General features: G+C 44.7%; 1 protein-coding gene across 1 annotated transcript; it reads left to right on the top strand.

Annotated features, from left to right (window-relative positions):
* Positions 1-43,822: 43,822 nt before the first annotated feature.
* On the top strand, positions 43,823-142,153 carry LOC144689964 (interleukin-6 receptor subunit beta). Its single transcript, XM_078557494.1, has 13 exons — positions 43,823-43,950; positions 68,040-68,215; positions 70,739-70,869; positions 97,397-97,529; positions 98,554-98,639; positions 103,857-104,076; positions 104,175-104,357; positions 109,771-109,890; positions 110,006-110,167; positions 111,064-111,207; positions 123,466-123,562; positions 129,372-129,453; positions 140,879-142,153. Exons 1-13 carry the CDS (start codon positions 43,823-43,825, stop codon positions 141,281-141,283), a joined length of 2,067 nt encoding a protein of 688 aa, XP_078413620.1. The 3' UTR covers positions 141,284-142,153.
* The last annotated feature ends 2,026 nt before the right edge of the window (positions 142,154-144,179 follow it).

Here is a 144,179-nt window from a genome sequence, read left to right as displayed (position 1 = left end):
AATTCTCTGGTCGGTGAGCAGGCGTAGCTCACTCACCGATGTGTAAAATGTCGGCCGGGTGCGTCATTTAGATTTTCAGTTCAGAACTGTCAAAGGCCTTTTAAGACCATTTAAAACCTAATTAATTCAATTTAATGAGCTGCCTGTCCAACCTTGAGGTTGGCGGGCAGGCGAAGAGTCCAGGCGGCCTTCGCATTATTCATGAAACCTCATCCACAGGTGGGATGAGGTTTCATGAAGTGTTTTAAAATCTAATAAAAATTTATACATTTATTCCTTGAAATGTTCCAGCTCGTGTGATAGTGTCACATGAGGGAACATATTTTAAAAGTTTTAAAAACCTTTATTCAAAACTTTAGCACTAAACAAATCTCCCTGATGCACCACTGTGCCTCAGGGAGATCTCTGCGCTCTTTTGCACGTATGCGTGAAAGAGTGCAGGGAACCTCTTAGGGAATTCTCCCCCCCGCTCGCACAGGGAGCGCTCAGCACTTCCAGACGAGCATCACACTGGGCGGGCCTCGATTGGCCCACCCATGTAAAATGGGAGCGCGTCCAGAATCAGGGGCGCTGATCGGGTTCGCGCCCACCCTGCAGGGGTAAATTTTTGTCAATGGTGTAGTTTTACTAGGTCTATCTTGTCCAAATTCTTACTCCCACTAACAGCATTACTCACTCTACCAATGGTCTGCTGTCAAACTCTGTTCTAAGCTTCCCCGCCATTTTATAGATTAACATAGGAACATGTCCATGGACCAAATCAGATGACCCTATCCAAGAGGTGTGATGGCCTCCTGGTATGAAGTGTCCAGATGAGTTTGCCCCCACCCCCCTCCCTCCCTCCTTTGATGTGTTGGAATGTCTGTAGCTCGGCCTCCAGCTCAATGACTCTAAGCTGACATACCTCCAGCCACAGACATTTACTGCAAGTGTGTTTGCCTTGGATCACATAGGTGTCCAGGAGTTCCCACGTTCTGCAGCCACCACACATTACCTACCCTGCCGTCTTTATAGTGTTTAATTATTTAATTAGAATTTAATAAGTAAACTAATTAATATCTCTGGTGCTTCCTGTAGCTTATATTCTTATTATTTCAATAAATGTTCTACTTCACCCGATTGAAACTCTCTAGTTATGTTATGGTCCTTGACCAGACTCCAAAGTTGTTGTTGCGATCCAGTTAGGGACCAATAACATTTTATTGAAAGTAGACAATGTTTGAGATTTAAGACACTTGCCCAGAGAATAAAGCTACAAGAATGAACTTTACTATACAAAGGCAGAAAGATAAAACAATTTACAATATCTACCTTATACTTTAACATTCAGTGTAAATGTGAGGTACGTGTGAATTAACATGTAAACAGTGATTGGTCACACCACACTACATAATAAGTGCCAAATGCAACCAAAATTCCATGGATTTCTCAGCAACCCACCTAGACATCAGTAACTCTGTGAGTCAACAATCTCACTGAAACCCTGTCTTTCTCATGAGGGATTCCAATCTTCACCATAGAAGATCTCAACTTGGAATTCTCTACAAAGGTCACTCCAACTCAGGCAGCGTCAATGATTGCCCATCTCGCAGGGTTTCAATCTCACCTTCCGAGATTCTGTTCCCCTGGATTCCCAAGTACATTCAAGCACCGATTCACAAGCACAATTTCAGCTCTTTGGCGGCGCCAAGCAGAACACCGCTGCTCCAAAGGGATGCCTTTGCCACAACGGCCCACAGCATGGAGTCACCAACCTTTGGCTGTCTTCTTAGATCTTCAGGGGCTCTCTTAAGCCCTCTTCAATTACCAAACTCAGACAGCATCAACAATGGCCCACCTCGTAGGGTTTCAATCTCAAAATGGCATTCCAAAGGGGACAGGCTGAAAGGGCAAAGAAAGAAAAAGAAAAGGATAGGGAAAGAGCATTTCAAAGAGAGTTAGATATGACAAGGTTGGAAATGGAAAATCATAAACTTGAACAGGAAAGAATAGAAAGAGAAAAAGAGAAAGACAGAGAATTCCCACTTAAAATGCTGGCAGTTAAAAAAGAGACACCAGTAGGTGAGGCAGGGCTTATTTCCAGATCAGAGCCCAGTGGGGAGATGTTTAAATTTGTACAAGCTCTTCCAAAATTTGAGGAAAGGGATGTTGAAGAAATCTTTATTTCATTTGAGAAGACAACTAAACAGATGAACTGGCCAAAAGAAAACTGAACATAGCCCATGCAGAGCAAATTGACAGGTAGAGCACGGGAAATTTATGCTTCACCGTCAGAGGTGGTTTCTCAGGATTATGATGTGGTGAAAAAGGCCATTTTGAATGCAAATGAGTTAGTCCCTGAAGAATACAGGCAAAAGTTTCAAAATTTAAGGAAATAGCCTGGGCCAACTTACATTGAATTTGAAAGGAATAAGCAAAGCGGTTTTTGACAGGTGGATATGAGCATTAGGATTTGAAACTACCTATGATGCAGAATTTTCTGCTCGTTGGGTGGGCACGTGCCTGACCCGAATGAATGTAAAAATGATGTGCGGTGACGTCGGGCGAGTGCCCCGACTTCATCGTGCACTCGCGCGATATTTCAATCAGCTTGCACATGCAGGAGTTGGCAGTGGGCCCACAGACAATTAACAGGTATATTAAGGTCATTAAAAATCTAATTGAATTAAACTTTTCGCTGCCTGTCCAACCTTCTGGTTGGCGGGCAGGCGAAAAGGCCAAGCAGCCTTCGGATTTCTTGTGAAACCTCATCCACGGGCAGAATGAGGTTTCAATCAGTCACATGAGGGGACATGTTTTTAACATTTTAAAATTCTTTCTTTATTATTTTTGAAAGATCTTCATCTCCTTGAGTTAGCTCTGTGCCTCAGGGAGCTTTTCCTGTGCACACCCGTGCGCATGTACTTAGTTCCCCGCTCATCCTCCTCTCCCCCTCTGCCAACACAGGCAGCACTGACCGCTGCAGCGCCAATTTTACGCTGGACGGGCCTTAATTGGCCCACCAGAGTGAAATTGCGGTCGGGTCCTGATCGCGGGCAGCGGTCAGCTTCCCAACTGCTCCCGCTCTCTCCTTCCAAGCCGACCCAACGAGGGCAAAATGCTGGCCATGAAGTTCTCAGAGAGGCCATTCTCTTGGAAGAATGTAAAAACTCTTGACCTTCTGTAATAAGAACCCATGTTGAAGACCAAAAGGAAGGGGAGGCGGTGGCATAGTGGCATTGTCACTGGACTAGTAACCGAGAGACCCAGGGTAATGCTCTGGGGATCTGGGTTTGAATCCCACCACAGTAAATGGTGAAATTTGAATCCAATAAAAAATCTAGAATTAAAAATCTAATGATGACCGTGAAACCATTGTCGATTGTTGTAAAAACCCATCTGGTTCACTAATGTCCTTTAGGGAAGGAAATCTGCTGTCCCTACCTGGTCTGGCCTACATGTAACTCCAGACCCACAGTGATGTGGTTGACTCTTAAATGCCCTCTAAATTGGCCTAGCAAGCCACTCAGTTCTCAAGGACAATTAGAGTGGGAAATACTGAGCCAGTATGCCCCCATCCCATGAGCAAAGCAAAAAAAAAAAACTACTGGATAGGCAGCAGTAGTAATGGTTGATGATTATGAGCTGATCCATAAAACTAAACCTTTTTCCCATCACCCCCACAAGTTTGAAAAGGATGGAAAGTGGGAGAGTGAAAGGAAGGCAAGTAGCCAGGGTAAAGAATGGATAGCTGGGAAAACCTTGAGATCTCCTCCCCAGATGAGGAAGGAAGGTACTGAGGGTGGAGGTGAAATTCGAAGGCATTGTAATAAAGTGGGACACATTCATTCAGGATGCTGGAAGTTGCGAGGGAAGCCCATGGGGCTTACTGGAGTTCGTAAGAGTGAGTCTGTAAAGGGAATTCAAGAACAAAATGCCATGGATCAAATTGTAGCTTTAAATACAAATAAGGGCCTGGAGGTAAACACTGCTATGAATGCAGTTGAAGTGGATGAGGTAGATGAGAGATGAAAAGGGTTTTTGTTCAAATGAAAGATAACCCCTTTTTCATCAAATGATGCAGCTAAACCCACAACTATATTAAGGGATACAGGAGCGACTCAAACTCTTTTGCTGAAGAAGGACCTAGTTTTCCCTCCAGAGAGCTCAATGAAGGCTAAAGTATTGATAAACAGGATAAGTGGAGAGTATATCATGGTTCCATTGTACAAAGTGCAATTGGAGTGTGATTTGTTGTCTGAATCGGTGGTTGTAGGAATGGTTAAGAAATTACCAGGGTTGGAGTTGACTTACTCTTGGGAGATGATTTGGCAGGAGTGAAGGTTATAGCTTCACCCATAATTATGGAAAGTCTGAGAGAGGCTAAAGAGATGGAGCAGTTACAAGAACAAGTTCCTGGTATTTTTCTAATGTGTGTGGTGACCAGAGCAATGGCTAAACAAACTCCATCACCAGAGATCAAGCTAATACCACGAGCAGATGTTAGAGTGGCTGAAACTTTCTTTAAGGATGAGGATAACTCAAAGGAAGTGTTTGGCAGGTCTTCATTAATTGAGCCTCAGAAAGCAGATCCAGAGTTAAACAAGTTAGCACAGTCAGCTCACACTGAAGCTGAGGTGGAAGGAGTTCTGGAGTGCTAACACATTAAAAATGGAGTTCTGATGAGGAAGTGGAGACACCCTCACATACCTGCAGATGAGGAACGGATGGTTGTTCATCAGATAGTGGTACCGCCCAAACATCGTAAGGAGATATTGCGAGTAGCACATGATACCCCTATGGCAGGGCATGTAAGAATACAGAAAACCCAAGCATCGATAAACAGGCATTTTATGTGGCCAAGACTTCATAAGGACATAGTGCAATTTTGTAAAACGTATCATACATGTCAGGTTGTAGGTAAACCTCAACATGTAATCAAGCCAGCACCTTTAATATAAATACCAGTTTTTGAAGAACCATTCAGCTGGGTATTAGTAGATTGAGTAGGATCATTACCCAAAACTAAAGCAGGACATCAGTATATCCTTACAATCATGGATATGACAACCCGATTTCCAGAAGCTAATCCTTTAAGGACAACTACAGCTAAGGTGGTAGTGGAAAAGTTAATTCAGTTTTTCACTGATTATGGCCTACCAATTGCAGTACAATCTGACCAAGGTTCTAACTTTACGTCTAAAATTTTCCAGGACATAATCAGCAGTTTGGGTATCAAACAGCCAAAGTCTACCACCTATCACCCACAGACACAGGGAGCTTTAGAGAGATACCATCAGACTCTCATAACCATGATTAAGACCTATTGCCATGAATACCCAAAGGATTGGGACAAAGGACTAGATTTTTCACTATTTGCTACCAGAGATTCTCCGAATGAACCTTCTGGATTTAGTCCATTCGAATTGATCTATGGTCATGAAATAAGGGGCCCATGAAAAGTGATTAAGGAAAAGTTCCTAAAGCAGAAAGATGAACCCTCCATGTTAGATTATGTGTCCATGTTTGTAGAAAGGCTCACAGGAGCATGTAAGGTAGCACGAGAGCACTTAAAAATTTCCAAGCCAAAATTAAAGAATGGGCAGACAAACATATGACAACTAGAATGTTCCAAGCAGGAGACGAAGTATTAGTATTGTTGCCTTTGCAGGGTGAACTCCTGAAAGCAAAATTCAGTGGCCCCCACAAGATAGTTAGGAGTGTTAATAAAGTGACTTATCTGATAGATACTCCTGAGGGTAGGAAGAAGAAAAGTTATGTCACATAAACTTGCTTGTTGAAGCAATTTCGTCGCAAAGAAGATATTAAGACAGAGCAAGTGTGCCAGGTGAGAGGAGGATGACAGAGGCAGTGAGAGTAAGGTCGAAGGAGAAGTAAACAGTGCCCAAAGCGAACCTCCTACAATTTGACTAGCCACAAACATGACGTGGATGTAGGAGACTCAGTACCGATAAAACAACATCATTATCGCTTGAATAGTTGGAAACAGAAATCCAATATATGCTAGACAATCAATTGATTGAGCTGAGCCAAAGTGGCTGGAATTCACCGGTAGTATTGGTTCCTAAGCTGGATGGATCTACTAGATTTTGTATAGGCCACAGGAAAGTGAATGTAGTTTTGAAGACAGATTCATACCCAATTCCTCAGTTAGAAGATTGCTTCGATAGGATTGGCAGTGCCTCATTTCTTTCTAAAATTGATCTATTGAATGGGTACTGGCAAGTGCCATTAACATCAAGGGCTAAAGAAATATCCACCTTTGTTACACCAATTGGGTTGTATCAATGTCTAGTCATGCCGTTTGGGTTTAAAAACACCCCAGCCACATTCCAGAGACTTATGAATTAAGTCGTAGCTGAAGTACCTAACCATGTGGTTTATTTAGACGATGTTGTAATATATAGTAACAAATGGGAAGAACATATAAAGCAATTAGAGGACCTGTTTAACCAATTGCAGTTGGCTGGCTTAGCCATAAATCTGGCCAAAAGCGGATTTGCAAAGCAAGGGTAACTTAGCTAGGTCACATCATAGGACAAGGGCAAATGTTGCCAAGAACAGCAAAAGTGAATGCTCTAATGGAATTTCCCATTCCTAAAACTAACCAATATCTCTATATCTCAAATATCGCTGTAACTTGCTCTCTCTCTCTGAAAACCCCTGTCAAGAGGCAAAGGGGAAAATCACTGTTAGAGATATTGAAAGGCAAGTGTTCAACCAGTGAACTAAATACTGAAAGTGCGGGAAGACCACCTTGTGCCATCAACAAGAACTGAACGGAATTTGGAAGACATCGATCAAAATCAACCCATCGCTTCCTGTACCCTGGAATTGGTGCTATTGAACTATTTCATCACACTCTTAAAATCCATATTTTTGTGTGTCTTATGTGTCTTGCATGTCCTATGTGTCTTGCATGTGTGTATATAGGGATTTAAGAAGGGGGTAGGGTTTAAGTTATAGTGTTAGAAATTAGCAGTTCACAGAATCACAGAATCAGAATCACAGAATCACAGAGCAGAAGAGGCCCTTTGGCCCATCAAGTCTGCACTGACACATGAGACTCACCCGACCTAATCCCGTTTACCAGCACTTGGCCCATAGCCTTGAATGTTATGACGTGCCAAGTGCGCATCCAGGTACTTTTTAAAGGATGTGAGGCAATCCGCCTCCATCACCCTCCCAGGCAGTCCATTCCAGACCTTCACCACCCTCTGGGTAAAAAGGTTTTTCCTCACATCCCCCCTAAAACTGCTGCCCCTCAACTTGAACTTATGTCCCCTCATGATTGACCCTTCAACTAAGGGAAACAGCTGCTCCCTATCCACCCTGTCCATGCCCCTCATAATCTTGTACACCTCGATCAGGTCGCCCCTCAGTCTTCTCTGCTCCAACGAAAACAACCCAAGTCTATCCAACCTCTCTTTATAACTTAAATGTTTCATCCCAGGCAACATCCTGGTGAATCTCTTCTGCACCCCCTCCAGTGCAATCACATCCTTCCTATAATGTGGCGACCAGAACTGCACACAGTACTCCAGCCGTGGCCTCACCAAGGTTCTATACAACTCCAACATGACCTCCCTGCTTTTGTAATTTATGCCTCGATTGATAAAGGCAAGTGTCCCATATGCCTTTTTCACCACCCCACTAACATGCCCCTCCACCTTCAGAGATCTATGGACACACACGCCAAGGTCCCTTTGTTCCTTAGAACTTCCTAGTGTCATGCCGTTCATTGAATACTTCCTTGTCAAATTATTCCTTCCGAATGTATCACCTCACACTTTTCAGGGTTAAATTCCATCTGCCACTTATCTGCCCATTTGACCATCCCATCTATATCTTCCTGTAGCTCAAGACACTCAACCTCACCGTCAACCACCCAGCCAATCCGCAAACTTACTAATCCTACCCCCAACATAGTCATCTATGTCGTTTATGTAAACGACAAATAATAGGGGACCCAGCACAGATCCCTGTGGTACGCCACTGGACACTGGCTTCCAGTCAGTGAAGCATCCTTCTGTCATCACCCTCTGTCGCCTACAACTAAGCCAATTTTGAATCCACCTTATCAAATTACCCTGTATCCCATGTGCATTTGCCTTCTTTATAAGTCTCCCATGTAGGACATTGTCAAAGGCTTTGCTGAAATCCATATAAACTACATCAACTGCACTACCCTCATCTACACACCTGGTCACCTCCTCAAAAAATTCAATCAAATTTGTTAGGCATGATCTCCCTCTGACAAAGCCATGCTGACTATTCCTGATCAAACCTTGCCTCTCCAAGTGGAGATAGATTCTCTCTTTCAGAATTTTCTCCAATAGTTTCCCTACCACTGACGTAAGACTGACTGGCCTGTAGTTCCTTGGCTTATCTCTACAACCCTTCTTAAATAGCAGAACCACATTAGCCACGGGGGAGGTGCCAGATGACTGGAGAACAGCTAGAGAAGAATTAAAAATTTGTGTCAGAGCCCCTGCGATCTCCTCCCTTGCCTCCCTCAGCAGTCTGGGACACAAATCATCCGGACCTGGAGATTTGTCTACTTTTAAGCCTGCCAACACCTCTAATACCTTGACACTCCCTATATCAATTTGCCTAAGAGCCTTGCAGTCTCTCTCCCTGAGTTCGATACCTTCATCCTCATTCTCTTGGGTGAAGACAGATGTGAAATATTCATTCAATGCTCTAGCGTTGTCCTCTGGCTCCACCCATAGATTGCCCCCTTGGTCCCTTATGGGCCCTACTCTTTCCCTGGTTATCCCCTTCCCATTGATATACTTATGGAATATCTTGGGATTTTCCCTACTTTTACCAGTCAGAGCTTTCTCATATCCCCTCTTTGCTCTCCTAATTGCTTTCTTAAGCTCCACCCTGCACTTTCTGTACTCCACTAATGCCTCCGCTGATTTGCTTCCCTTGTACCTGCTAAGAGCCTCTCTTTTCCTTCTCATCGCAACCTGAACATCTCTGGTCATCCATGGTTCTCTGGGCTTGTTACTCCTTCCTATCACCCTAGAGGCGACGTGTTGAGCCTGTACCCTCCCCATTTCCTTTTTGAACACCCCCCACTGCTCCTCTGTAGATTTCCCCACAAGTGGCTGTTCCCAGCCTACCTTGGCCAGATCCTGCCTTATTTTACTAAAATCCACTCTCCCCCAATCCAAAACATATTTCTGTCTTTTGCCACTGGTTAACAACAGTTTGTTCAATAAACAGTTATTTACTTATTAAGTTTACAAACCTGATGCTCATATTCTGTTAACCTAATTTAAACAGTTAGGTAGAATCGGGGCAATCTGGTGGTTTGGTCAAAAACTTTTCACCTTTGTCACGGCTCGGGGAGCAGTGGAGCTTAATATTACAGCGTACTATCCCCAGTGAGTCGTGACACCATCCCATCTTTCTTGTTCTCCACATTGCATCGGAGTTCAAGAATCTCATTGCTGTTTTTTTTTATGAAGTTCCAAAAGTTCACCAATCTGATTTTTAACTCTACATTCAACTAACTGTTCTGATTCATCAGCAATTCCTTTTCTTGTTCAAGGCATTTTTCACGATACTTAATAGAGGCTTCTGATACCTGAAGTTCATCACGTTTTAATTGAAGATCTACCTTTGTTGTATTTACTTCTACAAGTTTATCCTTTAGGCTTTTCAAGTCTTTATTCAAGTACACTACTTCCTGTGACTGATACTCCAGTACCCTCACCAGTTCTCATTTTTCATCAGCAAACCCATCTTTCTTGCATAACAAGTTGCTTGTTATCAACAATAAGCATCTTGTGTTTGGCCACAATAATTTTTAAGAGTTTGGCAAGATCAGCATGATCAAACTCCTGCTGCAACACAGTCTTCACCATGCATACACTAGCCAAATCATTACAGAATCACAGAATCACACAGTACAGAAGAGGTCCTTCGGCCCATCGAGTCTGCACCGACACGTGAGAAACACCTGACCTACTTACCTAATCCCATTTACCAGCACTTGGCCCATAGCCTTGAATGTTATGACGTGCCAAGTGCTCATCCAGGTACTTTTTAAAGGATGTGAGACAACCCGCCTCCACCACCCTCCCAGGCAGTGCATTCCAGACCATCACCACCCTCTGGGTAAAAAAGTTTTTCCTCACATCCCCCCTTAACCTCCTGCCCCTCAACTTGAACTTATGTCCCCTCATGACTGACCCTTCAACTAAGGGGAACAGCTGCTATCCACCCTGTCCATGCCCCACATAATCTTGTACACCTCGATCAGGTCGCCCCCTCAGTCTTTTCTGCTCCAACGAAAACAACCCAATTCTATCCAACCTCTCTTCATAATTTAAATGTTTCATCCCAGGCAACATCCTGGTGAATCTCTTCTGCACCCCCACCAGTGCAATCACATCTTTCCTATAATGTGGCGACCAGAACTGTACACAGTACTTCAGCTGTGGCCTCACCAAGGTTCTATACAACTCCAACATGACCTCCCTACTTTTGTAATCTATGCCTCAATTGATAAAGGCAAGTGTCCCATATGCCTTTTTCACCACCCCACTAACATGCCCATTGGCCTTCAGAGATCTATGGACACACATGCCAAGGTCCCTTTGTTCCTCAGAACTTCCTAGTGTCATGCCGTTCATTGAATACTTCCTTGTCAAATTACTCCTTCCAAAGTGTATCACCTCACACTTTTCAGGGTTAAATTCCATCGACCACTTATCTGCCCATTTGACCATCCCATCTATATCTTCCTGTAGTGCAAGACACTCAACCTCATTGTTAACCACCCGGCCAATCTTTGTGTCATCCGCAAACTTATTAATCCAACATTACACATAATAGTCTACCACTTCCATTGGTAAACTTGAAACAATTCCCGCTGTAACAATTCTGTTTACTAAGTCACTTTGTAAGTTGACTTTACAGAAGGGTACAGGCTCATAAATCCCATTAATACCCCCATTAATACTTTCTCTTTCATCAAACCATCTGGAACACAAATTGTATCATCAGCCACATTTAATGTCTGATCTACCCCAGTCTCTCAAAATGTTGATTTGTTTATCTGTTACATTGGAGGAGTGGGGGAACAATTCCCCCTTTGAAACAAAACCTCTAAAACCTCCAGTAGCCTGACTCACTTTAGTAGTAGCCAATGAAGAATTCCCTTCACTATCCAGAGCCATATCCCCCTCTCTAGTAGGTTCTGATGGAACACATTTTACTTGTACTATTGCTATGGTTTGAACACCCATTTTGCTTTCTGGTACAGCCTTTTCTAAGGACACCTTAAGCAATCTTATTACTCCCGCCAGTTTACCATTCAACTTCCAACAATGGGATTTAAGATGCCCTGTCTTATGGCAATAAAAGCATACTGGTTTCTTTACATTGCTTATATCCTCTGCATTATGATTTTTTTTCTTGACTGGAACACCTGCCTTCTCCATAAAGATAGACTCTTCTATTCCTCCAGCTTCGCTGTGGGTTTACAAATTGAGATCTACTGCCCCCTAGTGGCCTCTGTGATATATCATACCCATCTACCAGGACCATTGCTTCCTGTGTTTGAGAAACCCTTCTGTCTTCCAGGTGTGACCCAATAGCTAATTGGATGCTATTTTGAAATTCTTCCATTGTCATTAGCTCCCCAACATTCTCAAAATTTTGTTGTAACACCAGGGATCAAATCCACTAGTCCCACAGTGTTTCCTTCTCCCATAGCAAATTATATAAAAGTTTAATTCAGTCTTCTTTAAAGTCCGAAATTTCAGCTGATATATTTCAGGGACAAGCTCATAAGCTTTAAGTGCTGCAGTTTTAACTACCTCATAATCTAAAGATTATTCTTAGAAAGGCTAGAATACACATGCATAGCCTTCCCAACAAAAACACTTTGCAAAATGAGGGTCCATGTGTCCTTTTGCCACTTTAGCTTTGCAGCCACCTTTTCCAGTCAGATAAAATATCTCCCAACTCTGTCTTCAGTGAATATAGGCAATAAACGAAGACTCTATTATATTAAAGGTCAGAATGGATTCAATTCCTCATCTGAACTACTAGATTCTCTTCCACCCTGTAACCTAAGCTGTTCTCTAGCAAATTCATGGTGTCTGATTTCTTTCTCTCTTTGAAACTCGAGCTCAAGCTTTCGCATTTCCATTTCTTTTGCTCTTTTTTCTTTCTCCTCCCTTGCTGACTTCTCTTTCTGGATTCAAGCTCAAGCTTTTTCACTTCTTCCATCTCAGCAGCTTCATCTGCAACTGAATTCTAACTAACTCAACTAAATTGTTATCTGGATTAACTTTTTCTTCTTCCAATCCCAGATGCTATGTTACTACCTCAATTATTTCTGCTCTCTTAGCCCTTGCTTTTAAATTTAATTCTAACTCTTCTGCTGATGCAATCAACCTAGCCTTGGTTAATTGTTGCAAATCACTCAGGGATAGATCTTCTCTCTCCAGAAAAGTCTTAGCAAATGACAAAGCCATTCTGCTTTTCAATCAGTATAGTAAAATTCACCGTGGAAATCTTATCAACCTTAACCTCAGCAAGTACCAACACTGATATTTGTCAGTGGATTCAAAATCCTGGATGAGCCAACAATTTAATCTGGTGAGATCCGGTTAGGGACCAATAACTTTTGTTGAAAATAAACAAAGTTTGAGATTTAAGACTCTTGCCCAGTGAATAAAGCTACAAGATTCCACAGGTTTTTAACAAACAAAAATGAAATTTACTATACAAAGTCAGAAAGATAGAACAATTTAAAATATCTACCTTCTTCTCTAACACTCAGGTTAAGTATGAGGTACATATGAATTAATAAGTAAACTATAGTCAAACACACAACATTACATAATAAATGCCAAATGCGACTAAAACAGATTCCAGGATTCCTCAGCAACCCACTCAGACATCTGTCACACTGAGTCAACAATCTCACTGAAACTCTTGTTTCTCTCATGGGGGATCCCTGTCCTCACCTTCGAAGATCTCACCTTGGAATTCTCTCCAAAAGTCACTCCAACTCAGAATTCGCTCCAAAGATTGTTCCAAATCAGACGGCTTCAATGACGGCACACCTCACAGGGTTTCAATTTTGTTGTCTGGGATTCTGTTCTGGTAAGCACACTCAAGCACCAACTCACAAGCACATTTTCAGCGCTTTGGCCTTTGACCTTTGCCCCAACATGCAGCATGGAGTCAACAACTTCGGCTGCCTTCTTGGATCTTCAGGGCTTCTTTTAAGCCATCTTCGATTACCAAACTCGGATGGCATCAACAACAGCCCACCTCGCCGGGTTTCAATCTTGTTTCCTGCGTTCCATTCCCCTGGTTTCCCAAGAATGCACCCAAACACCAAATTACAGGCCCAACTTCAGATCTTCACCTGTGCTGAGCAGAATGCTACTGCTCCAAAAGGAGTACCTTTGACCCAGCAGCCCTCTTCAATTACTAGGGCTTTGCCAGAGCCCTCTTTATTCAAAGTCTACTCCCTGTGGCCCTTTCTCTAACTTGGAGCCTGTTTCTCTGCTCCTCACTTTTTCCTTACCTTAACTGGGACCTGTTTCTGATTTTTCTCAGAATGCAGTCTTTTTTTTTGAAAAAATGCTTTATTCATAAAATATCTGGAAGAACATTATAAAACGTTTCTAATTCACCATCACTAAAAGCACAATCAGATTCAACTTTTACACATGGATCACGAGGTGCTTCAATACAATCAATGAATATTACAGTCATTTCAATATGGTCATTACAGACAATCAGGCAGTGCAATGGGATTGGAGTTATCAACATACATCATGTTGCACTCTTGGTGCTTCAATACAATTAAAATACAATTAGTATTCAATGCATACATTCATTGTGAGCCGTACAGCCCGAGGGGTCTATACAATTCCCAGCCCCTCAGTTGACTGTGACAGAAAGGTCTTAGACATCGACCTTTCCCCTTTGCAGCAGCTGCCCCAAGCTTTAGTGCATCCCTCAGCACGTGGTCCTGGACCTTAGAAGTGCCAGTCTGCAACACTCAGTCGGGGACAACTCTTTGCACTGGAAGACCAACACGTTTTTGGCAGGCCAAAGAGCGTCTTTCACCGAGTTGATGATCCTCCAGCTGCAGTTGATGTTTGTCTCGGTGAGTGTCCCTGGGAACAGCCCGTAGAGCACAGAGTCCTGTGTCACAGAACTGCTCGGGATGAACCTTGACAGAAACCACTGCATCTCTCTCTAGACCTTCCTTGCAAAGGCACAATCCACAAGGAGGTGAACAACGGTCTCGTCCCCACCACAACCACCTTGAGGGCATCGTGCAGAGGGGGTGAGACTCCTGGTGTGTTGGAAGGATCTGATGGGGAGGGCCTTTCTCACCACCAGCCAAGCTACGTCTTGGTGCTTGTTGGAAAGTTCTGGCAATGAGGCATTCTGCCAAATGACTTTGACAGTCTGCTCAGGGAACCATCCCACAGGATCCACCATCTCCTTTTCCCACAGGGCATCTAAGACGTTACGTGCCAACCACTGCCTGATGGACTTGTGGTCAAAGGTGTTTCTCTGCATAAATTTTTCCACCAGGGACAGGTGGTACGGCACGGTCCAACTACTCGGAGCGTTCCGCGGCAGCGTGGCCAGACCCATCCTTCGCAACACCGGGGACAGGTAGAACCTAAGCACGTAGTGACATTTGATGTTTGCATACCAAGGGTCTACACACAGCTTGATGTGGCCACACCCAAAGGTGGCCATCAGGATGAGGGCGATGTTGGGCACGTTTTTTCTCCCCCTTATCTAGAGGCTTGTACATCGCATCCCTGCGGACATGATCCATTTTCGACCTCCAGATAAAGCGAAAGATGGCTCGGGTGATCGCACAACTTACCTCCTGGGGGAGGAGGCTCCACAAATATCCCCACCCTCAATGGTAGAGGAGCCCAGTACATCAGTGCAAACGATAAGGCTGAAGCATTTGCTACACTCTACAGCCAGAAGTGCAGAGTGGATGATCCATCTTTGCCTCCTCCGGGGGTCTACAGCATCACAGATGCCGGTCTTCAGCCAATTCGATTCACTCCGCATGACATCAAGAAACGGCTAAAGGTTATGGGCCCTGACAATATTCCGGCAATAGTACTGAAGACTTGTGCCCCAGAGCTTGCCACACCCCTAGCCAAGCTGTTCCAGTGCAGCTACAACACTGGCATCTACCTGGCTATATGAAAAATTGCCCAGGTGTGTCCTGTACACAAAAAGCAGGACAAATGCAACCTGGCCAATTACCGCCCCATCAGTCTACTCTCCATCATCAGTAAAGTAATGAAATGGGTCATCAACAGTGCTATCAAGGGGCACTTACTTAGCAATAACCTGCTCACTGACATCAAGTCTGGGTTCTGCCATGGCCACTCAGCTCCTGACCCCATTACAGCCTTGGTTCAAACATGGGCAAAAGAGCTGAAATCCTGAAGTGAGGTGAGAGTGACTGCCCTTGACATCAAGGCAGCATTTGACCAAATGTGGCATGAAGGAACCCTAGCAAAACTGGAGTCAATGGGAATCAGGGGGAAAACTCCCCGTTAGTTGGAGTCATACCTAGCACAAAGGGAGATGGTTGTGGTTGTTGGAGGTCAGTCATCTCAGCTCCAGGACATCATTGCAGGAGTTCCTCAGAGTAGTGTCCTCGACCCAACCATCTTCAGCTGCTTCAATCAATGATCTTCCTTCCATCATAAGGTCAGAAGTGGGGATGTCCGCTGATGATTGCGCAATGTTCAGCATCATTCGCAACTCCTCAAATGCTGGAGCAGCCTATGTCCAAATGCAACAAGACCTGGACAATATCCAGGCTTGGGCTGACAAGTGGCAAGTAACATTCACGCCAAACAAGTGCCAGGCAATGACCATCTCCAACAAGAGAGAATCCAATCATCGCCCCTTGATGTTCAGAAGGATTACCATCACTGAATTCCCTCACTACCAACATCCAGGGGGTTACCATTGACTAGAAATTAAACTGGACTAGCCATATAAATACTGTGGCTATAAGAGCAGGCCAGAGGCTAGGAATCGCGTGACGAGTAACTCGCCTCCTGACTCCCCAAAGCCTGTCCACCATCTACAAGGCACAAGACAGGAATGTGATGGAATACTCCCCACTTGCCTGGATGAGTGCAGCTCCCACAACACTCAAGAAGCTGGACACTGTCCAGGACAAAGCTTGACTGACACCACATTGACAAACATTCCCTCCCTCCACCACCGATGCACAGTAGCAGCAGTATGTACCATCTACATGATGCATTGCAGGAATTTACCATAGCTTCTTCGACAGCACCTTCCAAACCCATGACTACTACTATCTAGAAGGACAAGGGCAGCAGATAGATGAGAACACCCCCACCTCCCCACCTGGAAGTTCCCCTCCAAGTCACTCACCATCCCGACTTGGAAATATATCGCCCTTCCTTCACTGTCGTTGGGTCAAAATCCTGGAAATCCCTTCCTAACAGCATTGTGGGTGGACCTACACCACATGGACTGCAGCAGTTCAAGAAGGCAGCTCAACACCACCTTAGAACCATAGAACCATAGAACACTACAGCACAGAAAACAGGCCATTCGGCCCTTCTAGTCTGTGCCGAAATATTATTCCGCTAGTCCCATTGACCTGCACCTAGTCCATAACCCTCCAGACCTCTCCCATCCATGTATCTATCTAATTTATTCTTAAAACTTAAGAGTGAGCCCGCATTTACCACATCAGTTGGTTCCACACTCTCACCACTCTCTGAGTAAAGAAGTTCCCCCTAATGTTCTCCCTAAACCTTTCCCCTTTCACCCTAAAGCCATGTCCTCTCGTGTTTATTTCTCCTAATCTAAGTGGAAAGAGCCTACTTGCATTTACTCTGTCTATACCCCTCACAATTTTGTAAACTTAACCTTCTCAAGGACAACTAGGGATGGGCAATAAATGCTGGCCCAGCCAGCGAAGCTTATATCTCATGGATGAATAAAAAAAAAATCCTGTTGCCTGTCCTCCGGCCCTCCTCTCTCCCCCTCTTTTAGGTGCTGCTGCCTGTCTCCGGGTCCTTCTCTCCCCCATCTTTTAGGAGTTGCTGTGTGCCTGTCTGTCTGTCTGACAGTAACATGGGTGTGCAGCAACATGGGTCAATAAGGCAGAAGTCCTTAATCAGAAAACTACAGATAAAATTTTCCGAATGGGTAACTGCAATATAGTGAATATTGCAAGTTGCAGTTTGCCTTCAGACCTTTGCAGGATCTCTCCCATTGCCTCTGTCTGAAACAGGGTGGTTGGACTGTGTTTCTGATGTTTAAATACAAGATACAAAAAGCATTTCAAAGACCTGGGATGGCGGTAATTCGCATTTTATTATCTTCTCTCCTTTACAGCAGCTACACGGTGACATTTGCATCATAAAGAAAGCTGACCCCCAATTATTAAGTTGCACAAGTTAATAGTTACAACTGTATACAATTGGCTCCCTTCCTTCATACTTCAAAACCCAAATTGATTTTGTAACTATAGGCCCCTCTTGGTACTCAACAAATGTGTCAAACTTCTGTCTTGAGCAATTGTATTTAGTAAGTTGTTACAATAAATTGTGTCACAGATAGACAGGTGTTGCTTATATAATAAGCATTGGCAAGTCTTGGTTAGCCACAGGGAGGGAATGAGAAAACATTGTTAAATGTATCAAGTTGTTTCTTTCACAGGCCAAGTGAATCTAAGCCACTAATTCTGAAGGCAAGTTCTGCATAAATACTGATCTCCAAAGATAATTAAGCAAAATTCCAAACTATTTATTTTCCGTGTTCGACTGTAATCTCTGAGGTGACAATATGACATGTATGAGCAAACATCCAGATTTACTTCTAAGTTCCAGCCTGTCTTGTCCATTTTTAAACTAAAAACTATGGGGTGAAATTGCACTGTGTGATATTGGTATGAACACTTGATGAGATAATATGTTGAAAAAAGACCCAGCCCTAAGTGTACTGTATGTTTCCATCCAGTATTGTAAGTCACCACTGAAGGTCTTTTTAAAAAGTAGGATTGGTTCCAGATCAGTTCCAAAATTGGAATAATTTGGATTCTCCTCAGTAATTTTCCAAATGTTGTCTCTTCCCAAGTAAACAAGAAGCATCAGAACAGCTGGTAGAATTTAAATTCACTTAATATTTCAGGAATATAAAAAGCTAGTAGCAGCAACGGTGACCATGACAACTATCATCAATTGTAAAAACCCATCTGGCTCACTAATGCTATGAATGGAAATCTGCCATCCTTACCGGGTCTGACCTGCATGTGACTCCAGCCCCACAGCGATGTGGTTGACTCTTAAGTGCCCTCTGAAATGGCCGAGCAAGCCATTCAGTTCAAGGGCAACTAGGGATGGACAAAAAATGCTGGCCTTGCCAGTGCCACCCACCTCCCATGAAAGAATAAAGCAAGGAGAGGCTATTTGCCTTTGTATTTGTCCAGAGTGGGTGTGAATGGCAGAATAATGAACAGCTCTGTCCAAAAGCAATTTTGGCCCATTTTGATTGTTTTTTGCCATGCTGATGTGAATCTTGTTTTTCATGTTTTTGCTTTTGGACAGAGCTGTTCATTATTCTGCCATTCACACTTACTCTGGACAAATGCTCTGTTTGTTCACTAAAACCATTTGCACTCCCTTTGCCTTTTGTTCCATGACATCCATGTCAGCTAATTTCTCCCGCCCCCTATCCTTTTCAGATCTTCCCTTTTGTTCTTGCTTCCTCTCGCCCTATTCAACAGCATAAAACCTATCACATTTCTACCTTCCTTCAGTCCTGAAGAAGAGCCATATTCGACTTGAAACATTAACTCTGTTTCTCTCTCTGCAGATGCTGCCAGACCTGCTGAGTGTTCCCAGCACTTTCTGTTCTTATTTCAGATTTCTAGCATCTGCAGCTGTTTTTACTTTTATTTTATTGTTGAATTCACTGCCACTTCTCTTCCCGTAATTCCTAAAACTGATAATTGCTATTTGTAGGAGCTTTTTGTGCATAAATTGGTTGTCGTGTTTCCTGCAAGACTCATACTTTGAATGTGCTTCGTTGGCTGCATAGTGGTTTGGAACATCCTGAGGTCAAGCTAGTTGTGACGTAGATGCAAAAGCATTTCTTTTTTTGCTGTCTTGGCTTACTCATATGCACCTCATAGGAGTACAAGCCTGGTTATATACCTAATCTCTCAGCTGAGAAATTGTGCATTGCTTAGGGAGGTCTGAAGGTAAAGAAAACCTAGAAGTGTAACTTGTCTCTTCATTAGAATGGTATGCAAATTCTTTCATGTTGCACACTCAACCTCAACCTCCTCTAGTGCTTTGAACCATTTCTACAAAACATGCAATGTGATTCGATGACCTGATATGATTAAAACTGTTGACGCTGTTGCAAGGTGTTCATAGGGTTCACGGTTATCATTGATTGCATAGTATGATTAAATTTACTGCAGTGGGTTGAGATTAAACTATGTGGCAGGCATCAGCATACCTAACTCTGACTTGATGCAAACATAATATTCTGCGTTGCAGCAATAACATCGCATCATGGTACAGTTTCCAAAAAGATTATTGATGCATTTTAATCAGCATTTTCATACCAAAAGTAGATACCAGCAAATTCTGAGGGGTCTATACCAATCTCCTGTCAGAATCTCAACAGTGGATTGGCAGGTATCCTGGAAAACCTGAGCAAACAGCTGTTTACGTTGTTTCTCCAGGGTTTCTCCCTATCTTCAACTAATCTTCTGCTGGCATTAAGTTGGAGATCAGGGAGTCCCTGCTCTATTCCAGTTCCAGTTCAGCGCTAGTAATAAAAAAAGAGATGAAATTCCTCTTTTAATGAAAAAGGAGGAGTGTACCCATTTTATTGGCATAATTAATTGTCCTCTTAGAAAGTTACAGAATAACATGACTTTGAAACAAGCGATTTTTGGCTCTACAATTCTGTTAGCAAGTCGCAAAGTATGGGTATTGTCACATTGCCTGTTGAAAAGGAATGCCACTAGCTACATAATGGAGAAATGATATTCATTTACAGCATTGTACAGAAGTTTTGGTAATGCTATCCTGGCGGGGAAGCATTTAGGAAATTTGTTGCTCCTGTCTGAGAGCACTCCATTGAACTGTTTCTTTAAATTATAGCAGGCTTGTCCAGCCTTTTTGTGTGGCGAGCCACATTTCGATTTTGCTTTTACTCAAGGGGCCGACAAGGTAATTTCAGAAGGATAAGATTTGATGCAACATAAAACATGAATTTTTTAAAAAAGCTGAGGTATGAAAATCAACAACTTGCTGAGCAAAATAAAACAACATCAAAGCAATAAGTTGATTATTCATTGCTCATTTAAAAAAAATTAAGATGACTATTAGAGTGTGAGAGTGTGTGTGTCCGGCTCACTCCCAGTCTCAGGGTGCTCATACACTTACCCTCAGCCATTGTGAGAGTGGGTGAGACTGCGTGTTGGTGTGTGTGTGTGAGGGTGAATGAGAGCCCCAAGGCTGGGAGTGAGCCAGACTTACACATACATTCTCCTCTGTCTCTGCTCTCTGTCTCACACACAAACACACTCTCTCTCACACATTTCATTCTTCTATCTCTCTCTCAAACGCACACACTCTCCTCTCTCACACAGACACACACACACTCCTCTCTCTCTCTCTCTCTCACACACACACACACTCGCTCTCTCATACACATACTCATTGTCTCTCATATACACACAAACCACTCTGTACCACATAAACACACAAACAGACAAACATGCACTCCTCTCTCTCACACACAAACACTGCTCTCTCGCTCTCTCACACACACACACACATGCACTCCTCTCTCTCTCTCACACACTCCTCTCTACACACAAACACCATCACACACACTCTTCCTCTTTCACTCACACACACTCTCTTTCTCTCTCTCATGCAAACACTCACTCACTCCAGCAAGACCCTGTTCTGCCTTCCCCCAAAACCCCCACCCCCCACTACCCCCAAACATTTCTCCAGCCTCCGGTGGAACCTGCTCCAGGCTCCTGGCCCTGCTCCTGCTCCGGGCTCTTGGCCCCAATCCTACTCTTGCTCCACTCCGGCCCCATTCACACTCTGGGCTCCGCTCTGGCCCCACTCTAGGCCCCACTCCTGCTCTGGGCCCCGTTCTCTCTCCCACTCCAGAATCTGCTCTGGGCCCCAGTCCCACTAAAGCTCCCGACAGCTCCCGGCTTGTTCCCAGCTCCTGGCCTGCTTCAAACATATGAACATATGAACAAGAGTGGGACACTCGGCCCTTCAAGCCTGCTCCGCCATTCTATAAGATCATGGCTGATCTGATTGTAATCTCCAGCCTACCTCCGATAACCTTTCACCCACTTGTTAATCAAGAATCTATCTAGTTCTGCCTTAAAATATTCAAAGACTCTTCTTCCACTGTCTTTTGAGGAAGAGAGTTCCAAAGATTCATGACCCTCTGAGAGGAAAAAATTCTCACCTCTGTCTTAAATGAGCAACCCCTTATTTTTAAACAGTGACCCCTAGTTTGAGATTCTTCCACAAGAGGAAACATCCTCTCCACATCCACCCTGTCAAGACCCCTCAGGATCTTAAGGATTTCAATCAAGTCACCTCTTACTCTTCTAAACTCCAGCAGATACAAGCCTAACCTATCCAAACTTTCCTCATAAGAGAACCTGCCCATTCCTGGTGTTAGTCTAGTAAACCCTCTCTAAAATGCTTCTCATGCATTTACATCTTACCTTAAATAAGGAGACCAATTCTGTGCACAGTACTCCAGATGTGGTCTCACCAATGACCTGTACAACTGAAGCGTAGCCTTCAAAACTGAAGAATCGTATTCAATTCCCCTTGCAATAACCAATAACATTCTATCAGCTGGCTCCCAGGTTCCGGCTCCCGACTTCAGCTTCTAGCTCCCGATCCCAGCTCCCAGCTCCCGGTGCCACTGCACTCACCGCAGCGCTCTGGAAACTGAAATTGAAAACTTACCTTCACACGCCCTTGCTGCTTGTCCAATCAGGCTGGTTTGTGGAACCAGCCTGTGATTGGACGAGCAGTTTTGCAGTATCTTTCAAATCCAAGTCTGTTGTATCTCCAAAGATGTTTGGCGGACTGGACAAAGAGGGGTTGTGTGCCTGATTCTGGCTGCCTTTTGGACAAGTCTGAATGAGAGGCTTCTTCTTTTAATTATTTGGTGATTGTCACACAGTGCGTACTGCAGAAATATTATCCCCAATTATCACCCAAATATAAATTAAAAATTAATGGCACTCTGGCCACTGGAAGCGCAATGGGAATTCTAGTCATTCATCCTGTTCTGAGTCTTGCTAATTGGGTCATTTCATATTCATGGTACACATCCTACAGCTGTACAGTACAACAGAGGTGCCCACCCAAAGTGCCCAATAGCCATTCCATCCATCATAGTCACTCTAAGTGAAACAAGGTTTGCAGAGAAGTCTCATCTTGAGGGAGTAGGCAAAAGTCACATATTTTGTTAGATTGGTAATCTAGGGACCAGCCTTGCCAGTAAGGCGTGTGCTTTGACATTCGATCTGAACTGGCATGTAAACTTGACTCACTTCCCAAGAGTATCAACCCTGACTCATGGTTCCTTGAATAAGTCTTGCTAGAAATCAGAATGCAACACTCATTAATGCCTAAGTGCCTACAATACCACACACACGGATGAGGTCAAAGAAGCATTCTATGAGGATCTCAGCTGGATCATTAGAGGAGTACCACACCAGGACAAACTCATCATCTTTGGTGATTTTATTGTCCATGTTGGTACAGCCTGTAATACATGGAGGGGAGGTACTGGGACATCATGACCTTGGTAGAGTAAACTTCAATGGCCAGTTTCTTCTCTCCAAGTTTTTTAAAATTCATTTATGGGATGTGGGCATCACTGGCAAAGCCAGCAATTATTGCCAATCCCTAATTGCCCTGTTCAGAGGGCCTTTACGAGTCAACCACATTGCTATGGGCCTGGAGTCACATAGAGGCCAGACCGGGAAAGAGCAGCAGATCTCCTTCCCTATAGGACATTAGTGAACCAGATGGATTTTTATGACAATCGGCAATGGTTTCGTGATCATCAGACTTTTAATTCCAGATTTTTATTGAATTCAAATTTCACCATCTGCTGTGGTGGGATTCAAACCTGGGTCGCCAGAGAGTTACCCTGTGCCTTCTGGAATACTAGTCCAGTGACAATACCACTATGTCACCACCTTCCCCATGTGCAACAAGTTTGACCTCACCATCACAAACACAATGTTCCAACAAGTTGATAAACTGAAAACATAATGGATGCACCCTGATCTAAACATTGGCACATATTGGACGAAGTTATTGGACAACAGAGAAACCTCAAGGACTTGTGCTCTACCCACTGCCTTAGAGGTGCTGAATGCTGGTTGGAACATTGACTCGTCAGAAGCATCATGTCCTTGATGAAAGTACCTGAAACACTATGATACAGTGCCAAACCACAGAGGAAACTTGACATAACTATCCTAAAAGACTAGGCCGAGAGACAAGAAATGTGTGAAAGACGAAGATCTCGCTCTGTATCTTTTCTTTCATAAAAAATGTAGAGATATGTTCTTTGCTATCTCTAAAAATTTCAAACTGGGCCAAGACCTAAAATGGCTGAATCTATGTCTGTCTGTGACCCCGAACAATAGAAGCTACCTGGCAGTGTCAGGGAAGCTCACACATCATTACCCCTGAAAAGCCAGTAACGACTCCCTGTGGGCTACACAGACCAAATTCGAAGAGAGCTATACAAATGCCATCTGCATTTCATAACCCAGGCTGGCCAACAGGAGTCTGCTTATCTGCTAAGACAAAGGACTCCTTTCAATTCTTAAAGGTTGAAACATTTAACAATCTCGGGGACCCAAATGAGGACTACACGTCCTTTGTCAAAGACAGTGTGGAGAGGTGGGAGTCATGTGACATGGGCTTCTAGCTATGGAACCAGCAATATTGCCTTGCTAAGCTGCGAAGCCTCAGTCTGCTATTTTACCATCTGACTAGCAGCCTCACAGACAAGGAGCTCAGGCCCAGGCTGGACACCTGGCCCCATCTACGTTGCTTCTGATTGAAATTCTGTACCATTGGCTACGAGACTGATTTATCCCTGCATGCCTATCTCATTGTGTGAAGTCAACACCACCAGAAAAGTGAATTATGCAGCATCGGTTTTCAGCCCACTGACCTCTGTGAAAGAAAGCCTCATTAAACTTTGATTCTGGACTCTGGAACCCACATGGAAAAACGTTTCTTTTTTCTGTGATCCCTGCACTGTAAATCTTTCTTTCCTCTATCCCTCTTTCACAGTATGAATGCAAAGAGAGCAACGTTGCAACTCTCCTCCCGCGTTTTTGATACACGCAAATAAATGAACTCTTCGGGCAGAATTTTCCCAGAATTGCACTAAATGCTGTAGTGGGCGGGTAAAATGGAGTCCCACCCATTGGCAAAAATGGTGTGTTTTCACGCCGTATTGTCCCGAACTGGCCTCATTATTTATTCACTCCCACGAAACGGGCGAGTGAGCTCTCATTTGCCCACCCACCATCACCCTGCTGTTGCATCACGCCAGCCGCCATCTTTAAAAGGCAGCTGCCAGCACAGTGCTCATCGCCACCTGCTCGAGGAAAAAAGACTGCAGCCCCCCACTTCAATGGCGGGTCCTTCGGGCAATTGCTGGATGCCGTGGAGGCCCGCCGGAATGTGCTCTACCCCCACTCTGGCTGCAGGATGGGCAGAAAAGTCACCAACCCGGCTTGGGAGGCAGTGGCAGCAGCGGTCAGCGCCCTTCAGAAGAGAAAACCCACCCAGTGCCGCAAAAGGATGAATGATCTCCTCCGTTCCGCCAGGGTAAGTCACTCTTTCCATCACTCCCAACTCACACACTCACAAACCCATCACACATCTACAGGGCCCTCACTCACTGCCAGTGCAAAGGACATCACCATTCACTCTTTCACGCACACATTCATTGTCCTCATCCTGTCCATGGGACCACTTACCACCCACAGAAACCAGACATGCTTATCATCTGGCCTGGCAGGCATCCTGATGCACTCTCCCCATCTCTATCCATGCAGGACAAACTGGCTCACAACAGGAGGGAAAGGTCGCAGACAGGTGGAGGGATGCTGGAGATCAAAGTTCTGACAGAACTTGAAAACAGAGCCATCTAGCTGGCCGGCGATGACCGGGACTGGTCCTGTGCTGATGGTGAGGTCGGCGCTGCTCTACCAAGTGAGGATCCTGCAGTGCAACATCCATCAGACAACCATGCCGTGAGTGATGTGTCCTCTTGTTGTCCCGGGCCGCGTTGCCGGCCAGCTCGAGGATCTCGGCAGTCAGGTACTCAAGGACGGTGGCCAAGTAGACAGGGGTTCCGGCCCCAACACGCTCGGCATAGTGACCCTTGCACAGCAGCCGGAGGATATGGCCGATGGGGAACTGGAGACCAGCTCTGGAGGAGCGAGTCTTGGCCTTGCCTTTGCCTCCGGTTTTACCAGGACCAGACATTCTGTTGTTGCTCCTGCTGAAAGCCTTCACCAATGTTGGATCAAGAGTGATGTGTCCTTTCACAGGCCACTGCCATTCACTAATTATCTCCCCTTGCTTTCACAGGCACATCTGCCAAACAGCCGACAGAGCCCATGACCCAGGACCTCCAATCAAGCCCTGAAGAAACCTCTGAAGAGGAACCTGAAGGCACCCTTCCTGAAGACCCATCACAGCGCTTACCTACACCCTCCACCAGCGCAGAGACATAAACCTCGGTGGGACCTAGCTTTAAGAGTAGCCTCAGGATCACAATCTGGTGAGCACTTCACACTGTCTGATCCACAGCAGGTGGCGGCAGGGGCTTCCCAGGTCCCCGGCACTCGGAGGACTGCTGGAGGACAGAATGTTGCTGAGTCCGAGTCAGATGATAAGCCTCTGGACTTGGTCATGTCACAGTTATTGGAGCTGCAAAGACAAGCTCTGGAACATCAGGAAGGGATGTCCACTGCACTCCTCAGATTGTAAGGCATGATGGAGCCATTTTAAGGCTTAGTTGATAGCACTGGCATTGCAACGCACCGAGATCAACATTGGCAGGATGGTGGCCACTATGGGCATCACTTCTGCACTGCTGTGTGGGCTTAACTCCATCGCTGATGCCATAGTTGGCCTCCAACAGTGTGTACACGAGAGGGGTGTTGGGCAGCCCGATCTCACTCCAGCTACCCCTTCTGCTCACAGAGTCAGCCAGGGGCCCTCTGGCACCCATAGGGTGGAGGATTAGCAGGTGCACACTCTGGGGCCATCCATCCAGGTGGCTCTGGGAGTGTCCGCCTGATCCAAATCCCGTCTTCCTGTGACCTCAGCAGCTCCACAGGTCGAGGAGGGTGGCACTGCCACACAGTAGGACCCCGAAAGCAGGCCGGGGCCCTCCAAGTCTCGGCCCTCCAGAGGATGCCCGCCAAAGTTATCACAGACAGGGTGTAGCAGGGCTGTCTCCACCTCTGCTGTGGATGCCCGGGGAGATATAGCGGCAGGATTAGGAAAGTTAAGAAGAATTAGTTGCACAGCATGAGCACTGGTGTTAATCACTTGTACATAATGTTCACTATTGTCAATAAACTCCTAAGAATGTCTTCTTGCCTATGGCTCCTTGCTCTGATGAGCAGTGTTCTTGTCATTCAGATGTGAAACCTTTCTGCACAAGATAAAAGGCAGGTGTCTCAGCCCAGGGCCTCTTCTCTCTGCTCTGTGCAGCTTTCAGGCCACAGTGATGGTCCAGCCTCACACTCCCTGGAAACATTACTGATGCCTGCACCTCGGCAGTTCTGGTCATTGCTGCCAGAATGTAGTTGGTAGGCGCCACAGAATTCTCTCATACTCTCTGTGTGCTCACAGCACCTTTAAGGTGGGGCTGGCCCCCATCACACCAGCATCTGCGACCAGTGATGCTGTGCACCAGCTCCTGAAGGGCTGAGGTGCTGAAGGCGGACACAGCATCAGGTGTGTCTAGCGTTTCATGGCTGCATCTCTGAGATGGCCCTGGTCATGCAGCGCAAGCGAACTGCCCTCGGCTGAACAGCAGTAAGGCATTCTAAGAGGCTATGTGAAGATCTATGGAGTGTCCTCACTGCATGTTGTCATCATCCTCCTGCGATCGAGTGACTATTAGGGCCTCCACTGCATCTCCGGTGCATGACAGGAGCATTCTCATAACGGGTGTTGGCGCTGCGATAGGCCAGACTGGAGACAAACGTTCACAATTGTGATGTGAGGATCTATGGGGACACCTCACTGCATGTCGTCATCATTCTCCGCAAATCTGGCAGCTATGAGAGCCTCCCAAGGACGCCTGCCTTGTCTAGCCAGTGCGAGAGCCTCATCCCTGTCATCGTCACCACCGAGGACCCCCTCAGCCTCATCCCCGTCGGCGTCCTCCTCATCCGAGGAGACCTTCAGTTCCTCCATCTCCCCCTCAGTCAGCCCGTCTCCCCGTTAAAGTGCCAGGTTGTAAAGGGCACAGCAGACGGCGATGATGCATGACACCCTCTGCGGACTGCATTGCAGGGCTCCACCAGACCGGTCCAGGCACTGGAACTGCATCTTCAACATCCCGTTGGTCTTCTCCACCAAGTTGCAAGCTGCAGCATGAGCATTATTATAGTGTCGCTCTGCTACAGTCTGAGGCCACCGCACGGGTGTCATCAGCCATGTCCTCTGCGGGTAGCCCTTGTTTCCAAAGAGCCAGCTTTGCAGCCTCTGTGGACCCTGGAAGACTGCAGGGATCTGCGGGTGACTCAGGATGTAGGCATCGTGCACACTCCCTGGAAACTGTGCACATACCTGCAGGATGCGTTTATGGTGGTTCAATACCAGCTGCACGTTCAGTGAGTGGAAGCCCTTGTGGTTGATGAAGTCCACTGAGTGTAGCAATGGAGACCTGAGCGCCACATGAGTGCAGTCAATCATACTCTGTACCTGTGGGAATCCCGAGATCAGGGTGAGTCCAATGGCCCTTACATCCTGGCTGTCCCAGTCCCGGGCGAAATGCACAAAGTTGTGTGCCATGGAGAAGATAGCATCTGTGACCTCATGGATGCATTTGAACTGTTGGTGGTAGAACAAGGCTGCAAAGCCACAGGGAATTGCGATAAGCACAACCTGAAGGTCTCTGATCTGCCTGTGCAAAACAAACGGCTCCGAGCCCATCTTCTCAGCAGACAGCAATCAGCGCCTAACGAATTGGCATGGGATTCCCTCTTACTGGGCAGAGCACTTTAACAATCTTCTGAATCAAGAACCTGCAGTGTGCGATGGCGCCTTTAAATCATCTCAAGCTGAAGTTACCAAGGCTTTTAAACAACTGTGTGCGGGTGAGTCTCTGGGAGCCAATGACATTTGTTATGGTCCTTGACCAGACCCCAAATTTTGATATGATCTGGTTTTGGACCAATAACATTTTGTTTATAATAGACATAGTTTGAGATCCTAGGCACTTACTAAGAGAATAAAGATACAAGATTCCACATTTGTTTTAAACAAACAAAACAAACTTTATTATACAAAGTCAGAAAAGTAAAACAATTTACATGATCCATGTTGTGCTCTAACATTCAGAATTAACATGAGGTACATGTGAATTAACAGACAAACTGTGGTTGAACACACCATACTGCACAATACATGGCAGATGTGACCAAGATAGATCCCATGGATTTCTCAGCAACTCACCTAGATCTTTATATCCACTATGAATTACATAATCTCATTAAAACTTGGTCCCCCTCAGGAGGGATTTCTAGACTTTTCACTTTCATAGATCAAGTCTCTGGATTCCCCCAAAAACCACTCCAACGTTGCCACAGAAGGCTGTGGAGGCCAGGTCATTAAAACCAAGATAGATAGGTTCTTCATTGGTAAGGGCATCAAAGGTTACGGGGAGAAGGCGGGAGAATGGGGTTGAGAAACTTATCAGCCATGACTGAATGGCGGAGCAGACTCGATGGGCCGAATGGCCTAATTTCTGCTCCTATGTCTTATGGTCTTATGGTCTAACATGGACCGCCTCAATGACTGCTCACATCCTAGGGTTTTAATCTCATCTCCTGAGACTACGTTCCTTTGGATTTCCAAGTCTGGACTCCAACATCAACTCACAGGCACAACTCCAGCCCTTCAGCCATGCTGAGCAGGACACTACCTGCTCCACAGGGTTACCTTTGCCCCTACAGCCTGCAGCACAGAGTCACCAACCTTCTGCCGACTTTTCAGCTCTCCAGGGCTTCCCCTGAGCCCTCACTACTTGGAGACGGCTAACCACAATATTTTTACTGCTTGGGGCCTCTTTCTTTGCTCCTCTCCCCAGTAGTTTCTCTCCCAGCTGGTTCCTCCCAGTGATCTCCTCCTGGTGACTCCTTCCCCGTGGGTCCTTTCTCTCTGGGGTTTCTCCCTGCCCCCTCTCCACCCCGCCCCCCCATCCCAAGAATCCTGTGGGCAGAATTTTTGGCACGCACCCGACCCGAATGGGCATAAAATTGCACGGGGTGACATTGGGTGAGAATCCCAATGCCATTGCGCATTCGCGCAATATTTCAGTCAGCAGGCGTGCACAGCAGTTGGAAGCGCGCCCACTGACGCTTAAGTGGGCAATTAGACCATTAGGGGTGCAATTGTCAGCGATTTTCGCGACTTTCCATCCTTACAGTTGGCGGACAGGCAAATCGGCCAGGCGGCCTTTACATTTTTGATGAAACCTCATCCAAGGGCAAGATGAAATCTCCATTAGGGAATAAAATAAAACTAAATATCTGGGGACAGCATTTTTATAAGGTATGCTTTCAGGTGCTTGATTGTGATGCATGGATTTTTTTTTGCAGTAAATACTTTCATTATTTGCAGGTCTGCAGCTCCCTGAGGCAGCTGTCTGCCTTCAGGGAGCTCTCTCAAAACGCTCACCCACGCCCGCAATGATGTCATCGCCCGCCCGCTTCCCACCCCCCACCCGGCAGCGGCGTGCTTTTCAGCACGTTTCACATTGGCTAGCCAATTAACAGGAAGCCAGTGGTCAGGGGCTGATCGCGGTTGGGGTCCCATTTCCCAGCCACTCCTGGGCCTGCCAATCGCACACACCCAACGAGGGGAAAATTCAGGCCATACTCACTCACTCACTCTCACGCACTCCCACATATACACTTACTCCCACACACACACACACACACACACACACACACATCCTCACTCACTCCCACACACATTCACTCACTCCCACACACACACACACATGCACGCACACACATGCACTCCCACACACCTTCACTCACTTACTCACTCCCATACACATTCATTCACTCGCTACCACACATACTGACTCATTCACTCACTCCCACACTCACTCACTCACTCCTACACAGACTCACTCATTCCCACACACTCATTCACTCACTCCCATTCACACTCATTCACTCCCACACACACTCACTCACGCCCACACTCACTCGCACACTCACTCACTCCCGCACTTGTTTGCTCACTCAAACTCTCTCTCTTCCACACCTCTGGGAAGCGAGTCTTTTCATCCCTACCACAGACCCTCCATCCCCCGTTCGCACCATAAGATGTAGGAACAGAAGTAGTCCTTTTAGCCCATCGAGTCTGCTCCGCCATTCAATGAGGTAATGGCTGATCTGATAATCCTCAACTCTACTTTCCTGCCTTTTCCCCATAACCTTTGATCCCCTTACTGATTAAAAATCTGTCCATCTCAGCCTTGAATATACTTAACGACCCAGCCTCTACAGCTCTCTGTGGTAAAGAATTCCACAGATTCATTACCCTCTGAGAGAAGGAATTCCTCCTCATCTCTGTCTTAAATGGGTGGCTCCTTACTCTGAGATTATGCCCTCTGGTCCCAGACTCTCACACAAGGGGAAACAGCCTCTCAGCATCTACCCTGTCAAGCCCCCCAAGAATCTTAAATGTTTCAATAAGGTCGTCTCTCATTCTTCTACATTCCAATGAGTACAGGCCAAAACTACTGAACCTCTGCTCATAAGAAAATCCCTCCATACCCGGGATAAACCTAGTGAACCTTCTCTGGACTGCCTCCAATGTCTGTATATCTTTCCTTAGATAAGGGGACCAAAACTGTTCACAGTATTCTAGGTGTGGTCAAACTAGTGCCTTGCATAGTTATAGCAAGACTTCCCTATTTTTACACTCCATTCCCTTTGAAATAAAGGCCGACATTCCATTTGCCTTCCCTATCACCTGCTGAACTTGTACGCTAACTTTTTGTGGTCTACGCACGAGGAAATCATCCTTGACAAATCTACTGGAATAGGGAAATCATGCTTGACAAATCTACTGGAATTTTTCGAGAATGTAACTAGTAGAGTTGATGAGGGGGAGCCAGTGGATGTGGTTTATTTGGACTTTCAGAAGGCTTTCGACAAAGACCCACAAAAGAGATTAGCCTGTAAAATTAAAGCGCATGGCATTGGGGGTAGTGTATTGAGATGGATAGAAAACTGGTTGGCAGACAGGAAACAAAGAGTAGGAATAAACGGGTCTTTTTTCAAATGGCAGGCAGTGACTAGTGGGGTACCGCAGGGATCGATGCTGGGACCCCAGTTATTCACAATATATATTAATGATTTAGATGAGGGAACTAACTGTAATATCTCCAAATTTGCAGATGACACAAAGGTGGGTGGGAGGGTGAGCTGTGAGGAGGATGCAGAGATGCTTCAGTGTGATTTGGACAAGCTGAGTGAGTGGGCAAATGCATAGCAGATGCAGTATAATGTGATAAATGTGAGGTTATCCACTTTGGTAGCAAAAACAGGAAGGCAGATTATTATCTGAATGGCTATAAATTGAGAGAGGGGAATGTGCAACGAGACCTGGGTGTGCTTGTATGCAAATCGCTGAAGGTAAGCATGCAGGTGCAACAGGTGGTAAAGAAGGCAAATGGTATGTTGGACTTCATAGCAAGAGAATTCAAGTACAGGAGTAGGGATATCTTGCTGCAATTATACAGGGCCTTGGTGAGACTACACTTGGAATATTGTGTGCAGTTTTGGTCTCCTTATCTGAGGAAGGATGTTCTTGCTATAGAGGGAGTGCAGCGAAAGTTTACCATCCTGGAATGGCGGGATTGACATATGAGGAGAGATTGAGTCAGTTAAGATTATATTTGCTGGGGTTCAGAAGAATGAGGGGGGTCTCATAGAAACCTATAAAATTCTAACAGGACTAGACAGAGTAGATGTAGGAAGGATGATCCTGATGGTGGGGGAGTCCAGAACCAGGGGTCAGAGTCTGAGGATACGGGGTAGACCATTTAGGACTGAGATGAGGAGAAATTTCTTCACCCAGAGAGTGGTGAGCCTGTGGAATTCGCTACCACAGAAAGTAGTTGAGGCCAAAACATTGTATGTTTTCAAGAAGGAGTTAGATATAGCTCTTGGGGCGAAAGGGATCAAAGGATATGGGGAGAAAGCGGGAGCAGGCTATTGAGTTGGATGATCAGCCATGAATGGTGGAGCAGGCTCAAAGGGTTGAATGGCCTACTCCTATTCCTATTTTCTATGTTTCTATGACCCCCAAATCTCTCGGTGCCGCAGCTTTCTGCAGTCTTTCTCCATTTAAATAATATTCAGCTCCTCTATTCTTCTTGCCAAAGTGCATAACCTCACATTTTCCCACATTATATTCCATCTGCCAAGCATTTGCCCACTCACTTAACCCGTCTATATCCCTCTGTAGATTCTTTGTGTCATCCTCACCACTTGCCTTCCCACCTTTTTCTGTGCCATCTGCAAACTTGACGATAGTACATTCACTTCCCTCATCCAAGTCATTAACATATATTGTAAATAATTGTGGCCCCAGCACTAATCCCTGTGGCAATCCACTAGTTACAGTTTGCCATGCTGAAAATGTCCCCCTTATCCCAACTCCCTATCGTCTATTAGCCAATCCTCCATCCATGCTAATATGCTACCCCCAAAACCATGGGCTCTTACCCATGGTTTACCTTACCTCAGTAAGTAGCCTTATGTGCGGTACCTTATCGAATGCCTTTTGGAAATCCAAATATATTACATCTACTGGTTCCCCTTTATCCATCCTGCTTGTTACCTCCTCAAAGAATTCTAATAAATTTGTCAGGCATGATTTCCCTTTCATGAAGCCATGCTGACTGCCTGATTAGATTACGTATTTCTAAATGCTCTGCTATTACATCCTTTTCAGTAGACTCTAACATTTTCCCAATGACAGGTGTTACGCTACATCAGCAGCAAACACAGGAGAGGAACAGCTTGTGATTGGAGGAGCAGTTTCTTTCAGAATACCCCAACGCACCAACCAGTGTTTTGAAAGCTACCTCTGTTGGGCTTTGTGGGCTGCATCTGGCCCGCGTGCCGTGCGTTGGACAAGACTGTTAAACACCACACATGAGACAAGACCCATACTGGCTGGTGAACAAACTGGTCTCCTCGCTGTACACTCATCCGGATTCTCCTGGAGAATCCATCCTCAACCCATGGTGCCTCTGGCAACTCATTGAAAGATCTCAGGAAGCCATAGCACCTGATCGCTGCAAAGGTGAGAGGTAAGATTCATGCAGATTTTAAAAAAAAAGTGAAATCTCTTCCTTTGAAGTTTAGCAGAGAATTTCCAATTGTTTTGAACATCACATTTAATTAGGCTCAGTCAGCATCAACGCATTTCGTATAAGTTTTGGTTATTTTACAATTTTAAATTCGTTTATTTTAGATCATAGAGTTTTGTTATACTTTAAATATAGACTAAAAGATAGACTGATGAACCACTGCGCTACGTTCAAAAGAGGATGTTTGATTTGGAAGAGGACACACAAAGCCGCAGACAAAAAGGAGGCAGGGTGTTAGGCGATGAATCATGCAAGTAAAAAGTACCAAGTTGTTTGGGGGCGCGCAACCTGCTGCTGAGCAGAGCCCGCCTCCCGAGCCAGGCACACTCACTGAGACTTATTCATTACTACCGGAATGTTCTTCAGACCGACAGCAGCATTTTCCATCAGTCCCTGACTACCTCATGGTATGTTCCCAGTTTTGAGCAGCTCTGTCGGGACATCAGTCGAAACTCTTCCAGCAGATGGACCTTTCCCTCAAAATATTTGGCAGCAGCTCTGAGGTTTACGTGCAGCAGTTTCCCCAGTGAGGGGCACAAGGTGATAGCTTAAGGCGCCGGGCTGTGAATCACAGGTTGGATTCGGGGAAGCAAGATGAAGCGCGTTATCCTGCTCTATCTTCTCGTCTCTCTCAGGACAAGTGAGACTTTAACTGATTCCTCCCTACAGCTTGGTGAATTCATTCTTGTGTAACAATGGCCACCCTTACTGTGGTTATAGCCTTGTCTGTTATTTGCTTTTTATAGATTTTTCCCAAGGCAGCGAAAGTTGTGAAAATGAGCCATTGTCTGAATCTACAGGTAACTGACTATTATAACAATCCCTGTTATTGGAATATCGCGTACAATGAAGTGTTGTAACTACTTTGTTAAACGTGCTTCCTCTGCCTTCACATACACATGCGTTAAGTCTGCTATCTGATTCTTGATCTCTTATAGTTTCAGTGCTGTGTAATTTAACACTGAACTTTAACGAGTCACACATCGGGGGTCCTTTTTACCAATTACCTTAAACCTGTTCCCTCTGGCTACCGACCTTCCTGAGAATAGATACAAATTCCCCCTTGTTTATCACAACCCTTCATGATTTTGAAGACCTCTATATAATCCCCCTTTAAACTTTTCTGCTCAAAGGGGAACCAGGCTAGCTTCTCCAGTCTCTCCAATGTGACCATAAATACTATGCCCCAGTGCCTGTTAGATTCTTAGCTTCAGGGTTTTAATTAAGAACACAGGATTCGACTAGATCATGGCTGGTCTACATTTTAACTTCATCCACCCATTTTGGTTGTGTAATCTTTAATAGTCCTACCCAACAAAAATCTATCCATCTCAATTTTGAAATATTCAATTGACCTAGCCTCATAAGTTTTTTTGCGGGAGAATTCCAGATATCCACCACCTTTTGCGTGAAAAAGCGCTTCCTCACATAACTTCCCTGAATGCCCTATTAAGGTTATGCCCCTTGTTCTGCACTCTCCAAACAGAGGAACTAGTTTTTCCCTGCCTACCCTATGAACTCTTTTAATCATCTTAAAGACCGTCAATCAGATCAGGCCTTAATCTTCCATATAGAGGCATAGTCTATGCAACCTGCCCTCCTAATTTAATTCTTCTAGCCCACATATCATTTCTGGTGAATCTGCATTGCACCCTGTCCCAGGCCAGTATATTTTTCCCGAGATGCAGTGCTCAGCGCTGAATGCTGTTCTTTGAATAGGATCTAATTCAAGCTCTAGGCCAGAATTTTTGCCACCATATGAGGGCAAGTATGGAGGCGGACAGGCACAAAAACTTGCGCTGTTGCCTTGCCGATACCGTCTGCCCCACCCCCCACCCCCGGGCCATTTTCACTGCTCTCACACAGTGGGGGGCCCTATTTGACTCCGATGCCAGGGTCCTCACCCAAAACTCTTAATGTTTGAATGTCAGTGTGTAAGCTTTTTGTTTCTTATTGAGAAATCGGGAATAAGCGGTTTATATGCTTACAACAGTAGTTCCTAATGTTGGTCCATTCTTAGCTTGTACAACAAAATCAACACAGTCACAGCTATTAATATTGATATAGGTCATATTGATATTAATGCACAGCTTGCAAGTCGCTACAAATGTTATTTTGACATTTTAAAATGTGTGTATCATTTCAATTTCTTTGGGTAGGTTTTTCCTAACCGTTATCTTCATTAATCATTTCTGCTTTTATTACATTACATTTCCTTCTGACTTTTTTAGATTTCCTCCTTCCTCCCTTTGTTATTGAAAATAAATATTTAGTATTTTCAACTTTCTGCAGCATTGTTACAGTGTAAAAGTGATTTGGAGCTCATTATTTGTTTATCGTTTTTAACTCTTTGTTTTCTTTTAAATATGTATTGAGTATTTTAACTCTAAGCCAAATAATATAAGCACACAGCAAAGCTGGCGGAACACCAGGTTTTTTTTTTATGTTCTCACCACGATTATCTTTATCCGTGTTTTTTGCTCATTGTTGTAGTGATCATTTCCTTTTTAGTACTTTACCTTTCTATCGAAATGTTTAATGACCCTTACATTAAACTGGTTCCACAACAAGGCTGTTCCAGGACGGCTACGACACTGGCATCTAGCCGACAATGTTGAAAATTGACCAGTTATGTCCTATCCACTGAAAGCAGGATAGAACCAACCCAGCCAATTACTGTCCTATCAGCCTACTCTCAATCATCAACAAAGTTTTCAAAGAGCCATCAAATATGTCAGCAAGCATTATTTATTCACCGACAACTGGTTTGCCAATTTTCAGTTTGGATTCTGCCACTCAGCTCCAAATTTCAATTCCAATTGCCCTGGTCCGAGTATAGGAATATAGGGCTTAGGAGCAGGAGTAGGCCATATGACCCTTCAAGTCTGCTCCACCATTCAATAAGATCATGGCTGATCTGATTGTGGTCTCAACTCCACTTTCCTGTCTGTCCCCCATAACCTTTGACTCCCTTATCGATCAAAAATCTAATTCGGCCTTGAATAAATGCAATGACCCAGCTTCCACTGCTTTCTGGGAAAGAGAATTCTACAGACTAACAACACTCTGGGAGAAAAAAAATCCACTTCTCCATCTTAAAAGGGAGATCTCTTATATTTAAACTGTGTCCCCTAGTTTTAGTCTCTGCCAGAAGAAGAAACATCCACCAGTATCCATCCTATCAAGTCCCCTCAGGGTCTTATATGTTTCAATAGGATCACCTCTTATTATTCTAAACAACATAGGCCCAACCTGGTCAACCTTTCTTCATAAGATAAGCCCTTCATCCCAGGAATGAGTCAAGTGAACCTTCTTTGAGTTGCTTCTGACACAATTATATCCTTATCCAAATGAGGAGACACAGTACACAGTACTCCACATGTGGACTCACCAATGCCCTGTACAGCTGCAGCAAAACTTCCCTACTTTAATATTCCATTCCCCTTGCAATAAATGACAATATTCCATTTGCCTTCCTAATCACTTGCTGTATTTGCATAGTAACTTTGTGATTCACGTACCAGGATACCCAAATCCCTCTACCATCCAGTTCCGCAATCCCTCTCTATTTATTTTCTATTCTTCTTGCCAATTTGACAAGTTCACATTTTCCTACCTTATACTCCATCTACCAAATTTTTGCCCACTCACTTAACCTGTCTATACCCCTTTGTAGAGACTTTTTACCTCCTCGTGACAACTTATTGTCCTACCTATCTTGGCGTCATTAGCAAATTTAGCTATCGTACATTTGGTTCCTTCGCCAAATCATTGATATAGATTATAAATAGTTTAGGCGCCAACGCTGATCCCTGTGGCACTCCACTAGTTACAGCTTGCCAATGTGAAAAAGACCCATTTATCCCTACTCTCTGCTTCCTGTTAGCTAGCCACTCCTCTATCCATGCTAATATGATACCCCCTACACCATGAGCTCTTATCTTATGGACAAAAGAGTTTAATTCAAGAGACAAGGTGGGAGTGACTGTCCTTGACATCAAGGGAAGATTTAGCCAACTATGATATCAAGGAGCACCAGTAAAATTAGAGTCAGTGGGAAACGGGGGAAAACACTCCATCGGCTTGAGTCATATCTAAGGCAAAGGAAGATGGTTGTGGTTGTTAGAGGTCAATCACCTCAGTCACAGGACATTGCTGCAGGTGTCCCTCAAGGCAATGTTCTGTCTCAACCATCTTCAGCTGCTTCATCAATGACCTTCCATCATAAGGTTGGAAGTGGGGCTGTTCACTGATGGTTGCACAGTGTTCAACTCCATTTGCAATTCTTCAGATAACAAAATAATCCAAGTCCTCATGCAGCAAAACCTGGACAACATCTAGGCTTGGACAGATAAGGGGCAAATGACATTCACACCTCATAAGTGCCAGGCAATAATCATTTCCAACAAGAGATAATCTAGCCACTTCCAATTGACATTCAATGACATTACAATTGTTGAAACTCCCAGCATCAATGTCCTAGGGGTTGCCATTGACCAGAAACTCAACTGGACCAGTCACATAAACGACATAGCTACTAGAGTAGATTAGAGGCTGTATTTTTCCTCCATGGATTAGAATAGTTGGGTACTTGTTTGACCAGCGCAGTCTTGATGGGCCGAAGGGCCTTTTTCTGTGTTGTAGACCTCTATGACTCTATTCTGTGGAAAGTGGTTCATCCTCTGACTCCCAAAGCCACCCGACCACTTGCAAAGCACAAATCAGGCCTGGGACATTGTCCACTTGCCAGGATGGCTGCTGCTGCAACAACATTCAAGGAGCATGGGATCTTCCAAGACAAAACTGTCTGCTTGATTGGCAACCCTTGCACTGCCTTAAACATCCAGTCCCATCACCACCTGCTCACTGTGGCTACAATGTGTCTAAATGATGTTACACTCAGCAATGTGCAATGGCTTGCATTCTTTGCAATATTATTCTTAACCATCATGCCAACAATAATAATTGTGGCTGTAGCTTAATTTGCTGTAGAAGTTAAAAGCACACTGTCATTTGGAACATATTAACCTTTAAATCAAAGAATACCAAACTATATAAACTGAGATTCCTTAGTCTTAGATCTCTACCTGCAGCACCTTGTGCTGTTGGAGTTAAAGGCTGAACCATCAATTTGACTCATTTACAGTACATTTTATTTTCCCATGTATGTGAATAATAGTGATTTTAGACAGCTAAATGTATCCTGTAATTCTGAAACTAGCCACATTCTATTTTGTTATGCTAATTCAAGGCATTGACAGTTCAACCCTAATTTCACATTCAAGGAATGAAAGTAGCAGCTACACTGTCTGTTACTCTCAGGATTTACTGACACTATGTAGCTTGTCAGTTGCCAGTGTTCTATGTTCCAGGCAATGAACTTAATTAAGCAACGGTAAATGTTTTTGGATTTTATTAGTCAGTTATTCACAACCAGCAAAGTTCCTCTGGCATCATCAACAAGCTAAATATCTGAGTGTTTTCTGAAAAAAACAATTTGAAGTCAGGTTTAGCTTATATTCAGCTGCAATCCAATAGCCAGTGTACAAACAGCTTCTCTGTCACAAGGGATGTAACTGGACTGCCCTTTGTTAGCAAACTAAAGATATTACAGAAATAAAAATAGCTGGAAAAACTCAGCAGGTCTGACAGCATCTGCGGAGAGGAACACAGTTAATGTTTCGAGTCCGTATGTCTCTTCATCAGAACTGAGGAAAAATAGAAATGAGGTGAAATATAAGCTGGTTGAGGAGGGTAGGACGGGTAGAGCTGGATAGAGGGCTAGTGATAGGTGGAGGCAAAGAAGAGATTGCCAAAGATGACATAGACAAAAGGACAAAGAGGTGTTGACGGTGGTGATATTAGCTAAGAAATGTGCTAATGGGGACATAAAGGGTAGAAAGCAGGACGATCAAGTGACAGATAGCCCTAGTGGGTGGGGGGAAGGGATCCAAATAGGCTAAAAGGTGGAGATGAAACAATGGATGGAAATACATTTAAAAATAATGGAAATAGGCAGGAAAAGAAAAGTATATTTTAAAAATATAAATAATTAGAAAAAGGGGAATCGGAAAGGGGGTGGGGATGGAGGACAGAGTTCATGCTCTGAAATTGTTGAACTCAATATTCAGTCCGGAAGGCTGTAAAGTGCCTAGTCGGAAGATGAGGTGCTGTTCCTTCAGTTTGCGTTGAGCTTCACTGGAACAATGCAGCAAGCCAAGGATGGACATGTGGGCATGAGAGCAGGGTGGAGTGTTGAAATGGCAAGCGACAGGGAGGTCTGGGTAATGCTGGCGGACAGACTGAAGGTGTTCCGCAAAGTGGTCACCCAGTCTGCGTTTGTTCTCTCCAATGTAGAGGAGACCGCATTGGGAGCAGCGAATACAGTAGACTAAATTGAGGGAAGTGAGGGAAGTGCAAGTGATGTGCTGCTTCACTTGAAAGGAGTGTTTGGGCCCTTGGACGGTGAGGAGGGGGGAAGTAAAAGGGCAGGTGTTGCACCTTCTGCGGTCACATAAGAAGGTGCCGTGGGAGGGGGTTGAGGTGTAGGGGGTGATGGAGGAGTGGACCAGGGTGTCCCAGAGGGAACCATCCCTGCGGAATGCCACTGGGGGGTGGGGGTGGGGGGGGATGGTGAAGGGAGGATGCGTTTGGTGGTGGCATCATGCTGGAGTTGGGGGAAATGGCGGAGGATGATCCTTTGAATGCGGAGGCTGGTAGGGTGATAAGTGAGGACAAGGGGGACCCTATCATGGTTCTGGGAGGGAGAGGAAGGTGTGAGGGTGGATGCGCGGGAGATGGGCTGGACACGGTTGAGGCCCCTGTCAACCACCGTTGTCAGAGGAACTGTTTTTGAAAGTGGCATCATCAAAACATTTATAACGATTATTATAAAGATATTACAGGGTTGGTTAAAGTTAAATGGTATGAGTAATGCAATCACAGTGACTTTAGAAACCTAATAGGTGGTGTGCATAAATTACATGAAAGCTTAACTTATTTGTATCAAATTTTGACAAAAAAAAATTAAACCAATGGAGAAACACCTTCTGTGATGTACTACACAGTGCAATCATGTCAGCCATTTATGTGATATTACACACAGCAACCACTAGGCTGAAATGTTCTGCGTGGATTGTCTAATGGGTTTTATTCTGACAGCACTTCAGAATTTAGTGTACATTGCACCTCAGCAGTTTTAGGAGGAGTTTACTGCTTAAAATAAACTTCAGATAAAGACAGGGGTACCACTTTGATTTCAAATAAAACTGAACATTAAAAAAAATTAAAAACATGAAAACATTAAATCTAGAGAGGGTGCAGAGGTGATTCACCAGGATGTTGCGTGGGCTGGAACATTTCAGCTGTGAAGAGAGACTGGATAGGCTGGGGTTGTTTTCCTTAGAGCAGGGAAGGATGAGGGGGGACCTAATAGAGGTGTACAAAATTATGAGGGGCATAGATAGGGTAGAAACTTTTCCCCTTAGTGGAGGGGGTCAGTGACCAGGGGGCATAGATTTAAGATAAGGGCAGGAGGTTTAGAGGGGATTTGAGTAAATTTTTTTCACCTAGAGTGTGGGGTATATCTGGAACTTACTGCCTGAAAGGGTGGTAGAGGTAGGAACCCTCACAACATTTAAGAAGTATTTAGATGAACATTTGAAACATAGCACACAGGGCTATGGGCCAAGTGCTCTGAAAATGGGATTAGAGTATATGGGCGCTTGATGACCTGCGCGGACACAATGGGCTGAAGGGCCTTTTTCTGTGCTGTAAACTCTATGACGCTATGAACATCTTGGACTAGACAATTTGAGTTCTATTTCTGCACATCTGGAATTTATAATCCAGTAGTATCCACTTTGACATATAGATGGCATGCACCAATACAAATTTCACAAAAAGCAGTGTGGCATTGGTATCTGGATCACTTTGAGAAGATCACTTTCACTTTTACTGCTGTGCATCAACTGCTGTTCTTGTTGCAGAACTAATTTTAACACTTTTTAAATATACAGTTTAAAGGGCATAACAGGAAGCCTAATTTACTGTCTTTAAATATCAAATGTTAGAAAAAGTGTTAACTATCCTTTCAGATCCTCCCTACAATTAGAAATTGTGTTGAAAGTTTCAGGCCAGTGAACAGAGCCCTGTGTATTGAAGCATGGAATTCTACTTTCCATGATTTGTGGATGTTGGGGCGAGTGTGAAATTGCATGGACAGGATTCCCTCCGGCACCCTGCCCGCCCCAACCTTTTAGAGATTTTATGCTGGGGCGGGCAGGGCCTCAGACGTGAAGCCCACCCTTGCCCCAATTAAGGCCCTTAAGTGGCAAGGGCCTTTTGGCACCCGGTCTCAATTTTTAGGCCTGCGGGCAGATCTGGGGGTCCAAACCAAAATTGAACAAAGTTTGATCACGGGCGGGAAGGGGGGTTGGCCTTCATCAGAAGCCCCCTTCTGACTGGGGGCATCCTCCCCTTAGGGCCTGGTGATCTCCAGGCCTCCATCCCCATTGCCCCCCTCATGACCCTCCCCCCAGGCCACCCCCTTCTTGACCCCTGCCACTTTCCTCTTCTCCATTTCCCGGTACTTAGTTCCAGACAGCTAGCTGCAGTGTCTCTTCCCGCCACTGCAGTCCTGTCCTGGAATGATTGGAGAGCTACTGGCCAATCTGATTGGCCAGCAGCACTCCAAGGTGGGACTTCCACGTGATGACGGGCAGAAGTCCCACCTTCTGCCAATCAACACTCAGTAGAGGATGAAATGACATAGAGCCAGGTAGATTTGCTGCTAGGAAACTTGAACAGAATATGGTGAAAGTTGCATCTGCACACTCTCAGTGGTGAATCTCACCTGTTGGGAGTGCATATTGGGAAAGCAAGTTCAAACAGTCCATGATCTCCCAACCATTAAATTAAACTGAATGGCTGGACAGTGCCCCCAGTGCTTGATGCTCTGAGTGGAAGTGTTTAAGTGCAAAATTTACCCTTCATCTGATTCAATCAAACATCCAAAATGCCAATGAGTATTGTGATTACTTTTCAAAATACTCTTTGTTTTGATTACTTTATAAAGCATATAGCATGAAAATCCTCTTGCCACTATTCTACTATCTAATGCATTTGGTGTCATATTTGATCCTGTGCTAAACTTTGGCCCACATACTGGTGCCATTACTATGACATCCATCCCCACCTCCATAATTTTGACTGAGTCTGCCTCACCTCAGTTCATCTGCTGCTGAAACCCTTATCCATGCCACTGTTAGCTCTAGATTTGCTTATTCCAATGCACTCCCAGCCAGCCTCCCACGTACTACTCTCCATAAACTTGAGCTCAACTAAAATGGTGCTGCCTGTCATAATAAACCTCGTTCACCCATCAGTCCTGTGTTCACTGACCTACACTGGCTCCCAGTTAAGCAACTTCTCCAGTTTAAAGTGCTCATCCTTGTTTTCAAAGCTCTCCATGGCCTCACCCCTCCCGTTGTACGTAATCTCCTCCAGCTCTACAACCCTCTGAGATATCTGCACCTCACCAGTTCTGGCCTCTTCAGCATCCACAATTTTAATTGCTCCACCAATGTCAGCCAAGCTTTCGGCTGCCAAGGCCCCAAGCTCTGAAATTCCCTTCATAAATCTCTCTGCCTCTCTATCCTGTTTTAAGACACTCTTTAAAATCTACCTCTTTGACCAAGCTTTTGGTCATCTGTCCTATATCTCCTTATGTGACACAGTGTCAAATTTTGTTTGTTAATGCTTTGGGATGTTCTTCTACATTAAAGGCACTATATAAATACAAGTTGTTGTCGTTATTTTAAATTGCAGCAAGTCAAATTTTATATGAGAATGCTAAGGGACTATATGACAGCGTTGCTCACAGTCAATTCCACGCTTACATATATCCATGGGTCTTTGGAGTTATGTTCAATACAGCTTAACCCTTTTGCAAAATGTCTGAAGCATGAAGAAATTATTGTAATGAAAAATAATTTCAGCGTGCACCGTTATAAAGGATGTGTATTTAATTTTGTACATGTCAGATGGACCACGCAACCTGGAATGCTACTACACTGGAGAAATTGAAAATGGCTTGAACTGCTCATGGACCCCTAGACATAACCACACAAATGCTGCAACCTACACACTAAAAATATCCTGGAGGTGAGTTTCGTTGGATTTTGTCTCAGCAGATACATTTTTATTTCAACTGGAATGTGCAAAACAATGTATCGTAAAAAGAAAAATTGCAAATGCTGGGTATGTGAAACAAAATAGACTGGGAAAAATAACAGTGTAAAGGGCAAGGTGGGGAAGTGGGGTGGGTGGGGGGTGGGGGTGTGGAGGAGGGGCAGTGGTCTAGGGAAATTCCTGAAATGTCTATAAGATAACTTTATTAAAATGTATGTTTTCAGCCAAACGAGGAAAGAAGCAGTGCTGGATCTGGTTCTGGGGAATGAAGTGAAGCAAGTGGAGCATGTTTCAGTGGGGGAGCACTTGGGAAATGGTGATCACAATATCATTAAGTTTAGAACAGTTGTGGAAAAAGACAAGGGAAAGTCAAAGTGAAGATACTCAACTGGAAAATGACTAATTTCAGTGAGTTCAAAAGTCATCTGACCCAGGTAGGTTGGAATAAAAGATTGGTGGTGGAAAAAAAAAGCAAATGAGACCTTCAGAAAGGGGTTTTTTGGGTATAGCCTAGACACATCCCAATGAGAGAGAAAGGAAGAACATCCAAAGCTAGTTATGGAGATTAAAATGAAACAGAGAAAGGAGGCTTATGATAAATGCCAGATTCATAATTCACTAGAGAACCGAGCCGAATACATAAAATACAAAGAAAATTGAAAAAGGAAATAAGAGGCAGCAAAGGGAGAGTATGAGACTTAACAGGTAGCATACAAGTGAAACCACAAGTCTATTATTAGCATATAAATAGTAAAAGGGTAGTTAAAGGAAAGCTGGAGTCTATTTGGGGCACAAAAGGAGATCGTCCTGTGGAGGCCCAGGGCATGGCTGAGTTACCAAAAGAGTATTTTGCCTCTGTCTTTATTAAAGATGAGGGTGCTGCCAGTGTCACAGTAAAGGGGGAGATTGTAGAGAATTTGAATAGGTTAAAATTAGATTAAGTGGTTAAAAGAGGAGGTACTTGAAGCATTGGCAGTGCTCAAAGGAGAAAGGTCACCCAGTTTGGATAGGATATATGCTGAGCTGCTGAGTGAAGGAGGGTGGAAACTGAGGAGCCTCTGGCCACAACCTTTCAATACTCTTTATTTTTGGGAGTGGTGCCAGAGGTCTGGAGGATTGCGATCCTTAGACCCCCCCACCCCCGTTCAAAAAATGGGAGAGGGATAAACTCGGCATCTACAGGCCAGTCAGCCTAATGCTGGTGGTGGGGAAACTGTTAAGGGACAATGGGCAGAATTGTCCCAGATTTGTACTAAGTGCAGCAGCGGGCGGGTAAAGCGATGTTTTACCTGCCAGCTACAATGGCGGCTTTTCACGCCGTATCATCCCAAACCTGCAGCATTAATTATGCATTCCCGGGATACACGCTGTTTCCATAGTGGGCGAGCTCCGATTCACCTGCCACGCCGTCACCTCACTGCTTCGTCACGCCAGGCACCACATTTAAAGTACAGCCACGCTCAGTGCTTCCAGCCCAGGACTGCAGCAAAGAAGACATGGCCATGACAAGAAGACTGCAGCCCTCAAGCACCTTTTGGACGCCGTGGAGGCCCGCTGTGATGTCCTCTACCCCAGCTCTGGCCACAGGAGGGGCAGCTACATTACCACTCCGGCTTGGTAGGTGATGGCAGTGATGATCAGTGCCAATGTTGCACTGAAGAGGTTGGCCATCAAATGCAGACGGAGGATGAATGATCTCACCTGTGCAGCCAACCATCTCATCACTTAAGCCCATCACACATTCACTGGCTTCTCACTCACTGCCAGCTCACGGGATATTACCACCCATTCTCAAACAGGTACCCTCATATGTCCATCTGGTCTCATCTCCTCTGGAGATTGTCTCCTCAGGCCTCACCATCTTGAGGCCACTAGCACAGATCAACATGTGTCACCCACACACCCTGGGATACCCTCCTTCCCCAGTACAGCTCTTGTCCTGCAGCCTCTTCCCTTGCTTGAGGCCACTTCTCCCTCTTCCCCAAGCAAGACCTTGTCCTGCAGCTATTGAAAAGCCACCCACATATGGCTGATCTGAGTCCCCCTAGAAGTGATACCTGCCCTTTTTGTGGTTTTGTGGAGTCTGTGGACCATGCTTACATAGGGTGTGGTAGGCTGCACTCCCTTTTCAGTTACCTGAAAAACCTTTTATTAATGTTTTGTTTGCACTTCAGTCCCACGCTCCTGATCTACGGACACCCGGTACGGGGGTGGGGGGGAGGTCGGGAAGGAGGAGGACCTCCTTATGAGCCTGCTCCTGGGCCTGGCCAAGTTGGCCATTAACAGGTCCAGGCAGCGGGCGATCGAGGGGGTCGTCCCGCCCGATTGTTTGTCCCTCTTCCGCGGCTACGTTCGCGGCCGGGTGTCCCTGGAGAGGGAGCACGCGGTGTCTGCCGGCACTCTCGAGGCCTTCCGTGCCTGGTGGGCACCGCGGGAGCTGGGGTGTTTTATCAACTCCTTTAACCACATTTTGGTTTAATGTTTGTAAGGTTTCTTTAAACTTTGTCCTTAGTTTTACAGCTGACCTGACTTAGGGGCTGTGTTTGCTTTATCCCTTATTTTGTTGATTTAGTTTAATTGGTTGACTCAAAAGAGTTACATAAAAAAAAATAAAATAAAAGTGATGTGATGGTGTCTGTAAAGCCTGGCGCTGGTGACTGTGAGTGCTGACTGAAGCAAGGTAGGCACGCAAACCTTGAAGTCCCGAGCGAAGTGCGGCCCGCCAAGTGCACGCCTTATATATGTTGTTGTGATACACGTTGGTGTGTTTTCCTGACAATATGGGCTGATGATCCAGCGGGGGGAGTGATGAACCTGGAGGGCTGGCCTTATAATGATTTTCATATATATTACAATAAGGTTCCCGACATCCGATGAGCCCACCATCGGTGGGCGGAGTGGACAATCGCAAACTGGTTTCACGACGTCGTGAAACCAGTTTTTGTCCTTCTCGCCATATTGTCCGCTAACATCACCGAACATGCCCGTTGCCAACGGGCACGGACATCCCCGGCCAATAATCCAGGACAAAATTACTTGGAAAAATATGGACAAATAATTGAAAGCCAACTCAGATTTGTTAAAGGTAAAATGTGTTTGACTAACTTGATTGAGTTCTTTGATGAAGTAATGGAGTGCATTCATGAAGGTAGTGTGATTAATGTGTATGTGGAGTTCCATGGGGCATTGTACCACGTACTAGACCTGTTAGCAAAATTGGAGCCTATGAGATTAAAGGGGCAGTGGCAGTGTGGATACAAAATTGGCAAAGGGACAGACAGCAGAGAGTAGTGCCGAACTGTTGTTTTTAGACTGTAGATAGTGGTGTTTCCCAGAGGTCGGTGTGGCGACTACTGGTCTTTTTGACACCTATTGATATGATAATGGTGGAACAGGCTTGAGGGATTAAATGGCCTGCCCCTATTCTTATAATCCTCTTTGAGGTACTTGGCCAAAGAATTGGCTATGAGGAAAAATAAATTATGCAGCAAGTCCTTACGATCTGAATGCAGTGTCCGAAAAGGTAGTGGAAGCAAATTCAATAATAATGTTCAACAGGGAACTGGATAAATACTTGGAAAAAGTTTGCAGGACTACATGCAAAGAGCGGGGGAGTGGACTATTTGGATAGTCTTTCAGTGCGCCGGCAGTGGTATGATACAACCTGCTGTCTGCTATCATGCTATGATTTTATGTTTCTGGAAATGTACTAGCATCAGTGAGCTTTTGTTAGCTTTTCTGGTGGGACCCTTCATAAAAATCTGACCAAAGTAAACAGAATAACGTTTTTCTAAGACTGACCAAAAAATCTGAGGTGGGTGGAGAGGGAGGGGTGAAGAAAAGCAGATAGAAGTCAAAAATGAAATATGCTGTCAGAGACAGAATTTGTGTGTTCCCTTTCCTGCCCATGATCAGCATGTTTAATATGTAAGAGGTATGAGTTTTCTTATTCTGAGTGTGCGTATCTCAATTAAATAATTTCAACAACAAGCTTTTGTAAGTTTAAAAAAACAAAGAAGGTTATTTATTTTCACATACTTACCCCTAATTTAAAACGTGACGCCTCTCACACTTGTTTCCACATTCACACTCACACACACACAAAGATTGGTTACAAATTATGGTTAACTCAGTCTCTGGTTTATGATCTCCATCTCCCTTGTGGCAGGCCTATAGTTTCTGAGATGGTTTTGATGTTTTGAAGTTGAAGCAAGTGTCTCGCATAGCAAATGATTCTCAGCAGGCTGTGAAGGTTTCTTGCAGTCAAATTTCTAGGAGGTTGGTTCTTAGGTTAGCTTTAACTGGAACAGGCTGGGGGAGTCCTTTTCTCTTTTGGGATCTCCCAATTTCAAGGTATTGCCGTTAATTACCGCGGCTGCTTGGATTACTTGCAACTAGTTTGATGGCTTTTGGTGGAACTGCCTGCAACAGCGTCTAGCTAATTTTAAAAGCAGACAGTAACATGGCTCCCTCATCATGCAACCTTTTACAAGTTCAAAGTCCTTTTCCAAATAAAGGGTGGTGTGTATGTTGTTGTCTAACACCTTGAGTTTGAGATAGTCAGTGTCTTTGTTTTTTTCGGATTTGTTTCAAAGGAGGGCATTGATTCACACCAGTCTGGAATATTCTATTATATTATATATTATTATATGATTCCTTTTGTTCCTACTCAAGACATAGGCCATCTTTTTCAACCGTTCGTGTCCATTTTTAAAATATAAAAATGAGTTTGAAGTTCAGAATTGGACATGCCTGTACTGGACATGACAATGTTAAATATGATAAAGTTAACAGCTCCCTAACAAAAACTGTGTAAGATTTCTCAAACTGTTCTAGCAAATATTACTTTTGAAAAAAGATGAATTACTATAAGCGGAGTTAATTAATTTTGTATTACATGCTCAGCTTTGATATTGTTGTCCAGACTCAAATTTAGTGAATTATTAAAGAGGCAAAAGGAGTTTAATAAAATAATGAATGGAATTTTGTTGAAATATATCCTTTGATCATTTTTCAATATGTTCAAATGTTCCTATGTTCAAATTTAAAATGGAAAGAGACCGTGTAAATTTGACACACTGTCCCATCTGGGGAGGTACACTTAGCACCTCAGTTTTATACCTCCCAGCTCTTCAACCTATATTGCTGACTAAACCCAGCAGAATAGACAGCTGAGAGGAAGATACATTCAGCATACCTTTACAGATGAATAGAGCAGCAATATTTGGAATTCTCTCATAAACCTCTCTAAATTAAATTGTTGTTCCTCATCCCATCCTAATTCTGAACCTAAACATTGCCGCATTATCTGTTTCCCACAAGAGAACAAATTACCCAACATTTCCCCCTTATTAAATGTTTCAGTATTTTATTGGAACATTAACAGAAACATTATTTGGTTTTGTCACTATGCACACACCTTATTATCACATGAGTCTCTCGCTCCTCTATTCAAACATTCATTCTTTGTAACAACTGAGGGCTTGGAGACTGAGATATAGATGGCTTTATATTGTGAGTCTCTCACGATGGAGGTGGTCCTTTTCTTCAGCCTACAAGTACTGTAATGGGCACAAGACATCTGATGTTTTGTCTTGAGGTTCTTGGCAGACTGATTTTGAAAAGAGGAAGGCTTCTGCACGGAGCTGATAAACTGTTCCTCTGTTTTTCCGCCATGAGGGGGAAGCAGACTTGTTAAATAATTGCTTTATCTAAGTTTTCACCATAGAGGAAGAGGATAATACGCTTGATATTCCAGGACAACTAATAATCAATTAAGGACTGGAAGTCATGAAAGCAAGAAAACAGTTTTTAAAAATTCTTTCATGGGATGTGGGCGTCGCTGGTTAGGCCAGCATTTTTATTGCCCATCCCAAATTGCCCTTGAGAAGATGGTGGTGAGCAGAGTTCTTGAACCACTGCAGTCCATGTGCTTTAGGTACACCCACAGTGCTGTTAGGAAGGGAGCTCTGGGATTTTGACCCTGTCACAGCGAAGAAACGGCAATATATTTCCAGGTCAGGATGGTGAGTGACTTGGAGGGGAACTTGCAGGTGTGGTGTTCCCATGCATCTGCTGCCCTTGTCCTGCTAGATGGTAGCGGTCATGGGTTTGGAAGGTGCTATCGAAGGAGCCTTTGTGAGTTGCTGTAGTGCATCTTATAGATGATACTCACTGCTGCAACTGTGCATCGGTGGTGGAGGGAGTGGATGTTGAAGGTGGTGGATGGGGTGCCAATCATGCGGGCCGCTTTGTCCTGGAGGGTGTCAAGCTTCTTGGGTGTTGAGGGAGCTGCACTCATCCAGGCAAGTGGGGAGTATTCCATAGCACTCCTGACTTGTGCCTTATAGATGATGGACAGGCTTTGGGGAGTCAGGGGGTTAGTTACTCGCTGCAGAATTCCCAGCCTCTGACCTGCTCTTGTAGCCACAGTATTTATATGGTTAGTCCAGTTCAGTTTCTGCTCAATGGTAACCCCCAGGACGTTGATGGTGGGGGATTCAGCAATGAATGTCAAGGGAAGATGGTTAGAATATCTCTTGTTGGAAATGGTCATTGCCTGGCACTTGTGTGGCGCAAATGTTACTTCGTATTCAAAGCATTTGACAAATCCCCAGGACCTGTTGGTTTCCACTGAAGGCTTTTAAAGGAAGTAGGTGAGGAACAATGCGTTTAGATTGAAAAATTGCAAATGTGACTCTATTATTTATGAATGGTGAGAGAGAAAAACTAGGAAATTATAATCATGTTAGTCTAACATCTATTGTGGGGTAGTTGCTGAAATCTATAATTAAGAACAGAGTGTCTGAGCACTTAGAAAAATACGAACTGATTAGAGAAAGTCAACAGAATTTTGAAAAGGTAGGTCATGTCTTGCAAATCTATTTGAATTTTTTCAGGAAGCAACTAAAGCAGTAGACAAAGCCAATAATGACATCTTGTCTATGGATGTGGCCTATATGGACTTTCAAAAGGTGCTCTATAAGGTGCCATATAAGAGAATGTTAGCTAATAGTAAAAGTCATGGAATGAAAGCAAATTATCGACCTGGTTAGGAGATTGGTTATACAGTAGAACACAAAGGGTAGGGATAGTGGGTGTATACTCAAATTAGAAGGGTGGTATTGTCCAAGGAACTGTGTTGCAGCCTCAATTATTCACAATATTAATTACTTAGATATCACAGTAGAGAGCCATATATCCAAGTTTGCCAATGGCACAAAGATTTGTTGCTTAATGAGTAGTGTAGATGGGAGCAGAAAGTTACAAAAGAGGCACTGATAGATTAATCAAGTGACCAAGATTGTGGCAGATGGATTTCACTGCAGTTAAGTGTGAGGTCATCCATTTTGGATCAAAAAAGGATACATCTATGTTTTTTTTAAATGATCAAAAGCAAGGAACAGTGGAGGTCCAAAGAGATTCAGGGACCCATGTACAGATCACTAAAATATAGTGGTCAGGTACAATAACTAATCAAAAAGGCTAATGTAATGCTAGCTTTGATATCTAGAGTGACAGAATATAAAGAGGGGGAAGTTTTGCTGCAGCTACACAAAGCCCTAGTTAAACCACATCTAAAATACTGCATACTGGGTACTGCATCTTAGAAAGGGTATTATTGGCCTTGAACGGAGTACAGTGCAGATTCATCAGAATGTTACCAGAGCTTCAAGATTCAAATTTTGTGGAGGAGTTCCATAAACTCGACTTGTATTCCTTGAAATATAAGAGGCTATTTGATTGCGGTTTTCAGGAGTTCGAGAAGAATTGATAGGGTAAACTTCTTTCACTGATGAAGGAGTTTAGGACAAGGGGACAAAACCTTTCAGAGCAGCCTATTCAGGAGAGAAGTTAGGAAACATTTATTCACACAAATAGTGGTAAAAGTATGAAACTATCTCCCACAATTTTTGCTCTCCAAGGAATATGGAGTCACGGTGAGTGGTCGGAGTTGATTCAATCATAGGAACTTACAGCACAATAGGAGGCCATTCAGCTGGTCATACCTACGCTGCATCTTTTAAAAAATTCATTTATGGCTTTGCTGGCCGGGCCAGAATTTATTCCACATCCCTAATTGCCCTCGAGAAGGTGGTGATGAGCTACCTTCTTGAACCGCTGCAGTCCATGTAGTGTAGATACACCCACAGTGCTGTTAGAGAGGGAGTTCCAGGATTTTGACCCAGCAACAGTGAAGGAACAGTGATATATTCCCAAGTCAGGACGGTGAGTGGTTTGGAGGGGAATTTCCAGGTGGTGGTGTTCCCATCTATCTGCTGCCTTTGTCCTTCTAGATGGTAGTGGTCATGGGTTTGGAAGGTGCTGCCTAAGGAGCCTTGGTGAGATTCTGCAGTGCGTCTTGTAGATGGTACACACTGCTGCCAGTGTTTGTCGGTGATGGAGGGAGTGAATGTTTGTGGATGGGATGCCAATGCTCGGCCGAACCAGCCTTCTTCTGCTGCGGACACATGTCCGTGCGGTGGCCACCAGATTATGAACCCGAGTCTGCTCTAGATCTAGAACCATAGAAAAGTTACGGTGCATAAAGAGGCCATTCAGCCCATCATGTCTGTGCCAGCCAGAAAAAGATGAAAAAGAAACTCGCCGTTCATTTTAGTCCCACTTTCCAGCACCTGGTCCATAGCCTGGCAGGTTACAGCGCTTCAGATGCAAATTCAAGTACTTTTAAAATGAGTTGAGCATTTCAGCCTCAACCACTACCCTCTGGGTGAAAAAGTTTTTCCTCTTGTCCCCTCAAATCCTTTTACCAATCACCCTAACTCTATGTCCCTGGTAATTGACCCCTTAGCTAGGGGAAACATGTCTTTCCTGTCTACCCTATCTAGGCCCGTCATAATTTTGTACACCTCAACCTTTGTACACCTCACCCCTCAGCCTCCTCTGTTCTAAGGAAAACAACCCTAGCCCATCCAACCTCTCCTCATAGCTGCAATTTTCAAGCCCTGGCAACATTCTTGTAAATCCTCTCTGTACTCTCTCCAGAGCAATTATGTCCTTCCTGTAGTGTGGTGACCAGATCTGTACAAAAAATTCCAGCTGCGGCCTAACTATTGTCGATTTTTGTAAAAATCCATCTGGTTCACTAATGTCCCTTAGGGAAGAAAATCTGCTGTCCTTACCTGGTCTGGCTTACGTGTGACTCCAGACCTACAGCAATGTTGTTGACTCTTAAATGCCCTCTAAAATGCCCTAGCAAGTCACTCAGTTGTATCAAACCACGACAAAGCCTCAGAAAAGGAATGAAACTGGACTGACCACCCACATCAACCAATGCACTGGAAACGACAACGGCAAACTCAGCCCTGTCGACCCTGCAAATTCCTCCTTACTAACGTCTGGGGCTAGTGCCAAAATTGGGAGAGCTGTCTCACAGACTAGTCAAGCAACAGCCTGACATAGTCATCCTCACAGAATCATACCTTACAGATAATGTCCCAGATACCACCATCCCCATCCTTGGGTATGTCCTGTTCCACCGGCAGGACAGACCCAACAGAGGTGGCGGCACAGAGGTATACAGTCGGGAGGGAGTTGCCCTGGGAGTCCTCAATATTGACTCCGGACCCCATGAAGTCTCATGGCATCAGGTTAAACATGGGTAAGGAAAACCCCTGCTGATTACCACATACCATCCCCCCATAGCTAATGAATCAGTGCTCCTCCATGTTGAACACCACTTGGAGGAGCACTGAGGGTGGCAAGGATGCAGAATGTACTCTGGGTGGGGACTTCAATGTCCATCTCCAAGAGTGGCTCGGTAGCACCACTACTGACCGAGCTGGCCCAGTCCTAAAGGACATAGCTGCTTGACTGGGTCTGAAGCAGGTGGTGAGGGAACCAACAAAAGGGAAAAACATACTTGACCCTCATCCTCACCAACCTGCCTGCTGCAGCTGCATTTGTCCATGACCGTATTGGTAGGAGTGACCACCACACAATCATTGTGGAGACGAAGTCCCGCCTTCAAATTGAGAATACCCTCCATCATGTTGTGTGGCACTACCACTGTGCTAAATGGGATAGGTTTCGAAAAGATCTAGCAACTCAAGACTGGGCATCCATGAGGTGCTGAGGGCCATCAGCAGCGGCAGAATTGTACTCGAACACAATTCGTAACCTCATGGCCCAGCATATCCCCAACTCTACCATTACCATCAAGCCAGGGAATCAATCCTGGTTCAATGAAGAGTGCAGGAGGGCATGCCAGCAGCACCAGGCATACCTAAAAATAAGGTGTCACCTGGTGAAGCTACAGCACTGGGCTACTTGTGTGCCAAAAAGAATAAGCAGCAAGTGATAGACTAAGTGAACCCACAACCAATGGATCAGATCTAAGCTCTGCAGTCCTGCCACATCCAGTTGTGAATAGTGGTGGACAATTAAACAACTCACTGGAGGAGGTGGCTCCACAAATATCCCCATCCTCAATGATGGAGGAGCCCAGCACAGCAGTGCAAAGGATAAGGCTGAAGCACTGCAACAATCTTTAGCCAGAAGTGCTGAGTGGATGATCCATTTCGGCTCCCATCATCACAGATGCCAGTCTTCAGCTATTTTGTTTTACTCCACGTGATATCAAGCAATGACTGAAGGCACTGGAAACTGCAAAGACTATGGGGCCTGACAATATTGCGCCAATAATACTGATGACTTGTGCTCCAGAGCTTGCCGTGCCTCTACCCAAGCTGTTCCAGTACAGTTACAACACTGGCATCTACCAGGCTAAGTAGAAAATTGCCCAGGTATGTACTATACAAAAAGCAGGACAAGTCCAACCCGCCAATTGTCGCCCCATCAGTCTATCCTCAAACATCAGTAAAGTAAAGGAAGAGGTCATCAACAGTGCTATCAAGTGGCACTTGCTTAGCAATAACCTGCTCATTGACGCCAAGTTTGGGTTCCACCAGGGCCACTCAGCTCCTGATCTTATTACAGCCCTGGCTAGTCCAGAGTTCAGCTCTTCCATCCAATTTTGAATCCAACTTGTTACCTTCCCCTGTATCCCATGGCATCTCACTTTTCTGACCAGTCTGCCATGTGGGACCTTGTCAAATGCCTTACTAAAATCCATGTAGACAATATCCACTGCACTACCCTCATCAATCCTCCTTGTTACTGCCTCAAAAAGTCCTAGTAAGTTAGTAAGAAATGATCTTCCCCTAACAAAACCATGCTGACTGTCCCTGATCAAACCGTGGCTTTCTAAGTGACAGTTTATCCTGTCCCACCAAAGCATGTGCCTCTGCATTGGTGGAGGGTGTGGGCAAACACTGTGACGGGTCTTCCAGGCTGCTTATTTCCAGCTCTTCAATGGAGGGATGTGTCCTCTTCGCTGGAAGTAAGGACCCTGATGGAGCCGAGTGTCTGGCTGGCTGAGGGTGTCGGTTGCTTGACAGAGCTTCCTGTGGACCAAAGTAGAGATTATTAGTGCATGACAGCAGAGTCAAAAGTAGGAGAGAGAACACTCACCTTTGCATTGAGAGAGGGATGATGTGGTGCAAGATCCTCATGTGGGCGTTCACCGTCAACTTCACCATCGCCGCAGACATGGTCTTCGTCCTCAACAGTCAGCGCGATGGCATCCTCCTCAAAGTGAGTAAGGGGCCTAATGTGGGCCACTCCACCCCCCGGTCTGGGACCTCTCCCTTCTGTGAGTCAGCTTCTCCTGCATTAAAATAGATGGAGAGATGTGAGCAGAACGTATGCCACGCAGATGATAAGGATGTGTGGAATGTTCCTGTGGTGATGGGCACATGAGCCCCAGAGGGTATGGGCCTAACAGAGATGTAAGGGTGTGTGTATGAGAGTTAGTGGTGTTGTCCCTTGAGGTGTGAGATCCCTGTGGATGTGTGATTGGTTTGTGAGTGTGTGCGAGTTGAGAGTGATGAGGTGGTTGGCTTATCCTGGCGGAATGGATGAGAGCATTCATCCTCTTCCTGCACTGGATGGCTGACCTCCCCTGTGCGCTGGTGGTGCTGACCGCCACTGCCACTGCCTCCCAGGCTGGACTGGTGACTCTGGCGGACCGCCTGCGGCAAGACCAGGGGTAGAGGACATCACGATGACCTTCCACCACGTCCAGAAGGCGCCCCAGAGAAGGGTCACTAAATTTGGGGGCTGCCATCTTCTTTGCTTTCGAGGCCACCTGTCGCCTGGAGCAGTCCTGGTTTGGAGACATGGGGCAGAAGTTTTCCCTTGGCTTGTGGGATAGGCAGGGGCGGTCGCAAAGCCGGCCACCGCCCACTATCGACCCAGCACACCGCGGTTTCACGCTGGCAAGCCAATTAAGGCCCGGCCAGCATGATACGCAAGCGGCAGCGTTGAGCGCTGTCTGTGCGGGCAGGCCTAGAGCAAACTTCGCGCATGCGTGTGAAAGAGCGCTGAATAATCTTCCTGAGGCACGGAGCTGAAGACTCTGTCATATGAGCAGGGACATGCTTTCAATTAAAAATTAAAGTTTTAACTTCATTTGTATTTGCTTTTGGAAACCTCATCCCGCCCGTGGATGAGGTTTCCGTAAAATGCAAAGGCCGCTTGGCCTTTACGCCTGCCTGTCAACCATTAGGTTAACTTAATAACTTATAACTTAATGGCCCTCTGATCGAACTATTGCGCGTCATTTCACGCTCGGTCGGGTCGGGCGCGCACCCGCCTGCTGAGCTAAAAATTCTGCCCATGAAGTAGGTTATGCTCTGGTACATTTTAAATATGGTAACCGGAGCGAGGAAGCGATGAGGTCACAGCGTGGTGGGCAAATCTGAGCCCGCCCACCAGTGATCTGACATGTTTCCTGTGAACGCATTTTTCTTGATGTGGGACATGCTGGGAAGGGGAACGATACTGCAATGGCAGCCAGCGTGTAAAACGTCACTTTCACAGAATCACAGAATTTGAATGGCACAGAAGGAGGCCATTCGGCCCATCAAATGAGCATTATGACTCAATGCCATTGCCCTGCCTTTTCCCCGTACCCCTGCACATAGTTTCTAATCAAATAATCATCTAATGCCCTCTTGAATGCCTTGATTGAACCTGCCTCCACCACACTTCCAGGCAGTGCATTCCAGACCCAAACCACTTGCTACGTGAAAGAGTTTTTTCTCACGTTACATTTGCTTCAAGGAGAACAGTCCCAACCTCTCCAATCTATCTTCGTAAGCGAAGTTTCTCATCCCTGGAACCATTCTTGTAAACCTCCTCTGCACTCTCTCCAATGTGTTCACATCCTTCCTATTATTTGGCACCCAGAACTGTACATAATATTCCAGCTGAGGCCTAACAAGTGTCTTATATAAGTTCAGCGTAACCTCCTTGCTCTTGTACTCTATGCCCCTATTAATAAAACCCAGGATACTGTATGCTTTATTAACTGCTCCCTCCACCTGTCCTGCCTTCTTCAATGATTTATGCACACCCAGGTCTTTCTGCTCCTGCGCCCCCTTCAAAATTTCACCCCTTATTTTATATTGTCTGTCCATGTTCTTCCTACCAAAATGCATCACCTCACACTTCTCTACATTGGGGGGAGGCGGTGGTGTAATGGTATTGTCACTGGACTGGTAATCCAGAGACCCAGGGTGATGCTCTGGGTTTGAATGGTAGATGGTGGAATTTGAAATCAGTAAAAAAAAATCTGGAATTAAAAGCCTGATGATGACCATGAAATAATTATCATAAAAACCCATCTGGTTCACTAATGTCCTTTAGGGAAGGATATCTGCTATCCTTACCTTGTCTGGCCTACGTGTGACTCCAGACCCACCGCAATGTGGTTGACTCTTAAATGCCCTCTGAACAAGAGCAATTAGGGATAGACAATAAATGTTGGCCTAGCCAGCGACGCCCACATCCCATGAATGAATAAAAAAAACTTCATCTGCCACCTATCTGTCCACTCCACCAATTTGTCTATGTCCTTTTGCAGTTTACAACACTCCCAAGCTTCATATCATCTGCAAACTTTGAAATTGTCCCCTGCACACCAAGATCTGGATCTTTAATATATATCAGGAAAAGCAAGGGTCTCAATAACAACCCCTGGGGAACTCCACTACAAACCTTCCTCCAACCCGAAAAATATTCATCGACCATTACTCTCTGCTTCCTATTTTTCAGCCAATTTTGTATCCATGTTGCGACTGTCCTTTTTATTCCATGAGCAATAACTTTTCTCACAAGTCTGCTGTGTGGCACTGTATCAAATTCCTTTTGAAAGTCCATGTACACCACATCAACAGCATTACCCTCATCGACCTTTTCTGTTACCTCTTCAAAAAACTCCAGCAGGTTAGTTAAACACGATTTCCCCTTTAGAAACCCATGCTGGCTCTTCCTTATCAATCCATATTTTTCCATATGGTTGCTAATTCTATCCCGAATAATTGTTTCTGGAATCTTGCCCACCACTGAAGTTAAACTGACAGGTCTGTAATTGCTGGGCTTATCCTCACAGCTTTTTTTGAACAAGGGCATAATGTTTGCAATTCTCCAGTCCTCTGGCACCTCCCCGAGTCTGGGGAAGACTGAAAAATTATGGCCAGTGCCCCTGCAATTTCTACTCTCACTTCCTTCAATATTCTTGAATGCATCTCACCCAGTCCCAGTGCCTTGTCAACTTTAAGTACCGACAATCTATTCAACACTTCCTCCTTATTAATTTTGAACCCTTCTAGTGACAGAGTTTCCTCGTCTGTCACCATGGATTGGGTGGCACCTACCTCCTTGGTAAAGACGGATGCAAAGTATTCATTTAATACCCCAGCCATGGTCCCTTTGTCCATGTGTAAATTCCCTTTTAGTCCCTAATCATCTTTACTCCTCCTTTTATGACCGTTTTACTATTTATAAGCCTATATAAGACTTTGGGATTCCCCTTTATGTTGGCTGCCAGTCTTTTCTCATTATCCCTATTCACTTCTCTAATATGCTTTTTCACCTCCTCTCTGAACCTTCTATACTAACCTTGGTTCTCAATTGTATTTTCGACCTGACATCTGTCATAAGCACACTTTTTCTTCTTTATCTTAATTTCTATCTGCTTTTTCATCCAGGGAGCTCTGGATTTGTTTGCCTTACCTTTCTCTTTCGATGGAATATACCTTGACTGCGCCCACACCAATTCCGTTTTGAAGGTAGCCCATTGTTCAGCTCCAGTTTCTCCCGCCAATCTTTTGTTCCAGTCTATCTGACCCAGCTCCATTCTTACCTCATCGAAGTCGGCTCTCGTCCAGTTAATTATTCTTACTCTGGATTCCCTATCGTCCTTTTCTATCATCCTAAAACATACAATATAATGATCACTGTCTCCTAAATGTTCCCCCACTGACACTTGATCTACTTGGCCCACCTCATTTCCAAGAACCAGGTCCAACAGTGCATCTTCTCTTGTTGGATTGGACACATACTGCTGTAGAAAATTATCCTGAACACAATCTAGGAACTTTTGCCCCTCTCCGCCCTTTACACTACCACTATATCAGTCTACATTCGGGTAATTAAAGTCCCCCATTATAACTACTCTATAATGCCTGCATCTCTCTGCAATTTCCCTGCAGATTTGTTTTTCTACATCCTTCCCACTAGTTGACGGTTTATAAACTACAGTGAGCAATATAATCCCACCCTTTTTGTTCCTTAGCTCTAGCCAGATTGATTCTGTCCTTGAGCCCTCTGGGACATCCTCTTTCTCCAGCACTGCAATTCTCTTCTTAACCGATCTGCCAACTCTCCTCACCTTCCTTTCCTATCTTTTCGGAACACCCGGGAATATTTAACACCCAGTTCTGCCCTTCCTTCAGCCAAGCCCCTGTTATCGCCACAACATCATATTTCCACATGGCAATCTGCACATGTAACTCCCCAGTTTTATTTATCTTATGCTCCATGTATTCACATACATACGTAGTAACCCTGAATTAGATTTTGTTACTTTCTCCCTCGCCACGACTTCACCTATTAACTTCCTATTCTCTATACTCATGCTATCTGCCCTTCCCAGTATTTTGTGCACCTTGATATTTTCTCTTGGTTCCCACACCCGTGCTGAGATAGTTTGAAGCTCTCCCAACAGCACTAATAAAACGCCTCGCAAGGAACTCATTTTGCACGCCCGCTACCACACTTAGTGCAAATCTGGGATGATTCTGCCCAATGCCTATTATAAGTTAAAACCTCAAGTTTTACTCAGTTACTCCTGGGTGCAGCAAATTTCAGCATTAATTTCAGTGGGGTAAACCCACAGTCGCAAATCATGCCTGAGATACGCACTTTCTCCATTTGTGGCACAGTGACACTGCTTTACATTTCAAGCTCTTAACTTCACTCAACTCCTTGAGGGGTCTTTCAAAATCATGAGAGGCCTGCACAGCGTAAACGGTTCTCTTTGGTGGAAGGATCAAGAACCAGAGGACACCGATTTAAGGTGAATGGCAAAGAACCAAAAGGTACATGAGGAGAAACATATTAATGCACTGCGTGAGAGTGTGGTGAACTCTGATTCAATCATGGTTTTCAACAAGGAATTGGGTTATTATCTGAAGAGAAAAGGTTTGCAGGGCTACAGTGAAAAGGCAGGGGAGTGGGACCAGGTGAGTTGGCTGTGCAGAGAGCCAGCACAGACACAATGAGCTGAATGGCCTTTTTTAAAAATTCACTCACACTGTATGGGCTTTGCTGGCCGAGCCAGCATTTACTGCCCATCCCTAGTTGCCCTGGAGAAGATGGGGGTGAGTTGCCTTCTTGAGCCGCTGCAGCCCACGTGCTGTAGGTACACCCACAGTGCTGTTAGGGAGGGAGTTCCAAGATTTTGACCCAGCGACAGTGAAGGAACGGTCCAAGTCAGGGTGGTGAGTGACTTGGAGGGAAACCTCCAGGTGGTGGTGTTCGCATCTATCTACAGCCCTTGTCCTTCTAGCTGGTAGTGGTCACAGGTTTGGAAGGTGCTGTCTAAGGAGCTTTGGTGAATTCCTGCAGCGCATCTTGTAGATGGTACACGCTGCTGCTACTGTGCGTCGGTGGTGAAGGGAGCGAACATTTGTGGATGTGGTGCCAATCAAATGGGCTGTTTTATCCTGGATGCTGTGGAGTTCCTAGAGTGTTGTGGGAGCTGCACTCATCCAGGCAATGGGGAGTATTCCATCACACTGCTGACTTGTGCCATGTAGATGATGGACAGGCTTTGGAGAGTCAAGAGGTGGGTTACTCCTCGCAGGATTCCTAGCCTCTGATCTTTTCTTGGAGCCACAGTATTTATATGGCTAGTCCAGTTCAGTTTCTGGTCAATGGTAACCCCCCCAGGATGTTGATAGTGGAGGATTCAGTGATGGTAATGCCATTGAATGTCAAGGGGCAATGGTTGGATTCTTTCTTGTTGGAGATGGTCATTGCCTGGGACTTGTGTGGCACAAATAGACTCATAGGTGTTTACAGCACAGAAGGAGGCCATCATGTCTGCGCCAATCAACAAAGATCTGACTACACTAATCCCATTTTCCAGTGCTTGGCCATTGCCCTGGAGGCTTTGGCAAAGCAAGTGAATATCTAAATACTTCTTAAATGTTACATGAGTTTCTGACTCAACCACCCTTTCAGGTAGTGAGTTCCAGACTCCAACCACCCTCTGGGTGAAAAATTTTCTCAACTCCCCTCTTAGCCTTCTACCTCTTACCTTAAATCTATGCCCCCTGGTTTTTGATGATATTGATCTACTAATGGAAAAAGTGCCTTCCTATTCACCCTATCTATGTCCCTCATAATCTTATACAACTCTCTCAGGTCCCCTCTCAACCTTCGCTGCTCCAAGAAAAACAACTCCAGCCTATCCAATCCTTTCTCATAGCTCAGACCCTCCAGCCCAGGCAGCATTCATAATGGGTAAATCTCCTCTGCACGCTCTCCAGTGCAACCACATCATTCCTATAATGTGGTGACCAGAACTGCACACAGTACTCCAGTTGTGGCCTAATCAGCATTTTATACAGTTCCAGCATAACCTCCCTGCTCTTGTATTTGATGCCTTGGCTAATAAAGGCAAGTATCCCATCTGCCTTCTTAACCGCCTTATCTATCTGTCTGCTGCCTTCAGGGATCTGTGGATATGCACACCAAGGTCCCTCTGATCTTCTGTACTTTCCAGGGTCCTACTATTCATAGTGTAATCCATTGCTTTGTTAGCCCTTCCCAAGTGCAATACCTTGCACTTTTCCAGGTTGAATTCCACTTGCCATTGCTCTGCCCGCCTGACCAGTTCATTGACATCCTCCTGCAGTTGACGGCTATCCTCCTCACTATTTACCACCCTATCAATTTTCGTGTCATCTGTGAACATCTTGATCGTACCCCCTACATTTAAGTCCAAATCATTTATGTACACCACAAACAGCAAGGGCCCCAGCGCCGAGCCCTGCGGAACCCCACTGGAAACAGACTTCCAGTCACAGAAACATCCCTCTACCATCACCCTCTGCTTCTTGCCTCTCAGCCAATTTTGGATCCAAAGTGCCACTTTGCCTAGGATCCCGTGGGCTCTTACTTTCTTGACCAGTCTGCCATGAGGGACCTTATCAAAAGCTTTGCTAAAGTCCATGTAGACCACATCAAATGCATTACCCTCATCAACATCCTGGTTACCTCCTCAAAAAATTCGATCAAATTTGTCAAACACAACCTTCCCTTAACAAATACATGCTGACTATCCCTGATTAATCCATGTCTCTCCAAGTGCAGATATATTCTGTCCCTCAAAATTCTTTATAGTAACTTCCCTGTAACTAGTAACCACCGAGGTTAGACTGACTGGCCTGTAATTTCCTGGTCTATCCCTTCCTCACTTTTTTAACAATGGGTCATCGTTCGGAGTCCTCCAGTCCTCTGGCACTTCACCTGTGGCCAGAAAGGATTTGAAAATTAATGCCAGGGCCCCTGATATCTCTCCCCTTGCCTCCCCCAACAGCCTGGGATACATTTCATCTGGGCCTGTGGATTTATCCACCTTTAAGGTCGCTAAACCCACTAGTACCACCTCTCTCTCTGTGTTAATTTTCTCTAATATCTCACAGTCCTACGCCCTAATTTCTATACCTGCATCATCCTTTTCCATTGTGAACACAGATGCAAAGTATTCATTGACAACTGTACCCATGTCTTCCGGGTCCACACACAGGTTACCTCTATGGTCCCCAGTTGGCCCTATTCTTCCCCTAGTTATTCTCTTGCTCTTTATATATTTAAAAAACCCTCTGGGTTTTCCTTTATTCTACACACCAATGCTTTTCCATGCACTCTTTTAGCTTTCCTAATTTCCTTTTTAAGTCCCCCCCTGCGCTTTTTATACTCCTGTAGGGACTCTGCTGTATTGAGCCCTCAGAAGCCCTAAGCTTCTCTTTTTTTTCTTAATCCTAACCTTTATGTCTTTGGACATCCAAAGTTCTCCAGACTTGGTTCCCCCCCCCTTTGTCTTTATGGGAATATATTTGCCCTGTACTCTCGCTATTTCCTTCTCGAATGCCTCCCACTGCTCCGACACCGTTTTATCTGCAAGTAGCTGCTCCCAATCCACTTGGGCCAAATCGTATCTCATCTTAGTAAAATGAGCCTTTCCCCAGTTTAGAATTTTTATTCCCAGCCCAACTTTATCCTTTTCCATAACTATCCTAAATCTAACTGAGTTATGGTCACCACCTCCAAAATGCTCCCCTGCTGATACGTCTTCCCTCTGCCCGGGCTCATTTCCAAACAATAGGTCCAGAACTGCCCCCTCCCTTGTTGGGCTTTCTACGTACTGGCTAAAAAAGTTCTCTTGAATGCAACTTAAGAATTTTTCTCCCTCCTTACTTGCACACTAAAACTCTCCCAGTTAATATCTGGGTAGCTAAAACCCCTACTATTACTGCCATATTATTCTTACACTTCTCTGAAATTTGATTACACATTTGATCCTCTATCTCTCCCTGACTGTTTGGGGGCCTATAGTGCACACCCAACAGTGTGTTTGCCCCTTCTGTACTTTTTACTCCTATAAATATGGCCTCATTTGATGATCCTTCCAGGATATCATCCCTCCTCACTGCTATAATTGATTCCTTAATCAATATTGTGACCCCGCCTCCTCTTCTATCCCCCTCTCTATCTCATCTGAATACCCTATAACCAGGAATGTTGAGCTGCCAATCCTGCCCTCCTTTTAGCCAAGTCTCACTTATAGCTATGATATCATACTCCCACGTGCCTATCTGTGCCCTCAGCTCGTCTATCTTATCCCTCAGGCTCCTTGCATTAAAATATATTCCATTTAGCCTTGCTGAACTCTCTTCCTTCTTACCCAGCCTATGTTTCCTCTGCCTTCCAGACTCACTTACTCGCATTCTAACTTCTAATTCCATCTCAGCCTCTCTCCCCTCTGAACTACTTTTCAGGATCCCATTCCCCCTGCCAATTTAGTTTAAATCCTCCCCAACAGCATTAGCAAACCACCCCGCGAGGATGTTGGTCCCGTTCCTGTTCAGATGTAACCCATCGAACTTGTACAGGTCCCACCTCCCCCAGAAACAGTCCCAATGCCCCAGGAATCTGCACCATCTCTCCAGCCACGCATTCATCTGCTGTATCCTTCTGTTTCTATTCTCACTACTGCGTGGCACCAGGAGTAATCTGGAGATTACTACCTTTGAAATCTTGCTTTTCAATTTCCTACCTAACTCCCTAAATTCTGCTTGCAGGACCTCATTTCTCTTTCTTCCTATCCCAACACGGACCATGATCTCTGGCTGTTCACCCTCCCCCTTCAGAATGCCCTGCAGCCGTTCCGTGACATCCTTGACCCTGGCACCCGGGAGACAACATACCATCCTAGAGTCATGTCTACGGCCGCAGAAGCGCCTGTCTACTCCCCTCCCTAATGAATCCCCTAGCACTATTGCCCTTCCACACTTCTTCCTCCCTCCCTGAGCAGCTGGACCACCCAGAGTGCCATGGCCTTGGCTCTGGTCGGCCTCCACAGAGGAGCCATCACTCTCGCTGTTTTCCAAGGCCGAAAAGCAGCTTGCGAGCGAGATGTACACAGGGGATTCCCTCACTTCCTGCCTGGCCCCCTTCTTCTATCTGGAGGTCACCCATTCCCTCCCTGGTTGCACTTCCTTAAGCTGCAGGGTGACCATGTCCTGAAACATGCTATCCATGAACCCCTCAGCCTCGTGAATGTACCGTAGTGCCCTCAGCTGCAGCTCAAGATTGAAAACCCAGAGCTTGAGTTACTCCAGTCGGAGGCACCTCCTGCACACATGGTCATCCAGACAGCCAGGAGTGTCTCGGGTTTCCCACATAGCACAGGATGTGCAAATCATGGGACTGAGCTCCCCAGACATATCTTAACTAAATGGAATATGGACCCTTGATTTTATTTTACCCTTACTCCTACTTGAGTCTGGACTAGATGCTAGATCCTCCAGATAGATTAGGTCCTCTAGGTGCTGCTGACTGCCTGTTCCAGGGTCCTCCTCTCACACTCTCCAATGGTATTTGTCACTTGTTAGCCCAAGCCTGGATATTGTCCAGGTTTTGCTGCATTTGCACCTGAACTGCTTCAGTCCATGTGACCATTCTATATTATCCATGCTGTAACCATTCTATGATAACTCCCCACCATTACTGGCTCCTCTTCAAGCCAGCCCACAGGTTATTTACTGAGTCCAAACTCCTTTGAACTATTTTTCAATCTTCTTCACATGAGTTTCTTCCCTCACAAAGTAGTTTTTTCTCATGTCTCCAGGTTAAAAAGTAGTTGTGTTCTGACCACATCTAATTGTTTGGGGACTTAAAGGCACCTAACTTAAAGGCAAGAACGTGCTAACAAAATCACCAGCCCCAATTTCAAAATCAGTATTTTAATGCTGTTTTAGAGCTGGTTCTGTATTTCAGTTTGTTTTCTCGTTCTGTATTTCAGTTTATTTTCTCGTTCTGTCTGTCCCATTCATTAGCTCTGCTGTTAATTAGATTTTCTTTTCCTCACATGAGGTGTGAACCTATGATTTCAATGTTGGGCTGGCTCTCCTTTCACCCTGCTCCTTACTAGGCCCTTCTACGCTTTTAAAATTTGTTTTTAAATTCTGCCTTTTATTGTGCCTCTTCCACCCTGCAATATGTGAGCTATCGGGTCTTGTTCAAGTTTGTGCTACCCAATTCTTAGCTTGGCTCCCATCCATGCATCTTGCTTTGTTGCTACCTCCGGCTTTCTGCCTCTCTTTTTTTTCATTTGTCACTCCCATTTTGCAACTTCATCCTTTTTAGCACTTTATGACTTGGTTTCGATTTTTCTTTGTTTTTTTTTCCCTATTTTCCCTTCTGTTCTTAAGCTCTCTTTATTATTCTTATAAATTGTCAACAACATCCCATACCCCATTCATTTGTTTAAAAAAAAATTGGGTCTGGAATTCTTATTGGGTTTGGTAGGTTATAAACCTGCTGGATCTTACTGGGAGATAGAGAAGATATCACTTTAACATCATGTCCCGAACTCCAAAGGCTCTTTTATTGAACTGTTTCTTTTGCTTATTCTTAGCTTCATTTAGCTTATTCTTAGCTTAGCTTATGTCAGGGAAGCTTAGCTTAGTTTAGACATTCTTAGCTTATCCTTGGTTTCATTTTGATGACTCACTCTCAAGACTGGTTCTTGTTTGAGGAATTTCCCTGAAGTGAAAGGAAATATTTTTGCCCATGGAGATTCCACCTTTATCGTTCAGTTTATTCAAGGAGAAACAGCAGGCAATGCAAGAAGCTACAAGCAAAACAAAATAAAAACTGATGATGCTGGAAATACTCAGCAGATTAGGAGCATTTGTGAAGAGACAAACAGAGTTAATGTTTCAGGTCCATGGCCTTCCTTCAGAGCATAAGAAGCCAGGCTCATTGGCAGAACTGCAGGAGATTCAGACGTTCCTGTTGATACTCAGCGGCCAGGGTTATAGATCGCTCCTCAGTATATCCATGGAGTTAAATTTGAAGAAACCGCTGTGTGGTGTGGATCATGTGCAGAAGTTCCTGGCATGCTGCTTGCTCTAGGGTGCTTTGCATTGAAGAAAAGCCATATCTGGATGATCTACATGGGCTGATGAGTGAATGATAGAGTTCATGAGTGGGTCAGTATCTGCCTGCAGTGACGATATTGAAAGATCTGCCACCAGTTCCTTTACTCGCTCCACAGCATCTTTTCTGCTCCTGTGGAGATGATGAGAAATGCCGCAAGTTCACTGCAATCCACTTGTTTCTTTTCCTGTCAGGGTCATGTAAAGGTCTTTGCAGAGCATTCACCTCAAAAAGGAGATATAATTTCTAATCTTTGACCGTTATCACAAACCACACCATCTATAGGTGTAAACCCAACGTTCTCCTACAGCATTAAGTTATTCAGTTCTTCCAATCTCTTGATTTGCTTGCTACTACTCCTCCTCTTCTTCCTGTCCATCTTGGGAATGAAGTGCAATCATTTCCTGCATAACAGAAGAATGCTTGTTATTGTCAGTTCTAGACTTCTGAATTTGACAACTATTTGAGAATTCTCATCACATCTTTTATAGAGTTCCCTGTGAAATTGTGAGGTTTCAGCACTTGCGTGATGCAAGTGCAAAAAACAGCTTTCAATGCAACAGTTCTACTGAGGGAATGCATCCCCCTCAACCCTGCAATACCCCACTGCAATAAATAATTCATAATAAATAAATAAATGCTTCTTGGTATTAAGTGGGCAGTTACTATCAGGGATGTGCTTTTTAAATTTGCTGGTCGTGCCATTTGCTGCCAGACCTGCTGAGATTTTCCAGCATTTTCTGTTTTTATTTCAGATTTCCAGCGTCCACAGTATTTTGCTTTTATTTTAGTTATTTCTAGGCTTATGTCATTATGAGCCAATAGCTAATAAATGACTGCTGTCCTTAAAGGAAATCCTGATTGCTTTTAATGAAGAACAGGTATCTATAATGGTCATATAAGATCACATTTTCCACGCGTAAAATGATTGAAATGGGCAACAACTCTGTTTTGTTTTTCAGAAATAGAAAACCTCCTAAGAATGAAAGTTTTACCCACATCACTAGTACTTTTTACACAATTCCACGAAAATGTCTTTATATTTCGGAAAATGCAACAATATGGGTAGAAACAGTAGATCAGAGAAACAGGATATGTCAGAGAACAAAGTCCATCACCCTGATACCTCAAGAGGCAGGTAATATACTTTATTTTCTGGTAAGTATCTCATTAATGTTCCTGTTTCTTGACCTGTTTTCTCTGAAGGACCCAGTCATAAGACATCAATTACTGTTTCTAAATTAATGCTTGTCAAAGTACCAGGAAAACAATACCAATTGGATAAAACAAGTCATACAGGTCAATTCTCAAAGTTCCTCAAAATAATCACAAGTAAAAGTTGCACATATGACTTTTTTTTGTTGTAGAGTCATGACACATTTTTAGCACAATTGTATCTGTGGTAATGTTGAGAATACTTTGCAAGTTGTGTTTTCAACTATTCACTGTCGGATGAGTGTGAGGCATTTTTAATGGTCTTTTGCTTAGACTGAGAGGATTTCTTCTATTAAATTACCAGGTAATACCTTCAAAGACTTTTGGAACAAGTTTAGCTTTTCAGCGGCTTGAATACTTGCAGCTAAAAGTAGATCTAAGCCCAGTTTATGGTCACTTGGCAAGTTTCAAATACTCTTGTGGCATAATTTATTTTAAGAAACATCGCACCTCATGTATCAATTCAAGGAGCCAATAATAAGCAGCTCTTTAAGTAGTCAAAATTGATTTACCCTTATATTTTCTTCTCTCCCTATTGGGAAGTCCCCACAGTGCACAGTGCAGCTCACTAGCTGATTACGGTCAAGATCTTCATGTGGCAGTTTCAGAGAGTACATGCGTTGCTATACTAGGCTGGTGTTCCCATTAGCCTGCTCCTTTTTGCCAGCTTGCACAGTTGTCTGCCCACGGACACTTGTCCTTTCAGGTCTATAGACAACTCTATCATTCACTTTGGCCTTCAACATGATTATATCCCAGTTACTTACCTTCAGTCATATGACACATGTGTCCTGCCCAATGTAACTTTCTGCTGTATTAAATTTGTTTGAGCTCAAGGTCTGTTGCCTTTTTACTAAACTGTTGGTCACCTTCACTTTCTACCATTCTTCTTACAAAGCATATTCCAAAAGTGCTGCTTCTTTGTTGTCATTAAGATCCAGCTCTCAGCCCCATACGCAAATGTTGACTGGACACTAGCCATAAACTCTAGGGAGCAATATTATAGACCTCTTCCATTCCCTGGACTTTCTGTTCTGTGCATTCACCCTGCCTTTGTTTGTTCACTTTCCCTCTCCTGACCTTGAGTGCATTCCCTTCTGGTTACAGAATTTATAATTTTGTTAATATTTGTCATCACCAAGGCTTCTTTCAGTCGTACCATCCAAATGTATAACCTCCACCACCAAGAATGACCAGGGCAGGAGGTGCATGCAAATACCATCATCTCCAAGTTCCCCTCTGTAGTAATTATGGTTTTGGATAAATGTAGGACTGTAGCTTTAAGAATAACCTGTGTTGTAAGATCACATGCTCTATGTACACCAATGTGTTAGCATGGGGAACCTCTAGGGGAGAGTTCTTCTTTAGTTATAGAGTTTGATGCACATGTGTAGCTGCTGCTGCTGTCTTGTAAATAAAGTTAAATGTTTCTACTAAGAAAAGTTATCTGAAGATCAACTCTATAACGCCCTCCAAGTTACTCACCATCCCAACTTGGGTATATATCCTTTTTTCTTCATCACTGCTAGGCCAAAATCTCAAAACTACCCCCCTAACAGCACTGAGAGTACTTTCACCACGTTTCAAGGCCCAGCACCACCTTCTAAAGGAAAACTAGAAATGGGCAGTAAAAGTCTGCATTGCTAGTGACGGCCATATCCTGAGGATGAATTTTAAAAACTACTCCTTGAATTCTATACCTCTGGCAATATGCTGTATGATAGTCTTCACCCTTATTACTTCTGTACAACACCATCCTGATTGCTATAATGAGCTATCCACCAGTACCTCTTAATCTCGCCCCCCCCCATTGTCTATTACTACTCATCTCATAATCCTGCTACTTATTCCCCTTCCCATTATCTGTTTGTTGTCAGCTCAATCTGTCAATCTATCTGGATGCTTTTGTATTTGGTTTCCTATATGGCTTCTATTGTTAACAAATTTAAACAACTTTGTTTCCTTCGCGTAATCATAGTTTCAGAAAAAATGTATAAATGCACAAAATGCAAGAAGGACCTGTTTCATTTTACATCCAACTTTCCATTTTTTCTCTTATCCGCATGCAATTGTAACACAGTGTTTAACCCCAAATGAAGAAGCAAGTCTTCTGTAACTCCACAGCAAATGTTATTCAAATATTTATTCCATGGCAAAAAAAATAAACTGTGTAATCACATTCCTGAAAGCGTTGCTGTTTTACATCCAGATATAATAGATGTGCAAGGATCTAATTGGTCAGCTCTGCCGATGTTCTAATATGAAAATCCTGAATCTAAAATTAAGCCAAGCCGTTAAGGTCAACAGAAAAGCTGATGCTCCTTTGTCACAAAGTTGAAGACACCACAGTGTCTAAGCAGTTAGGGAAGCCACGTTCAGTTTAAAATAAAAGCATTACAAAAGTTACCCAAGTGTACTTCAATTTCAATTGTATTGATTATTTCAGAAAGACCAGACACACCTTCTAACATACAGCATAGGAGGATGTCTGGGAAGTTACTTCTGACATGGGATGCTTCAGAGAAACTACAGTATGAGTTACGTTACAGGCAGGCTGGAACTGCAAACTGGCATTCGGTAAGTAAAGTAAATCTTTGGAATTACAAATTAAATATTTATGCACAAATTAAATGTCTTGCAAGAGAAAAAGGTAAGGAAACCAGAAATGCTAGAAAGCTACAATAAACCATGAAGACGTTAGGAGGGCACAGCGTGTGGTTCTCCAGACCTGCGCTCACATTGCACCTAATGAGTCTCGGAAAGATCTCAAAGCCTTTTCTGTATAAATGGAGTGTAGGATCCTGTAAGATCCTGAAAACACTGGTGAGGTGAAAATCTCATCAGCCTGTAACCTGCCTGGGGAGAAATGTTGATGAGGACATCAGGGGAACTCCATGCTCTTCTGTGATTAGTGTTATCGGGGTTTTAACAGGCACCTGAACAGTTAAACAGGAAGTGGGATCTTAGTTTAGCACATAATTCGAAGCAAGCACAACGACAGTGCATTTGCTGAATTTAGATTATGAGCTTACTCTGTCACGATTGGTATTTAAAACACCAATTTTTTCACCAATAAATGAGCACACTACCAACTAAATCAAACAAACACACAATGCAGGGAAAGTTAAATGGTCCCACCAAAGACTAATGCATCGGCAGCAATCTTTATCATGGATGGTAAATGGTGACCATTATACTACACCCCGATTCTCCTTTGGAGTCAATAGGGATGCAAATCAGGCAAGGCATGTAAAGGGCCTGCGATCCTGACCACCAGATTACTTTTATGCTTTGAAAATGAAAATTACCTCTTATTTACAGATGATATTGATCTTTGTGTTTATCATTACTATTACTAGGATGTATTGCATTATATTGTATTTTATCAAGTTGAAACATTGGCCGGTAACTTCCAAGTTTCCAGGAGTTGTAACTGGGGGCACCCCAAAGATGCGTTGGGGAACCCCATTCCATCCCGGAAGTCCTCAGGTAGGGATTGCCCAGCAATTGCCTGGGAAGTTCAAACTTCCATTGGGAATTGTCCAGTACAGGGAACCACCCGAAAGTACGATTTAAATCGCAAACTTCAGATGGTTCTGGTTGTCTTACAGTAATAATTACCCAGAAAAGGTCAGAAAAATTAAAACCAATTCCACATCCTGGGTAACTATAGTACTGACCCCCCACCCCCACACAGGATCAGGCCCTCAACCACCTGATCCTCCCCCATACACCAACCCTCCCCCACTGACTACCTGACCCCCCTCCCCACCGAACCACCCCACTGACCACTCGACCTCCTCACACTGACCATTTGACCACCCCCAAATACCCGACACCCCCACTGACCATCTAGAACCCCCCTTCCCCCGACCAACCCCTGTGACGAACCGACCCCCCTCCCCCAACTGACCCACTACGGAACACCTGACCCTCCTCAAACAAAAACAGGAAATGCTGGAAAAACTCAGCAGGTCTAACAGCATCTGTGGAGAGAAAAACAGAGTTAACCTTTCAAGTCCATATGACTCTTCTTCAGAGCTAAAACTGGAGAGAGAAGAACAGTACTTCTTCAAGGTAGGCATTCCTGGAAGAGAAGTGGCAGTGAATTAAACACTAAGGGCAGAAGTTTCTGCCTGTCGGGCGGCTGGGCCCGACCCAATCTCCAGCGGCCGGGGAGCTGATCCCTGCTGGAGAAGCGGGCCCCGCCGCCATTTTAAGTGGGCAAGCCAATTAAGACCCACCCAGCGTGACGTCTGGCGGGAAGCGCTATGCACTCCCTGTGCGGGTGGGGGATTCCCCAAAAGCGAGAGTGCGCTCAATCGCGCATGTGCACGAAAGAGCGCACATCTCCCTGAGGCTGGGCGCTGCCTCAGGGAGATCGCTGACAGCTGTATAACCTTTAAAAATAGAACAATAATAAAACCCTTAACATGTCCCCCTCATGGGACAATGAGATGGGGCATGTTAATAAATTTCACTGAAACGTTAATAAACTTTTTAAATCCCTGCATGAAACCTCATTCCGCCGGTGGATGAGGTTTCATGTTTTTTCTATTCCCCGCCGGGACTCCAGGCCTGTCCGCCAACCTTAAGGTTGGATGGGCAGGGCCTTTAATTGTTTAAATGATCCTGTCAATGACCTCAATTGGCCATTGACAGGTCGGCAGGCCCGCAGCTGATTTGGCTGCGCCCCCGCCTTCCTGAAAATTTAAATGGGGCGGGATGACATCGGGGGTTTCCCCCCGACATCATCCCGCGTCATTTTATGCGTCGGCAAGCAGGCCCCGCCCCCTACTCGCCGACGACAAAGTCCAGCCCTAAGATTTTAGCTCTGAAGAAGAGTCATACGGGCTCAAAATATTAACTCTGTCTTTTTCTCCACAGACGCCGTCAGACCTGTTGAGTTTTTCCAGCATTTTCTGTTTTTGTTTCAGATTTCCAGCATCCGCAGTATTTTGCTTTTACCTGACTCTGCCCCACTGATCAGCCAAACCACGCCCCCCCATTCCGACAGAGCCCCACAACCGGTCACCCAACGCTCCCAGCCAAAACCCTCCTACTGACCACCTGACCCCCCCCCCCCAACCCCTGCTGACCACCCGACCCCGACTCTCCCACTGACGACCCAACCTCCACCCCCCCTCCCCCTCCCAACCTGACCACTCACCCCTCATTCCTACCCAGTTACCGTACAAACTTAGCTCCTCCCTGGCTTCTGAAAGTGGCTGGACTTTTAAACTTACCTGCTTTTACAGCACCTAGTGCTGCAAAAAAAGGGGGGCGCGTGGCTTCCTTCCACCAACTCTCCAGCCCTCGACTGAAGGCCTCAGGAGGGCCCCGCCCTATAGAGTTCTCGCCCGGCCTGAGTCGGAAGATCAGGCGAGAAAGGCGCAGCTGGATTTCCAGGTAAGTAACTAGGAGCGGAGTGGCAATCTGACTCCTGACTCTGCAGAAGTTCAGGCCCATCAAGATGAACTATGTAGGTAATTTATTTCCAACACTTGCTGTTTATTTTTGTTAAAATGCACGCTGAGAAATTCTGCCCAAAATGGGCACAAAGTTGACAGAGCGGCAGTTTTTCCTGCAGGCTTGTGCTGGCCTGTGACGCAAGCTACATTTGACTTTAGGCCTCCTTTAATTGCTGCCGCTGCCAGTAAGACACGCATTCAGGGAGGTGGGGAATCAATGGAACATTGGAAAACTCAGGTATTTAGAGCAAAACAATTTGCATACATCACGCATCCCTAATTGAACTCGGCATACCAGTGTCAGAGGTCTTGTGATGCAGTGGGTAATGTCTCTGGGCCCGAAGCTCTCGGTTCAAGTCCCACCCCAGCACTTGGCCAAGGAAGGTCCATTTGTAATGCAGTCAAACAGCTTGAGTATCACAGAATCACACAGTGCTGAAGAGGCCCTTCAGCCCATCGAGTCTGCACTGACACGTGAGAAACACCTGACCTACTTACCTACCTAATCCCATTTACCAGCACTTGGCCCATAGCCTTGAATGTTATGAGGTGCCAAGTGCTCATCCAGGTACTTTTTAAAGGATGTGAGGCAACCCACCTCCACCACCTTCCCAGGCAGCGCATTCCAGACTGTCACCACCCTCCGGGTAAAAAAGTTTTTCCTCACATCCCCCCCACTAAACCTCCTGCCCCTCACCTTGAACTTATGTCCCCTAGTGACTGACCCTTCAGCAAATCCTTCCATCACATTCCATCATCAATCTGCAAATCCTTCCATCACATGCCAGGTGGTAAGAGTGGAAGACAATACCAGTCAGCCATGTCGTGGGAAGAACGTTGGAGCCCCCACCATTGCAATCCATGACTCCAGACAACAGCATGTGCGTGAAAGTGCAAGTTGCCACAGCAACTCAGACTCCCTGAGTGAACTGTAGCACACAGCGCCAATTCATTTGCCTGGAGTCGAGAGGCTTTTTTGGCACAGTGTTGGATAAATTGCAAAGACAGGATTTTCTAGTCTCTGCTCTCACCGGTAAGCCTGGGAGCAATGTTCCACCAATTGTAAACTGGTCCCCCGCCGCCAGTCCCATCAGTCTGTGATGAAAACAGTGGAAACGTGATCAATGGTCCCACCAAATGCACCAACAGTAATTTTTGTCATGGATGGTAAACGATGGACATTACACTACACCCCTGATTTTCCTTTGAAGTTAATGCAGCTGCAGTAACCTGTTAAGTAGGTAATGATTATGCCAGGTAGATGGCCAAAATGTGTATTAAAAATAGGAGTATGTAGAGATGAATTAAAAGATTCAGGTTTTACTCCTTAGCTAAGAGTGAGCAGTGGCTTCATCTTTCTGGGAGAGAACGTTCTTTTAAAACCCAGGCGTTGCATCATTTTAAGTATATTGTACGACTAGCTCTGAACATATATAGGAGGAAACATGAACCAGAATGGCAGCAACACATGTTGGGCTTGAGATGGCATCATAAACCACAGAAGGAGAAACATGAACGCTTTAATGAATCTCTTCACAGCACTTCTGATGTTTTATAGGCTTAAATGTTCTTGTGGCTCTGAGATATGCAGGCATGAAGGAAAGGCTTGGCAATATTCTGTACTGCAGCAATCTTTTTTTTCAGTGTTTAGCAGGTGCTTTGACAGGCAGCAATAAAATAAAATGCCGGTGACCCGAATGGCAGTGGTATCATACCAGGCATGTAGATATCAGCGGTAGAATACTATTATGCTGCAACTCCATTCGAAGTGTAACACGTGATTTGATACAGCACAAGAGCATAAGTGCCATTGTACTATATTACGTGATTTGAACTGCAATACCATTAGATATTCATTCATTGTATAATATAGGAGATTATCATACACACATACAAACAGCCCTTTCCTGTGCACCACAGTTAAATATTGGTAAGGAGTTGGGATCTGTACTTCTGTCTCATTTCCCTCCTGTTCATCCGTGTTATGGCTACTTCCTCAGACCATCTGTAGGTCTGGGAGTGGCTGGGCAGAGTTGGGGAAAATATTTAAGGGACACGTCAGCGTGGGGAACCCTACGAGCAGGCATGGGTTCCTGTAAATGCCGGGAAGGTTGGCCACCCTGGGGGTGCTGCAGTAATGGACCAAGGAATGAAGTGAGAAGCCTGCTGAGGCCTCCTCTCCTTCAAATCTTGCTCCCGTGTAACTTACTTCTGTAGCCTACAACTGCAGCTCCAGCTTTCTGTGGGGCTGCTCTGTCCCTTCAAAGGCCTTTTCCATTTCTTGTACTTTTCTTTATTTCTTCACTAGCACCAGCCCAGTGTCCTGCTGAGGTCTATTGGGCTCCCTTTCAGTGGTGGGAATCCTGTCAGGAGTCTGCCTTGCATAGCAAACCAGCTCTTCCCTTTGAAAATAAGGTTGACTTGCACCAGAACTATATGTTCCTGTAGTCATGCATTTTTTCACATGACTGTCACCCCTGGCTACAATGAAAAAAAAAATGCTTATTTTTAAGGATTTTAAAAATATTTTTCTTACTATTATCATTCATTTGACGATTCATTTCAACCGGCTTCTGATCCTCCCAGCTCTAGAATTCTATCCTACAGGTATCCATGCCACATGCCCTTAAACTTGTCCAATATTCCTCTCTGTGGCATGTGTATGTATAAATGTGTATGTGTGTGTTTATTATATACATAAAACTTTCCTCCATGCCATCCTCCTTGCAATATTACCTTCTGACTTGTGCTTCATCCCACCCATCTCTTTCATGCTCACTGCCAATCTCTATGTAATCTCTAACTTTCCTTTTCCTCCATAGAGTCATAGAATATTACAGACATATAACACTTGGTCCATCAGGTTTGTGTCAGTGTTTTGCTCCATAGAAATCACCCAGTTTAATCTCCCTCTCTTATCCTCTCCCTCATCTCTAGTAACATTCTAGCACCTTTTCCACAGCTTTCATACTCTTCTTTATACAAGTTTAAACAACCTCCTTTTGTTTTTTTCCAAAACAATCCTATTTCTTTTGAATGTAAGTCTCATTGGAGCTTGAGGCTCCAATGCCCAAAGGGGTGGATGGGGGTGTTTCGAGGGCAGGAAAGACCACACCCATGAAATGCAATAGGACATATTTTACATTGTAGTGTTCCTGGTGACGAGCTTTCTGCAATGAGAGTAAATAAGAGGCACCCCCTGTGCAAAGGCAACCTAAACGTAGGGCAGAATTTTGCCGTTGGCAAGCAGGGGGCGGGGCCCGCTCGCCAACGCGTAAAATGACATCGGGAGGAACCCCCGACGTCATCCCGCCCCATTTAAATTTTCAGGAAGGCGGGGGCACAGCAAAATCAGCTGCGGGCCCGCTGACCTGTCAATGGCCAATTGAGGTCATTGGCAGGATAATTAAAACAATTAAAGGACCTGCCTGTCCAACCTTAAGGTTGGCGGGCAGGCCAGGAGCCCCGGCGGCAAATAGAAAAAACATGAAACCTCATCCACCGGCGGGATGAGGTTTCATGCTGGGATTTAAAAAGTTTAATAAAGTTTTACTGTAATTTATGAACATGTCCCATCTCATGTGACGTTGTCACATGAGGGGGACATGTTAAGGATTTTTTTTTTCTATTTTTAATCTTTTTAAAAGTGTCAGCGATCTCCCTGAGGCAGCACTTAGCTGCGGGGAGATGTGCGCTCCTTCGTGCATGCGTGATAGAGCGCACTCTCACTTTTGGGGATTCAAACCGCCCCCCCCCCCACCTCCCACCCCCCCGCCTGTACACCCACCGGACGTTACGCTGGGCGGGCCTTAATTGGGCCACCCACGTAAAATGGCGGCAGGGCTTCTCCAGTGGGGATCGGCTCCCCGCCAGCCGGAGATTGGGTCGGGCCCACCTGCCCGACAGGCAGAAAATTCTGCCCATAATTTGTGATTTGCTCAGTTTTTCTCACTGAAATTAATGGACACAAAATTGAGCTGTACTTCCAACCTCATTGCATATCCACTGTAATGAGCATAGTTTAACGTCGGTGGGGAGGATTAACACTTAAATATACACTGTCATGAACATAGTCCTCCCCATAGAAGTTAAACTAAAGCTTAAATATAAAATTCTGTAGATGTTTTATCTATAACTACAAAATGCACGTACACAGACTATTAAATATTTTAGTATATTTTTACATGGTCAAAAAAACCCATAACATAATGGCCTGGAGTTTCTGCTAAGTTGCGTCTTTTTTGGGCGCAATTTGCCAGAGGTTGGTCAAACCAGCCCAAAAGATTGCAAAGTTGTAAGTGCAAATTATGCTCAATACAAATCGAGTTTCTGTGATCTTTTGCGCTAGTTTAAAGAACCTCATACAAGTAGCTGACCCCACCCGCAAAGCTGGCCGTGCCTCCAGGATGAATCGATTACCATTGGGAATATCTGCCCACCTCTGTGAAGCTGTTCCAAGCCCTCCCCTGGAAACGTTTTCCTGCGACAGCTCCTCCCTTTTTTCCCAGCACACCCCCACGCTCCTGCCTTCAAGTCCGCCACCATGGGGCTGGGGAAACTCATCCCCCTGAGTACTTTTGTGATAACTCCATTTTCAGTTGTATTAATTAAACATATCTATGTATTAATTAAATATATCAGGGAATATTTTTTGAAGCAAGCCATTTTTTTTAAGAATCTTGTGAAACACTGCTCAATTGTGCTGATTCATGGCAGTCCCTTAGGAACTCCCTTCCTAACAGTACTGTGGGTGTACCTACACCACATGGACTGCAGCGGTTCAAGAAGGCAGCTCACCGCCACCTTCTCAAGGGCACCTAGGGATGGGTAATGAATGCTGGGATGGTGAAGGTGGTGTCTGGGACATTGTCTCTAAGATGTGATTCCATGAGGATGACTATGTCAGGTTGTTGCTTGACTAGTTTGTGTTGTTGCTTCTGGTGCCTAGGTCGATGCCGGGTGGTCCAACCAGTTTCATTCCTTTTTTGAGGCTTTGGTTTGATTCAACTGAGTGGCTTGCTAGGCCATTTCAGAGTCAACCACATTGCTGAGAGTCTGTGGGTAAGGACAACAGATTACCTTCCCTAAAGAACATTAGTGAACCAGGTGGGTTTTTGCAACAGTCAATGGTCACCATTAGACTTCGAATTCCAGATTTTTATTGCCATGGCGGGATTTGAACCTGGGTCTCTGGGTTACTGGTCCAGCGACAATACCATCGCCTCCCCCTAATTCTGCTGTTGGTCCTCTGGATGCTGTTGAACAGAATTCAAACTAGTGGATGGTTTAGGATCACCTTCAGTGCTTTCTTTAATTTCTGATGATTGCAACTTCTCTGATCTTTGTTTTTCACACTCTTGCTCAAATGTAATCACAGCTCTTCTGTTTCTTCTTACTGTGCCCTGTTCTCCTTCTGGACAATATAAGCTCTCACGTCTGGTAATTTCTCTGCTATTCCTCCAAATCTCGATTGATCTCTGATCCAGATCTGTTCTCCCTGTCAAAGATCTGATAATGTTCTTGCTCAGTAATGACGAACATATTTTTTCATCTGTTACCAGTTTCCTCTCTTCCTCGTACTTTCTCTAAGCCTCTGTCTTTGACCTGTGGCATCAATGTATGTGGAAAGGTAGGAATCTGTGTCCACAACCCTCTTCCCAGGAGTAACTCACATGGAGCCAATCCATTCTGCAAGAGCGAGGGTCTGTAACTCAAGAGTGCGAGTTGAAAATCCTCATCCTTTCTCAGCAATGCCTTTACAGTTCTGACACCTCTCTCAGCTTGCCCAATAGCCTGAGGAAACCCCAGTGAACTTGTGTGAAGAAATCTGAATGATTCTTGAAATTTTATATTCCAGAATTGTGGTATCATAATCTGATGTCATAATATCAGGGTTCAGATGGACTGCAAAAATTTCTTTCAATGACTTTATTACTGCCTCTGATGTGTGACCATGTAACTGTTTCACTTCAATCCATCATGGATCATGAGTGGTAATCTACTGTTATTATGAGCATTTTTGCTTTATGCTGAAATAAATCCATTCATGGCATTTCCAAGGCCTTGTGGGAAAAGAGGCTGACCTTAGTGGTTCTTTCAATTCCTGACTGTGAATTGAACATGGGATACATCTGGTTATCATTTCTTTCAATGACATTGAGAGACCTGGCCACCAAACTGAATACTGTGCTCTGGCTCTGCACTTGGTAATACCTGAGTGACATTGATGTAGGCGTTGTAAGATCTCAAGTCTCAATGCTCTAGGAATTACTATTCTATCATTGTACACCAGTAAATCATTAATCACTATCAGATGCGTTCGCTGTTCGACATATGATCTCAAGACAGGATTATGTGGTATATATGTCGGCCATCCTCTAATGCAAAATTCTCTGATCTGCTTACATTCCTCATCTGATTTTTGAGCCTCTTTGATTTCACTCAATCTTTGTGTTGTTGCTGGTAATGAATGGACTGTCATTATAGCAAACTCCTCGACTTCTTTCTCAAATTCAGTATTGTAATTTCTGGATTCTTTATTTCAATGCATAATAATACATCTGTTGTTTCCATTGAACATATACTGTATGAGTATCAAACCTCATCAATCTTAATTTGAACTCTTGATGGCATCACCACAAGCATTTTTGAATTCAATAGTGCGACTAAAGGTTTATGGTCTGTTTCTATCGTAACGTGAAGACCTAAGACATAGCAAATTTCTCACATACCCACATGGCTGCCAATGCATCCTTATCAATTACTGTGTATCTCTTTATATCTGTTAATGAACGTGATGTTTAATAGACTGTTCTGTGTTTTCCATCTCTATGCACCTGAAGAAGTACTGTGTCCAATGCTGTAGAGGATGCATTCGCTGCTATTATTGTAGATAACTCCAGGTCATAATTTCCTAATATCGCTGATGACATCAACCTCTTCTTGATTTTTCAAATCATTTCTGTTGTGCTTCTTCCCAACACCACTCATTGGGCTGAATTTTCCCCAAATTGCACTAAGTGTAGTAGCGGGCAGGTAAAGTGGAGTCTTACCCACCGATGAAAATGGCGGGTTTTCGCGCCGTATCTTCCCGAGCCTGCCTCATTATATATTCACTCCTGCGAAACAAGGCATTTCCATGGTGGGTGGGCTCTCATTCGCCCGCTTGCCATCACCCCGCTGTTGTATCACACGGCCACCATCTTTAAAAGGCAGTCACCAGCAAAGCGCTCATTGCCATCAGCTCACCACCGCTGCCTGGGAGACATGGCCTGTGAAGGCAGAAAGACTGCAGCCCCCTGCTTCAATGACAGGTCCCTCGAGCAGCTGATGGATGGCGTGGAGGCCCACCGAGGTGTGCTCTACCCCCGCTCTGGCCGCAGGATAGGTAACAATGTCATCAACCTAGCTTGGGCAGTGGTCAGCGCCAACGCCCTTCAGAAGAGCTCAGCCACTCAGTGCCGCAAAAGGATGAATGATCTCCTCCGTTCTGCCAGGGTAAGTCACTCTTCATCATTCCCAACTCTCTCACTCACAAACCCATTACACACCCAAAGGGAACATCACCATTCATTCTTTCTCACACGTCTTCATTGTCCTCATCCCGTCCATGGGACCACTCACCACCCACACAGGCCAGGCATACTCATCATCTGACCTGGCAGGCGTCCTGATACACTCTCCCCATCTCTATCCGTGCAGGACAAACTGACACACAACAGGAGGGAAAGGTCACAGACAGGTGGAGGGATGCCGGAATTCAAAGTTCTGACAGAATTTGAAAACAGAGCCATCCAGCTGGCCGGCGATGACCGGGACCGGTCCTGTGCTGATGGTGAGGTCAGCACTGCACTACCAAGTGAGGACCCAGCAGTGCAACATCCATCAGACTACCATGCCGTGAGTGATGTGTCATCTTTCACGGGCCACTGCCATGCACTAATTATTTCCCCTTGCTTTCGCAGGCATATCTGGGAAGCAGCTGACAGAGTACATGACCCAGAGCCTCCAAGCAAGCTCTGCAGAAACCTCTGAGAGGAATCTGGAGGCACCCTCCCTGAAGTCCAATCACAACACTCACCCGCACCCTCCACCAGCGCAGAGACACACACCTCGGTGGGACCTAGCTTTACAGTAGCCTTGGGATCACAATCTGGTGAGCACATTGCACTGTCCGATTCACAGCAGGTGGAGGCAGGGACATCCTAGGTCCACAGCACTGGAGCACTGCAGGACGTTGCTGAGTCCGAGTCAGGTGAGGAGCTTCTGGGCTCGGTCATGGCACCGCTGCTGGAGCTGCAAAGGCAAGCTCAGGAAGGGATGTCTGATGCACTCTTCAGATTGCAAGGCATGATGGAGGAGTCCGTCCGTCTTCAGGCTGAGGTGATAGCACCGGCATTGCAATACACCGAGGTCAACAGTGGCAGGATGGCGGCTGCCATGGCGACCTTGGTCCAGGACGTCACTCCTGCACTGCTGCGTGGACTCAACTCCATCGCTGATGCCGTAGTTGGCCTCCAACAGTGTGTATGCGAAAGGGGTGCTGGGCAGCTCGATCTCACTCCAGCTATCCCTTCCCGCTCACAGAGTCAGCCAGGGACCTTCAGGCAGCGTTGGGAGGAGGATTAGCAGGTGCACACCCTGGGGCCATCCACCCAGGTGACTCTGAATCCTCATCCGAATCCCCTCTTCCTGTGACCCCTGCAGATCCAGCTTCACAGGCTGAGGAGGGAGGCACTGCCATACAGCAGGACCCCGAAAGCAGGCCAGGGCCCTCCAAGTCTCGGCCCTCCAGAGGACGCCCGCTAAAGTCATCACAGACAGAGCGTCACAGGCAGCAGGCTGCCTCCACCTCCGCTGTGGATGTCCGGGGAGCACCAAGACATAGCGGCAGGATTAGGACAGTTAAGGAGAATTAGTTGCACAGCCTGAGCACTGGTGTTAATAACCTGTACATAATGTTCACTATTTTCAATAAGTTCTAAGAATGTCTCCCTGCCTATGGCTCCTTGTTCTGATGAGCAGTGTTTCTTGTCACTCAGATGTGAAACCTTTCTGCACAAGATATAAGGTAGGTGTCTCAGTCCAAGGCCTCTTCCCTGTGCTCTCTGCGGCCTTCAGACCATAGTGATGGTCCAGCCTCACACTCCCTGGAAACATTACTGATGCCTGCACCTCGGCAGTTCTGGTCATTGCTGCCAGAATGTAGTTGGTAGGCGCTACAGAGTTCTCTCATACTCGCTGTGTGCTCTCAGCACCTTTAAGATGGGGCTGGCCCCCATCACACCAGCATCTGGGACCAGTGATGCTGTGCAACAGCTCCTGAGGGGCTGAGGTGCTAAAGGCGGATACAGCATTAGATGCATCTAAAGTTCATTGGTTGCGTCTCTGAGATGGTCCTGATCATGGAGCGCAATTGAGCTGCCCTCAGCCAGATAGTGGTCAGACATTCTCAGAGGCCATGTGCAGATCTATGGAGTGACCTCACTGCATGTTGTCATCATCCTCCTGTGATTGAGCAACTATTAGGGCCTCCACTGCATCTCCATGACAGGAGTGTTCTCACAGAGGGTATTGGTGCTGCGATAAGCCAGACTGGAGTCAACTGTTCACAACTGTGATGTGAGGATCTACGGGGTCACCTCACTGCATGTCGTCATCATCCTCCACAAATCTGGCAGCTCTGAGGGCCTCCCAAGTGCGCCTGCCTCATCCAGCCAGTGCGAGAGCCTCATGCCTGTCGTTGTCACCACCGAGGATCCCCTCACCCTCATCCCCGTCAACATCCCCCTCATCGGAGGAGATCGCCAGCTCCTCTATCTCCTCCTCAGGCTGCTCCCCACCCTGTTACAGCACCAGGTTGTAAAGTGCTCAGCAGACGACGATGATGCGTGACACCCTCTGTGGACTGTATTCAGGGCTCCACCAGACCGGTCCAGGCACCGGAACCGCATCTTCAGCATCCCGATGGTCTGCTCCACCAAGTTGTGAGCTGTAGCATGAGCCTCATTATAGCGTAGCTCTGCTGCAGTCTGAGGCCTCCGCACGGGTGTCATCAGCCATGTCCTCTGCCCTTGTCCCCAAGGAGCCAACCCTGCAGCCTCTGTGGACCCTGGAAGACTGCAGGGATCTGCGAACGACTCAGGATGTAGGCGTCGTGCACACTCCCTGGAAACTGTGCACATACCTGCAGGATGCGTTTCTGGTGGTTGCATACCAGCTGCACATTCAGTGAGTGTAAGCCCTTGTGGTTGATGAAGTCCACTGAGTGTAGCGATGGAGACCTGAGCGCCACATGAGTGCAGTCAATCACACCCTGCACCTGTGGGAATCCCAAGATCTGGGCAAATCCAATCGTTCTTGTATCCTGGCTGTCCCGGTCCCGGGCGAAATGCACAAAGTTGTTGTCATGGAGAAGATGGCATCCATGACCTCATGTGTGCATTTGTGGGTGGTGGATTATGAAATCCCACAGAGGTCACCTGTGGAGCCCTGAAAGGAGTCACTGGCATTGAAGTTGAGCACCACGGTCACTTTCACAGCCACTGGCAGTGGATGCCCTCCATGTCACCTTGGCACCAAGTCTACAGTAAGTGGCAGATGTGAGCCACCAGGTCCCAAGGCATGCACAGTTATCGGTGACACTGGTTCTCAGTCATCTGCAGGAATGGCAAGTGGCGTCTATAGACCCTGGGTGTCACTAGGCGCCGACCAGCCACGGCTCACTGTCGCTCCTGGGCAGCGTGTGCGGGTGAGGTTGCTGCTCCTGCCTTTGCGCGGCCAGGAGTTTCAGTTGCTCTCTCTTCTGTCCTATGGTCTCTGTGGGCCATCAGGCATATAGCTAGGTCACCAGGATCCATGATCCTAACATGGTCCTCCTGCAGCATAAAAGAGAGACGTGGTTATCGTGGCTGTAACTAGCACCTTTCCTGGCCCTGTGCGACCGCCCCTTAATGCTTCCCGGAGAGTGCTGGTCACCCCTCAGATGGCCAGAGATGAGTGCGCTGGATGGCTGCCCTGTCAATCTGCGACATGGGGGACACCGGTCCAAACCGTAATTCTGAGATTGCAAGGGGCTGTGAGCACCTCCAGCAGTGACTGCTATATGGTCAGCGTTGGAGAGGAGATTTACAACATGTGCAGCCCAACTGCCCTGCCGTCCAATAAAGCGGTGGTGGATACAAAGTCTGTGGGGGGGGGGTGGGTAAGGTATGGTGCGCTTGGTGGCCCTTTGGTGCCTCTGCGTTGCTTGCATGGGCGGGCAGGCTAGGAGCCTGACCCCAATCATATCACTGCGGCTGCGCCTGATCTGTCTCGGTTGCGGAGGCATGGTCAGTTTATACAGGTGTCCCTAATGCGTGGCCACGCCTCGCTTACCCTGACCCCCACCTCGATTGCCTGCTGCACGGGATGCAGCGCCAGGGCAGCACATGACCCCCCTCCCCCCCGCCCCCCGCCTCAGCAGTCGCCTCCGAGATTGGACAGCACTTGCCCCCAGACACCCCCCACCCCTCAGCAGTCGCCTGTGTGGCCAGGCATCAGTTCCCCCCCACCCAGTGCCCCTGAGGGCTGTAAACAACGGGCGAGCTGTGGTGAAAGCTGCTGCTCACTCACCTCAGTTCCCCCAAAGTGAAGGTTGCCAAGTGCACGTCGCCTGTGTGCTGTTGTGAAACACGTTGGCATGCTTTCCCACCGACGTGGATGGACGATACAGCGGGGTTCCAAGAGCCTGGCAGGATTGCCTTTTAATTATATGCTGATGTATTACAATTAGCTCCCCGCTGACCGATGGTGGGAAACGTGACCTGCCATCGGTGGGCTGAGCGGAAGATCCTGAACTGCTTTCACGCCATCGTGTAGTGGCTCCCACCATATTTTCTGCGATTTTACCACTTGATTCACCATTCCCATGAACCTTTGTAACTCCGTGATGTTCCTTGGAGCTGGAAATCCTTTTATGGTTCTGATCTTCAGTGGATCAACCTTTATCCCTGATGCACTCACTGTGTGGCCAAGAAACTTGATTGATGGCTGTGAAAACTTGCACTTATTGTTGAGTGTCAATCCTCAGCACTGCTCTCACTCTCATGTCATGCTCAGCTTGAATGGATCCATGTATCAACATGCCATCCATATGGCAAACAACCTGTGTAAGCCCTCTGAAGGAGCTGACATTTTTCTTTGAAAGATCTCTGGTGCCGATGTTATTCCAAAAGATTACCTGTTAAATCAGGATCTTCCTAATGGTGTTATGAAAGTTGAGAGAAGCTTGGACTCCTCTTCTAATGGTATTTGCCAGAACCCGCTGCTAGCATCTAATTTAGACAATATTAAGTTTTTTCCTAATTTAGCTAAACTCTCATTTACTGACACCATTGGATGTACTTCCCTTTTCACAGCTTTATTGAGCTATGTGAGATCTACACACATTCTTATGGAACCAGTTGGCTTCAGAACCAGTAACATCCCTGAGCATCAACTCATTTTTCTCTTTTACAGGTGTCTTACTCTGTGTCTTACCACTGAGTCGATCTTTGGAAGTAAAAGGTGCAGAGCCTTTCTGGGTGTATATAGGAATATTGGTTTTGCTTCTGGGCTCAGTGTTATGCGATACACTGTTTTTGTCTCTCCCAATGCTGTAAGTAACTTCGGAAATTCTGCTCTGAAGTCTCCTGATTAACCTTCACCATTCTTTATTTCATCTATTCTGCAGATTTGCTTCAATTCCATCCATGTCTTTCTACTTAAAAGTGAACCACTCTGATCTTGAATTATGTACAGTACTTCAGTAATTACTTTCTCTCTATGCTGTAAAGTCACTGTTAATTCTCCCAGGACCTTTAGCTCTTTTTTCCTCCTGGTCCGTGTAGATTTTTGTAGGATGGTTGAAGACCTCTCTTGTTTAACCATGGTTCAGTATCAGAAAGAAATGAAACTGCTGCTCCAGTTTAAAGTGTGTCCTATGACCTTCTACCAGGACCTCTGCACTTCAATAGTTTCCATATATTTCTTTAATCACTCCCAAGGAGTGTACCTCAATGTCTTGTGAATCCTCAACTTCATGGACTGTTTCCTTTTAAAACATTTTCTTTTTTGAGTGTTCAGCCAGTTTTTTTCTACTGCGACATGCTGCCTGAAAGTGTCCCATCTTCTTTGCACCAATGGTACTGCGTGCCTTTGACAGGACAGTTCCCATGCCCGTGCCTTTCTCTTTCCCACCAGCAACAGCTGCTCTGGGCTGTCACCACGAATTGCCTCTGGTGCTGCACGTGTCTCCTTTTCTCTATTTTCCATTTTTTTGTGTCTGTCGAATTCGACTGTATCTGTTACTTTGGGATTCGGGCTGTCTCTTGCTCTCCTCTGACTACTGATCGGTTCTGCCTCCTGATCTCGGCTTGTGTACTTACTTGAATCAGCTTTGTCAGCGTCAAGTCTTTTCGGGCTGCAAATTATCAATTAACCCACAACTATTCTGTCGCAAATTAGATCTTCTTTCAGATTACCGTACTCTCAGTCTTCTGCTAATTGTTGCAAATCATTAATAGAATGCATCGATGCTTTCCCATGCTTCTGGGTACGTTTATTGAACTTTGTGCATTTCCCAATAGTGTTCTTGCTGAGATTGAAATATGTCTCCAATGCATCAACAGCTTCAGCATATGTGGCTTTACCCTCTTCAATCCATAGAGTAACTGAAATGTCGACTTCGCATTAGCCCATTGCTTACTGACCTGCTCACAGTCTGGCTTCACTGCGAGACCCAATGTGGTGCAAAATCGAGGGAATCTCTTGTAGCACTTTGGCCATGCCACAGCCTGATTAAGGCCTGCGACTTTCTCAAAGCGCTCTGTTAGAGATAGAGATTTTTCTATCATTATCTTTTTACCCCTTGCTACCATATGTTATGCTGTTGGGTTGAAGTAGTTGTTGTAATATGGGTTCTTTAGATGTCTCAATGATGAGGTCTTGAGACTTGTATATTTAAACATGAACCCTTTATTATTAACCCTGAACTATTTACAGATCTCAATTCACTTTCATGCATGGTGCTGCTACTTCCATGCAGATTGGCTCCAGAGTGTTCTCTCTAGACCATTCTCCCAGTCTATTACCATGTGACTTCATACATTATACCATGGGCGGTGCTATTCTCCGGTCCCACATTAACCCTTGCTCTTTACACCACAGTGGCACGCAGGCACATCATACAACAACAGTTTCAATAACTCCTGAAGATGGTTAGCTGCAAACTCACAGGGCGGAATCATCGCAGAATTGCAAAAAGTGCGGTAGCGGGCAGGAAAAAAGTTGTTTCACCAGCCAGCCGCAATGGTGGGTTATTGCGCTGTATTGTCCCATTCGTGCCTCATTAACTATGCAGCCGCAGGAAACACGCCCTCTCGCTGGTGGGCGGACTCTATTTTACTGCTGTTACCTCATCGCTTCCTCAGCAGGGCACCACATTTAAACTGCAGTGGCGTGCACACTTCTCAATGCTTGCAGCCCAGAGCTGTTCCAGCGAAGACATGGCCCCAAAAGCCAAGAAGAGTGCAGCCCCCCGATTCAATGACGCATCCCTGGGACACCTTCTAGATATCATGGATGCCTGCCGCGATGTCCTCTACCTCCTTTCTGGCTACAGGAGGCCCATCAGTCTCACGACTATGGCTTGGGAGATGGTGGCAGTGGTGGTCAGTGCCAATGCTGCACACAAGAGGTTGGCCATTCAGTGCAGAAAATAAATGAATGATCTCATCTGTTCCTCCAGGGTAAGACAACCGTATTATCATTCTAAACTCTCACACTCACGAGGCCATCATACAGTCACTGGCATCTCACTCATTGCCAGCTCAAGGGACGTCACTACTCACTCTCTCACACACACCCTCACATGTCCACCTGGCCTCATCTCCTCTGGAGACTGCCTCCTCACCCCTCACCATCTTGAGGCCACTTGCACAAATCAACATGTGCACCCCACACACACCCTGGGATACCCTCCTTCCCCAGTACAGCCCTCGTCCTGCAGCCTCTTCCCTGGCCTGAGGCCACTTTTCCCCCTTCCCCAAGTAATCCCTAGCCCTGCAGCCATTGAAAAGCCCCCTTACAGCTGTTCTGGTAGGTAGAGATCTGCCCACGAGCTCTTCCCAAAAGTGATGTGGTGCTGCCTGTGAAGCCTGGTGCTGATGACTGCAAGTGCTGCCCGAAGCAAGGTAGGCAAATAAACCTCGAAGTCCTGAACGAAGTGCAGCTCACCAGGTGCATGTCTCTTATGTACAGTAGTGAAACACATCAGCGTGCCCATATGATCCAGCATTGAGGGGTGATTCCGACAAGCAGGGCTTATAATGAGATGCTACAGTATTGAAATAAGGTTCCTGATGTGCAGGGGCGGGAAATGTGGCCCGCCATTGATAGGTGAAGCAAACAGTCGCGAACTGGTTTCATGACGGTGTGAAACCGATGTTTGGGCATCTCGCCATATTGGCTCCCCTGGCCTGCCATGACGTCCGACGCCAGTGGGGCAGGTAAATCCTGGCCTCTAACTTTTTTGTAACATGTTTACAGTTATGAGAACACTTCTTTACATTGGCTTCTTTCCATGCTGCTTTCTCTAAGCTCTTTGATCCCATGACTATTTGTCACTTCCTTCTATGACTTCACAGACTATTACAGTTAACCCTTTATGGGGTTAGAAAAACTGTAGGAAAACTTCCTCATATCAGTTCCAACCATATTCAGTTTGAATCCCTTTGTTGGACATAGTCTAACATACTCCATTATACTACAGAGCGCAGCTCTAACAACGCTCAAGAAGCTTGTTATGATCCAGGACAAAGCAGCCCGCATGATTTGCACCCCATCTACCACCTTAAACACTCACTCCCTCCACCACAGATGCACGATGGCAGCAGTGTGCACCAGCTACGAGATTCAGTTCAGCAACTCACCAAGGCTCCTTTGACAGCACCTTCCAAACCTGCGACCTCTGCCTCCTCAAAGGACAAGAGCAGCAGATGCATGGGAGCAAGTTCCCCTCCAAGTCACTCACCACCCTGACTTGGAACAATATCACTGTTCCTTCACTGTCGCTGGGTCAAAACCCTGGAACTCCCTTCCTAACAGCAGTGTACCTGCATCATGTGGCCTGCAGCGGTTCAAGAAGGCACCTCACCACCACTTTCTCAAGGGCAATTAGGGATGGGCAATAAATGCTTGCCTAGCCAGCGACATCCACACCCTATGATATTCTTGTCACATAAGAAAGGAATAACCCAAATATTCATAAATTATAAACTCAGAATGTATAATCTCATAGCAACAGCAGTTTTCAGTGACTTTGAAATTGTGTGTGTGAAAATTGGACATCACGCAACCAACAATCAGATCTGATGAACATTCCCATAATTGAGGCTGACAGCCTAACTAATGAGCGCCCCTGTCACATTTAACATATCGTCAGAAAAGGACCAAAAGGAGAAAAGGACCAAAATGCCCAATATAACTTCGACAGAAGTTTACCAGAACAGCCAAAAAGTAAGCTATGAGCTGGTTACACTGAGTTCCTGGCTTTAATGCCAAAGTTTCTGGGTGAGCCCCGAAGGGCAGAGTAACTCCTGTCTCTTGCAAAGTCATTGTCAAAAGAGGGGGAGAACGGGAGGATGGACTTTGAACATTGGAGTTTCCGCAACCCAGGCCTTCTTGGAGACTTAGCATATACTTATCACAGGTGCCTGAGGAAAATGATGCAAGCTGTACTGTTTCAATTCCTGCTGCATTTTCACAGTGGTGTCTGGCCCATCTCATCATGGTACATCATGCCTGGATTCTCAGCCTGTCAAAAAGATCTTACTGAAAGCAGATAAAGCTGGGAAGTGAAGTGGCTAACAGCTACGCCTGACTGAGATACCACATTTCACACATGTACAATATTTCCTTTAGTTTCTTATTCTGTAAGCATGCAATGTATGCAAAACTGAGAATTTTAAACCACAGAAAGTATAGCTGCTTTTCTTGTTAATGGCTACAGTAAGTGTCATAGTTATATGGTAATTACTTAAACTCTTTTCTGTTTGTCCATCATGATCTGCCACTGGTTATCCACACACCTGGTTGTTATTGATTTATATTTTCTAGGGGCTATCTTTACCTGTTACTGACTACTCATTCCTTCTTTGGGGGGACATGTCTTGAGTTGTTAGTTACAAAAAAGATACAACATTAAAAGAAGATTGAAAATATACTTAACTTTATAGCCATTATGGAGACATGGTTACAAGGAGATCAAAACTGGGAACTAAATATTCAGGGGTATGTGACTTTTCGAAAGGACAGGCAGTAAGGAAAGGGTGGTGGGGTAGCTTTGTTTGTATGAAATGGAATAAGTACGATAGCAAGGAATGATCTTGGATCGGAAGATGTAGAATTCCTATTGGTGGAGGTAAGATATAACAAGGGAAAACGACACTGGTGGGCCCCCTAACAGTAGCTATACTGTAGGGCAGAGAGTAAATCAGGAGATAATGAGGGCATGTAAAAAAGGCAATATATTAATCATGGGTGACTTTAATCTTCATGTAGATTGGGAGAATCAAATTGGCAGAGGTAGCCACAGGCAAGAATTCATTAGGTGTATTTGGGACAGTTACCTAGAACAATATGTTGTGGATCCAACCAGGGATCAGGCTAATTTGGACCTGGTAATGTGTAATGAGGCAGGTTTAATAAATGATCTCAGAGTAAAAGATCCCCTAGGAAACAGTGACCATAACATGGTTGAATTTAGCAGTCAGTTTGAGAGTAACAAACTTGGGTCGGAAACAAATGTGCTAAACTTAAATAAGGGTAATTACAATGGAATGAGGGCAGAATTGGCTGGAGTGGACTGGGAAAGGAATTTAGCAGAAAAGAGGGGGTTGATGAACAATGGCAGACTTTTAAGAAAATAGTTCATGACTCACAATAAAGATACACCCCAGTGAGGAAGAAGGATTGTAGGAAGGGGATAGACCAAACATGGTTAACCAAGGGAGTTAAGGATAGTATCAAATTGAAAGAAAAAACATACAATGTGGCAAAGACTAGCAGTAAGCCAGAGGATTGGGAAAGTTTTAAAAACCAAAAAGATTACCAAAAAATAATAAAGACGGAAAAAATAAACTTTGAGGGTAAACTAGCAAGTATATAAAAACGGACAGTAAAAGCCTCTTTCAATATATAAAAAGAAAGAGAGAGGCCAAAGTGAACATAGGCCCCTTAGAGAATGAGGATGGGGAAATAATAATGGGGAACCAGGAAATGGCAGGTGAGTTGAATAAATACTTTGCTTCAATCTTCACGGTAAAAGACACTAATAGCATTCCAAACATACTAAATACTCAACGGGGATAGTAACAAATACAATAACTATCACTAGAGAAAAAGCATTAGGGGAACTAATGGGACTAAAGGCTGATAGTCCCCTGGACCTGATGGGTTGTATCCAAGGATATCAAAGGAAGTAGCTACAGAGATAGTGGATGCACTGGTAGTAATCTTCCAAGAATTCTTAGATTCTGGAAAAGTCCCAGAGGATTGGAAAACTGCCAATGTAACACCCTTATTCAAAAAGGGAGGGAGACAAAAAACAGGTAACTATAGGCCAGCTAGCTTGACATCTGTCATTGGGAAAATGTTAGAGTCTATTATAGAGGATGTAATAGCAGACTATTTAGAAATACATAATATAATCAAGCAGAGTCAGCATGGCTTCATGAAGAGGAAATCATGCCTGACAAATTTATTAGAATTCTTTGAGGAGGTAACAAGCAGGATAAATAAAGGGGAACCAGTAGATGTAGTATATTTGGATTTCCAAGAGGTGTTTGATAAGGTACCGCACATAAGGCTACTTAATAAGATAAAAGCCCATGGTGTTGGGGATAGTATATTAGCATGGATGGAGGACTGGCTAATAGAAAACAGAGAGTTGGGATAAGGGGGGCATTTTCAGGATGGCAACCTGTAACTAGTGCAGTGCACAGGGATCAGTGCTGGGGCCACAATTATTTACAATATATATTAATGACTTGGATGCAGGAAGTGAATGTACTATTGCCAAGTTTGCGGATGACACAAAAATAGATGGGAAGGCAAGTGGTGAGGATGACACAAAGAGTCTACAGAGGGATATAGATGGGTTAAGTAAGTGGGCAAAAACTTGACAAATGGAATATAATGTGGGAAAGAATAGAGGAGCTGAATATTATTTAGATGGAGAAAGACTGCAGAAAGCTGCAGCACAGAGGAATTTGGGGGTCCTCGCGCATGAATCACAAAAAGCTAGGAAAGAAGTTCAGCAGGTAATAGGGAAGGCAAATGGAATGTTGACCTTTGTTTCAAAGGGAATGATATAAAAATAGGGAAGTCTTGCTAAAACTGTACAAGGCACTAATTAGACCACACCTAGAATACCGTGAACAGTTTCGGTTCCCTTATCTAAGATATACTGGCATTGGAGGCAGTCCAGCGAAGGTTCACTAGGTTGATCCCGGGTATGGAAGGATTTCTTTATGAGGAGAGGTTGAGTAGGTTGGGCCTGTACTTATTGGAGTTTGGAAGAATGAGAGGTGACCTTATTGAAATATATAAGACTCTTAGGGGGCTTGACAGGGTAGATGCTGAGAGGTTGTTTCCTCTTGTGGGAGAGTCCAGGACCAGAGAGCATAATCTTAGAGTAAGGGGTCGCCCATTTAAGACAGAGATGGGGTGGGGGGGAGGGGGGGTGGAATTTCTTCTCTCAGAGGGTAGTGAATCTATGGAATTCTTTACTGCAGAGGCTGGGTCGTTAGGTATATTCAAGATAGACAGATTTTTAACCAGTAAGGGAATAAAGGGTTATGGGGAAAAGGCAGGAAAGTGGAGTTGAGGATTATCAGATCAGCCATGGTCTCATTGAATGGTGGAACAGACTCGATGGGCTGAATGGCCTGCTTCTGCTCTTACATCTTATGGTCTGTCATGATGTTTTGGCAATGTTGATTGGTACTCTGCATTGGCTGGATGTATTGAATGATGAATCTATCATGAGTCCTAGGTCTCTTCATACTTAGTTATTTCAAGCCTCTTCACGGTGTACACATTGCTCATTTTTCCTTCTTACATGTAGAACTTCACACTTGTCCACATTAAGGCCTGGATTTTCGCAATGATTGAGAAGCTCAAAATGGCAGAGCAGGCCAAAATCCAGAAGTCCTGACCCTGAAACATGGTACCTACCATTTTCTCAGGGGTGGGAAAGGGGGCAGGTCACGTTTCATTTTAGGGAGGCAGCTATCCATATAAATCAGCAGTTGCCTACTTTCGTATCTGACTTTGGTGACCTAAGTGTGTGAAACATAACATACATGGATTAGACCAGCTAGGACCGGGTCTGAGCTTTGTAGAATATTTTGGAGAGGTGGGGTACCCTTTTGCAGAGGTAGGATATGCCTTTGGATATGGTCCCGAGTCACCTTTGAGGAAGTTCAGTTGACCTGTGGGAGAGGTAAGCTCCCTTTGGGAGTGGTAATGTGCCCTTTGGGATTTTTAAACGCACACATGAATATGCGTAAAAAGTGCATAAACTCATTGGAACTGTCAAGAGAGCTGTCAAAAGGAAACGTTAGAAATAACTGTCAGACGTAACTGTAAAGCTGTCAAGGCATTTACAACTCCTGCCCTTTAAATCTTTGAATGATAACCTTTGAGTGTTTAGAAAAACCCAATTGCTTGCCATTTCACTCTGTCTGTTTTCATAAGCTTGAGGGCGATAAGAACTGCATTAGTGCTGCATGGCTGATTTCACAACCTTCTATTATCGCAGTGGGGTGCGCACCATTTCACAGTTTGATTGACAACTCCAAGTGGTTATAGGCTCTTTGAAGTGGGACAATGAATGACTATGGGGGATGCATAGAGGAGTATAGGTTGGCATGGAGGGAATGAGGGGCCATGGAGGATAGATAGAGGGGCATAGGTTGGTCTGGAGGGTATGAGGTGCCATGGGAGGTGGGTATATGGGCATAGGTTGGCATGGACAGTATGAAGGCCTGAGGGATGGTTGCGGGGCATGAGGTGACATGGGTTGGCATAGATGGGGCATGGGGAGTGTGTGGGAGTGTGAATGGTGAGGGCTGGTGGGTTGTTATATTGTTTTATTAAAACTTCAACACAGTGCCAGAGTACTGAGGCAGGCCTTTGGCCCAGTCCGCTTCCACAGCTGGCAACCCCTGCTCTCGTTTCGGGATCGTTTGGCCGAACTCCAATAAAAACCCAGCCCCCCCCCCGCCCCCCCCCCCTGCCCACCTCGGAACGAAAATCCTAACTTCTAGGTCGCTTTCTCCCGAGTTGGATTCGCAAAGCAGGGATTTTTCCCGACTCTGTGCTTCCGACCCAGGAGCGAAAATTCAGGCCTAAATTTCACCTTCCGTTATTTTGCCCAGTTAAACATCTTATGCAACTCAGTCCGTAGTTTTTTGGCTAACTCCATTAATTCCAACTGGGGTTATGTTGTCTACAATTTTGACCAAGTTGTAGCGAATTTCTGAATTTAAGAACAGAATCTAATGTTTGCGAGGTAGGTCTCGCCCGCTGGCTGAAGAACCAGCAGGTGCTGGTCTTCCAGAAAGGTCCACCAGAATTAAGTGCCCATCAAGCAACTAACTGGCCAGTGTCGGACCTTCCTCAGGATTCAGGACCCCAGGGCCAGGAATACCACCCCCTGAGAGCTGTCAGCCAGTCAGAGACTGGCATCTCTCCATTGCCCGTCAGTGTCAGCAGGGAGCGAAGGCTGCTGCTGTTAATGCTCCCACCAGAAGCCTAGGACTGATAAGGGACCCAGATCACAGGTGAGTGAGAGCGGGGTGGGGTCATGGAGAGGGGGGTCACTGGCTTAGGAGGGAGGAGGGGATTGGAAGAAGGGGCAGGGGAATAGAAATTTAGGCCTGAATTTTTCAGTTGTCGGGCGTGCACGGTCAGCGGGCCCAGGAGCGGCTGGGAAACGGATCCCTGACCACGATCAGCCCCTGAACTGGCCGATTCGCCCGCCCACCAACCGTAAGGTTGGGTGGGCCACGAAAAATCGCAGGCAATTGTGCCATTAATGGGCTTAATTGCCAGCTTAATTGTCACCGAGCGAAACATCACACGAGTTTACACGGGCGTGCGCCCGCCCGCAAAACTTAAAACTCTGCCCATAGAAACATAGAAAATAGGAGTAGGTCAGTTGGCTCTTTGAGCCTGCTCCGCCATTCAATATGATTATGGCTGATCCTCTATCTCAACGCCATACTCCCGCTCTCTCTCCATACCCCTTGGCGTCATTAGAGTCTAGAAATCTATCTATTTCCTTTTTAAATATATTCAGTGACTTGGCCTCCACAGCCTTCTGTGATAGAGAATTCCACAAGTTCACTACCCTCTGAGTGAAGAAGTTTCTCCTCATCTCCGTCCTAAATGGTCTATCCTGTATCCTGAGACTGTGACCCCTTGTTGTAGACCCCCCCCCCAGCCAGAGGAAACATCTCCCTGCATCCAGTCTGCCCAGCCCTGTCAGAATGAGATCCCCTCTCATTCTTCTAAACTTGAGTGAATACAGACCTAGCTGGCCCAATCTTTCCTCTTATGACAATCATGCCATCCCATGATGGATCTCAGTGGGTCCCCTCCCTTCCTGATGCCAGTCCCTTGATCAGTGCCATTGAATCTGGGACTCAGCTGGAAGCACGCAAGCAAACCCAACAGAGTTTGCTTTTCGGGTTCTCCGCATGGTGACTCCCCTGCCCACCAACAGCGCCCAAGCAGGAAGGTCATCCACAAGCCTACTTCAACTCAACAAAATAGGCGACAACCATTCTTTGGTTCATTCCCCAGGGTAATGCTTTGACCAGTCAGGATCAACCTGCCTGTTTGGAATTTAAACAAAGCTTAACAGTTAACTGTCAGTCATCTGTTAACTGGTCCATTCTCCATGGCAATGCCTCTACCAATCAGAGAACACTTGCCAACCAGTCAGCCGTTGTTTCTCATGAAGTATAAAATGTTGTTCCCCTTACATTTGGTATTCTTGCGAATTGTCCTGGTGAGTGCAAGAAAAAAAGCTTCAACGACATATGTCTTTTATCAGCCGTACTCAATTACTTTTTCTTTTGGAAAAAGCCTCTACCAATTCTTTTAGCATTTGCCTTCTCTATTGTCATGACTGTTATGCTTTCCTACAGCATTTTCCAGCTCTTCTCTTGCACGTTCCTAAAATATCAATATCCATCTGCCTCATTTTTTTTAGGACTCTTATTACTCTTCCAATTCAAGTATGGGCCATTCCTGCAATCATTCCACTCACCCCCCACATGACTATTTCCAAACCTCTGGGCGAATAACAAATGGGCTCCAGCTCCGTTCTGTCCGCCGAAACACTTAGGGAACAGCGCAAGTCCAAAGATATGAATGCACCTCTTAAAAGACCCAAGTGTCCTTCCAAGGTTGGACTCTAACTCTGGCAGTGAGTAACCACTCAAGTGGAAACATGTAAGAATGTAAGAACTTGATTAAGTAAGTAATGTAATCATATATTTTGCTGCAAGAATACAAATACTAATTACATCTATATTTTAAAGGTTAATTTTAGACCGTCTGAAACACTACAAGAATTGGAACAACTGGCTGCTTATGAGTTTCAGATGCGCTGCAAATATATCTCAAAAATCAGCTTTTGGAGTTTGTGGAGTAATATATACAATGTCCCTCCTGGTAAGTAGTTATGGCATATGAATTATAAATTTAACCATATAGCCCACAAAAGGCTATGGATACTGGGTCGATTGAATTTTTGAAGGTGGAGATCGATAGGCACTTGATAGGCAAGGGTATTAAGAGATATGGTGAAAAGGAGTGTAAATGGAGTTGAGGTACAGATCACCAATTAGCTAATAGAATGACAGTGCAAGCTCAAGTAGCTGATTGACCAGTTCCCATTCCTATGTTCCTGTCATTTATTCCGCTTCCTCAGAACAAGATGCTGTGTAAGGAGTCTTGGTGACTTGCTACAGTGCATCTTATAGATGGTATGCCACAATGCATCGGTAGTGGAGGGAGTGAATGTTTAAGGTGTTGGAGGATGGGGTGCCAATCAAGTGAGCTGCTTTGTCCTGGATGGTGTCAAGCTTCTTGAGTGTTGTTGGAGCTGCACTCATCCAGACAAGTGGACAGTATTCCATCACACACCTGACTTGAGCCTTGTAGATGATAGACAGGATTTTGGGAGTCAGGAGGTGAGTTACTCACTGCAGAATTCCCAGCCTCTGAAGTGGTCTTGTGGCCAAATTATTTATATGGTTAGTCTGGTTCAGTTTCTGCTCAATTGTAACTCCAGAATGTTGATAGTGGGGGAATCCAGCGATGGTAATGCCATTGAATGTCAAGGGTAGATGGTCATTGCCTGGCATATGTGTGGCATGAATGTTACTTGCCACTTATCAGCCCAAGCCTGAATGTTGTCCAGGTTGCAATGGTTCAAGGTGGAAAAAGAAGTTTAATAGTTAATGTCACCACTGATTAACAATGTTTAAAATCTGAGAGGAATTGTCACTGGCAAATATTCACCACAGGATTACTATCTGTGTATCATAGCATTGGAGGATGCCAAACAAAAATTCTTTTCTAACCAAAATAAGCCTGATTGAAAATTTTCCTGAGCAGCACAGAGGACTCAAAACAGATTACTGTGAGTGCAGAGTAACGTTGAAAAAGAGTTATTGTTTTTGCTTTATCACAGAGCTTACAGATGTGCCACTGATTCAAACACTTGTGACTAAACTATTGCAGGAACCTGGGAAACGCATCGTTACTATAAAATGGGAGGTATGCATGGCAATTTTAATGCTCCTGAATAAGGGCGGCACCATTTACTTTATTGTATGATCGCATGCTTGTTCTTATTAACTGTAGGCAATATTATTAGACCCAATTAGCTAAAATATGCAATACATATGGGAATAAGTATTAATGAACAGTGCATTCTAGGAAGTTTTCAATTAACAGGTATGGATAAGTAGTGTTACGATCTGTGTATTAAAAATTCCAATGACTAACTGGATGGATCACATGACAAGATTACAAGTTTTAAGACTTTTGCTGTAACAAACAAATTAAAAGTAGCATTGACTAAACACTATTTCAGTAGGCAACTTATATGCTGCACTACAGAAAAGTTTCCCCATTTAACTTTTAAAATGACTTAAAATCCCCCTCCACTTTAATCTGTCTCTTAAGTGGATGTTTCATTCTCCAGGCAGCAGTCCAAAGCTATTGTCAGCTCCCAATGGCTTGCTTCCTTTTCCCTTTTCCAGTTGGATAACTTCTGATCCCTGAACTACTTTCATGGTGAGGGTGAGTTTTTTGTGTCCTCGTGGTGTTGCCCTCTAACCAGAGCTAGGCGAATCTTCCAGCCTCTTGTTTAAACCCTCTAGGTCTCTTCCATCCAAACGTGAGCTCCCACCTGCATTCTGCCTAGTGAACAAGAAAGAGTTGCTGCCTCTATCTCTCTTTCTCTCCTCTCTCTCTTACTTTCAGAGTGCCCTGTTGCTGTCAGGTCCCATGATATCTTAGAAAAACCCTGTAAGCCAATCCTACAATGACTTTCTATGGACAATTCCTTCCGAAAGCCCATCCCCATGACAATGTGAATCATATAGGTCGTGTATGGTAGAAATGGTATTTAGGTATCCTTTCTAACCTAACTCCATTCTGCCTTGAAATTGAATAGACAGTTTAAAGTAAAGTAAAGTAAGTGTTTATAAAATCTTGACATTCCTAAAACCTACCTGGCAACTAACAGTCTCTCCAGAGTCAGCACAGTTGTTCTTGCCGTTGTCTGCAGGTGTGAATATGTTGCACCTTCTTCCCAGTAAGACAACCAGGGACCCCTTAACCCAACCTTGTTGTTGGGCAGGATTCAGAGCAGGTCACACAAGCCCCTTCTTTCCTCCATTTTCCCCTAAATTAAAGAAGCAGTACCAAAACATAACAACCTTATAAACATCTTATTTATAAGAATAGTGAAGCAGAGGAGCAGAAGTAACCTTGTCAGTATAGGCAGGATGAACAAATATAGGAATACCCAATTTGTGCACAGCAAGCTCCCATAAACTGCATTGTGATAGTGACCAGATAATCTGATTTTATTTCTTAATGATGTTCAATGAGGGATAATTATTGGCCTGGATACAGTTGGTTAACTCCCTTGCTTTTCTTCAAAATATTGCCATGGGATGTTTTACATCCACCTAAAGGGCAGATGGGGGTCTCAGTTTGACCTCTCATCCAAAACTCAGCATCCCCAGAAAAGCAATAGTCATAGAAATATAGGAACAGGAGTAGACCATTTAGCCCCTCTAGCCTGTCCCTCCATTCAGTGAAATCATGGTTGATCAGCCACCTAACTCCATACACCCACCTTTGCCTAGATCCCTTAATACCTTTGATTAACAAAAATGTATCAGTATCAGTTTTAAACTTGTTCTAGCATCAATTGCTATTTGTGGACAAGAGTTCTGAATTTCTACTACGCTTTGTGTGCAGATGTGTTTCCTAATTTCACTCCTGAAAGGTTTGCTTCAGTTTTTAGTCTCCTGAATCCTAGACACCCCAACCAGCCGAAATAGTTTGTCTACTGTTACGATCCCCATAGAAAGCATTAATTTTTAAAAAGAGATTTGAATTCCCAGTGATCAACTCAAAGGAATCGCAGAAGATTTCAAGTTTAAAACTTTTACTGTAACAAACTAAAATCAACATTGACTAAATACTACTTATTTGGCAACTAATACTCAAAACTATAGAATAAATATCCCTTGTTAGATTCTTAACACAACCCATAGCCACCATGCCACATTTATACATTATGCCGCACTCCCTGCTGAATTATACAGGAAAATTTTCTCCCCATTGTGCGGACTGGACGGGAGCGGGCGCGGGCGGGCGGGAAGCCGATCGCCGCCTGTGATCAGCTGCGTGCCGCCATTTTATGTGGGCGGGTCAATTAAGGCGCACCCAGAAGCGCTCAGTGCCCCCTGTGCGGGTGGGGAGAGGAGGGAGAGTCGCATGTGCGTGAAAGAGCACAGCAATCTCCCTGAAGCACGGAGCTGCCTCAGGGAGATTACTTTCATTCTCAAAAATGGAAAAAAGGAATTTTAAAAATTGCTCAGACATGCCCCCTCATGTGTCAGTGTCACATGAGCTGGGACATGTCTATGTATTTCAGTAAAAAATTTTATTTAATTTATAAAGCCTTCATGAAACTTCATCCCGCCCGTGGATGAGGTTTCATGAGAAATGCGAAGGCCGCCTGGGCTCTTCGCCTGCCCGCCAACCTTAAGGTTGGACAGGCAGCCATGTTAATGATTTGAATTGGTTTTTAAATGGCCTTAATAGGCCTTTGACAGGTCGGTGGGCGCACAGCCAACTCTGGCGTGCGCCCGCCGAACTGAAGATCGGAATGACACGCGGTGACGTCGGGACACATGCCCGACATCACCGTGCGTCATTTTACATGTCGGTGAGCGGGGCCCGCCTCCCACACACCGACCAGAAGATTCAGGGCATAATCCAGGTAAGGACAGCAGATTTCCTTCCCTAAAGGACATTAGTGAACCAGATTGGTTCACTGAGCCATAAGTCGAAAGTCATTTCCCTTACTCTCCTGAGAATCCCCAAACCGACTACCAGCAGAAAAATTCACTCTGATGATTCCTTCCCAGGGCAAATCTTCCAGTGTCCTTAAATCTCTGCAGGTTTCTTCTCTTCGACCAGAGGACAAAGAGCAGCAGCATTTTGCCTGGTAGCTAATGGAGAACAGACCTTTTCTTGCTGTCCACAATGGCCACTGTTTCCCTCTCTTTCTGGGCTGAATTACATGAAGCACCATGGTCCCCAAGCCCCTCCAGCACCCCCACCAGCTAAAATGCTAGGAGGAGCCTATCCAAGTGTCCCTCTGTATCCAGCGATTTTTAATCAGATTGCCCGAGAGTCTGTAAGTCTACCCATGGCAAAGCTAGCTGCTCTGTGCTATGCTTTCAGTGGTTCAAGAAGACAGCTCACCACCTACTTCTCAAGGGCAACAAGGGAGGGCAATAAATGCTGGCCCAGCCAGCGAAGCCCACATCACGCGAATAAATAAAAAAAATAAAACCTGGCACATTGATTTCAATAGCACTTGACTTGGGCCCCCTGTCCCTGTGGTAACCAAGCCACACAGGCTTAGTATTGGGCGAAACCAATAGTGGGTCTGATGTCCCTCTTCATTACTGCATTTTACCTTGAATTAAATACCTTGAACTAAAACGTAACCATCTGGTAAAACCTTGCATTTATAACACATAAGCACATAAAATAATAAAGTCATAAGAAATAGGAGCAGGAGCAGGCCATTCGTCCCATCGAGCCTGCTCCGCCATTCCATAAGATCAATTTGATTGAGGCTTTAATTCCATTTTGCTGCCAGTCCCCCATAACCCTTGACACTCTAGTAGAGATCAAAAATCTGTCTAGTTTAGCCTCAGATGTATTCAATGACAACCTCCACTGATGTCTGTGGAGGAGAATTCCAAGGACTAAAGATTGCCTAAGAGAAGAAATTCCTCTTCATCTCCATCTCAAGTGGGGCACCACTTATTTTTAAACTGTGTCCCCTAGTTCTTGATTCCTCCTTGAGGGGAATTAGCATCTAATTTTACACACTGGTACACACTGCTGCCACTGTGCGTGGGTGGTGGTGGGAGTGAATGTTTGTGGATGTGGTGCCAATCAAGCGGGCTGTTTTGTCCTCGATGTTGTCAAGCTTCTTGAGTGTTGTTGGAGCTGCATTCATCCAGGCAAGTGGAGAGTATTCCATCGCACTCCTAACTTGTGCCTTGTAGATGGTGGACAGGCTTTGGGGGTTCAGGAGGTGAGTTACTCATCACAGGATTCCTAGCCTCTGAGCTGCTCTTGTAGCCACAGTATTTATATGGCTAGTCCAATTCAGTTTCTGATCAATGGTAACCTCCCAGGATGTTGATAGTGGGGGATTCTGCAATGGTAATTCCATTGAAGGTCAAGGGGCGATGGTTTGATCCTCTCTTGGAAATGGCACTTGTGCGGCCCAAATGTTACTTTCCGCTTGTCAGCCTAAGCCTGGATATTGTTCAGGTCTTGCTGCATTTGGACATGGACTGCTTCAGTATCTGAGGAGTTGTGAATGGTGCTGAACATTGTGCAATCATCAGTGAACATCCCCACTTCTGACCTTATGGAAGGAAAATCATTGATGAAGCAGCTGAAGATGGTTGCGTCTAGGACACTACCCTGAGAAACTCCTGCAGTGATGTCCTGGAACGGAGATGATTGACCTCCAATAACCACAAACATCTTCCTTTGTGCTAGGTATGACTCCAACCAGTAGCGAGTTTTCCCCCTAATTCGTGTTGGCTCCAGTTTTGCTAGGGCTCCTTGATGCCACACTCGGTTAAATCCTGCCTCAATGTCAAGGGCAGTCACTCTCACCTCACTTTGGGAGTTCAGCTCTTTTGACCATGTTTGAACCAAGGCTGTAATGAGGTCAAGAGCTAAGTGGCTCTGGCGGAACCCTAACTGAGTGTCGGTGAGCAGTTTAGTGCTAAGCAAGTGCTGCTTGATAGCACTGTTGATGACCTCTTCCATCACTTTACTGGTGATCGCAAGTAGACTGATGGGGTAGAAATTGACCCTGTTGGATTTAATTCAAAATACACTTTTCTGCATTTGTGACAATTGAAATGAATAACTTACACATGAATTAGAATGTAAGAAAAGAGAAACTGAGGTAAACTTTAAAGTTAAACAGTACCAAATATGTTGTTGGCTCTGGATGTTTGTATTGTGCCTTGTACATAGACTATGATAATAATCTACATTACCCCTACAGGAGATTTCTGTTTGCTACTCTTTTCTCCCCGGACGAATAAAGGAGCATGTGTAATTGTTACTTGTTAAGGTGTAAAGTTGTTCATTTTTTTCAAGAAACTCCTGTCAACTTTTTTCTTAAAGAAGGCTTTCTTTCAGAATCCAGCGACAGCCATCAATGCAACTGTTTCTGGATACAATATTACAATCGAAAGGATACTTGCAAACCAAAATAACATCATCGAATTATTTAAAACAGTCAACAAAGAGCATACCTTCATCCTTTCACAAGCACCTTTCAAATTCCGAGTGGCAGCTTACAATTCAGCTTCGTCTTCACCTGCAAATGAAATAGTAATCTCAGCTTTTAATCAAATGAGTAAGTGTAATTTTATTCGCATTTAATTCATCTCACTCTGAGAAGTTATCAAATGACTGAGTTTTGCATCTAAAATGTAACATTTCAACTTAATGCAGGTCTAAACAACAAGATAAATGCCACTCCACAAGGGAATGACAGTATTTTAATTAGCTGGCACTCAGATATGAATAAGCGGACAAAAGGTTATATTGTTGATTGGGGTCCCGTCTATGGAAATGAAACACGTATTGAGTGCTCAAAAAAAATAAAAAGGGGACGTCAGACTTACACTCTGAAAGGTGAGCTTTCTCTTTCCATTCTTGCAATTTCATTAACACAATTATCATTTAGGAAACAGAAAGATTGAACCTCTTTCCCAATAATTACAAGGGTTCAGTTTGTTTTTTTTTATTGCTTTTATGTCTGTGCTCATCAAAGTTGGAGATAACTGTGCCAGGAAATTGAACTTCATATAGTGTACAACAGAATAAAACAAATTTCTTGCCAGTTGCAGATGTCAGTCAGTTTGGTGCAATGCAATGCTCTGGACATGTGACTCAATCTCAAAGACTTCTGTATTCTCCCTCAACAGGACATTATTGTTGCCTCATTCATTTCTCTCAGGTCAATGAAAGCACATTAAGTAATCAGGCAGAATTGAGTAACATAGTTTAGCAGCTTGTCTTTATGACAATAAGAATACAGATTAAGATTGCCTAAAATAAAGATTAGCAGCCTTTATACAGACACAGCCGGCCAGCCTTGTAATTGAATTGATTCAAAAATCATGAATATCCTTTGTTCCATGTTGATCAAATATGCAAATAACTGGGTAATATATTCCAAAGAACTTGGCACAGCATAAAGCCATTGTGCCCTGATGACACCATGAATAACTCCCTGTTATTCTTCAAAATATTGTCATGAGATCTTTTATATCTATCTGAGAGGGTGTAAGAGGTTCAGAGACCAGACAATACATTTCAGACAATAAGACACTTGATGCAGTGGTATCAGGACAATATGTTAAGCAACAAAAGTTATACTTAACAAAAGAAGGCAGTCGGTATTCTAGTTCAGCTGTTTCTCACTTCCCACTGACTCTAGTGGCTACACAAGGCTTGTGATTTATATTCTTTCTCTCCCTATGTCTTCTTCAAATCTGCACAACAAATCTCTTCAAGTGAGTTCTTTTATCCTCTGAAGCCAGGGGTGTTGGTGTGTTCTGATATTGCTGTCGTACTTTGATTTCATTGTTCCATTTGTCGATGGTCATGGGCCCGTGGTCGTAACCTGAACAGGATATCCGCAAACCCAAATGCCCATCATGAGCTTTATCAAGTTTAGCAAATGGTTATACAGGAAAATCGGTGTTCTCGTTTAGTTATAGTTCTAAAGTCCATTGATCTAACATTTCAAAGCAAATCCTTTGATCATAACTGGTAACATGTTTTGGACATCTGTCCCTACCTTCCTTCTCTATTCACACTATCAATTCATACCATCCTGTTACACTGTGACCTCAATTTAAGTCAAGTCACATAGCCAGTAGACATCTAAAATTAACCCTTCATCTACCAGGTGCTCAAACAAAATATAACAAATACATAAAAGTAGAAATTTCCTACAATGGGACCTCTGTTTAAAGTGTTAACTGAAAGATGACACCTATAAAAGTGCAGTAGTCTGTCAATACTGCACTTGAGTGTCAGCTTAGCATAATGTGCTCAGGTCGTTGGAGTGGGATTTGAACACTGTCTTGTGATTCAGGGGAAAGAAAGTGCTATTACTGAGCCTCAGCCAATACTAAACTTCATCACATAATCAAATTTTACCACTGAAACAAGAATTGTAGTTTTGTTACTGTTAGGGGGAAATTAAAAATGCTAAAAGAGAATGCAGTAAGAATTTACTGAAAAACCCTTAAAATCTCCAGGCAGACATGGCTGCTAAACATATTAAGAGTTGAAGATTACCAGATGAACATTGCACAGCCTTGAGAGTCAGACTGGAGACAAAAGTATGACATAAATTAGATTAAGTGTCTTCCCCTCTCACATAGGGAAGAGGCAGATGGTTTTGGCTTAGATATGAGAAGATGAACAATGGACAAAGAGGGGGCTTTGATGAAACACAAACAGTCTTGAGTTGTAAGAACCAAGGTCTTTGCGTACGTGTTTTAATTTTGATTGGATAATATAATTATGTATACCACCTTTAGAATAATTGGTTTGCAAAACCACATGTTTATGTACTCAATAGGATAGAGTTAGCATGGGACCGGTGTGTCGGTTACCGATTGGATGTATTCAAATATACTCAAATGTGTTATGATAAGACAAAGTACAAAAGTAGTGAAATGTAATCAATCTGGGAGCTGTGTCTTCATTCTTAGGAATGATTGCGGCTCCCTTGCATATGCTTGAATAAAACCGGTTAAAGGAAGCCTGAATCTCTGTGGTTGTTGCGGGATCGGAGAGTGTAACATCTCCTCTTCAGTTACTCAGGAAATTTCTTGGCAGAATAGTAATAAATGGTACAACATGTTACCTTCAGAAAGCTTAGGACATCAAAGATTTTATTGCTCCTTCATGTTGAATGCAGGCAGCCAAAAGGTCTGCAAAAGTAATCTTTAATGGAAAGGTAACTGATTAGTTCACCACTTTTGATTGGTAGCCCTCACCTCTTAGTATTTTGTATGGGTATTTATTTACTTCTTTATTTTATTCTAGGTGAGATGAGGACATGGCTGGCAAAGCCAGCATTTGTTTCCCATCCTAATTGCCCTTGAGAAGACGGTGGTGAGCTATCTTCTTGAACTGCTGCATTCCATGTAGCGTAGGTAAACCCACAATGCTGTTAGAAAGGGAGTTCCAGGGTTTTGATCCAGCAACTGTGAAGGAATGGCTGTATAGTTCCAAGTCAGGATGATGTGTAGCTTGGAGGGGAACTTGCAGGTGGTGGTATTCCCATGTGTCTGCTGCTCTTGTCCTTCTAGTTAGTAGAGGTCACCTGTTTGGAAGGTCCTGTTGAAGGAAGCTTGGTGCATTGCATCTTTATAGTACACACTGCTGCTACTGTACTTCAGTGGTGGAGGGAGTGAATTTTTAACTTGGTGAATGGTATGCTGGTCAAGTGGACTGCTTTATCCTGGTTGGGGTTGAGCTTCTCGAGAATTATTGGAGCTGCACTCATCCAGGCAAGTGGAGAGTATTCCAACACACTCTTGAATTTAGCCTTGTAGATGGTGGACAGAATTTGGGCAGACAGGAGTTAGGTTACTCAATGCAGAATTCGCAGCCTCTGACCTGCTCTTGTAGCCACAGTATTTATATGGCTAGTCCAGTTCAGTTTCTGGTCAATGATAACCCCCAGGATGTTGAGAGTAGGGGATTCAGTGATGGTAATGCCATTGACCGTTAAGGAGAGATGGTTAGATTCTCTCTCTTGTTGGAGATGGTCATTGCCTGGCCGTTGTGTGGTGTGCATCTTACTTGCCACTTGTTAATGCGAGCCTGAATATTTCCAGGTCTTGCTGCATACAGGCACAGGCTGCTTCAGTATTGAGGAGGATTGACAGCACCTAAATATTTGTAGCCGAAGGCATTGATCACCTAGGCACTGTCCAGGACTGTAAGAGGAAGTCCAATTTGGCATTCCTCCTACTCCTGCTTATACAATAGTCTGAAGTATTAATTTGATTGCATGGCAACACTTTGTGGAGAATGGTATCCATCAGAAATGAAATTAAAACTGATAAATAGATCCATATGAACAGAATAACAACAAGAACAGCTCTTGGTTATTTTTACATCATATCTCTAATGCATTGAATCAACCCAAGGCACTTCATAGGAGTGTTATCAAAGAAAATTTGACACCAAACCACATATTGGGACAGAGGGCTAAAAATTTAGTCAAAGATTTAGGTTTTAAGAGCATCTTAATGGAGGAAAGAGAGGCAGAGAGATGGAATTCCAGTGGCTCTGAAGAAGAGTCATACGGACTCGAAACGTTAACTCTGTCTTTCTCTCCACAGAGGCTGTTAGACCTGCTGAGTTTCTCCAGCATTTTCTGTTTTTGTTTGGAATTCCAGAGCTTTGGGCCTTGACAGCTGAAGACATAGACTCCAATGTTGGAGTGATTATAATTAGGGGTGTGCAAAAGGTCAGTATTGGAGGGGTGCAGATATCTGAAAAGTTGTAGGGCTGGAGGAGGTTGCAGAGGTGAGAAGAGACAAGGCCTTGGAAGATTTCAAAACAAGGATGAAAATTTTAATAACAAGGTGTTGTTTAACCAGCAGCCATTGGAAGTTAGTGAGCACAGGAGCAATGAGTGATCGGGACTTGGTGCAAGTTACGATAGAGGCAGCAGAGCTTTGTATGCCCTCAAGTTTCTGGAGGATAGAACATGGGGAGCTCGCCAAGAGTGCATTGGAATAGTCAAGTCTAGAGGTAACAAAGACATGGAGGACTTGAGCAGCAGGTGAGGGGAGGCAGGAGTAGAGTCAGGTGATCGTACACAGGTTGAAATAGACGGTGTAAGTGAGGGTGTCCTTAGTGTCAGACATAGCAAATGGAAACAACTTCTGAAATAGCATTTTGACTCCTCTTCCTGTGAACTGCAGCTGTTCCAAACTGCCATTTAAAGCTGAACAAACCTGCCAACAAGTAGGATGCATTTCCTACCCATGCATCATGATTCTTTCAGTCTTGGCTTTCACTTCTTGCCATCAGAGAGGTATCGGCATCGCTTAGAATTTTTCCATCAAGTGTTCTGGCAATCTTAGCAAAACTAGAAGTCAGGAGCAGCCAGCAGTTCCTGTTGCTGCTTTTCTGCTGGGAAATGTGAATCTAGGATGACTGAATCTCATGCTGAGGGCTAACAAATCCTTAATCCTGACCTGCTGAAGGCTGCTCTGTAGCATCAAAACTTTATCCCATTGGATTAATGAGGATAATAAGATGCTGTACCTTGTAGTGGTTTTAATTAAAGGGAGTTTGGATAACTGTCTCTGGAGCTTTCAACACTTAGCGATGTAGAAAATAGATAATATTTTTTCTCCACCTCCCTCAAAAGAAAATCAGTCGTAGTGTATAGGGTGGCTGTTTTATACCTGCCCGAAGTTGAAAGTTCTACCCTGTGTCTGCTATTGAACTGTGTAATCCTTGCTGAGAAATAAAGAAACACAAGGGTCGAGAATCTGAAACAAAAACCGAACATATTGGAAATGCACAATAGGTCGATCGGCACCTGAGAGGAAAAGGTAAATTGATATTCGAGGATCATCCTTTATTAGAGCATGGTTACAGCCAAAACATTAACCTGCCAGATACCAGCTATCATAATGTGCTTTTGATATAGTTGGTGCTGTTTTTAGGGATAAATTAAGAGTTTTTATTTTAATCTCCAAAACCACTGAATTGCAATATTCTGTTTCTGGGATCCTACCAGTCAACAGTCTGTAACAGTCCCCTAACTTTTCTAATCCTCCAAATCCAGCCCCATTCACCACTCTGGTGGAAGTGCCTGCACTCAGCCCTTTCTGTCGATAGCTAGACTAAGATTGCTGGCTCATCATATAGGGAATTAAAGGAAAAGATTGTATCCCAACACTCTTCTGTTACAATGTTCTTGCATTTGATCTCTGTTATTTGTTTTTTTGTGAAAATGCTGACTGTTCATGACATCAATCCATTTTCAATTCTGCAGGAAACTTTGAGCCAAAACAGCGATACAGAATAATGTTACACAAAAAAACAATCAAATGGAAAATTTTGAACAATACTGAGATAACTGTTGGGGTGGTTGATGTTTACACGTTAGAAGGAAGTATGTTGGATCAAATCTATATTAATTTATGTTTCTATTATCACTTGCCATTCATTTATTTAAAAGAAACAAGTATACTAAATGGATGTATATTTAAATTCTCTCTCAATCCAAGCACCAAGATCTGGTCCCAATAATATTATGGTCACCAATATTTCGAAAACAACTGCAATGATAAGATGGGATCAAATACCTGAAGACGAATGCCAAGGTTTTCTTCAAGGCTACAAGATTTTCTGTTATGTGAGCGAGGCTTCCGTCTCAAATACTTCTAGAGGTAAGGTTAAAGTATAAGTTACTTAATGGTCAATATTACCTTAACATATTGAACTCTTAGTTTTCGTGCATTTTAATTTTTTAATCTACACAATAAAACCAAAATTATTAGGGAGCAGTTTATGGCATGTGAAGAAAATCAAATGACATTCAATGGTAAGGGCAATTGCTAAATAAGAACTTAACCTCAAAAGTTTTTCTTGATTCTTTGCTCAGAATGATGCAATCTGGGCAGAGGTGGGTGGAGGAATTTGGTGTGAAACCAGCACCTCTTCCCCAGGTATCTGCCCATTTCTCAGCCTGATGCAGATTTTTGAATGAGCCAGATGCCCTTTCTGCCCACTGCCCCCATCCTGACATCACTGTCAGAGGCAGGACTGGAGGAAGGGATTTCCATCAGTTCTACTTCTCCTATGTTACTGTGGGTGATTGCAGGTGGGGCTCAATGTCATTTTCCAATGGGCATTGACCTAAGAGCAATTGATTGCAGTTAAAAATGAGGCAATTGAAATTCAACTCTGTGGGAAAAACTCAGCCAGTTCAGCTGGACTGACCTTGCAGTCCACCCCTCAACGGAGTGGTAAATTGCCACGCGGAGATTCCAAAGTCTGTGGAGCAGACGAACGGGGGATGGGCACCTGCTCCCGACAAGGTCCCGACGTGTGCCCAGGATTTGAGATGGGGTAAGCAACAGGAAAAGCTAACTTGTAATAAACTGCAATCCACCCTCCCCAACCCACCCCACCACCCCCACCCCACTCCACCCCACACCACACCACACCACACCACCCCACCCCCCACCCCCCACCCCACCCAGCCTCGCTCCTGGCAGTGCAGTGGCCCACCAAGCTTTTCTAGGCCATTACTTTGCTAATCCTTTATTTTGTATCTTTGCAGCAATTTCAGTGAACTCTTCTATAACGTCTTACATGCTCCCAGGGCTTTTGCAAAAGACTGTCTATACTATACAGATCTCAGGATTTACTAAGACAGGAGAAGGAACCAGAAGTGAAGCAGTGTCTTTTACCACAAAAGAATTTGGTAACGTTTACAAAAACATTCCGTTCCGGTCTATAATGTCATAGTTTCATAGAGTTTACAGCACAGAAAGAGGCCCTTCGGCCCATCGTGTCCACGCCAGTCAGCAAGCTCCTATATACTTTAATCCCATTTTCCAGCACTTGGCCCGTAGCCGTGTGTGCTATGGCGTTTCAAGTGTTCATCTAAATATTTCTTAAATGTTGAGAGTTCCCACCTCTACCACCCTTTCAGGCAGTGAATTCCAGATACCACCCCCCCAACCTTCTGGGTGAAAAAAGTTTTCCTCAAAACCCCTCTATACCTCCTGCCCCTTAAATCCATGCCCCCTGGTTATTGACCACTCCACTAAAGGGGAAAGTTTCTTCCAATCTACCCGATCTCTGCCCGTCATGACTTTGTACACCTCAATCAGGTCCCCACTCAGCCTTCTCTGCTCCAAGGAAAACAACCCCAGCCTATCTAGTCTCTCTTCATAACTGAAATGCTCCAGCCCAGCAACATTCTGGTGAATCTCCTCTGCACCCTCTCCAGTGCAATCACATCCTTCTTATAGTGTGGTGACCAGAACTGCACACAGTACTCCAGATGTGGCTTAACTAACATTTTATACAGCTCCATCATAACCTCCCTGTTCTTGTATTCAGTGCCTCAACTAATAAAGGCAAGTATCCCATATGCCTTCTTAACCACCTTATCTACCTGTCCTGCTGCCTTCAAGGATCTATGGACATGCACAGGAAGGTCCTTCTGATGCTCTGTACTTCCTAGGGTCCTACCATTCATCGTGTACTCCCTTGCTTGATTAGTCCTCCCAAAATGCATTACCTCACGCTTTTCAGGATTAAATTTCATTTGCCACTGTTCTGCCCATCTGACCAGCCTGCCTATATCATTCTGCAGTCTAAGGCTTTCCTCCTCGCTATTTACCACACCACCAATTTTCGTGTCATCTGCGAACTTAGTGAGCATACCTCCTACATTCATGTCTCGATCATTAATGTACAATACGAACAGCAAGGGACCCAGCACCGAGCCCTGTGGTATGCCACTGGACACAGGCTTCCAGTCACAAAAACAACCTCTGCCTCCTGCCACTAGGCCAATTTTGGATCCAATTTGCCAAATTGCCCTGAATTCCATGGGCTCTTACCTTCTTGACCAGTCTCCCATGTGAGACCTTGTCAAAAGCCTTACTGAAGTCCATGTAGATCACATCAACTGCAGCACCCTCCTCTACACACCTAGTCACCTCCTCGAAAAATTCAATCAAAATTTGTTAGACATGATCTCCACATGACAAAACCATGCTGACTATCTTTGATTAATCCCTGCCTTTCCAAGTGGTGATTAATTCTGTCCCTCAGAATTTATTCCAAAAGTTTCCCTACCACTGATGTTAGACTCACTGGCCTGTAGTTCCCTGGTTTATCCTTACAACCCTTCTTGAATACTGGTATCACATTAGCTGTCCTCAAGTCCTCTGGCATCTCTCCTGTGGCTCGAGAGGATTTGAAAATGAATGTCAGAGCCCCTGCAATCTACTGCCTTGCCTCCCACAGCAGCCTGGGATACATCTCATCTGGGCCTGGGGATTTATCCAGTTTTAAAGCCACTAAAACCGCTAATACCTCCTCCCTCTCAATGTTAATTTGTTCAAGTATATCCCTCCCCCTCCCTGATTTCTATACCTACATCATCCTTCCCTACAGTGAATACAGATGCAAAGTACTCATTTACAACCTCACCTACATCTTCTGGCGCCCCACACAGATTGCCACTTTGGTCCCTAATAGACCCTACTCTTTCCCTGGTTATCCTCTTGTCCCTAATATATTTATAAAATGCCTTTGGATTTTCCTTTATTTTACCGCCAGTGCTTGTTTCATGCCCCCTTTTCACTCTCCTAATTTCTTTTTTTAAGAACTTTCTATACTCTACATCCTATAACCTATACGCCCCTATTTTATGTCCCTGCACTTTCTATACTCCCCTAGGGCTTCCCCTGCTTTGAGCCTTCGGTATCTACCATAAGTTTCCATTTTTTTCCTTATCCAATCCTGTATATTCCTCGATATCCAGGGTTCTCTGGACTTGTTGGTCCTACCTTTTACCTTTATGGGAACATGTTGGCCCTGTACCCTCACTATTTCCTTTTTGAATGACTCCCACTGCTTTGATGTAGATTTTCCTACAAGTAGCTTCTCCCAGTCCACATTGGCCAGATCCTGTCTTAATTCAGAACCTTTATTTCCGGTCCATCTTTGTCCTTTTCCATAACTAGCCTAGACCTTACGGAACTATGGTCACTATCACCGAAATACTCCCCCATTTACACTTCTACCACTTGCCTGGCTTCCTTCCCTAAAATTAGGTCCAGCACCTTTTAGGACTTTCTACGTGCTGGCTTAAAAAGCTCTCCTGGATACATTTTAACGATTCTGGCCCCTCTAAGCCTTTCACCCTTTGTCTATTGCAGTTAATATTGGGGAAGTTGAAATCCCCTGCTACTATTATCCTATTATTGTTACACTTCTGAGGTTTGCCTACGTAGCTGCCCTTCTATCTCTCCCTGACTGTTTGGGGGTCTATAGTACACTTGCAGTAGTGTGATTGCCTCCTTTTTGTGTTTAAACTCTACCTATACGGCCTCATTTGAGGAATCTTCCAAGATATCATCTCTCCTTATTGCAGTAATTGACTCCTTGACCAATATTGTAACACCATCTCCTCTTTTACACACCACCCCCACCCCCCTGCCCCCACCCCCCACCGCGTCTCGCTTGAAGATTCCATACCCCAGAATATTGAGCTGCCAGTCCTGCCTCCCCTCATCCATGTCTCTGTGATAGCAATGATATCATATCCCCATGTGTCAATCAACACCCTCAACTCTTCCGCCTTACTCGCAAGACTCCTTGCATTAAAATAAATGCCATCCAGCCTTGCCATGCTCCCTTGTGCCTTAACTTGACTATATATGCTCTGCCTTCCGGACTGACTTGATTTTTCTTCTATACTTGTCTGTGCATCACCCCCTACTATACCTCCACTCCGTATCCCATCCCCCTGGCAAATTAGTTTAAACCTCATCAACAGTACTAGCAAACTCCCCATCCTCCCAACCCCACACCCAACCGCAAGGATGTTGGTCCTGTTCCAGTTCAGGTGCAAACTGTCGAACTTGCACAGGCCCCACCTTCCCCGAGAAGTGGACCCAATGATCCAGGAGTCTCAAGCCCTCCCTCCTGCACCAACTGTTCAGCCACGCACTCATCTGCTCTATCCCCCTATTCCTATACTCATTAGCACGTAGCAGCGGGAGTAATCCAGAGTTTACAACATTTGATGTCCTGCTTTTCAATCTGCTACTTAGCTCCCTAAATTCTAGTTGAAGGACCTCATCCCTCTTTCAATCTATGTCGTTGGTACCAATGTGAACCACGATCTCTCAGTGTTCGCCCTTCCCCTTCAGAATGCCCTGCAGCCATTCAGTGACATACTTGACGCTGGCCCCAAGGAGGCAACACACCATCCTGGAGCCATGTCCGCAGCCGCAGAAATGCCTATCTGTACCCCTCACTAATGAGTCTCCTACCACTATTGCTCCTCTTCTCTTTCTCCTCCCCCTTGTACAGCTGGGCTCTGGCTGCACGCCCTAGAGGAACCATCACTCTCACCATTTTCCCACACAGAAAAACTGATCTTGAGTGAGATTCACTCTGGGGATTTCCTGACTACCTGCCTGCCTCTCTTCTTCTGACTGGTAGTCACCCATTCCTTCTCTGACTGCACTTCCTTAAGCTGCAGAGTGAGCATGTCTAAAAACGTGCTAACCATGTAACTCTCAGCTTCGCAGATGCCCTGCTGTGCCTCCAGCCGACACTCAAGCTCCGAAACCTGGCGCTCAAGCTGGTCAAACCGGTGGCACTTCCTGCAGATGTGGTCATACAGACTGCCAGGAGTGTCTAAGACTTCCCACATTCTACAGGCCGTGCACCACACAGGACTGAGCTCCCCTGCCATTCCTTTAGTTAAAATACTCTTACTCTAAATTTAAGCCAAGTCGAAACTTATTTAAGTTCTTCTTTCTTTTTAAAAAAAATTGTCCCCAAGTCTCGCTGTTTAAACTGTCCCGAAGTCTCACTATGAAAACAAACACTTTGAGAAATCAACAACCATTATATTTCCCCAGTTGCTCATCTAGCAGTGGTAATTACACCTGATTGGTTCACGGAGCTTCACTGTACAGCTGGGGAGATGGTGACATAGTGGTAATGTCACTGGACTAATAATCCAGCGGCCCAGGCTAATGGTCTGTGGACATGGGTTCAAATCCCATCACAGCAGCTGGCGGAGCTTAAAATTCAAATAATAAATCTGGAATTGAAAACTATAGTCTCAGTAATGGTGGCCATGAAACCATCATCGAATGTTGTAAAAACCCACCTGGTTGATTAATTCCATTCTGGCCTGCATGTGACTCCACACCCACAGCAATGCGGTTGACTTTTAACTGCCCTCTGACATGCTGTAGGAAGCCAAGGGTAATTGGGGATGGGCAATAAATGCTTCCTTGAAAGAATAACAAAAAATTTAGAGTCACGCAAAGCAGTTTTCCTTTTGTATCTGTGCCCAAAGAGATGCAGTACCACCAGATACCATGTTAATCAAGTCACATCAAACTGAGGAATTTTGTGTAGGTTAGGGCTTTAGACTCCCTGTTTTCCGTGGTTCCCTTTCTGCTCCACCTTCTTGTTTATCAGCCAGGTGGAGCAAATAAATGCCTTGTGGGGGCCCCATGCGAAAGTTCAGCTCAGGGCCCCTGCAGTTTACTAGACGATGATAGTAAATATTTACTACTGGATCCACTCCGGGCCTCTGACCGGCTGGTGCTCTGTGCAAGTGCAAAGATTACATGGTCCTAACACAGCCCCCATCACCAACTTTAACTTAGCATGGGACTTAATCCATAAGACTGTGTGCATGCTATTTAGGCAGTTTCTCAATTGGTGAGTGTGAACAAGGAGCAGGAGTAGGCCATTCGGCCCCTTGAGCCTGCTCTGCCATTTAATACGATCATGGCTGATTTGATAAGTAACCTCAAATCTGCATTCCGCCTATCACCGACAGCCCACCACCCCCTTGCTTACCAAGAATCTATCCACCTCTGCCTCAAAAATATTCAAAGACTCTGCTTCCACCTCCTTTTCAGGAAGAGAGTTCCGAAGACTCACTACCCTCAGAGAAAATGTTTTGCCTCATCTCCGTTTTAAAAGGGCAACCCCTTATTTTAAACAGTTCTAGATTCTCCCACAAGAGGAAACATCCTCTCCACATCAAGACCCCTCAGGATCTTATGTGTTTCAATCAAGTCGCCTCTTACTCTTCTAAACTCCAGCGGATACAAGCCTAGTCTGTCCAACCTTTCCTCCCCGAAATTACAGAATTGTTATAGCACAGAAGGAGGCCATTCGGCCTGTTGTGTCTGCGCCGGCTCTCCGAAGACGAAGTTTACCTAGTGCCACTCACCGGTGCTTCTCCCTGTAATCCTGTACATTCTTTCTTTGAAGATAATAACTCAATTCCCTTGATTGAACCTGCCTCCACCACAAACTCAAGGCAGTGCATTTCAGATTTCAACCACTCGCTGCGTGAAAAGGTTTCTCCTCATGTCGCCATTGTTCCTTTTTTTGCCAAATACCTTAGGTCTGTGCCCTCTTATTCTCAATCCTTCCATCAATAGGAACAGTTTCTCCCTACCTACTCTGTCCAGACCCCTCATGACTTTGTATACATCTATCAAATCTCCTCTCAGCCTTCTCTTCAAGGAAAACAGTTCCAACCTCTCCAATCTATCTACGTAACTCAAATTCCTTATCCTTGGAACCATTTTTGTGAACTTTTTCTGCACTCTCTTGCCATATCGTCCCAAACCCGCTGCATTATGTATGCATTCATGGGAAACATGCCGTTTCCATGGCAGGCGGGCTGTCATTTGTCTGCCTGCTATCATCTCACCGTTTCATCAGGCCAGGCACCATATTTAAAGTCCAGCTGCACACAGCACATCTCAGTGCTTCCAGCCCTGCATGACCGCTGCAGGAAAGATGTCCACGAAAGGCAAGAAGACTGTAGCCCCCAGGTTTAACGACACGTATTGGAACATCTTTTGGATACCATGGAAGCCCGCTGGGATGTCGTCTACACCCGCTCTGGCCACAGGATGGGCAGTAGTGTGACCAACCAGGCTTGAGAGGCAATGGCAGTGGTGGTCAGCGCCAATGCTCTTCAAAAGAGAACAGCCACCCAGTGCTGCAAGAGGATGAATGGTCTCCTTCATTCCACCAGGGTAAGTCACTATTCCCATCACACTCAACTCACACACTCACAAACCCAACACACATCCACACGGCCCTCACTCACTACCGGTTCAAGGGACATCACCATTCATTCTTTCACACACACCTTCATTGTCCTCATCCCATCCATGGGACCACTCACCACACACCCATGCCATGCATACTTATCATCTGGTCTGGCAGGCATCCTGCTTACACTCTCTCCATTTCTATTCATGTAGGACAAACAGGCACACAACAAGAGGGAAAGGTCACAGACCTCTTGTGGAATGCCTGAAGTTACATATGGAGCCATCCAGCTGGTCGGCGACGATCTGGACTGACCTAGACTGGACGGTGAGGTCGGCAGTGCTCTACCAAGTGAGGGTCCAGCAATGCAATATCCATCGGATAACCATGCCGTGAGTGACGTGTCCTGTTTCACAGGCCACTGCCATGCACTAATTATCTCCCCTTGCTTCCGCAGGCACATCTGGGAAACAGCCAACGGAGTCCATGACCCAGGGTCTACAATCAAGCTCCGAAGGAACCTCTGAAGATGAATCTGGAGGCACCCTCCTTGAAGTCCCGTCACAGTGCTCACCCACACCCTTCACCAGTGCAGAGACACACCTCGGTGGGACCTAGCTTTAGAATGGCCTCGGGATTACAATCTGCTGAGCATGTCTGATCCACAGCAGGCAGCGGCAAGGACTTCACAGGTGTCCAGCACTTGAAGGACTGCTGGAGGCCAGAAATTTGCTGAGTCCGAGTCAAATGGACTCAGTCATACCTCAGTTGCTGGAGCTGCAAAGGCAAGCTCAGGAACATCAGGAAGGGGTGTCTGCTGCACTCCTCAGATTGTAAGGCACGATGGAGGAGTCCATCCACCTTCAGGCTGAGGTAATAGTGCCAGCATTTCAACTCACCAAGGTTAACACTGGTAGGATGGCGGCTGCCGTGGAAACCTTGGTCCAGGACTTCGCTCCTGCACTTTTGCGCGGCCTGAACTCCATTGCTGATGCCATAGTTGGCCTCCAACAGTGTGAACGCAAGAAGGGTGCCGGGCAGCTTGATCTCACTCCAGCTACCCCTTCTCCTCAAGGAGTCAGCCTGGGCCCCTCATCCATAGGAAGGAGGATCAGCAGCTGCACACTCCAGGGCCATCCAGCATGGTGACTCTGGGAGTGTCCGGCCCATCCGAGTCCCCTCTTCCTTTGACCTCAGCAGCTCCAACTCCACAGGCCGAGAATGCCACAAAGCAGGACCCCGAACGTGGGCCGGGGCCCTCCAGGTCTTGGCCCTCCAGAGGACGCCCGTCAAAGGTCATCATAGAAAGGGCATTGCAGGCAGCAGGCTGCCTCCATCTCCACTGTGGATGTCCAGGGAGCACCAAGATGTAGCGGCAGGGTTAGGAAAGTTAAGAAGAATTAGTTGCACAGCCTGGGCACGGGTTCCAATGAGTAGTGTTTGTGTCACTCAGATGTGAAACCTTCCTGCACAAGATAAAGGCAGGTGTCTCAGTCCAGGGCCTCTTCCCTGTGCTTTGTGCAGCCTTCAGACCAAAGTGATGGTCCGGCCTTACACTCCCTGTGGACACATTGGTGATGCCTGCACCTCGATGGTGCTTGTCATTGCTGGCAGAATGTTGTGGGCAGGCGTCACAGAGTTCCCTCATTCTCTCTGTGTGCTGTCAGCACCTTTAAGGTGGGGCTGGCCCCCATCTCTTCAGCATCTGTGACCTGTGACGCTGTGCTCCTGAAGGGCGCAGGTGCTGAAGGCGGACAAAGGAGCAGATGCGTCAGAGGCTATGTGAAGATCTATGGGGTGTCCTCTCCATGTCATGATCATCCTCCTGCAATCGAGGACCTCCTCACCCTCATCCCCATCAGCGTCCTCCTCGTCAGAGAAGACCTGCAGCCCCTCCATCTCCTCCTCAGCCAGTTCCTCTCCCCAGTGCAGTGCCAGGTTGTAAAGGGAGCAGCAGGTGATGATGATGCATGACACCCTCTGTGGACTATATTTCAGGGCTCTACCAGACTGGTCCAGGCACTGGAGCCTCATTTTCAGCATCCCAATGGTCTGCTCCACCAAGTTGGGAGTTGCTGCATGAGCCTCATTATCCTGTCGCTCTGAGGCCATCACACAGGTGCCGTCAGCCACAGCCTCTGCAGGTAGCCCTTGTCCCTGAGGAACCATCCCTGCAGCTTCTGTGGACCCTGGAAGACTTCAGACCAACTGAGAATGTCGGGGTTGTGCACACTCCCTGGAAACCAGGATGCGGTGCTGGTGGTTGCACACAAGCTGCACATTCAGTAAATGGAAGCCCATGCAGTTGATCGTCTGTTGTGACAGAGATCTGAGCGCCACGAGTGCAGTTGATCGTACCCTGCGCCTGTGGGAAACCCGAGATCTGGGTGAATCCAATTGCTCTTGCATCCTGGCAGTCCTGGTCACAGGCGAAAAGCACAAAGTTGTGTGCCCTCGCAAAGATGGCATCCATGACCTCATGGATACATTTGTGGGTGGAGGCTTGTGATGTCGCACAGAGGTCACCTGTGGAGCCCTGAAAGGAGCCATTGGCGTAGAAATTGAGCACCATTGTCACTTTCACGGCCACTGGCAGTGGATGCCCTCCATGTCCCTGTAGTTACAAATCCTGCAGCAGCTGGCAGATCTTACGGACCAGTTTCCTAGACATGTGCAGTCTTCGGTGACACTGGTTCTCGGTCATCTGCAGGAATGAAAGGCGGTGTCTGTATACCCTGGGTGTCTCTCAGTGCCGACCAGCAACGGTTCACTATGGCTCTTTGGCAGCGTGTGCGGGAGCCCCAGCTGACCCTTCTTCCTGAGGTTGCTGTTCCTGCCTCTGCACAGCCAAGAGCCTCATTCGCGCTCTCCTCCATCTTCTTCACTCTCTGTAGGCCATCAGGCATACAGCTAGTTCATCAGGCTCCATGCTCCTGATGTACTCCTTCTGCAGGATGAAAGAGAGAGACACGTGGGTTAGCTTGGGTGTACCAAAAACCTGTCCTGGTTAAGTCTGAAGGCCTCTTAACACTTCCCAGCGAGTACTGGCCACCACTTGAATGGCCAGAGATTAGTGTGCTTCTTGGCTGCCTGAGACCCCACCCACCTCTGCCCCACTCTACCCGACTGATTTGCTGCAGCTTTTGAATAAGAAGCTCTGGAGCACTTGGTGACACTTTGATGCCTCTGTGTTGCTTGAGTGGGCAGATAAGCTAGAGGCCAGACTCCAGTCATATCAATGTGACTGCACCTGAACTGTCGCAGTTGCAGAGGAATGGTCACTTTATACAGGTTTCCCTAATGCGTGACCACTTACCTCGCCCCACCCCACTCCAAATGCTTGTGCGCTATATTCAACTGCAAGACAGCGCTTGCCCCGCACCCACCTCAAGTCGCCTCAACGGCAGGGCTGCCCTTGCACCCCACCCCCCACAAGTCACCTCAACCGCAAGGCAGCCCTTGACCACACACCCCCCGAAACGCGTTTCAAGCTTGAAGCCCAGCAGGCGACCCTGGCGAGTGCTGCACATCGTTGCTGTGTACTCACCTCCGAGTTCCTCTCAAAGTACAGCCTGATAAGTGCACGCCTTTTATATGCCTTTGTGGAACACATCGTCGTGCTTTCCACCCGGTGTGGACGGACGATCCAGCGTGGGGGACGATTCCAGCGGGCTGGAAGTTCCAGGCATCTGATGGCAGGAAACGCAGCCTGCCAACAATCACAAACTGGTTTCACGCCATCGTGAAACTGATCGCGCCATATTGTCCGCTTACGCCACCAAACACTCCCAACGCCAGCGGGCATAGAAAATCCCAGCCCTGTTGTTCCTAACAAAATGAATCACTTCACACTTCTCTGCATTAAATTTCATCTGCTACTTGTCCGTCCAACATGGCTATGTCCTTTTGAAGTTCTACAGTATCCTCCTCACTCACAATGTTTCCAAGTTTTGTATCATCTGCAAATTTTGGAATTATGCCCTGTACACCAAGGTCTATGTCACCAATATATATTGGAAAGAACAAGGGTCCTAACACCAACCCCTGGCAAACACAATACAAACCTTCCCCCAGTCCAAAAAACAACCATTAAGCACTATTCCCCTTTCCTGTTACTCAGCCAATTTCAGATCCATGTTGCTACTGTCCCGTTCATTCTCAAAGTTATTACTTTGCTCTCAAGTCTGTTGTGCAGCACTTTATGAAATGCCTTTTAGAAGTTCATGCACACCATATAAACAGCATTACCCTGATCAACGCTCTTTGTTACCTCATCAAAAAACTCCAGCTAGTTAGTTAAACATGATTTGCCCTTAACAAATCCACACTGGCTTTCCTTAATTAACCTGCATTCACCCAAGTGACTATTAATTTTGTCCTGAAACATTGTTTCTGGAAGCTTCCCCATCACTGAGGTTAAACTGACTGGCCTGTACTTGTTAAGCATATCTTTACACCCTTTTTCGAACAAGGGCGTAACATTTGCAATTCTCCAGTTTTCTGGCATCAAGCCTAAGGCCAAACCATGTACATGGTTGAGGGATGGTGGTGGGGGGTAGGGGAGCGGATGAAGCCTAAAATTGAGGCACATTTCACCAGAAGATTAAAAAAAAAATTAGAATTGGGACCCTGAATTCACACTTGCACCTCCTAATTACAGACCTGCACTGACAAAGGCTGGGAGTAGTTCTCAGTTTGTCATAGGAGACCAAAGGCTGGGAGTAGTTCTCAGTTTGTCATAGGAGACCAAAAAAAATGGAGAAACATCTAATAGAGGATCTATTTTTACTTAAACAAACTGCCTCTCAGTTTTTCTAGCAAATTGTCAACTGGTTAATCCCTTCCAAGGCAAATGTTTAGGACAACAGTCAGTGAATTCAGATTTTTTTTCTTTTACTGGGGTCATATTCCAGTTATCTTCATTTATTAAAGCCTGTAAATCTCCAGCTTGACAGGAACAGATATAGTTTAACAACATGACACAAACCTTGATGAATTCCTAAAATGATTTAAGCTGATACATTTAAAAATAATAAGATAAAAGCAAAATACTGCGGATGCTGGAAATCTGAAACAAAAACAAAAATTGCTGGAAAAACTCAGCAGGCCTGACAGCATCTGCGGAGAGAAAGACAGAGTTAACGTTCCGAGTCCGTATGACTCTTCTTCAGAACTGAAGTGACGAACTTTAGTTCTGATGAAGAGTCATACGGACTCGAAACGTTAACTCTGTCTTTCTCTCCGCAGATGCTGTCAGGCCTGCTGAGTTTTTCCAGCAATTTTTGTTTTTGTTTCATTTAAAAATAATGTTTGTTTGGGATAATCAATCACCAGAAGAACGAGGCAGCTTCAAGAAGTTATTTGAGAATCTTATAAATTTTTACCCTTTCTCTCAAGGGGAATTGAGTGGTTCAGAAGCAATCCTCCAGAACCTCTCAGAAAACTTCCAGTGCAACTGAAGTTGAGGGGTGGGGGGTGGGTGTGGAGGGGGTGGGGGGTTGGTGGTGCGTGGTTACAAAACCAAAAAACAACCCACAAAAGGGAGTGGTAACTGCACTTATTGAGCAACTGATACTGATGGTACAAACCTCAAGTATCATTATTAAAATACAGTGAGCTACTGGTCCTTCTGTTCCACAAAGTGTTTTAGCTCTTTCCAATCACCAGTGGCTCAAAGAACAAATATGAATCTAAAAATGTAACATGCTGTCTTTTATTTCAGTTTTGCAAAGAAGTTACTGACTGTGAACTCCACCTAATCTGCACACATCACAGAATGTTGTATGTCTAGGCGGATGCAAATAAAACAAATCACACATGGATGTTCTGTAAATATCTGGAAGCTGTTAGATATAGCATCCTTTCTAATGGTTTTCTTTTTTTACTACAGACGATGGTGAATTGCAAAATATTGCTGTTATTGTGAGCATTGCAATCATCGGTTTTGTGCTTCTGGTGTCATGGAGTTGCTTGTTCCTCGTTAGAAGGTGAGAAACTTTTCAAAGAGGACCTTTTAAAGACACATTACCTTCGTTTTTGTTGACATTCTGCATTGTTTTGACAGAAATGGTCCCACAAACTTGACAGGTCATTGGGGAAAAAGGGCCAAAATACTTCTTGAAGAAAGCTGTCACTTGGTAAAAGAAACCGCATTTGTACAGCATCTTTCAGTAACCAAGCCAGTCTAAGTCACTTTAAACCCCCCCCTAAAAAAAACTTTTGAAATGTTGTCAATATTGGTACTAGTACTGAAGGCTTGTGCTCCAGAACTTGTCGCACTTCTAGCCAAGCTGGTCCAGTGCAGCTACAACACAGACATCTACCCAACTATATGGAAAATCGCCCAGGTTATTCCCTGTACACAAAAAGCAGGGCAAATCCAACCCGGCCAATTACCGACCCATCAGTCTACTCTCAATCATCATTAAAGTGATGGAGGTGTAAGATTTCGGGGGTTTGGGGCGGGGGCCACAGATACCTAAATAGGCAGTCAACCAGTCATAAGTAATTTTAAGATAGTTTATTAAGAAACAAGTTTAGGCATGATACATTAACTAATTAGACAGACAAAGTATACAACCCGTGACAGTTGTGGTTTACTGGTTCCAGGCGGTAGACAAGTAGTCGGCACAGAATATGTTGATCTCACCATCCTGCTCTGGTCCATCGTCCATCTGGAGAAGACAGCTGCCGACAAGTACTGCAACCTCCCCAACATCTCAGCAGTATACAATTCCTCAGCAGGAACGCCCCATATGAACCTGTTTTGGGGGGGCTGGTTGCTTACCCAGTGTCAATAACCTTTTCAAAATATTCTGACCAACGGACACAGGGCAGGTACTCAAAACATCACCCTGCTCGAGGTCAGATTTTCTAGTTTATATCTTGCTGAGGGTCATATCCTGGCTCTTTCGAAACACTTAAGGGGGCGCATAAGATGCCAGAATATCAGCTTAGGAAGTCAACATGGCACAGGCTGTTTAAAAATTGTTGCCTTCAGAAAGCTTTTTAAGGGGCATTATATTATGCAGAAAATATTTGTTTATTCAAGATCCTAATTTCTTATGGAAGGTATCATCAACAGTGCTATCAAGCGGCACTTGCTTGGCAATAACCTGCTCGCTGATGCCCAGTTTGGGTTCCGCCAGGGTCACTCAGCTCCTGACCTCATTATAGCCTTGATTCAAACATGGACAAAAGAGCTGAAATCCCAAGGTGAGGTGATAGTGACTGCCCTTGGCATCAAGGCAGTGTAACATCAAGAAGCCCTAGTAAAACTGGAGTCAATGGGAGTCAGGGGAAATCTCTCCGCTGGTTGGAGTCATACCTAGCACAAAAGAAGATGGTTGTGGTTGTTGGAGGTCAATCATCTCAGTTCCAGGACATCACTGCAGGAGCTCCTCAGGATAGTGTCCTAGGCCCAACCATCTTCAGTTGCTTCATCAATGACCTCCCTTCCATCATAAGGTCAGAAGTGGGGATGTTCGCTGATGATTGCATAATGTTCAGCACCGTTCACAACTCCTCTGATACTGAAGCAATCCATGTCCAAATGCAGCAAGACCTGGACAATATCCAGGCTTGGGCTGACAAGCAACAGGTAACATTCGTGCCACATAAGTGCCAGGCAATGACCATCTCCAACAAGAGGCAATCTAAACATCGCCCCTTGACATTCAATGGCATTACCATTGCTGAATCCCCCACTATCAACATCCTGGGGGTTGCCATTGACCAGAGACTGAACTGGACTAGCCATATAAATATTGTGGCTACAAGAGCAGGTCAGAGGCTAGGAATCGCGCGATGAGTAGCTCACCTCCTGACTCTCCAAAGCCTGTCCACCATCTACAAGGCACAAGTCAGGAGTGTGATGGAATACTCCCCAGTTGCCTGGATGAGTGCAGCTCCAACAACACTCAAGAAGCTTGATACCATTCAGGACAAAGCAGCCAACTTGATTGGCACCACATCCACAAATGTTCATTCCCTCCACCATCGACGCACAGTGGCAGCAGTGTGTACCATCTACAAGATGCACTGCAAGAACTCACCAAGGCTCCTTTGACAGCACCTTCCAAACCCACGACCACTACTATCTAGAAGGACAAGAACAGGAGATATATAGGAACACGACCTGAAAGTTCCCCTCCAAGCCACTCACCATCCTGACTTGGAAGTATATTGCCGTTTCTTCACTGTCACTGGGTCATAAACCTGGAACTCCCTCCCTAACAGCACTGTGGTTGTACCTACACCACATGGACTGCAGCAGTTCAAGAAGGCAGCTCACCACCACCTTCTCAAGGGCAATTAGGGATGGGCAATAAATGCTGGCCTAGCCAGCGACGCCCACATCCCACGAGTAAATATAAAAAATATTAGGTAAACACAGCCTCAATTGGGACATAGCAAGGTCCCACAAATTGCAAATGAGGTAATTGACCCGTAAATATGGTTTGGTTCTGTTGACTGAGGAATAAATGCTGCTATGAATACATCTCCTCTCCTCTCTTCTTCAGAAAAATGTTATGGAATCTTTCTGTATTCACCCAACTAGGCAACCAGGGCTTCAGTTCAGCATCTCACCTGAAAGATGGTACTTCCAACACACTCAATACTACTCTCCATGTCAGACATGATGGTTGATTAAGTCCTGGATGGATCTGAACACACAACCTTCTGACATAATGGGGAATATGCTGCCAATGGTCATACTGATGCTTAGTGTTTGTTATTAAGGACATCTGTAAGAGCTGTGGAACATAATGGGAGAAAAGTCTTTCAAAACTCTTTGCCATTGCACTTGATTGTTAAGTGCTTCGTTCATCCATCTGTGCCCTGCCTGAGGGCAAGTCCTTGGCTTATCGTATGCTGATGCTTCAATCCTGAACTGTTTTCTTGGCAGTTTTTGTCATTTATGATTTGCTTTCCACTCTCAGGGATAGGGTGAGGAGGCAGGTCCAAAGTTTACCTCGCCAGAACGGGAATGAAACCGTGCTATTGGTGTTATTTTGAACCACATGCTAGCCATTTAGCCAACCGAGCTAACCAGCTCCCTGTTAAAGTCAAGGCCCTATCAAATAGTAATGCATCGATTGGACTAATCATAGTTAATTTGTGACGAGAATTTATTTTGATCATTTACCTACTGACACTCATTACTATGCACCTGGTTAGATTGTTTTTATCATTAATAAATAGGGGACTACTTAATGTGACAGAAATGGAAATGGACTGTAAGGATGTTTCCTTATGAAAACTTTATTTTACCCAAATTCAGTAGTTAAGTAATACAGAAATATCATGAAAACAGGTCAAAGCAAATCAGCAATGGTTTCAAGTTCTGTTCTTAATCTAAACAGAGAACAGTGATATTTAGAAACACGGTAGCACTGTAGAGAGCAGGGGACTACTGTTGACCTGTTTTCATGACATTTCTGTATTATTTAACTACTGAATTTGGGTAACATAAAGTTTTCATAAGGAAACATCCTTACAGTCCATCTACATTTCTGTCACATTAAGTAGTCCCCTATTTATTAATGATAAAAACAATCTAAACTGGTGCATAATAATGAGTGTCGGTAGGTAAATGATCAAAATAAATTCTCGTCACAAATTAACAATGATTAGTCCAATCGATGCATTACTATTTGATGGGGCCTTGACTTTAACAGGGAGCTGGTTAGCTCGGTTGGCTATAATGAGAATCAGGTAGACCACCTACAACAGGAGAGTGGTAGAAGATTCTATTGTCAGGGCTATAAACACCCATTTTTGCAGTTATGCCCAGGAGTCCTGAATGGTATGTTGCCACACTGGTACTAGGAATGAACCACAGAGCAGGTGGGAAATATTCTTGGAGAGGGAAGGAAAGCAATCAAAAGTCATGCTGCAACCAACGATAGACAGAATTGTGCTTGAACTCTTACAGATGACCTTTGAAAAGTAGGACACTAGATTGAAAAACAAGACTTTAGGGTGGTAATCTCCAGAATGTTTCCTAAATACAGATTAAGGAGCAGAAGGTTCGAAAGGTCAATGCAAGGCTACAGGGTTGGTGTAGGAGGGGAAGGATTCACACTTTGAGGGCAGTAGAGTGATTTCTGGAACAAGAGGCAACGATACCAACACAGTGGTCTTCATTGAACTGAAATGGCACCAATGTCCTTAGTAATTGTGGAGGATTTAATCTAATAAAGCAAGGGGTGAGGAAAGCTTGGGTTTAAGAGGCAGAGCAGAAGTAACATTGGTGTTGGAATGGAAACAGAAGACAAAACTAAAATAAATGCTCAAAGGAGAAAGCAAAGAGAATGGAGCATCATGTTGTGAAAAGTGAAAACAGAAGGGACAAAGGATATCAAAAATTAAATAAGGAAACCAGGAAAAAGAATAAAGTTCAACTTTCCAAAAAAATTGGAAAGAAAATTCAATGTTCAAAACAAGTCTAGAGAGTTGGAAACATTAATAACTGGAGAAGGATGACATGGAGCCAGATTTTCAAGGCAGAGTTGGGAACCAGCATCGGACAGCTTCTGGGTCCTGGCCCAACACCTCAGTTGCATCACTTTCAAGACTACCAATGAATGAAAATGTCCTAATTAAACAAGAGGTGAGCTTGGTGCCAAATTAGTGATGCCGAGCAGGAGCTGTCTGCCTGGCCCAGCAACAGAGGCAGGCAGCAGCCATGTTGGGGTCTGTCACTGTCTTGCCGAATAGAGCGGGCAGCTCCTCAGAAGGCCAGGAACTGAAGCATGGAGGAACGTGACCATGCAAACCCAGAAAAGATACAACACTGGACCTGACGCTATTTGGTTGATTAAAATTCAGTCTTCCACAAAGTCAAATAGATTTTCTGATGTCCCCTCAATAGGCACTAAACTGCACCACACTTTGCAAGTTCGCCAAAATAAAGATTAAAAATCACATTCTCCATCAGACTGGCCCCTTAACAAGCTTCTTAAGGATTTCCCAGCACTCCAGATTACAAACTCCCTCCAACTCCATAATTGATCACCCTCCCCTCCTCTTCAGGCAATATTTGACTTCCCCCCCACCCCCACCTTCTTTCTGGCTTTTCAGATCCCTGCTCCCTGCCCCTTGGCTGCAGCCTGATGCCGAAGACCTGCTCATCTCACAGCCTTCCAGTCTCTCTCTCTCTAGCTGTGGTGAGGAAACAGAGACAAAAAATATGAATCAGACCCCGTAATTAAATTAGGCAGGGCTGAGAAAAACCCATTGTTCCAAGTTTCCCGGACACATGAACACCTGTCCACGTCACCCTCTCCACCCCACCTCCCTGCCTGCTAAATTAAAACAAATTGTGGATGTAGAACAAGGGGGCACAGGTTCAAACTAGTAAAGGCAATTTTACGGCTGTTAGCAGGAAATTCTTCACGCAAAGGATGATTAATACATTGAATAAACTTTCATACACAGTAGTGGAGACAAGAACTCAGGGATTATTTAAGGAACAATTCTGGGGAATTAAGGATCTTTCTGGAATGATGAATTAAAATGGGCTGAATGGCTCCTTGTTTCTGTAATTAGCCTGTGAATCATATGTTAATTTCTTGAATTGTTTTATTTGTATTTAATAAGGACTGTCCTTATGACATTTATTATTCGTTGTGCAATTGTAAATGTCACAGATTAATCCATGGGCAGCCAGTGAAAAGTCAAATTAATTGCCTCACAAGATTAATTTGCACAGTGGCATTCTATCATGTACAACTCTATGTGTTAAATGTAGCCATTGTAAAAATCTAACATTGCAAATAACTCTAATTTTAGAATAAAGAAAATGTTTTGGCCAAGTATACCGAATCCTGGAAATAGTCATGCAATCCAGATTATAAGAAGAGGTTCATCATTGGTATGTAATCGTTTTGTTACCATGCACCTCCATAGACACTCATCCAGTACCCACTATGTACAGTCCGCAGATTCCATGCAATATCAAGGGAAAATACTTGACATTCCTTGGAGGGAAAATAAACCTATTATCTAATAAAAGCCTTCATCAAACACACACTCAGAAATATCAAGAAAAAATGAATTGGTATGTGAAAAAAAACTTGTAATATTTGTATATATTAGCTTGTGTCAAACCATATCAAAGGCACAATCTGTTATTGCAACCTCTTAAAACTGGCCTTCATCCTCAAATGAGTGGAATACCTACTGTGCTGAAACCCATTAGCACTTGAAACTCAGCCAAGCATTCATAATGACCACAGCTGTCCATACAAGAGAGTACTCTGAGATGGAAAGAAGAGTAAGTGCTCTATTCAATATCAAAGCAGAGTGCCTATCAATCAATAGATGGGAGCAGGTGGTTAGATATTTTTTCCAAGTGTCAAAAGCAGATTTCTTTTATAACCAAAGCTGTCACTCCATTTAAAATCACAGTTCGAAAGATGACAGCACAGGCTGACAGGACATTTTGTAATTTTTTTTTTACTGCATTGTGGTACTTCCTCCATTGGAAAAAGTTCTATAGCATGTGAACAATTTTACAATGCTGGTCAATGTAAGGGTCCACATACCTTTTCAGGACAGATCCCTATGATGAACCACTGCATTAAAAACATATCTACATTACAATACACCACTTAACAGCAACATTTGAAGGTGTGAAAACATTTTACACTTACCTTTCAGAATGTTCCCATACCCTCAGCAGGTTTTCCATTTTCTTCACGAATTCTCAAACCTGGCGTGCTTTTAATGGGCTCCCCCCCACAACAGATGAGAATGATGGCAATCCAATGTTCATGCCACATTTAAAAATGGGGAATCTGACTTCAGCAGGGCAGGTGTGCGTTTTTCCATGCTAAACATTCCTGAACTGCAAAAAGGTCAGAGCAAAATGACACGGGGTCAGGAAAGCGGAGGAAAGTCGGATTTCCTCCAAAAAAAAAGAAAGTGTGGCCATTTGCACAATGAAACAGACCCTCCCCACCCAGACAAAAGTTTGGCCCCTCAAGCACTGTAAACCTTAAAATACAGAATACCTTAGCATCGCTAGTTACATGGTAATATCAATTCTAAAAGCTTATTAATCACAAAACAATTTATTCACTTTAATTCTCTTATAGTCTGTGATGAACAGGAAAATGTCTGGATTCGTTGTAACTACATTCCATATAATGAAAATTAATTACAAAAGAAAAATATTGCAGATATTGGGATAATGAATTTTTTTTTTAAAATGCTGGAAATGCTCATTAGGCAACAGCTATGGAGGGAAACAGAGTTATGTTTCAGGCCAATGACCCTTCATCAGCCCTGAAGGGTCATTTACCTGAAACTATGGGTGGAATCTTGTGCCCTTCACCCCCCCCACCCACCCCCCCCGCCATGTGGCAAGTCTTGTGGCAGAGGGGCATTTAATCAGGGTGGTGGGTGTGGACTCTGCCACCTTCCCACCTCCACCCCGATTAAGCCTGTAGCAGGAAGGCCCATGGTTAGCCTTTCCAACCCGCCCCCAATTGAGGCTTTTAAGTGGCCAATTAAGGGCCTCTTCCCACCACAGCTGGTATGAATTGAGAGTCACACTTCTGTCCCTGCTGCCAGCCCCTCTCCCCATGACCCCGTGACCCATGACCTCCTCTTCCGCTATCACTCGCCTCTGGCCCAGGATCCAGCAACGATCCTATAGGCCACGGGTGGGTGTCGTTCTTCCAGTAGCCACCGCTGGCAGCTCTTTGGTCTATCACGTTCCTAACTGGCAGGTGACGCAGCGGGCCTTCACCAAAAGACGTGAGGCGAGGCTCTTGCCGGCTTTGCAGCTGATGGCTGAGACCACCGCTGCCTCCACAAGACTTTTGCCAGTTAAAGGTTTCCCTCCACCGATGCTGCCTAACCCAAGTATCTCCCAACATTTTCTGCGTTTATTTCACTGGTTTTTTTTTAGCCTGATTTAAAAGATGGATAAAAACATCAGTAGAAAATTGTACATAACCACGAAAAAAAAATGCTAAATAATTTTTAAAAATTGCAACACAGCATTACCCTTGAAAATTGTGATGTTTTCAGGAAACGGTAATGCTGTGATAGGAAACCATTTACAGTTCTCAGATTTATGATCAGTACTGCACTGAATTTCTGGGATGAGATTTTAGCATCAAAGTCTATACTCAAAATGTTTTTCACCAAGCGCACTTGCTAGTTTTAACCATTCCTAAGTTGAGAGACCTATTGAGTTTGTGAAGGAACTTGTGTTTTCATATTTTGACGAGGTGTTTGTGTGAGCGTGAGACTGAGGTAACAAAATCTATTTATTGCCCAGGAAATAAGTCTGCAGCGTTTTGATGCGATGGGGAGAAATTGGTCCTTGTCGTGCCTATTTTCTGGGTGAAAAATTAACATTGGGTGGGAGCAGATCCAATTTTGTTTGCTGTGATATCTCACACCCTGGAAGTGTGCCATCTGCTAAATTGGAGTTGGTCGGTTTCAAGTGTCCAGGGTGCCCACCTGAAACACGCATTCGGCAACTTGAATATGCAAATCAAGACCCCATCACCAGACCTTACAATAGGTGAGGGGTTAAACGGTAGGTTATCCATCCTGGCAACACAATGACATGGCTGGAATTTTTGCTTTAATAGAACAATTATCTAATTTACTGGTGATGATATTTGAAGAATCTTGCTTCTGACAGCATGAAATAAGCTTTGTAGTCTTGAGTATATTAACAGCAAGTCTTTATTAATAACTCATAACTATATACATATATACAGTAGAGCGTACAGGTATAGAGCTGACATGATCCTAGGTCTTTACACACCTCTGTCCATCTCTAGACTGATCCAGGCTCTGGGTCATGTGCCTTCTTACATCATTGTGTGGGTAGTACTATACTCAGTCCTACATTAATCCTGTATGTACCAAACCCAACTACTACACCTCCCTTCAAGTCTTTATCCCATGGATATGGAGTTACTTTAGTTTACTTCAAGTTTTAGATTGTTATAAGTGTTGGTCATTTACCTTATTGTTACAACCTTAATGCTATTCCAACATTATTACAGTATTAATATTAACAACATTCTCGCTACCCATCTCCCCCTTTCAAGTCCCTGAAGTTAGAGGCTCAGGCAGCCTGGAAGCCTTATAACCTGCCCACATTTCATTCACCGTTCTGATGGGCGAGTGGTAGGCTCTGGTTCTTGTTGCTGGCTTGGAGGTTGGAGGTGGACTGGCTTTTGGTTTCACCCATTTCTTCCAATGCTTGATGTTAAACCATGCCTGGTTGGTCTGGCTGGTTTGGCAGTGCCTGGTTGTTGTTACTCTTGTGGGGCAGTCAAAACGATATTCATCTGTAATGGCGATGCCTCTTCTTCTTTTTCTCTTTGGGCCATCAGGGAGCTCTCTCGAGGATGAAGAAGGGAGTTCCTGTGGCAAGAAGAAGATTGACTAGCATGCTCGCCTCTGTTTGTTGTTGTTGATGGTGTGAGACTGCTATGAGATTCCAGCATCCCTTGTGGTTCTGGCACACTGGCTGGAAGTTGCTGTGTGTGCACAGTGGTTGGTGTGTCTACCAACTGTACCATCATCAGACTGATGATCCTTCTCTGGTACCACTTCCACTGGAGGTACTATGGTAATCTCATGTGCACTAAGTTGTTCTGACCATTGGGGACTTTCCAGTATCTGGAACGATGGTGGACAAACCTGCTCCACAAAAAGAGAAGAGAGGTCACAGGTGAAAGCAGAGTTTGAATACTCTTTAGTGTTTGAGGACTCGGGACTGTGCTGTTCTGGGTGGCTAACAACCGTGGTAGTCTTGACATCTTCTGCCATCTGGAGATCTAGGGCTACGCAGGCATCCCTGCACAGAAGAGAGAAAGGCTGTTTCCAGACAATGTACATCAGTTCAAAGGATCTGTTTGTTGCCATACCTTATTAGTTCAAGGAATGTACATTGTAAGAATTCAAAGACCTTGGTGCTGTGGTTCCTCATCTGACAGCACTGTCATGCTGGCACCTGAATCAAATTCAAAATTGGTTAGATGACCATTTACCAGGATTTCAGCATTCCAACATGAAGAACCACATTCTCTGATGTCACACAAGGAGCATGGCTGTATGTTCTTCAGGGTTTTTGGTCTTGATCTTGTGGATGACCTTTGGGATGTCTGTGCGGGGCTGGGGTTTTGATTTGGACAGTTTACCAAAAAGCGTCCCTGTGGGTTGCAGTGGAAGCATTGGGCTGTACTCACAGGACACTGACCTCTCCTGTGAGGGCACTTTGCACCGCAGCGCTGGCAAGGTCACTCTGCTGGGCGGTTCAGGGATTGTTCTACTTGACTTAGATGGTCCCTGCGTTCCTGTGACCTGATATGGTGGACTGAGGGTTGGTTTCTGCCCCACGTAGTGTTCTCTCCCCTGAGGATGGTGTGTTGTTCACGTTGAGGTGTATAAAATTTTGAGGAGCCTAGATAGGGTAGACAGGAAAGATTTGTTCCCCCTAGCTGAAGGGTCAATTACCAGGGGGCATAGATTTAAAGGGATTGGTAGAAGGATTAGAGGGGACATGGGGAAAAAAGTTTTCACCCAGAGGGTGGTAGGTGTCTGGAATTCACTGCCTAAAATCAGTGGTTGAGGCTGAAACGCTCAACTCATTTAAAAAAGGTACCTGGATCTGCGCCTGAAGTGCTGTAACCTGCAAGGCTTCAGACCAGGTGCTGGAAAGTGGGATTAAAATGAGCGGCTAGTTTCTTTTTCCACTTTCTGGCTGGCGCAGATATGATGGGCTGAATGGCCTCTTTTTGCACCGTAACTTTTCTATGATTCTACATAACTCGGACAATTCAACTAACTGGATTGCCTTTCTAGGGTAAGATCATCTTTAGCTTGTAGGAAGTCAGAGAGAGTGAATCGTCTGCAACACCCACCACGATTCTGTCTCGGACGAGCTCAGGCTTTAAAATCTCCACATTCATGTCCCTCTGCCAGCCCGTAGAGATCACTTATGAAGGAATCAAACAGGTTCTCCGGGCAGTTGGACCCTTATTAAATTCGGCTCTCCAATATTTTATTATATCTCAGGTTGAAATAAACACCGAAGGATTTTAAAACATCATCACATTTGGCAGATGACTCATCAATAGCTTGTTGAGCAATGATGTCATCTGCAATTAGCCCAATAGAGTTAAGAAGTGTATCGACTTGTTCTGCTTCTGATATTTTATTTAAACCTGTAGCAACGCGGTATCTTAAAAATCTTTTCCTCCAAAATCTCCAATTCTTTGACTGGTCTGGCCCATGGCGAATCCCAGTGGAGCTGCAAGCGTGACATTGTGATCGATTTAAGATTTTTTTTTTAAAATGTGGGTACAGATTTAAGAGATTATAAGCTTCCACGATGATATCGCCGTTCACTGCCGAACGATGGAACTTTCTGCGCTGGGTTTTTTTTGTCATGCATTCCAAAATGGCGGCAGCACACTCCTGCCTGAAGGAATGGTCTGCAACGGTCGTGTGGGTTAGCGGAATGCTGACTTAGTTTAACCCACAGTATAGCTTTGCGAGTCAAGACGCATAAAAGAACCACAGGCCCTGCTCGGACAGTTGCGAGGTACCGGAAGTAAATGAAATTTGTTACTAAATTAATTTTTTTTTTGCCAAACTGGGAAGCCACATGTTGAGACTTGGAGTCGGGGAATCTGGGTTAATGGCGGGTTTCTGTCAAACGGCGCTTCTGACAACGAAAAAGGGGTTTCTCAGGACTGGCTGGCCTGGAATTTAAATTTTTTTTATCTTAGCCCTGCAGGCTGTGAGCTCTCCTTGCTGCATTTGGATTTCATTGAGTCTTATGCAGGAGGCTTTTCTCTCTCTGGAGCTTTTTCTTTCTGGCGAATTTTCTCCACGTCTGCAGCTTCAGTTGGGAGTTTGTTTCAGTTCCGAACCCGTTGAGTTTTTCTGCATTCTTGTGAGAAGTGTTTTTGATCTGGACACTGCCAACATGAAGTGCTTGTTGTGGAAGAATGAGTCCAAAGGTTGTCTTTTACCTCAAGCAGGTTTATTCTTAAGACAGCTACCGCAGTGTAGCAGACTCTCTCAGTCCCTTCCACACTGGAGTGTTACAGCTGAACCCATTTATACTCTTTCCCAAAGCCCATCACCTGTTTTAACAATGCCGTTGTCTTAACAGTGTAATTACCAGTCAACACGATTGTTATTGGACCCTGACAATGTAATTACTGATACATTGACAGATTCCCCTCTTTTTCCTTTAAATTAAAGCTTTTGAAAAATTCAAGAACATTCTTTTCAAATCGAACAGAAGGAAATAAAGTCACGCATGTTTCACATTTAAGGATCCCACATTTCTTTTACCTTATATACACAATTACAAAGAAAAAAAATGGTTTTCCATTTCGTCACTATTACATAAGATGCCCCTCTTCTAATACATTTAGTAATTTCTTTGAGCAGGCATTTATTTTCGTAAAACAGTCTGATAGTTGGTGACTTGTGTCAGCCCATCGTATCTTAGAGATCTCCCTTCTCTCTAACATTTCTTTTATGCTAGCTGGGTCTATCCTTGGCCCTTTTTCAGTGACACTTTTCGTTGAATGAGCTTTATCCCAAAGAGACCGGTTATCAACATGGCATTCTATGGGCAAACCTTTCTCACGTTGCCCCTTGTATAGTATTTCCATCAGTATATTGGATAAGTAGACCCCATATCTATCGCTTCTACTAAGGCTAGTGTTTCAGCAGCTATGGCGCTTTTCACTACCCTTTTAATTTTCTTGGCTTCCCAAGCCAGTGGGCAACATTTAGCATTCTCTCCCACCAAGAATATGATAAACCTGGCTGTGCTAGAATACCCCTCTGGAAGATTGACATGTGAAGCAACGGTAAAAATGACCCAACCTCATACCTTCCGGTTCACCCAAGGCTGGAAACACGAGTGTGCATTTCCCTGAATTCAATTTCTTTGGTGTTTTATTTGCTCTCAGAATTTCCTCAATTGTAGCATGTTCCATCACATCATAACTGTCATCAGGTCTAGCCTGAGTGCACAACCAGTTCAACTGCCCAGTCAAACTTCTCAATTGGTCTGTTTCTTCCTTGGATGCAGTATCCTCTTTTTGTGAGGATCTAACCCGATTTATTGGGATGCAACTAACATTTTCTAAATAAGATCGTTGATCCAGTGTCACTCCTGACTTGTTCTGCTTAATATTAAAATCTATGTTTTTAAAGGCCCCTGAAACCTGACTTCCAATCTTGAACTCCTTTATTTTCTCGACTACCCATTGCTCAAATTCTACAGAACCTGCTCACAGAAGATCGTCAGTACGCATGATAAAGATTCCTGTTAGTTTCTTCTTGTGATTCGAGTAGAACACCTGCCTTTAACTGAATGCAACCCCTCAACAGGATGGACCTGTGAGATAAGGCTGGCTCTGCCCTGTCAGGTATTTCAGCATATGCCCCAAATTCCTTCCAGCTCTTTCTGTTTGGCTTCCTTTATCAGCTTATTTTCCAATGAACAGCTACTAAAACCTCTCAGTCATAAGGACGTCTACTTTTATTGACATTCCTAGCTTGCTCTGTAATCCTTGTTCTTGTCAAACTATGATCGCGACTCACATTCCTCTTTCTTCCTGGACTATGATCTTTCGCGCATGCATGCAGAATCCCTTTTGCAAATCCGTGATCTTTTCCCGGGGTCACAACCACTTTCTGGTCCACTGTCAGAACTCATACTGCATTTTCTGGGCTTCCACATATTAACCTCAGTTTGCCAATCCATGGGTCTTATCTCCTGTCCTTCATCCTGCACATTTAGCCAATGTTTGTATTTACCAGTGGCCTTTCCTGCTCTCCCTATGATGGTGGCATCCCTCCACATACTGGGCCTTCTGGCATGTATGTTACCTTGGTTCCTACTTTGGGTAGTCACCCTTTTGGACAAATAGCCTTATTCTGTGCTTCAGTGCTACTTTGTTCATAGTCAGTCGTACCTCTATTTGCCATAGTCTGCTCCTCGTAACTGCCTAGTGTATGTGTGTGTACGCATACGCGCATGAATGTGTGTATATGAAGTGCACGGTGCCTCTTTGCTTTCTATGTTCTGTTCAGAACAAGAAAAGGTATAGTCAGTGCCAATTAACCTCAAAGAATGCACCCTAACAGTTTATACAACACTACTTTTCCATCATTGCCTATCCTTTTCACTCTTTCTGCCCTTCTCTTTTGTATTATGCCATGTCTTCTTGTCTAAATTGTATTTCCGATGGTCTTATGCGGTGCTGAAAGGCTCACCAAATTTTCTCCAAAACCTCAGCTTTAATGAAAGCTTTTCTGCCTGCAGGCAATGCATTCAGATGGGCAGAAAAATGGAGCGAATGCTAGTCCCTTCTAGAGCAGGGGGAGCATCTGATAGCACCAAAGGCAACTTTGGATTTCTTCTGTACACCTACTGGTACGGACTGTACGCTCAGCCATTTGCAAAGAGTTCTTTGCATGCACTGCCCATGCCAGCGCCATTTGCAATCTGGTTGATCGGCCAATATTTTATGTAACATGTCGTCAATCACTGCATGATTTCTCTCTCACAGACCATTACTGAATGGACTCTCAGCCGCAGTGTGCATAACTATGATGTTCAAATTTTCACACATCTCAAAATTCCTCATGATCGGTCAGGAATTTCATGCCTAATCCTGTTCCCACCCATTTCTCCATGACCTTATCGACAATGGTCCGATTGTCCTTACCATGTATTACAGTGGATAGGCTAAATCTGGCCACCATATTTATAAAGTGTAGCAAAAAAAAAAACACCCTATCCTTGTCCCATAATTTTAAGTCCATTGCCATTGCATTGTTAAATTCCCTGACTAGTGAAACTCCGAACAGGACGTGGTGGTGTCTTGCGATATATTTAATACAAATTTCACACTGAGCTGTGATTTGCTCAATAAGGCCATTGTATCCTTTATCAACCACTCCAGCATCTCGCAATAGAGCTTTCAGTTTTTATGGTGCCGCATGTGCAAACTGTCTATACAACTTGCAAATAATCTTCTTTTTGTCCACCAAATTCTTATTCCCAGAAGTTAACAAAACTTCATGAAATTTTTGAGAAATATCTGACTTCTTTAGTGGCAGGCAGTAATGGCCTGACTGAGTAAAATGTAGGTCTACATTTTTCCCCCAAAAGCAACTGCTCCATCATTCTTCATGTGTAGCGTCATCTGAGCCTCTTTCCATTGCAGATTGGCTTAACAATAGAGGTATCTCACTAGAGACCACATCAGTACTGATGAACAGACCGATCCCTGCTATCCTGCAAGGGTTGACCACTCTTTTGGAAGACATTAGCGTGTTATCATCTCCAAACCTGAAGCACATAGAGCTTTCATACTCCTTGACCTTCCCCCAGTCTGCCTCATCAAGGGGCTTCAGGTAGCAGTTAAACCGATCCATCCCACACACCATGGAAGTACAACCAATGTCCAGAACTGCACAACTGAATGAAATCGACCATCAAGATACCCGGCACTGGATTCAAACTCTGTTTGAAACAAAATTCCATCATGGCAGTCACCATCATCATTTTCAGCCTCAGAAGAGTTTGTCTCATGGGTTACCTCAAAAACATGATTCTTTCACTGTGGGCACTTCATCACTGATACTGAGAATCACACTGATTAACTATTCCCCGTGTATTTTTCAAGTTCAAACACCTATTGGCTGCATCTCAGACCGGCTTTTTGTCTCGACTCTCAAATTGGCTAAATTTTCAGACTGCCTGTCAGTAACCCAGTCTTTGTTCTGGAATCTTTGTCTAATATTTGGTCGATCTCGAAATTCAGCCACGATTGAATCTTCCATCCTTTGTTTCATTGGCATAGTTGTTCGTATTTGCTAAGAAAGTGGCTGGGAATGAGTGTTTTCCCAGAAATTTTTCTTAAGACCTGCAGCCGTTTGGTCTAGGAGAGATGCGTGTACAATCAAGTAACTTAAATGCCAATACAGACTCCGAGATTTCAAGTTCAAATCACTTCAATCTTTTGTACCATGTCTCAAAGTCCATAATATAATCCTCCATCAAATGATCATCCGTCTTCATAAAAATCTATCAAAGGTTGACCATGCTTCATTTGCTTCCAATAAATCATCCTTTTTGTAAAACATACCCAAAAACTGTAACAGAAGATCCAATCCCTCTTCGTGATCCAAATCATCCACATTTCATTCTGAAAATACTTTACTCCAAATCTTACTTTTTGCTGATAATGATAAAGCCAAAGCCATATCTTGCTCCTTTCAGAGCAACAAAGTAACTCAGGTCCACATCTCAACTTCAGCTTTCCATTGCTGACATGGTCCAGACTCAGAAAAAAATCGGTAGTCAAAAGCTTGGGATTTCGCACCATCCTTCCACCATTCTGTAACTTAAATTGTCAGCGGCAGTATGCATCTTTTCCCTCACAGGATTGAGACAAAAAGCTTCATTTACAACAATCAACCATCAAAGCTTAAAGTGCATCCTCTGCTACCATGTTACCTACAATAAGTGCTTGGCATGGAAGAATGAGTCCAAAGGTAGTCTCTTACCTCAAGCTGGTTTATTCTCAGGACAGCTCCGCAGTGTAACAGACTCTCCCAGTCCTTTCAGCTGTTACAGCGGTGCCCATTTATACTCTTCACCAATGCTCATCATCTGTTTTAACAATGCAATTGTCTTCACAATGTAATTGATATACAGTGTAATTGCCAGTTAACAAGATGGTTGTTATTGAACCCTGACAATGTAACTACTGATACATTGACAATGAAGAGTCCTGTTTCGGACACCAGGAAGTAAGCTGCGTCGTCTTTAGTATATTAACAGCAAATCTTTTTTAACAACTCATACTCTCGGTCATGTGCCTTCTTACATTGCTGTGTGGACGGTATTGTACTCTGTCCCACATTAAACCTGTATATACCAGAACCTACTATACATGGAACGTAACCTTGAGTTTATGATTTTGTGATTTTGAAAAGTAACTTGAAACTGTCAGCCGAAAATAACTCATAATTAAGTTATATATAAAACTTATAATAGGCATGGATCTCATTTCTTCATCTGTGTTTATCCTCTCTCTGTTCTTCATTAACTCTAAGACCACATCCCCCTCTCTGTCTAGGCCTCTCTCACTCTTCCATCTTCTCAGCTCCAACATTAGTGCCACCTAGTCTGCTTCTCCTACTATAAATGAAAACATCGCTTGGACTTTTTTATTGGTACCATTAATACATATTGTTTTTTTCTTTTGAATCAATAGCCACATCTGGAGAATGAATTGTTAAATCTCAAATCAAACTCACATCTAACAGAAACAGAAGAGGAACTTGAAAGCCTTCACACTATTGAAGAGGTCACTAGTGCACTCACAGATTATGGGCTGCAGGAGAATGAACAAAACAATATAGCAAGTCAGGAACCTAGAAGCGATCTCAATGACAAACCACCAGTTGTACAGGTAACTGATTACACAACTATGGAGCACTTCCGACAAATAATGCCAGCTATCAGAGGCAGTAATACAGTTATCCAGACTAACAGAAGTGAAACAGAGTGCAATAATCAACAGAGTGACTCTTTAATTCTGAGCTACATGAAACAACAGGTCCACCAAACCAGCATACAGAGAGCAGAAGATAATCCATTGGGAATACTTGTGACTTAAGATCCAGAGCTGGTCAAAAACCTTGATCATGTTGAGGTCCCACAAAATCTGCAATCTCAGTAACTATTAGAAACAAATTATTGAAATGCTGTAATAACAAAAGCAAAATATTGCAGATGCTGGAGATCTGGATTAAAAACAGAAAGTGCTCGAAGTACTCAGCCGGCCTGGAAGCATCTGTGGAGAGAGAAACAGAGTTAACGTTTCGAGTCCGAAATGACTTCTTTGGAACTGAGAACTATTGAAATGTCGTACTGTGGTCATGGCTATGGCAGAACTTGCTCAAACAGCTGATTCAAAGACTGTTGCCAGAAATATGTCCAATGAACTACACTTTGCAATTCCCTTGAATTAGCTGTGGAATGTATATTTCAAAGAAAGGTTTATGTTTGATTTTTGTTATCTGCATTTAAGGCCAGTTCAGCTGTGCAAAGGGAGTGGTGATGGTAATAGTAAAGAACCAAAGCATTGGTCCTGAGTAAGTGCTAATAACAGAATAAAGGTCAGATTGCTCTGAAAGCAAAAACATGAAAACAAGATACAAACTGGCACTTGGGGAAAACGATTTGAAATGAAGGACAGAATTCACAGTCTGAAGTTGTTGAACTCAATGTTGAGTACAGAAGGCTGTAAAGTGCCTAATCGGAAGATGTGGTGTTGATCCTCCAGCTTTCACTGGGCCTCCTGCATGAATCGCTGAAAGCTAGTATGCAGGTACAGCAGGTAATAAGGAAGGCAAATGGAATTTTGGCATTTATTGCTAAAGGAATAGAGTATAAAAATAGGGAAGTGTTGTAGCAACTGTACAAGTCATTGGTGAGACCGCGCCTGGAGTACTGTGCACAGTTTTGGTCCCCTTACATGAGGAAGGATGTAGATTGGAGGCAGTTCAGAGGAGGTTCACTAGATTGATTCCAGAGATGCGGGGCTTGTCTTATGAGGAGAGGTTGAGCAGTTTAGGCCTATACTCGCTAGAGTTTAGAAGGATGAGAGAAGATCTAATTGAGGTATATAAGATGCTAAAGGGGATAGACAAAGTAGATGTGGGGCGGATGTTTCCCCTTGTGGGGCATTCTAGAACGAGAGGCCATAGTTTTAGGCTAAGGGGCGGTAGATTTAAATCAGAGATGAGGAGGAATTACTTTTCTCAAAGGGTCGGGAATCTGTGGAATTCACTACCTCAGAGTGCAGTGGATGCCGGGATGCTGCATAAATTTAAGGAGGAGATAGACAGATTTTTAATTAGTAATGGGTTGAAAGGTTATGGGGAGAGGGCAGGAAATTGGAGTTGAGGCCAAAATGAGATCAGCCATGATCGTAATGAATGGCGGGGCAGGCTTGAGGTGCTGAATTGCCTACTCCTGCTCCTAGTTCTTATGTTCTTATGTTCACTGCAACATTGCAGCAGGCTGAGGATAGAAATGTGAGCATAAAAACAAGATTATGCATTGAAACTTCAAGCGACTGAAAGATCGGGTCATGTTTGTGGACTGAGCAAAACAGTCATCCAGTCTGCCTTTGATCTCCCAATGTAGGCCCAGAATGACCTCTGTGACCCAGACCTCTTTGTCCTGCTTGACCTTTCAAATGTCTTCAGTGCAGTCAACCACTCCGTTCTTCTTGCTTCTCTGTGGTCCATCTCCAGGGTACTTCCTGCCCTCTCCCTCATGCTTTGTTTCACTCCTCCTAACTCAGCACCTGTTTCTTTTACTCTCCCCCATCTTCACCGCCAGAGTAGCATAACAATTCCAACTTTGGGAAAACCAAAGTCATTTTATTGGTGTTTCACCAAAACCTCCATTTCCTAGTCCCCAAATCCATTCCTCTTTCTGACTATTTCAGATACTGTATAACTACAGTAAATTATGTTTCAAATCCATCTGTTGTTAAGAATAAAGACTCGTACCTCTGCAATATTCTCCTAACCTCTGTCCTACCTCAAACACCATGCTATTAAAACCTTTATCCACACTTCTGTTACCTCGAGACTTGAATTCTTCTTTTCTTTCTTTGCTGACCTTTTTAGCTCAACCTTGTTTGCCAAAGTCTAATTTGTCTAACGCTTCAGTGACCTCCTGTCTCTCGGTGCACCACTTCTGAAATCTCCACCTTCATTTGCAAATCCATACAAGAACTTACCCCATCCTATCTCGGCATCCTCCTCCGGCCATACCCCAAGTCACGGTCTACAGTCTTCTAACTATAGGCTCCTAACCATTCCTAAATCCCATACTTCGCACTTGGTGCTAGCATTATAAAGTGTCGATGTCCTGCAATCTGGAACTTCTTCCCTAAACCTCTTCGCCCTAATTCCCTCATTACCTTTAAAACCCTCCTTATTAGGTGTGCAAATAATTACAGATAAAGAATATCAAACAGTCCATCTTACCTCATCCACCCTAAATGACCACAAAGTCTCCCATTGCAGCAGAAAATTATTCCAATACTTTCACTTCTGCTATTCTAACTGACAACTGACTGTCCATTCCATTTATTGATCACTCTTTATGTGAAGAGAAACTTCTTGATATCACCCTTAAATTAGACTTTAACTAAAATAAATCTGTCTTACTGTATCAATTTAATCCCAAATGAACCTTCCAGATTTTCCACACCATTTACAATTATGTATACTTCCATAAGGTCACTTCTCTTTCTATCAAGGCTTCAAACCCCAAGTTTCTCCAGTGTTTCCTCACAACTCCGACTTTTAACTAGGGATCATCTTTGTAGACCTTTCTCCGCACTTCCTCAAAGCTAGCATGTCTCCTTTTTGGCTCAATGAACGGAACACAATACTCGAACGAAGATCTGATCAGAGGCACCAGACTATCTGATCAAGACTTCATGTGCTTGCTTTTGCTGGTTGCTGCTTAACATTGGTTGGACATGTCAA

Source organism: Cetorhinus maximus, chromosome 2 (genome assembly GCF_964194155.1).
Source record: "Cetorhinus maximus chromosome 2, sCetMax3.hap1.1, whole genome shotgun sequence".
Lineage (NCBI taxonomy): Eukaryota > Metazoa > Chordata > Chondrichthyes > Lamniformes > Cetorhinidae > Cetorhinus > Cetorhinus maximus.
The sequence above is the reverse complement of the archived record's forward strand: the minus strand, read 5'-3'. Positions and strand labels throughout refer to the sequence as shown.

Coding starts and splice junctions, on each gene's coding strand:
- LOC144689964 (XM_078557494.1), top strand. CDS start 43,823: ATGTCAGATGGACCACGCAACCTGGAATGCTACTACACTGGAGAAATT. Junction 111,208..123,465: donor TTTTACCACAAAAGAATTTG/GTAACGTTTACA, acceptor TTTTTACTACAG/ACGATGGTGAATTGCAAAAT. Junction 129,454..140,878: donor TAAGAAGAGGTTCATCATTG/GTATGTAATCGT, acceptor TTGAATCAATAG/CCACATCTGGAGAATGAATT.